Source organism: Pristiophorus japonicus, chromosome 30 (assembly GCF_044704955.1).
Source record: "Pristiophorus japonicus isolate sPriJap1 chromosome 30, sPriJap1.hap1, whole genome shotgun sequence".
NCBI classification, from domain to species: domain Eukaryota; kingdom Metazoa; phylum Chordata; class Chondrichthyes; family Pristiophoridae; genus Pristiophorus; species Pristiophorus japonicus.
The window spans coordinates 6,920,358-7,041,603 of record NC_092006.1 but is presented as its reverse complement, the minus strand read 5'-3'; the positions used below and the strand labels follow the sequence as shown (position 1 = coordinate 7,041,603).

The window sequence follows — 121,246 nt, the reverse complement described above, 5'->3', positions numbered from 1 at the left end:
CGGTAGTTATTTTTTATAATTTTAATATGACCAGCCTTTGAGATTGCTCTCAGATTGTCCAACATTTGGAGAAGATTTCTCTCAGATTGGCCAAAATTTGGAGATTCCTCTCAGATTGGCCAACATTTGGAGGAGGTTTCTCTCAGATTGGCCAACATTTGGAGCAGGTTTCTCTCAGATTGGCCAACATTTGGAGCAGGTTTCTCTCAGATTGACCAACATTTGGAGGTTTCTCTCAGATTGGCCAACATTTGGAGCAGGTTTCTCTCAGATTGACCAACATTTGGAGGTTACTCTCAGATTGGCCAACATTTGGAGCAGTTTTCTCTCAGATTGACCAATATTTGGAGCAGGTTTCTTTCAGATTGACCAACATTTGGAGCAGTTTTCTCTCAGATTGACCAACATTTGGAGCAGGTTTCTTTCAGATTGACCAACATTTGGAGCAGTTTTCTCTCAGATTGGCCAACATTTGGAGTTTTCTCTCAGATTGACCAATATTTGGAGCAGGTTTCTTTCAGATTGACCAACATTTGGAGCAGTTTTCTCTCAGATTGACCAATATTTGGAGCAGGTTTCTTTCAGATTGACCAACATTTGGAGCAGTTTTCTCTCAGATTGACCAACATTTGGAGCAGGTTTCTTTCAGATTGACCAACATTTGGAGCAGTTTTCTCTCAGATTGGCCAACATTTGGAGTTTTCTCTCAGATTGACCAATATTTGGAGATTTCTCTCAGATTGGCCAATATTTGGAGATTTCTCTCAGATTGACCAACATCTGGAGCAGGTTTCTCTCAGATTGGCCAACATTTGGAGCAGGTTTCTCTCAGATTGACCAACATTTGGAGCAGGATTCTCTCAGATTGACCAACATTTGGAGGTTCCTCTCAGATTGGCCAACATTTGGAGCAGGTTTCTCTCAGATTGACCAACATTTGGATGTTTCTCTCAGATTGACCAACATTTGGAGGTTACTCTCAGATTGGCCAACATTTGGAGCAGGTTTCTCTCAGATTGACCAGCATTTGGAGGTTCCTCTCAGATTGGCCAACATTTGGAGCAGGTTTCTCTCAGATTGACCAACATCTGGAGCAGTTTTCTCTCAGATTGACCAACATCTGGAGCAGTTTTCTCTCAGATTGACCAACATCTGGAGCAGTTTTCTCTCAGATTGACCAACATTTGGAGCAGTTTTCTCTCAGATTGGCCCACATCTGGAGATTTCTCTCAGATTGACCAACATCTGGAGCAGGTTTCTCTCTGACGGTTGGAGATCTCCCGCCCTTTCCCCCCCTCGCGCCCAGCGCCACCCACCCACCCACCTCTTCCAGCCCGCGCGCGCTGACCTCACTTCCTGGAGACGCTGGTGCGGTCGCTGGGCGGCAGTCAGTCGGTGCAGGAGGAGGCGGCGGCAGCAGCAGCAGCTCGGAAACTCCGCTCACTCTTCTCTCGCACACCGTGTGTCCGCCCGCCCCGCTCTCCCCGATGGCCGGCACCTGCCTGGAGGCGGTGAAGCGCAAGATCAAAGTGCTGCAGGTCCAGGCGGACGACGCCGAGGAGCGGGCCGAGTGCCTGCAGCGGGAGGTGGTGGTCGAACGCAAGGCTCGCGAGCAGGTGACTGGTCAAACGCTCAGCTCCCCTTTTGCTGGGGGCGGGAAGGGAGGGGCACGTACTACGTACGCGTAAGAAAGTCCACCCGACGTGCGCGCGACATCCCCTCAGGTGTGGGGGGTGCGTGTGTGTGCGCATGCGCGATGTTCCTCGGAGATGTATGTCTGTGTGTACACCCGTGACGTCCCCTCAGGTGTGTGTGTATATACACCCGTGACGTCCCCTCAGGTGTGTGTGTGTACACCCGTGACGTCCCCTCAGGTGTGTGTGTGTACACCCGTGACGTCCCCTCAGATGTGTGTGTGTACACCCGTGACGTCCCCCCGTGTGTGTGTGTGTGTACACCCGTGACGTCCCCCCGTGTGTATGTGTACACATGTGACGTCCCCTCAGGTGTGTGTGTGTGTACACCCGTGACGTCCCCTCAGATGTGTGTGTACACCCGTGACGTCCCCTCAGATGTGTGTGTGTACACCCGTGACGTCCCCTCAGATGTGTGTGTGTACACCCGTGACGTCCCCCCGTGTGTGTACACCCGTGACGCCCCCCCGTGTGTATGTGTACACACGTGACGTCGCCCCAGGTGTGTGTGTGTACACCCGTGACGTCCCCTCAGGTGTGTGTGTGTACACTCGTGACGTCCCCTCAGGTGTGTGTGTACACCCATGACGTCCCCTCGGGTGTGTGTGTGTGTGTACACCCGTGACGTCCCCTCGGGTGTGTGTGTATATACACCCGTGACGTCCTCTCGGATGGGTGTGTGTGTGTGTGTACACCCGTGACGTCCCCTCGGATGGGTGTGTGTGTGTGTACACCTGTGACGTCCCCTCGGATGGGTGCGGGCGCACGTGATGCCCCCTCAGGTGTGTTGGGGGGGGGGTATGCGCATGCGCGACGTCCCTTGGGTCGGTCAGTCTGTCAGTGTGTGCAATGTGTGTGTGTCAGTGTAATATCGGCCCCAGTAGCAGAGGAGTGTCGAGGTCGGGGCGAAGGAACGGGAGAGATTGCGGAGCGGCGTGAGCAGGGTCCAGGAGAGGCAAGAGTTCGGGGCCCCGGCTGAGGCGAGGGCCCAGGGGCAACCCACACTGCGATATGTGTGCGCGCACTGGGTCCGTGCAGCATAGCAGGTCTCCAGTTGTCCTGGTTAACCCTTGCCACTGGACCAAGATCGAGCTCTGTCAAGCCCGTGTGGTGGCTGGTGTGCAACGGCCACCCCACATTAAAAAAAAAATCCACGCACAGGCATCGTACACCCTTCAGGTTGTTGTTCGGGACCTGGAATATAAGATCCTTCATTGAAACATCTGTGAACTCCTTGATATCATCCCTTTTTGGCGTGGAAATGGGTCATCCTCGATTCGAGGGACTGTCTGAGAATGTAATATCACTCCCCTGGGGGTGGGGGGGTGTCAGTATAATATCACTTCCTCCTTGTGAGTGTGTTTTAAAGAAAAGAAAGACTTGCATTTATATAGCGTCTTTCACGACCACCGGACGTCCCAAAGCGCTTTACAGCCAATTAAGTACATTTTGAGTGTGGTCACTGTTGTATTGTGGGAAACATGGCAGCCAATTTACGCACAGCAAGCTCCCACACACAGCAATGTGATAATGACCCAGATCATCTGTTTTTGTTATGTTGTGTAACGTCACACTCCCTGGTGTATGTGTGTGTGTCCGTGCAACATCACCCCAGTGCACATGTGCAACATCTCAGTTTTGAGACATTACTCCTCGGTGTGTGTTGCCGATGTTTTCTCAATGGTTTTAGTGAGCTGTTTCATTATCAGAGCAGTGCACAGGAATTAAAATATTTGAAGGTTGGTGAGGCTGGGCTCCCTCAGCACTGCACTGGGAGTGTCGGCCTAGATTTTTGTGCTCAAGTCTCTGGAGTGAGACTTGAAGCCATGACCTTCTGACTCAGAAATTACGAACAAGTTACTGCAGTATATAAAAGATGTATGATCTTCAGTAAAAGCAGAGAACGTGTAGAAGTGTGCAACACATTTGCAGGCAGCTGACTCAGAAACAGATGTGTCCACACCTCGACTGGAGACTTGTCAGAATGTTGCACTCGATGGTCAACCTGTCTTTTGCACGCTGACTGATCTGTGCTAGCTACCAATTTCTGGTTGGGTTTGAACCCCAGATTAGCTCTTGAACCATAAAGTGAGTGGGGGGAGGGGGGAAGAATGTTAAATAGAAAATATTTTGTGTTACTATTAGGATATGAAATAGTGGATGTTGAAGTCTAGATCACTTTAAACAAGATTGGGAGAAAACTGACATTTAAGCTAGCTCTGGAGAGGGTACAGAGGATGTTGCCTGGAGAATTTTAGCGATGAGGAAAGATTGGTTAGGCTGGGTCTGTTTTCTTTGGAACAGAGGCGGCTGAGGGCAGAGTTAATTGAGGTGTATAAGATTATGAAGGCCCTAGATAGAGTGGATAGGACGGATCTGTTTCCTTTAACAGATATCCAGGGGGCATGGATTTAAAATGATTGCGTGATAAGGGAGTAAAGGGTTATGGGGAGCGGGCGGGGAAGTGGAGCTGAGTCCATGATCAGATCAGCCATGATCTTATTGAATGGCGGAGCAGGCTCAAGGGGCCAAATGGCTGACTCCTGCTCCTATTTCTTATGTTCTTATGATAGAAAGATTGGATGGGAATTGAGGAGAGCTTTTTTCACCCAGAGGGTGGTGGGGGTCTGGGGTGGAACTCACTGCCTGACAGGGTGGTAGAGGCAGAAACCCTCACCACATTTAAAAAGTACTTGGATGTGCACTTGAAGTGCTGTAACCTACAGGGCTACGGACCGAGAGCTGGAAAGTGGGATTAGGTTGGGTGGCTCTTTGTCGGCCGGCGCGGGACACAATGGGCCGAAATGGCCTCCTCCTGTGCCGCGAATTTCTGTGATAAGACAAAGCACAAGAGAACCGAATGGAAATAAAACTCAGCCGTTGACTCAACCAAGTGACACCACGAAGCAGCATCGATCTCTCCTCCCACTTCAGCCCAACGCTTCTCGTGCTGCTGCTGTCTGATTGTACGTTCTGCTCAGCAGCGATAACGATCGCTTGTGGTCATGCTTGCCTTTCCTTACCATATATAGATTTTTCTAACAAACATGCTTGCGCATCTCCCCATGATAGTGTTGGCGGTGAGTCACGGTACTCTGTTAAAGAGCGAGCGCGGGGCGGGGTGGGGGAGGTTTGCGGGGAGTACATGTGACAGTCACAGAAGCACGCCGTGTATGCTAGATTTTTTAAGATCTCCTGTGCCAATGCTGTGTGAGCTGCTTTGTAAAAAGGGATCATCAACAAAGTGTGATGGGGAAATTATTGCACGAAGTAAGCCTGACTTGCATCGAGTGTACAGCACAGAGAAAATAGGTGCAGGAGCAGGCCATTCGGCCCTTCGAGCCTGTACCGCCATTCAATATGATCATGGCTGATCATGCAACTTCAGTACCCCATTCCTGCTTTCTCTCCATACCCCATGATCCCTTTAGCCATAAGGGCCACATCTAACTCCCTCTTGAATATATCTAACGAACTGGTCTCAACAACTTTCCGTGGCAGAGAATTCCACAGGTTCACAACTCTCTGGGTGAAAAAGTTTCTCCTCATCTCAGTCCTAAATGGCTTACCCCTTATCCTTAGACTGTGACCCCTGGTTCTGGACTTCCCCAACATCGGGAGCAATCTTCCTGCATCTAACCTGTCCAATTCGGTCCAACGCTCCGTGCCGGTGTTTATGCTCCACTCGAGCCCCCTCCCACCCCTCTTCATCTCACCCCATCACCATATCCTTCTATTCCTTCCTCCCTCATGTGTTTATCTAACTTCCCCTTAAATGCATCTGAGCAGCTCGCCTCAACCCCTTCCTGTGGCAGCGAGTTCCACATTCTCACCGCTCTCTGGGTAAAGAAGTTTCTCCTGAATTCTCTATTGGATTTATCAGTGACTGTCTTATATTGATGGCCTCCAGTTCTGGTCTCCCCCACACCAGTGGAAACATCTTCTCTCCTTCTACCCTTCATAATCTTAAAGTCTTATCAGGTCACCCCTTGGTGGTGTGAAATGCAGTGCAGGTGGATATCTTGCTTTGGCGGTTGTGTCTTGGGACTGTTATAGGATTAGGTGTAGTTGGAGGCGAAAGTGCTCGAAGATCTGCGCCTCGAACACCCGCTTAAATCTAGAATATCATTTAATGGACACGCCGAGGGCACAATTAGTTTTCACTTTGAGTGGAACCGAGTGACTCAGCGATTTCAGGAACCGACCATGTTAAATGCTGTTTCATTCGCGGGCACACTCCAAACTTCAGTGAGCTGCGGAGTTACAGAATGCACAGACTGGATCTCCAGGCTCACTGGGCCATTGATGTTCAGTCCCAAACCCCACCTCCAATAGGTCAGGAGCCCTGGCAGAATTTTGCTACTGTTTTAATGATCCACTTGTGGCGGGGGTGTCGAAACCTAGGGGCCATCAATATAAGATAGTCACACATAAATCCAACAGGGTATTCAGGAGCTACTTCTTTACCCAGGGAGTGGCGAGAATGTGGAACTCGCTGCCACAGAAAGAAGAAAGACTTACATTTATATAGTGTCTTTGATAACCACCGGACGACTCAAAGCGCTTTACAGCTTATTGGAGTGTTGTCACTGTTGTAATGTGGGAAATGCGGCAGCCAATTTGTGCACAGCAATCTTCTACAAACAGCAATGTGATAATGACCCAGATATGCTGATTTTGTTATGTTGATTGAGGGATAGATATTGGCCAGCACACCGGGGATATGTCTACTTGAGAGAACAGGGCCTCAGTTTAACGTCTCATCCGAAATACAGCCCCTCCGACAGTGCGGCGCTCCCTTAGCGCCGCCCCTCCGACAGTGCGGCGCTCCCTCAGCGCCGCCCCTCCGACAGTGCGGCGCTCCCTCAGCGCCGCCCCTCCGACAGTGCGGCGCTCCCTCAGTACTGCACCGGGAGTGTCAGCCTAGATTTTTGTGCTCCAGTTCCTGGATTGGTACTTGAACCCACAACCTTCTGACCCAGAAGCGAGAGTGCTGCCCACTGAGCCACAGCTAACATACAGGGAGTTGTTGAGGTGAATCGCAGAGATGTGTGTAAGGGGAAGCTGGATAAACACGAGGGAGAAAGGAATAGAAGGATATGGTGATAAAGTGAGATGAAGAGGGGTGGGAGGAGGCTCGAATGGAGCTTAAACACCAGCACGGAGCAGTTGGACCAAACTCTCTGTATATTGGATAATATCGGGAGTGAATTTGTTTGCCCCAAACCCCGTGCTGACTCTCGCTGGGGTGCAGCTCTCCAGTTTCTTGCCAAAGTGGGTAGTCTCCATGTCTGACCCCTCAGCTTGATCTTATCCTGGTCCATTGTGGGGCGACAGCGCATCTTTACAAATCGCTTCAACTACTCTGGACTTGAGGGTGACCGGCAGAGTAGGCGGAGGCCTGTTGAGATGGCTGTTCAAGATCTATCACTTATTTAGATGAGCAGGGAGTTCTCCTGATTTCCTGACTAACCACAATTTAAAAAAAAAAACTGGTCATTCACCGCTCTGCTTTGAGATTTTACTCAAGGAGAGGACACAGCAACAGCTTGTATTTATATAGCGCCTTTAACGCAGTGAAACGTCCCGAGGTGCTTCACAGGAGTGTTGTGAGACGCAAAAAATTGACACTGAGCCGCTGAGGAGAAATTTGGTCAAAGATGTAGGTTTTAAGAAGAGTCTTGAAGGAGGAAAGAGAGGTTTAGGCGGGGAATTCCAGAGCTTGGGGCCCAGACAACACCAGGTACAGATTTAAGGTGATTGGCGAAAGAGCCAGAGGCAACATGAGGGAAAAACCTTTTTACGCAACGAGTGGTTACCTTTGGAACGCACTGCCTGAGGGTGGTGGATACAGATTCAATAATAGCCTTCAAAAGGGAATTGGATATATAGAAGGAACCAAAATTGCAGGGATTTGGGGAAAGAGCAGGGGGGAGTGGGACTAGCTGAATTGCTCTTTGAAGGAGCCGGCGCAGACTCGATGGGCCGAATGGCCGCCTCCTGTGCTGAACTGTTCTATGATTCAATGAAAATGTCTGCCAAGGATAATTCCAGCACTTTGTTTGCAATCCATTCTATATGAAGTGTTGTCGAGTAATTTGAGATCATCTCCTACATTGCACCAGTGATAGACTTCAAAAAGTACTTCACTGGCTGACGAGCACTTTGGGGCGTCTGGTGATAGTGAAAGATGCTATATAAATACATGGCTTTCTTTGTGATAGGGTGTGTAAACTCCGTGCGTGCTTTTTTTTAACTAGGGGTGTTGGAACAGGAGGAGGACATTCAGCCTCTCCTGAGCATCCCTGATTATAATCGCTCCACCATTGGTGGCCGTGCCTTCAGCTGCCTGGACCCCAAGCTCTGGAACTTCCTCCCTAAACCTCTCCGCCTCTCTCTCCTCCTTCAAGAAGCTCCTTAAAACCGACCTCTTTGACCCAGCTTTTGGTCACCTGCCCTAATTTCTTCTTACATGGCTCGGTGTCAAATTTATTGTTTTGTCCTGTGAAGCTCCTTAGGATGTTTTACTACATTAAAGGCGCTATATAAATGCAAGTTGTTGAGAATGCGATTAGAGAAATGGCTCGGCAGGGTGCTACAAATTGAGCCGAGCTATAGACTATTTTACTCCAACGGCGGCGTGCTTTCAACACTTCCTCTTTGAAACTTGTTTTTTTTAAAAAAAACACATGCCGTTGAAGATCAGCCTATAAGTGCATGAAGGACGCGGCGCAGGCTGACACGCGAGAGGCCATTTTTGTGTAAGGTTCTGCGACTACGCTTTGTGGTGTGTGAGGCAGGTTGAGGAAAAGCAGCCGGATTCTGTGTAAAGAGGAAGTGGTGGCAGTGGTGCTGTGACTCACTCTGAAGAATATAAAGGTGCATTGATAATGGCCTAGCTTTCGAGAACAGCGTGTTTGTCGAACGTATGATCCCAGCTGTTAATCTTGTATGCTGACCAGATTTGAAACTAGTCTGTTTGAGGGGGGGGGGGGGGGGGGAAAGCAAGGGTGGGGCAGCCTTCACTTTGACTCTACTCGTATTTATAGAACGATGTAGCAGATGCAGAAGGAGGCCCGTCATCTCATGTGGTGCCATTCATGGCCTCAGGATGTCCCAGAGTGCTTTACAGTCAATAAATACAAGGAAACACGGCAGTCAATCTGCACACAGTGGGACCTCTATCCCGTTCTCCCTTTTTAAGCAAAAGTACAACATTGGGCTTCCTCCTGCACCACACTTGTAGCCAGGGAGGATTGGAAAATCGGATCAGCCTTGATCGTATTGAATGGCAGAGCAGGCTCGAGGGGCCGTATGGCCTACTCCTGCTGCTATTTCTTATGTTCTTATGAAAATGCTGGTCAGAGCCTCTGCTATTACCTCGTTTACTTCCCTTAACACTTCATCCAGGTCTGGGGATTTATCCACTTTCCAAGCTGTGAAACCCCTTAATACTTCCCCTCTCACTGTTTATTTCATCTAGTATTTCACCCTCCTCCTCCCTGATTGCAATGTCTGCATCGCCCCTCTGCGCACAGGGAAGTACCTCAAGCAGCAACGAGCAGATAATCGCGCTGGTTCAGAGTTTAAAATATTGGCCAGGACACCGGGGGAGAACTCCCCCCGCTGCTCTTTTTCGAAATAGTGCCCATGGGATCCTTTATGTTCACCCGAGAGAGCAGATGGAAGCTCGGTTTAACGCCTCGTCCAAAAGACGGCACCTTTGGCAGTACAAAGATGGGAGGAAAAGCAATGTGTGAGGATACACAAAATCTGCAAAAGAACATAGACAGGCTAAGTGAGTGGGCAAAAATTTGGCAGATGGAGTATATAATGTGGGAAAGTGTGAGGTCATACACTTTGACAGAAAAAATTAAAGAGCAAGTTATTATTTAAATGGAGAAAGATTGCAAAGTGCCGCAGTACAGCAGGACCTGGAGGTACTTGTGCATGAAACACAAAAGGTTAGTATGCAGGTACAGCAAGTGATCAGGAAGGCCAATGGTATCTTGGCCTTTACTGCAAAGGGGATGGAGTATAAAAGCAGGGAAGTCTTGCTACAGTTATACAGGGTATTGGTGAGGCCACACCTGGACTACTGCGTGCAGTTTTGGTTTCCATATTTACTTAAGGATATACTTTGGAGGCAGTTCAGAGAAGGTTCACTCGGTTGATTCCTGAGATGAGGGGGTTGACTTATGAGGAAAGGTTGAGTCGGTCGGGTCTCTACTCATTGGAATTCAGAAGAATGAGGTGTGATCTTATCGAAATGTATAAGACTATGAGGGGGCTCGACAAGGTGGATGCAGTGAGGATGTTTCCACTGATGGGGGAGACTAGAACTAGAGGGCACGATCTTAGAATAAGGGTCAGCCCATTTAAAACTGAGATGAGGAGGAATTTCTTCTCTGAGGGTTGTAAATCTGTGGAATTCGCTGCCTGAGAGCCATGGAAGCTGGGACATTGAATAAATTTAAGATAGAAATAGACAGTTTCTTAACTGATAAGGGGGCGGACAGGGAAGTGGAGCTGAGTCCATGATCGGATCAGCCATGATCGTATTAAATGGTGGAGCAGGCTCGAGGGGCCGTATGGCCTACTCCTGCTCCTATTTCTTATGTTTTTATGTTCTCAAGTGGTGGGCGAGAGTGCTGCCCACTGGGCCACGGCTGACACAAATGCAGACTGTCTTTTGGGTGAGGTGTTAATCGAAGCCCTTGTTGCCTGTTCAGTTGGGCCCAAAAGATCCCATGACACGATTCAAAGGAGTTTTCCCAGTCTCTTGGCCAACAATTCCCCCCCCCCTTCACCCATCACAACAACAAAAAACAGATGAACTTGTGCTGCGACATTGAACACTACCCTTCAAAAGTGAAGGGGGAAGAGACTGCGAGGAAGTGAGACGAACTTCTGGAGGGCGGGGCTGGTGTAAAAACAGAAGTGAGATGCAGCTGGAAGGCTGAAAATGGTGTTTTTTCCCCCCCGTGGACTAAAACAGTAAGATGTTAGCTCAGTTACCTCACCGACTGGGTGGGTCAGATTGTTCCATGCAGGCACTTCCTGCCTTTCATTGCCTCTGTTCGTGTGGCAGTAGAGAAAAGAAAGACTTGCATTTCTATAGCGCCTTTCACGGCCTCAGGATGTCCCAAAGCGCTTTACAGCCAATGAATACTTTTGAAGTATATGAAACGCAAGGTCCCACAAACAGCAATGAGGCGATGACCACATCATTTTTATTTTAGTGATGTTGAATGGGGGATAAATATTGGGGCCCAGGACACCGGGGAGAACGCCCCCTGCTCTTCCTACAAATAGTGGCCGTGGGATCTTTTATGTTTATCCGAGAGGGCAGGCGGGGCCTCGGTTTAACATCTCATCCCAAAGATGGCACCTCCGATGGTGCGGCACTCCCTCAGCGCTGCCCCTCCGCCGGTGCGGCACTCCCTCAGCGCTGCCCCTCCGCCGGTGCGGCGCTCCCTCAGTACTGGCACTTGGAGCGTCGGCGTGTGCTGAAGTTCTGCCGTGGGGCTTGAAGTCGTGATCTCTGCTGAGCCAAGCTGACAGGCTGGTGCTGGTCCAGCACTAGATTTAACTTATTTACCAAAAGTTATTTCTCCTGGTTAAATTAGCCTCTTGTTTTCCTCCTACCTCACTGCCTGCACACCCGTTCCCCCATACAGGTACCCCACCACTGCCTGATCTTGTCCTTGAAACATGTCCCAGCACTGGATAGTGATCAGGCGCAAAAATCCCTGCTGTTTCTTTCCTCCTTCAACGCGGCAGCACAAACGCTAATTGTCGCATTTCGCCAAACCCACTGTGCAACTAGCCATAGATTATAGATCAAAACGGGGACCCACCCGGTCCGTTCAGTCGAGTGCCGCAGGTGCCGGTAAGCCCAATAGTCATAAGGATATAAGAATTAGGAGCAGAAGTCGGCCAATCAGCCCCTCGAGCCTGCTCCGCCATTCAATAAGGATCACGGCTGATCTTCGACCTCAACTCCACTTCCCTGCCCGATCCCCATAACCGTTAGAAACATAGAAAATAGGTGCGGGAGCAGGCCATTCGGCCTTTTGAGCCTGCACCACCATTCAATAAGATCATGGCTGATCATTCACCTCAGTACCCCTTTCCTGCTTTCTCTCCATACCCCTTGATCCCTTTAGCTGTCAGGGCCATATCTAACTCCCTCTTGAATATATCTAGCGAACTGGCATCAACAACTCTCTGCGGTAGAGAATTCCAGAGGTTAACAATTCTCTGAGTGAAGAAGTTTCTCCTCATCTCGGTCCTAGATGGCTTACCCCTTATCCTTAGACTGTGACCCCTGGTTCTGGACTTCCCCAACATTGGGAACATTCTTCCTGCATCTAACCTGTCCTGTCCCGTCAGAATTTTATATGCTTCTATGAGATCCCCCCTCATTCTTCTAAACTCCAGTGAATACAGGCCCAGTCGATCCAGTCTTTCTTCATAAGTCAGTCCTGCCATCCTGGGAATCAGTCTGGTGAACCTTCGCTGCACTCCCTCAATAGCAAGAATGTCCTTTCTCAGATTAAGAGACCAAAACTGAACACAATACTCTAAAAGTGTGGTCTCACCAAGGCCCTGTCCAACTGCAGTAAGACCTCCCTGCTGCTTTACTCATATCTCCTAGCTATGAAGGCCAACATGCCATTTGCCTTCTTCACCGCCTGCTGTACCTGCATGCCAAACTTTCAATGACTGATGTACCATGACAGCTAGGTCTCGTTGCACCTCCCCTTTTCCTAATCTGCTGCCATTCAGATAATATTCTGCCTTCATGTTTTTGCCACCAAAGTGGATAACCTCACATTTATCCACATTATACTGCGTTTGCCCACTCACCTAACCTGTCCAAGTCACCCTGCAGCCTCTTAGCATCCCTTAATGCCCAAAAATCTATCGATCTGTGTCTTGAAGACCCAGCCTCCACAGCCCTCTGGGGTAGAGAATTCCAAACGTGGCAAGAGATGAAATCTCTCTCTAAGCCATTCTGGGCACGGTGCAGTCTGTCCCATCGGGCATCAGGAATTCGATCTTATTTTCCTGGGCACTTCTGAAGTCTCGCAGTCCAGAGTCGGTGAATGAGGTTCACTAGTTACCGAGTGATATCTTTCTCCTTCGGCAGGTTTGTCCGCCCCGTACACGTCGCACTGTCACGGTTACTCTAACCCCAGGCTCTGACAGTGTGAAAAACTCATCCAATTTGGACAGCTGCTTCCTCCCTGAAAGTGCCATCCATCGGTGTGGCCTGTCGTAATCTGTTGGAGCTGAATTGCCAAAATAATGTGCTTCCACCTACATATTCTGACTAAATGCCAAGGGTTTTTTGATTTTAAAACTCGAGCAGACCTGCCCCGTTAAGGGCGCACTTTTTGTTTCAGGTTCTCGCACCGAGCCCGTTCACCCATCACCCTTCCTGTGCTCGCTGCCCCGTGACCTAACTCGCACCGAGTCCCGCTCACCCATCACCTCCCTGTGCTCGCTGCCCCCGTGTCCTAACTCGCACCGAGTCCCGCTCACCCATCACCCCGTGCTCGCTGCCCCGTGTCCTAACTCGCACCGAGTCCTGCTCACCCATCACCCCCTGTGCTCGCTGCCCCTGTGTCCTAACTCGCACCGAGTCCCGCTCACCCATCACCCCGTGCTCGCTGCCCCGTGTCCTAACTCGCACCGAGTCCCGCTCACCCATCACCCCCTGTGCTCGCTGCCCCCGTGTCCTAAATTGCACCGAGTCCCGCGCACCCATCACCCCCAGTACTCGCTGCCCCTGTGTCCTAACTCGCACCGAGTCCCGCTCACCCATCACCCCCAGTGCTCACTGCCCGCCCCCCACGTGTCCTAACTCCACCGAGTCCTGCTCACCCATCACCCCCAGTGCTCACTGCCCCCCCCCTCCCCCATGTCCTAACTCGCACCGAGTCCCGCTCACCCATCACCCCCCTGTGCTCGCTGCCCTGTGTCCTAACTCGCACCGAGTCCCGCTCACCCATCACCCCCTGTGCTCGCTGCCCCATGTCCTAACTCGCACCGAGTCCCGCTCACCCATCACCCCCTGTGCTCGCTGCCCCATGTCCTAACTCGCACCGAGTCCCGCTCACCCATCACCCCCCTGTGCTCGCCGACCTAGATTGGCTCCTGGTTAAGCAACGCCTCGATTTCAAAATTCTCATCCTTGTTTTCAAACCCCTCCATGGCCTCACTCCCCTCCCTACCTCTGTAACCTCCGCCAGCCTTACAACCCCCCAAGATCTCTGCCCTCCAATTCTGGCCTCTTGCGCATCCCCTGATTTCCATTGCTCCACCATCGGTGGCTGTGCCTTCAGCTGTCTGGGCCCGAGATTTTGGAACTCCCTCCCTAAACCTCTCTGCCTCTCTCCTTTAAGACACTCCTTAAAACCGACCTCTTTGATCCAGCTTTTGGTCGCCTGTCCTAATATCTCCTTATGTGGCTGGGTGTTGATTTTTGTCTGATAATGCTCCTGTGAAGCGCCTTGGGACATTTCACTACATTATTGCTATTGAGGGAGTGCAGCGAAGATTCACCAGACTGATTCCCGGGATGGTGGGACTGACCTATCAAGAAAGACTGGATCAACTTGGCTTGTATTCACTGGAGTTCAGAAGAGTGAGAGGGGACCTCATAGAAACGTTTAAAATTCTGACGGGTTTGGACAAGTTAGATGCAGGAAGAATGTTCCCGATGTTGGGGAAGTCCAGAACCAGGGGGTCACAGTCTAAGGATAAGGGGTAAGCCATTTAGGACCGAGATGAGGAGAAACTTCTTCACCCAGAGAGTGGTGAACCTGTGGAATTCTCTACCACAGAAAGTAGTTGAGGCCAATTCACTAAATATATTCAAAAGGGAGTTAGATGAAGTCCTTACTACTCGGGGGATCAAGGGGTATGGCGAGAAAGCAGGAAGGGGGTACTGAAGTTTCATGTTCAGCTATGAACTCATTGAATGGCGGTGCAGGCTAGAAGGGCTGAATGGCCTGCTCCTGCACCTATTTTCTATGTTTCTATTAAAAGCGCTAAATAAGGGCAGGTTGTTAACTGAGCCCACCTGGTGCAGACGAGAGATGAAAACATTGACCAGATTACAGCTCGGAGGAGGGGAACATCAGCCAGCGTTTTCATCGTCGCCCAGTGATTCCAGCTGGTTATCTCTGGTGAGGCACGCCTAGTTGCCAGAAGGCCATTTGAATTTTGTTTAGTGACGGTGCTTGATGTGACGTGTAAGAACATAAGAAATAGGAGCAGGAGTCGGCCATTCGGCCCCTCGAGCCTGCTCCGCCATTTAATAAGATCACGGCTGATCTTCGCCCTCAACTCCACTTTCCCGCCCGATCCCTCGGTTCCCCGAGAGTCCGAAAAATTTATTGATCTCAGCCTTGAATATACTCAATGACTGAGCCTCCACAGCCCTCTGGGCAGAGAATCCCAAAGATTCACCACCCTCCGAGTGAAGAAATTCCTCCTCATCTCAGTCCTCAATGGCCGACCCTTTATCCTGAGACTGTGTGACCCCTGGTTCTAGACTCCCCAGCCCGGGGGAAACACCCTCCCTGCATCTACCCTGTCAATCTCTGTCAGAATGTTCTGTGTTTCAATGAGATCTCCTCTCCTCTCTAAACTCTAGGGACTATCGGCCTCGTCTCCTCAATCTCTCCACATCGGACAATCCCCCCATCCCAGGAATCGGTCTGGTGAACCTTTGTAAACTGAGGTACCAACAGGATCTGCTGAATACATTCCCAGCGAAGGGACTGGAGTGTGTGTCAGTGATGGGAACTGGAGCAACACTTGATTGAAAGATGCTTAACAATGCTGCTTGGATTTCTCTCTCCCCCGCCCTGCCCCCAGCACACCTCCCGCCTGGGGAAGTTAAGATAGGAAAATACTGTCCCTAAAGTAAAGACAGACCTGCATTTATATAGCGCCTTTCACCACCTCGGGGTGCCCCAAAGCGTTTCACAACCACTTTTGAAGTAGTCACTTGTAACGTAGGAGAGAATCGAGGGGGATGTGTGTGTGTGGGGGGGGGGGGGGGGGGGGGCGGGTGAGTGTGTGTGTGTGTAGAAGGGGTGGGTGGGTGTGTGTGTGTGTGTGTGGGGGGTTGCGGGCATGTGTGTGTGGGGGGTTGCGGGCATGTGTGTGAGGGGGGGTGCGCGTGTGTGTAGAGGGTGCGGGCGTGTGTGTGGGGGGTTGCGGGCATGTGTGTGGGGGGGGGTGCGGGTGTGTGTAGGGAGGGGCGTGAGGTGTGTGTGTGTGGGGGGGGGGGGAAGAGAGAGGTGTGTGTGTGTGTGTGTGTGTGTGTAGGGAGGGGGGCGGGTGTGTGTAGGGAGGGAGGGGGGCGGGTGTGTGTGTGTGTAGGGAGGGAGGTGTGTGTGTAGGGAGGTGGGGGGGGAGGCGTGTGTGTTTGTGGGGGGGGAGGGAGGTGTGTGTGTGTAGGGGGGTTGGGGGTGTGTGTGTGTGTGTAGGGTGGGGAGGTGTGTTTGTAGGGTGGGGGGAGGGAGGTGTGTGTGTGTGTAGGGGGGGTGGGGGTGTGTGTGTAGGGGGGGTGTGTGTGTAGGGGGGGTGTGTGTGTAGAGGGGGTGTGGGGGGGGGGGTGTGTGTGTGGGGGGGGGGTGTGTGTGTGGGGGGGGGGGTGTGTGTGTGGGGGGGGGGTGTGTGTAGGGAGGGGGGGGGGTGTGTGTAGGGAGGGGGGGGGTGTGTGTGTAGGGGGGGGGGGGTGTGTGTGTAGGGGGGGGGTGTGTGTGTAGGGGGGGGGTGTGTGTGTAGGGGGGGGGTGTGTGTGTAGGGGGGGGGTGGGGGTGTAGGGAGGGGGGGGGGTGTGTGTGTAGGGAGGGGGGGGGGTGTGTGTGTAGGGAGGGGGGGGGTGTGTGTGTAGGGAGGGGGGGGGTGTGTGTGTAGGGAGGGGGGGGGTGTGTGTGTAGGGAGGGGGGGGGGTGTGTGTGTAGGGAGGGGGGGGGTGTGTGTGTAGGGAGGGGGGGGGTGTGTGTGTGTGTAGGGAGGGGGGGGGTGTGTGTGTGTGTAGGGGGGGGGGTGTGTGTGTGTAGGGAGGGGGGGGGGTGTGTGTGTGTAGGGAGGGGGGTGTGTGTGTGTAGGGGGGGGGGGTGTGTGTGTGTAGGGAGGGGGGGGTGTGTGTGTGTAGGGGGGGGGGTGTGTGTGTGTAGGGAGGGGGGGGTGTGTGTGTGTGTAGGGAGGGGGGTGTGTGTGTGTGTGTAGGGAGGGGGGGGTGTGTGTGTGTGTAGGGAGGGGGGGGTGTGTGTGTGTGTAGGGAGGGGGGGTGTGTGTGTGTGTAGGGAGGGGGGGGTGTGTGTGTGTGTAGGGAGGGGGGGGTGTGTGTGTAGGGAGGGGGGGTGTGTGTGTGTGTAGGGAGGGGGGGGTGTGTGTGTGTGTAGGGAGGGGGGGGGTGTGTGTGTGTAGGGAGGGGGGGGTGTGTGTGTAGGGAGGGGGGGGGGTGTGTAGGGAGGGGGGGGGGGGTGTGTGTGTAGGGAGGGGGGGGGTGTGTGTGTAGGGAGGGGGGGGGTGTGTGTGTAGGGAGGGGGGGGGGTGTGTGTGTAGGGAGGGGGGGGGTGTGTGTGTAGGGAGGGGGGGGGGTGTGTGTGTAGGGAGGGGGGGGGGGTGTGTGTGTAGGGAGGGGGGGGGTGTGTGTGTAGGGAGGGGGGGGGTGTGTGTGTAGGGAGGGGGGGGTGGGGGTGTGTGTGTAGGGAGGGGGGGGGTGGGGGTGTGTGTGTAGGGAGGGGGGGGGGGTGTGTGTGTAGGGAGGGGGGGTGTGTGTGTGTGTGTAGGGAGGGGGGTGTGTGTGTGTGTAGGGAGGGGGGTGGGTGTGTGTGTAGGGAGGGGGGGGAGGGGTGTGTGTTGGGGTGGGGAGGTGGAAGTGGAGCATTCCATGGTACAATTATCAGTCAGGGGCTCCGGGTGGAACGGACTGAAGGGCCAGGTGAGGGTTCCTGCTTCGGTCTCCGGCAAGGGCTGCCCCCTCTCTCACTCGGCTGTGTTTCTGTTCCCTTGTGCCTAGGCTGAAGCGGAGGTGGCCTCCTTGAACCGCCGCATCCAACTGGTTGAGGAGGAGTTGGATCGTGCCCAGGAGCGTCTGGCCACCGCCCTGCAGAAGCTGGAAGAAGCCGAGAAGGCGGCGGACGAGAGCGAGAGGTGAGGCTGAAGGAGGGGAACTCTTTGAAGGTGTTTCGAACGTCTTTACCCAGAGAGCGGTGAGAATGTGGAACTCACTGCCACAGGGAGGGGTTGAGATGAATAGTAGCGATGTATTTAAGGGGAAGCTGGATAAACAGATGAGGGAGAAAGGAACAGAATGATATTGTGATCGGGTGGGGTGAAGTAGGGTGGAGCATAAAGAAGAAAGGCTTGTATTTATATAGCGCCGTTCACGGCCACCGGACGTCTCAGCGCATTACAGCCAATGACGTATTTTTGGAGTGCAGCCACTGTTGTAATGTGGTAAACGTGGCAGTCACAAACAGCAATGTGATAATGACCAGATCATCTCTCTCTGTAATGTTGGTTGAAGGACACCGGGGAGAACTCCCCCTGCTCTTCTTCGAAATAGTGGCCCCGGGATCTTTTACGTCCACCCGAGAGGCAGACGGGGCCTCGGTTTAACGTCTCATCCGAAAGACGGCCCCTCCGACAGCGCGACGCTCCCTCTGCGCCGACAGTGCGGCACAACACCGGCATAGAACAGTTGGGCCGAATGGCCTGTTTCCGTGCTGTAAATGTACTTTTGCTGGTGTACAATAACATACAATATCTCGTCTCACCTGCTCTGTGTAGTGGTGGACCACACAAACCATGGACGTCCTAGGTACGGTTCCTGGTTTACACCGAGTTACTCAATGTCACTGGGGTTGACCGGATTAATACTACAGTCACCGTTACCTAGGCAAAAACTTGAAATGTTTTAATACGGCAGATTCAGATGTTCTTTGTCATTAATGTTGTCGGGCCGTACCCAGTCTGCTGTAATCAGTTGGTACCATTCGCACGGCGGAGCTAACAAGTGAAGCTTTGTCCCGATGTACTAATGTGACAGTCAGTGTTGTCACTGGACCCGCTCTTTGTGTTATGAGCAATCCACTGGCGGCGAAATCGCACTCGGGCCAACAGGCTTGACGTGTGACGCAGCTCCAGATACGATGTTTCTTACTCTGGTCCTGCCCCCATTGGCAGACCTGCACCCACCAGCATTTCATGCCCCCCCCCCCCCCCCACAAGTGCTGCGCATAAACACAGAAGAAACAGGAGCAGGAGTGGTCCCTGCGGCCCCTCGAGGCTGAAGGCACATTATTCCGCTTTGCCGGCCCTTTCAAAGAGTGTTCGCAAGATGTTCGGCCTTAGGGCGGCGTCTCAGCTGAGCCTCATCCTTTCTTCACCCAAGAAGAGTCGGCCGGGGCTCAGTGGGTAGCGCGCGCTCTCCTCTCGAGTCACCTGGTTGTGGGTTCGAGTCCCACTCCAGAGACTTGAGCACAAAATCCAGGCTGATGCTCCCGGTGCGGTACTGAGGGAGCGCCGCCCTGTCGGAGGGGGCGGTACTGAGGGAGCGCCGCCCTGTCGGAGGGGCGGTACTGAGGGAGCGCCGCCCTGTCGGAGGGGTGGTACTGAGGGAGAGCCGCCCTGTCGGAGGGGCGGTACTGAGGGAGCGTCGCCCTGTCGGAGGGTCAGTACTGAGGGAGCGCCGCACTGTCGGAGGGGGCAGCACTGAGGGAGCGCCGCACTGTCGGAGGGGCGGTACTGAGGGAGCGTCGCCCTGTCGGAGGGTCAGTACTGAGGGAGCGCCGCACTGTCGGAGGGGCGGTACTGAGGGAGCGCCGCACTGTCGGAGGGGCGGTACTGAGGGAGCGCCGCACTGTCGGAGGGGCGGTACTGAGGGAGCGCCGCACTGTCGGAGGGGTGGTACTGAGGGAGCGCCGCACTGTCGGAGGGGCGGTACTGAGGGAGCGCCGCACTGTCTGAGGGGGCAGCACTGAGGGAGCGCCGCACTGTCGGAGGGGGCAGCACTGAGGGAGCACCGCACTGTCGGAGGGGCGGCACTGAGGGAGCACCGCACTGTCGGAGGGGGCAGCACTGAGGGAGCACCGCACTGTCGGAGGGGGCAGCACTGAGGGAGCGCCGCACTGTCGGAGGGAGCGCCGCCCTGTCGGAGGGGTGGTACTGAGGGAGCGCCGCACTGTCGGAGGGGCGGTACTGAGGGAGCGCCGCACTGTCGGAGGGGTGGTACTGAGGGAGCGCCGCACTGTCGGAGGGGCGGTACTGAGGGAGCGCCGCCCTGTCGGAGGGGCGGTACTGAGGGAGCGCCGCCCTGTCGGAGGGGCGGTACTGAGGGAGCGCCGCCCTGTCGGAGGGGCGGTACTGAGGGAGCGCCGCACTGTCGGAGGGGCGGTACTGAGGGAGCGCCGCACTGTCGGAGGGGCGGTACTGAAGGAGCGCCGCACTGTCGGAGGGGCAGTACTGAGGGAGCGCCGCCCTGTCGAAGGGGCAGTACTGAGGGAGCGCCGCACTGTCGGAGGGGCAGTACTGAGGGAGCGCCGCACTGTCGGAGGGGCAGTACTGTTGAAGGTATCATCTTTTTGGATGAGATGTCAAACCGAGACCCTGTCTGCTCTCTCAGGTGGATGTAAAAGATCCCATGGCCCCATTGGCAGAAGAGCAGGTGTCCTGTCAAAAATTTAACCCTCAACCAACATCACTAAAAGCAGATTAACATTTGTGGAGTGTTGCTGTGCACAAACTGGTGGCCACTTCTGCCTGAAAAACGCCAGCCGCTGTGAAGTGCTTTGAGACATCCAATTGACAGTCAAGTACTTGTGAAATGTATCCATTGTTGCACTATCGCTGTGTGCTCTCAAGCCTTGCTGATTGTGATCAGCTCACTCATTTGTTCAGCTGATTCTGGGCAACGCCACACCAACATACTCAATCGTATATTTAAAAAGAAAGAGTTGCATTTATAGAGCGCCTTTCATGACCACCAGACGTCCCAAAGCATTTACAGCCAATGAAGTATTTTTTGAACTGAAGTCACTGCTGAAACGCAGCAGCCAATTTGCGCACAGCAAGCTCCCACACAGCAATGTGATAATGGCCCGGATCATCTGTTTTAGTGATGTTGGTTGAGGGATAAATATTGGCCCCAGGACACCGGGGAGAACTCCCCCTGCTCTTCTTCCAATAGTGGCCCCAGGATCTTTTACATCCACCCGAGAGGGCAGACGGGGCCTCGGTTTAACATCTCATCTGAAAGACGGCCCCTCCGACAGAGCAGCGCTCCCTCAGCGCCGCCCCTCCGACAGTGTGGCGCCGCACTGGGTGTGTCAGCCTAGATTTTTGAGCTCAAGTCTCTGGAGTGGGACTCGAAGCCACAACCTGACTCAGAAGTTTAAAAATATCCACAAACGGAAAATTTCTGACCATACTGTAATGTGTTACATAAAGGCTTTGCGCGCACTTCCCCATTAACAAATGCCATCGGCAGTGTGGCCAAATTAAATAGTGGCATCAAGGAACCAGTTGCCGTCTGCTTTTTACAGCACAAAGTATTGCTAAACCCCTCTCCCATCAGATGCACTGAATTGTGCTGGGTTTTGGTTCCACGGACTCGTATTCTCTCTCCGAAGTGGTCGTTGTGAGCCTAGATTGAATAGCAGGCTATTTAACCACTGAGGGCATCACAGTGGGCACCTTGTGCCCACACGTGCTGCTCAGTAGGGATCTGGAGCTGGAACAGCAAATGATTCCCGCCCCCCCACCCCCCCCACCCAGAGCTTGGGGGTATCAAGGCCAGTTATGTCCCTCCCCCTCTCGCTACACCAGTTTTTGATAGCTGCCAACTCCAGGACTGAACCTGCAATCCTCCTGGTCAGAACTGCTTAGCTTGAACTTTCCGACTGTGGGGGAGTCTGGCGTTGGGTAGGTGAATGTAACTTCCTGCGGACCGACCACCCTGTAAAGACCTGCATTGGCTCTCGGTCCATCCGTGCGTCGATTTTAAACTTCTCAACCTTGTGTTCAAATCCCTCAATGGCCTCGCGCCCTCCCCTCACCTCCCTGTAAGCAACAAGAAAGCCCCAGGACACCGGGGAGAACTTCCGCTGCTCTTCTTCGAAATAGTGGCCGTAGGATCTTTTACATCCACCCGAGAGGGCAGAACGGACCTCGGTTTAATGTCTCATCCAAAAGACCGCCCCTCCGACAGTGCGGCGCTCCCTCAGTACTGCCCCTCCGACAGTGCGGCGCTCCCTCAGTACTGCCCCTCCGACAGTGCGGCGCTCCCTCAGTACCGCCCCTCCGACAGTGCGGCGCTCCCTCAGTACCGCCCCTCCGACAGTGCGGCGCTCCCTCAGTACTGCCCCTCCGACAGTGCGGCGCTCCCTCAGTACTGCCCCTCCGACAGTGCGGCGCTCCCTCAGTACTGCCCCTCCGACAGTGCGGCGCTCCCTCAGTACTGCCCCTCCGACAGTGCGGCGCTCCCTCAGTACTGCCCCTCCGACAGTGCGGCGCTCCCTCAGTACTGCCCCTCCGACAGTGCGGCGCTCCCTCAGTACTGCCCCTCCGACAGTGCGGCGCTCCCTCAGTACTGCCCCTCCGACAGTGCGGCGCTCCCTCAGTACTGCCCCTCCGACAGTGCGGCGCTCCCTCAGTACTGCCCCTCCGACAGTGCGGCGCTCCCTCAGTACTGCCCCTCCGACAGTGCGGCGCTCCCTCAGTACTGCCCCTCCGACAGTGCGGCGCTCCCTCAGTACTGCCCCTCCGACAGTGCGGCGCTCCCTCAGTACTGCCCCTCCGACAGTGCGGCGCTCCCTCAGTACTGCCCCTCCGACAGTGCGGCGCTCCCTCAGTACTGCCCCTCCGACAGTGCGGCGCTCCCTCAGTACTGCCCCTCCGACAGTGCGGCGCTCCCTCAGTACTGCCCCTCCGACAGTGCGGCGCTCCCTCAGTACTGCCCCTCCGACAGTGCGGCGCTCCCTCAGTACTGCCCCTCCGACAGTGCGGCGCTCCCTCTGCGCTCCTCCAATTCTGCGCTCCTCCAATTCTGCCCTCCTGCACAATAACCCTGATTATAATCGCTCCACCATCGGTGGCCGTGCCTTCAGCTGCCTGGGCCCCAAGCTCTGGAACTCCCTCCCTAAATCTATCCGCCTCTCTCCTCCTTTAAGACGCTGTTTATAACCTACTTCTTTCTGTCCTAATGTCTCTTTCTGTGGCTCGTTGTCAAATCTTGTTTGATAATGGTCCTATGAAGCACCTTGGGACGTTTTACTACGTTAAAGGTGCTGTATACCAACAAAGCTTGTATTTATATAGCGCCTTTAATGAAGTAAAACATCCCAAGGCTCTTCACGGAAGTGTTAAAAGATTAAAAAATATATTTGGCACCGAGCCCGGTAAGAAGAGATTATGGTAGATGACCAAATGCTGGGTCAGAGGTTGGTTTTAAGGAGCGTCTTGAAGGAGGACAGAGAGGTGGAGAGGTTTAGGGAGGGAGTTCCAGAGCTTGGGGCCCAGGCAGCTGAAGGCACGGCTGCCAATGGTGGAGCGATTATAATCGGGGATGCTCAAGAGGGCAGAATTAGAGGAGCGCAGACACATCTCCAGGGGAGGAGAGAGCGGATTTATGGGGCTGCAGGAGATGACAGAGATAGGGAGGGCGAGGAGGGATTTGTAAACCAGGATGAGTATTCTGAAATCGAGGCGTTGTTTAACCGAATGCAATGTAGGTCAGTGAGCACAGGGGGCGATGGAGGAGCGGGACTCGGTGCGAGTTAGGACACAGGGCAGTGAGCACAGGGGGTGATGGGTGAGCGGGACTCGGTGCGAGTTAGGACACGGGTCAGCGAGCACGGGGTGATGGGTGAGCGGGACTCGGTGCGAGTTAGGACACGGGGGCAGCGAGCACAGGGGGTGATGGGTGAGCGGGACTCGGTGTGAGTTAGGACACGGGTCAGCGAGCACAGTGGGTGATGGGTGAGCGGGACTCGGTGCGAGCTAGGACACGGGGGCAGCGAGCACAGGGGGTGATGGGTGAGCGGGACTCGGTGCGAGTTAGGACACGGGTCAGCGAGCACGGGGTGATGGGTGAGCGGGACTCGGTGCGAGTTAGGACATGGGGTCAGCGAGCACAGGGGGTGATGGGTGAGCGGGACTCGGTGCGAGCTAGGACACGGGGGCAGCGAGCACAGCGGGTGATGGGTGAGCGGGACTCGGTGCGAGTTAGGACACGGGTCAGTGAGCATAGGGGGTGATGGGTGAGCGGGGCTCGGTGCGAGTTAGAACACGGGGGCAGCGAGCACAGTGGGTGATGGGTGAGCGGGGCTCGGTGCGAGTTAGGACACGGGTCAGCGAGCACGGGGTGATGGGTGAGCGGGACTCGGTGCGAGTTAGGACATGGGGGCAGCGAGCACAGGGGGTGATGGGTGAGCGGGACTCGGTGCGAGCTAGGACACGGGGGCAGCGAGCACAGCGGGTGATGGGTGAGCGGGACTCGGTGCGAGTTAGGACACGGGTCAGTGAGCACAGGGGATGATGGGTGAGCGGGACTCGGTGCGAGTTAGGACACGGGTCAGTGAGCACAGGGGGTGATGGGTGAGCGGGGCTCGGTGCGAGTTAGAACACGGGGGCAGCGAGCACAGTGGGTGATGGGTGAGCGGGGCTCGGTGCGAGTTAGGACACGGGGTCAGCGAGCACGGGGGGTGATGGGTGAGCGGGACTCGGTGCGAGTTAGGACACGGGGGCAGCGAGCACAGCGGGTGATGGGTGAGCGGGACTCGGTGCGAGTTAGGACACGGGGGGCAGCCGAGTTCTGGATGATCTCCGGTTTACTCAGGGTAGAATGTAAATGCAGGTTGTTACTATAGCTCTGACTGGAGGCTTGTGCTTAACTCCCCCAGAGGAATGAAGGTGATTGAGAACAGGGCCCTGAAGGATGAGGAGAAGATGGAACTGCAGGAGATCCAGCTGAAAGAGGCCAAGCACATTGCAGAGGAGGCAGACCGCAAGTATGAAGAGGTGAGTGAGAGCGCGACGGCGGTTAAGTGGGACTTGGGATGTTGAGTTCAGCTGGAGTCCTGCAGCAAAGCCCAATTCTGAGTAAATGCAGCCTTGTGTCTATCAAAGTTTAACTGGCGATGGGACTGTCCAGATGTTTAAGGTTCAGGCTATGGTCAGAACTGCCCCGCATGTCTCCTTTTACAATTGTTTTAGCTCTGCAACAAAGTGCAACGTCTGGTGGGCAAGATATGCTACCATCGATAATATTTGATACTTCTTCATGGGGGGGGGGCTGGGGTAATTTTAACCTAATTCGCTGAGTGTGCTGCTCATTGGATCAGGTGGGAACATTAGTTTTACACCCCGCTCAATATTACACTCCTTTTTACAGAGTACATAAGAAATAGGTGTCGGCAATTCGGCCCCTCGAGCCTGCTCCGCCATTCAATGAGATCACGGCTGATCTTCGACCTCAACTCCACTTTCTCGCCCGATCCCTTGATTCCCCTCGACTCCAACAATCTATCGATCTCAGCCTTGAATATACTCAACGACTGAGCCTCCACAGCCCTCTGGGGCAGAGAATTCCAAAGATTCACCACCCTCCTGAGTGAAGAAATTCCTCCTCATCTCAGTCCTAAATGGCCGAGCCCTTATCCTGAGACTGTGTGACCCCTGGTTCTAGACTCCCCAGCCCGGGGGGAAACATCCTCCCTGCATCTACCCTGTCAATCCCCCTCAGAATCTTGTATGTTTCAATGAGATCACCTCTCGTTCTTCTAAACGGCAGAGAGTATAGACCCATTCTGCACAGTCTCTCAAAATAGGACAGCATTCTCATCCCAGGGATCAATCGCGTGAACCTCTGTTGCGCCACTTCCAAGGCAAGTATATCCTTCCTTAGATAATCATCATCATAGGTAGTCCCTTGGAATTGAGGAAGACTTGCTTCCACTCTTTAAAAATGAGTCCTTAGGTGACTGAACAGTCCAATACGAGAGCCACAGTCCCTGTCACAGGTGGGACAGACTGTGGTTGAGGGAAGGGGAGGGTGGGACTGGTTTGCCGCACGCTCCTTCCGCTGCCTGCGCTTGGTTTCTGCACGCTCTCGACGATGAGACTCTAGGTGCTCAGCGCCCTCCCGGATGCACTTCCTCCACTTAGGGCGGACTGGTCTTTGGCCAGGGACTCCCAGGTGTTGGTGGGGATGTTGCAATTTATCAGGGAGGCTTTGAGGGTGTCCCTTGTAACGTTTCCTCTGCCCACCTTGGGCTCGTTTGCCATGAAGGAGTTCCGAGTAGAGCGCTTGCTTTGGGAGTCTCGTGTCTGGCATGCGGACAGTGTGACCCGCCCAGCGGAGCTGATCGAGTGTGGTCAGTGCTTCGATGCTGGGGATGTTTGCCTGGTCGAACAGTACTCCAGGTGTGCCTCACCAATACCCTGTACAGTTGTAGCAAGACTTCTTTGCTCTTATACTCCAACCCCCTTGCAATAAAGGCCAACACGCCATTTACCTTCCTGATTACTTGCTGTACCTGCGTACTAACTCTCTCAGTTTCTTGCACAAGGACACCCAAATCTCTGAACACCAACATGTCACAGTTTCATTTAATAAATATTATTTTTCTATTCTTCTGACCAAAGGAACTAATTCTCCTCTGCTTGCAATCTCTCTCTCTCTCTCTCTCTCCCTGCAGGTTGCCCGTAAGCTGGTAATCATTGAGGGTGACCTGGAGCGCACAGAGGAGCGTGCTGAGGTGACAGAGTCGTAAGTATTCAGTTCCAACCGTTCCTCCCCCCCCCCCCCCCTCTCCGCTGGTGAGCATGGGTGTGCCTCAAAACGTACATTACTCGGGAGATGGGTCTTCGTGCTTAAGTCCCGAAAATCCGGTTGGTTTCTGACAGTGTATTGAGTTAATCGCGTGGGGAAAAATATCTCCTCTGGTCGTCTATATATTAGGCACATTTTTTAAAAATTCCCTTAACCACCCCCATTTTCCTTCCCTCATCCGAAGGCACTGACGCTTGCTTTGGATGTGGTTCCTTTGCTCTTGATGCCTCGTCCAAATGATTACGCCTAAAACCCTGTCTTGGCATCCACGCATTTCCCCATAACGATCCCTGGGACAGCGTTCGGTTGTGGGTGGGGAGGGGGGGTGCGATTCTCACAAGAAATAGGAGCAGGAGTCGGCCATTCGGCTCCTCGAGCCTTCTCCGCCGTTCAATAAGATCACGGCTGATCTGATCTTGGTCTCCGCTCCACTTCCCTGCTCGCTCCCGATAACCCTTAGCCCCCCCCCCCTTAATGTTCACCCCATTCAGAGCGCGGTGATCTCGGCCACTCCAGCAAAGCCCCTCGAACACTCAGAATGCTGCTAATGTTTAACTCCCTCATAACCGTACATGGTCAGCGTTATTACGCGTCGGTTGGGGAGAGGGGACGATCCTGGCAGCCAGGAGTTTTAAGGTTAATTCCGCCTGCGTTATGCGTTTGGAAACCAACCGCGTTTTCGAGATTTTAGCTGGTGCAGTGAAGGTGTCACTTCCCCAGTACGTTCCCAATGTATGTCACTGATGGGGACCCCCTGTTGCTTTGTTCTTGTGTCCCATCCCAGCTTTCCCGAATCTCTGCCCTCTATCCCAGTTTCCCGCCCTGAAGGTGCTGACTCGGGCTGTAGTACAGGCCCTCTGGTGTGAATCCCTGACAGGCATGTGAGCCCCAACACCAGCAAGTGTCAGCACGCCAATCGATTCCTGCCGATCGACTGGGAACCAGCGCTCAGTCCTTCTCCCCCCCCCCCCCCCCCCCTCGTTTTCTTTCTTTCTTCCCTTCCTTTCTTTTTTTTCCCTCTCTCCTCCCCGCGCGCGCGCACTCCCTCGCGCCCTCTCTCTCTTCCATAGAAACATACAAAATAGGTGCAGGCCCTTCGAGCCTGCACCACCATTCAATAAGTTCATGGCTGAACATGTAACTTCAGTACCCCATTCCTGCTTTCTCTCCATACCCCTTGATCCCCCTATTAGTAAGGACTACATCTAACTCCTTTTTGAATATATGTAGTGAACTGGCCTCAACAACTTCCTGTGGTAGAGAATTCCACAGGTTCACAATTCTCTGAGTGAAGAAGTTTCTCCTCATCTCGGTCCTAAATGGCTTACCCCTTATCCTTAGACTGAGACCCCTGGTTCTGGACTCTTCCCCCCCCCCCCTCTCTCTCTCTCTCTCTCTCTTTCCCCCCCCCCCCCCCCCCCCATCTCTCTCTCTTTCCCTCTCTCCCTCCCCCACCCCCCTCACTTTCTCTTCTCTCCTCCCCCCTCACTTTCTCTCTTCCTTCCCCTTATCTTCCCTCCGCTAACCCAGCACAGACTGGGCTTTGAAACTCGAAGCACTTTGACCCATGCAGGGAGACTAAAATGTTATTTTTCAGCTTGAAAATCGAGGAACTTCATTTTAACTTGTGGGTGGGATAGAATGAGTAAGGGACCAACCACACGTACAATGTTTGTTGAGCTGGATTTAATTCTTGAAATGTCTGCATAAGCTGCAGGATTTCTGTAAATTTGAGGTGAGCGTTATGATCTTCCTGAACCTCAGAGTATTGGCCCAGTTTGTGGAGTTTATTGGTTCCAATTTCTGCTCACACGCACCCGTTGGGGCGCCAGTTACCCTCCAGTACCTCGCTCTAGTGGCCATCCTTAAATGTGTCAGTTTAGACAGTGGGTTCTGTGGGCTATTCAGCTGTGTGGGGCATCACAGCTGAGCCGGAAACTCTGCTCACCCAGTGTTTGTGCACGTTGTACAAGCAAGACTTGCTGGTTAGTGCTTAGGCGGGCCACCATGGCTTAATTTTCTACTTTCCCTCTCGCCTGGGCCAGTGTTGCGCCCTCCCGTCTGTCCCGGTTGAAATCGTTTGACTGCATTCACCGGTGATTCAAACCTGAGCCCCTTATGTGCAAAAGAACGCAAGAATTAGGAGCAGGAGCAGGCCATTCGGCCCCTCGAGCCCGCTCCGCCGATCTATACGATTGCGGCTGATCTGTTCTTGGCCTCAACTCTACTTCCCCGCCTGCTCCCCATGACCCTTGACTCTCTTATCCTTCAAAAATCTGTCTCGATCCATCTTGAATATATTCAATGACCCAACCTCCACAGCTCTCTGGGGCAGAGAATTCCACAGATTCACCACCCTCTGAGAGAAGGAATTCCTCCTGGCCTGAGCAGTAACCCATGTACGGTAGCATAGTGGTTATGTTCCTTCCTGGATTAGGCTCCGCATCATTTGTCCAGGCCTGCGGACGACATGAGTTCAGATCCCGCCACGGCACCTGGGGAATTTGAATTTAATTATAATTTAAAAAAATCTGGAATAGAAAGCTAGTATCAGTGACCATGAAACTACCAGATTAACGTAACACCCCATCTGGTTCACTCATGTCCTTTTTCGGGAAGGAAATCTGCCGCCCTTACCCGGTCTGGCCGATATGTGACTCCAGACCCACAGCAATGTGGTTTGACTCTTAACTACCCCTCTGAAATGGCCCAGCGAGACAGAGAGAGAGAGAGAGACATGAGCAGGCCATTCGGCCCTTCGAGCCTGCACCACCATTCAATATGATCATGGCTGATCATGCAACTTCAGTGCCCCATTCCTGCTTTCTCTCCATACCCCTTGATCCCTTTAGCCGTAAGGGCCACATCTAACTCCCTTTTGAATATGTCCAACGAACTGGCCCCAACAACTTTCTGTGGTAGAGAATTCCACAGGTTCGCAATTCTCTGAGTGAAGAAGTTTCTCCTCATCTCGGTCCTAAATGGCTTACCCCTTGCCCTTAGTCTGTGACCCCCCTCCTCGGTTGTATTCAAGAAGGCAGCTCACCACCGCCTTCTCGAGGGACGGGCAATAATTGCCAGCCACGCCCACATTCCAGGAACTAATTCTTTTTTTAAAAAAAAACCAAATGGTTTCTCGGTGGTGGGGTGGGAAATGACATCTTGCTGTGAACCGATCCATTTTAACTGGCTCTTGTTCAAGGTGTTGGCTCTCGGGGCTCTGGGTCAGCAAAGCCTGTCGTGACGATTTCTCCCTTTTTGTTTTGTGTCCCGTGTTTGTGTTCCGATTCCTTTGCATGCTCTACATTACCAAACGGTCCCACTTGACCCCCTCACCCCACCCCTCTTGCACGTGCCTTGTGGACACTAACAGCACTATGCGGAAACTGGACGAGGAGCTAAGAGGCAGGGATCAGACCTTGAAAGCCTTAACCGCATTAGAGGAAAAGGTACTGCGACTTCTCGCCTTTTTGTTTTCTCGCTCTTGTTTCAAATGAGTTGCTCCCAAACTGTGAACGTGACGATTAACGAGAGGGATTGGGGCCGCTCTGTTTTGTGACGTGTGTGTGTGGCGGAATGAATTATTTGCATGCTTCCAATTAATTTTACAAACCAAGTTTACAGGGGCGTCTGTTCGGTGTGTGCCTCGTTCGTTCTGTTGCCGCATGCTTACTCCCAGAGGTGTGTAGAAATTCGTAGCGGTCAAAGCTTGGAAACAGGCCATTGGGCCCAAGCAGCCCGTGCCGGCGTTGGTGCTCCACACGAGAAATTACTTCTAACCGCACACGTACCCACTGTCTTCCCATACCCCGTTCCTTCATCCGCTTGTCCCGTCTCATCTCCAATGTTGACACAGTTTCTGCCTTGACCATTAACCCTGGTCACAGCCTTGCAATTCTCTCTGTCGCTCTTTGTCTCTCCTTCCCCACGTCTGTCTCTGTCTGGGTGTGTCTCTGTCTCTGTCTGGGTGTGTCTCTGTCTCTGTCTGGGTGTGTCTCTGTCTGGGTGTGTCTCTGTCTCTGTCTGGGTGTGTCTCTGTCTCTGTCTGGGTGTGTCTCTCTCTCTGTCTGGGTGTGTCTCTCTCTCTCTGTCTGGGTGTGTCTCTCTCTCTCTGTCTGGGTGTGTCTCTCTCTCTCTGTCTGGGTGTGTCTCTTTCTCTCTGGGTGTGTCTCTCTCTCTCTCTCTGGGTGTGTCTCTCTCTCTCTCTCTGGGTGTGTCTCTCTCTCTCTGTCTGGGTGTGTCTCTCTCTCTCTCTGGGTGTGTCTCTCTCTGTCTGGGTGTCTCTCGCTCTGTCTTTGTGTGTCTCTCTCTCTGTCTGGGTGTGTCTCTCTCTCTGTCTGGGTGTGTCTCTCTCTCTGTCTGGGTGTGTCTCTCTCTCTGTCTGGGTGTGTCTCTCTCTCTCTGTCTGGGTGTGTCTCTCTCTCTCTGTCTGGGTGTGTCTCTCTCTCTCTCTGTCTGGGTGTGTCTCTCTCTCTCTGTCTGGGTGTGTCTCTCTCTCTCTGTCTGGGTGTGTCTCTCTCTCTCTGTCTGGGTGTGTGTCTCTCTCTCTCTGTCTGGGTGTGTCTCTCTCTCTCTGTCTGGGTGTGTCTCTCTCTCTCTGTCTGGGTGTGTCTCTCTCTCTCTCTCTCTGTCTCGCTCTCTCTCTCGCTCTCTCTCTCGCTCTCTCTCTCGCTCTCTCTCTCTCTCTCGCTCTCTCTCTCGCGCTCTCTCTCTCGCGCTCTCTCTCTCTCTCTCTCTCTCTCTCGCGCTCTCTCTCTCTCTCGCGCGCTCTCTCGCTCTCGCTCTCTTTCTCTCTGCGAAGAAGTTTCTCCTTTGTTCTAATACTCTTCTATTTAATGTTGTATCCATGGCCCCTGGTTCTTGCCCACTTCACCTACTAGAAAGAGTCCAGTTCAATCCCGTCCTTTCATAATTTTAAACCCTTCTATCATATCCAATATTCCTCATAAGCCGGGCGAGTAGTTAAAGGGGCCACGCACCCAAAATAAATGAGCGGGAACACTGACCATATGGCTCCGTCTTCTCACACCTCGTGTCGCGTTTGCATTTCCTCGTAGCAGGCAGCGAGTCTGCGTGCGCCCCCTCGAAAGCCTTGGCATGTCCCATTGTGCGGAGGCCTAGGCGGTACACGGCACGCTGATTTAACAGTTGTGCGTCGCGATAAAACTGCAGCGCTGGTGAGATTTTCGAAATGAAAATAAAAAATGGTGGGAATGGGCAGCGGGGTGGGCTGACCGACTGTGAGCGGCTGCCCCCAATTTGCGTCTTGAACGTCTTCAATCTATTTTAGCAGTGCCGGTTACTGCAGGGAGTGCTGGGCACATCCAAGCCGAGCCTCCACCAGTGTGAGCTGTCCGCTGACTACATTGAAGCCGCTAAAATATATCCCACCGGGCTGCAAGACAGTGTTGATGCCTTCAATCGACTGGAATTAAACAACTTGCGAGCACACACCAAACGTTTTTGCTCTTACCCGGTCGTCCCAGCCAACGCTTCTAAATTTGGGGCGATGGGGCAGGATTGCAGTTGGCCTGGAAGTCAAAGATGTTCCAATTCACTGTTGTAGTACCCCCCCCCCCCGGCCCCTGCTCTGCCACACCCAGAGCTCCCATCAGGTAAAGAAAGAAAGACTTGCATTTCTATAGCGCCGTTCACAGCCACTGGATGTCTCAAAGCGCTTTACAGCCAATTAAGTACTTTTTGGAGTGTGGTCGCTGTTTTAATGTGGGAAACGTTGCAACTTAATTTGCGCACAGCAAGCTCCCACACACAGCAATGTGATAATGACCCAGTTCGTCTGTGTTTTTTTTTTAATGTTGATTGAAGCATAAATATTGGCCCCAGGACACCGGCGATAACTCCCCCTGCTCTTCTTCGAAAAAGTGCTGTGGGATCTTTTAGGTCCACTTGAGGGACCAGGGCCTCGGTTTAAGGTCTCATCTGAAAGACGGCATCGCTGATAGCGCGGCGCTCCCTCAGCGCCGCCCCTCCGACAGCGCGGCGCTCCCTCAGCGCCGCCCCTCCGACAGCGCGGCGCTCCCTCAGCGCCGCCCCTCCGACAGCGCGGCGCTCCCTCAGCGCCGCCCCTCCGACAGCGCGGCGCTCCCTCAGCGCCGCCCCTCCGACAGCGCGGCGCTCCCTCAGCGCCGCCCCTCCGACAGCGCGGCGCTCCCTCATCATTGCACTGCGAGTGTCAACTTAGATTTTATGTGTTCCATTCCCGGGAGTGAGACTTGAACCCACAACCTTCTGAATCCAAGGCGAGAGTGCTACCCACTGAGCCACAGCTGACACTGGTACGGTAGCCTCGTGGTTCTATTACTGGACTTAACCTCTCTGGCACCACAACGCTCTGATGCGTTGTACTGCTACTGCATTGACTAGGCGCTGTTCCCAAGCATGTATCACCAATGTGTAGCAAAGGTCAGGGAGGTGAGGACATTCAGCCTTTCGAAGCCCATCCTCCAGTACCTGCACTCTCCTGTGGGAGCCCGTCCCCCTCGTACTCTTTCACTACCCCGTTATATCATCCGGCTGTATTTTGAGAGGTCCTACTGTTTTTGTCTCAACCCCCCCCCCCCCCCCAAGGCAGATTATTCTAAACACTTCTCATTTTTGAGTAATGACATCTTTTAATTTTTTATCTATACCGTGCCAGCTTTTCCTATGACAAATTCTTTATAAAATGGAAAAAGCCTATGTAAACTTGTCACGTTGCAGTTACACCCTCCTGTCAGTGGGGGTGCAACTCATTTTTGTACCGATTGGGGGGGGGGGGGGGAACTCCTGTTCCAACCAACTCTGCTTCCCAAATTGGTATAATTTTTGTCAAAGATTTCCATAAAGAATAGCGAAGGAGTGTTCAACTTTACAATGATTGAATTCGACCTGTGCACTCTTGTCCAGCTATGCAACCCCAGTTCAACCCCACTTCAACGAAGGGCTTCACTCCCTGTATGCAGTGCTCCCAGAAGAATGATTTTCTATATATATATATTTTGCACAGGCTGCACTACTCCTGTCCCTAAACCTTGTCACAATTTCTTTGGGGTCATGCTTTCATCACCATTTACCATTTAAAAAAAAAAAATGTTTGCGTCGACACTTCCCATTCAGTTTTGCTATGTCAACTGTCACAGTGTAGTTGTGGGCTCTGACCAATGGGTGGCTCTGTGGAGCAAGTCTCTCTCTCTCTCTCTATCTCTCTCTCTCTCGTCCTCTTGGGGGGAAAACCCGAACTGACGATGCGCTGGGCAATTTACTAGCCTTTAATTTGCTTGAGGCCAGATAAGAATCTATTCTTCGTCCTTTAACGATGTGCTTAACCATCCCGTGCACGTAACCTCTTGCTCACAAACAAAACTGGAGAATCTGAGCACAAATTTTGAGCGGTTTGCCCGAGAGATCTCGGCAGGTACGTGCGTCTGTTTTTCACTTTGTTCTCATTCCGCTCCGTCTTTCCCTGCATGTGTGCAGCGTTTATTTTTTTGTGTGCGTCACGTATTCTTTATTGATTGCCTCTCTCTCTCTCTCTCTCTCTCTCTCTCTCCCTCTCCCCCTCTCCCACCACCCCAACACCCATCATCCGATTGCTTTTTCTTCCCTCTGTCTTGTCACTTTATTCCTCTCCTCCTCCTCCCCCTCCTCTCCTCCATTTCCCCCCCCCCCCCCCCCCCCCCTCTCCCTGCACCAACAGCAAGTGTGCAGAGCTGGAAGAGGAGCTTAAAAATGTGACGAATAATCTGAAGTCACTGGAAGCCCAGGCGGAGAAGGTAGGGGGGCTGCCCTTTTCCACGGTTTCCTCGTTCCTCCCCTCTTTTCCCCCCCCCCCCCCCGCTCCCCTTTTTCTTTGCCGCTGTGTTGTGCTTCTCCAGACAGATCGTCCACACACCAAGCTAGGCAGCGGAAACCAGCTCTACGTATAATAGAAAGAGAATGGATTTATCCGTACATTTATATTTATACAGCACCTTTTGCGACAACCGGATGCCTCCAAACACTTTGCAGCTGATGAAGTACTTTTAGAGTGTGGTCGCTGTTGTAATGTGAGAAATGCAGCAATTTGTGCACAGCAAGCTCCCACACACAGCAATGTGATAATGACCCAGTTCGTCTGTTTTTAATGTTGATTGAAGCATAAATATTGGCCCCAGGACACCGGCGATAACTCCCCCTGCTCTTCTTCGAAAAAGTGCTGTGGGATCTTTTAGGTCCACTTGAGGGAGCAGGGCCTCGTTTTAAGGTCTCATCTGAAAGACAGCATCGCCGACAGTGCATCGCTTGCAGCCTCTGTGTTGTGTAGAGGACACAGAGAGAGAGGCTGCAGAGAGATTTAGATAGGTTAAGCGAATGGGCTAAGGTTTGGCAGATGGAATACAATGTCGGAAAGTGTGAGGTCATCCACCTTGGGGGGGGGGGAGGAAACAGTAAAAGGGAATATTATTTGAATGGGGAGAAATTACAACATGCTGCGGTGCAGAGGGACCTGGGGGTCCTTGTGCATGAATCCCAAGAAGTTATTTTCCGGTGCAGCAGGTAATCAGGAAGGCGAATGGAATGTTGGCCTTCATTGTGAGAGGGATGGAGTACAAAAGCAGGGAGGTCCTGCTGCAACTGTACAGGGTATTGGTGAGGCCGCACCTGGAGTACTGCGTGCAGTTTTGGTCACCTTACTTAAGGAAGGATATACTGGCTTTGGAGGGGGTACAGAGACGATTCACTAGGCTGATTCCGGAGATGAGGGGGGTTACCTTATAATGATAGATTGAGTAGACTGGGTCTTTACTCGTTGGAGTTCAGAAGGATGAGGGGTGATCTTATAGAAACATTTAAAATAATGAAAGGGATAGACAAGATAGAGGCAGAGAGGTTGTTTCCACTGGTCGGGGAGACTAGAGCTAGGGGGCACAACCTCAAAATACGGGGGAGCCAATTTAAAACCGAGTTGAGAAGGAATTTCTTCTCCCAGAGGGTTGTGAATCTGTGGAATTCTCTGCCCAAGGAAGCAGTTGAGGCTAGCTCATTGAATGTATTCAAATCACAGATAGATAGATTTTTAACCAATAAGGGAATTAAGGGTTACGGGGAGCGGGCGGGTAAGTGGAGCCGAGTCCACGGCCAGATCAGCCATGATCTTGTTGGGTGGCGGAGCAGGCTCGAGGGGCTAGATGGTCTACTCCTGTTCCTAATTCTTATGTTTGTTCTCCCTCAGCGCTGCCCCTCCGACAGCGCGGCGCTCCCTCGGCACGGCCCCTCCGACAGTGCGGCGCTCCCTCGGCACTGCATTGAAATGTCGGCCTGGATTATGTCTCCGGAGTCGGTCTTGAACCCACAACCTGAGGGGAGAGTGTTGCCCACTGAGCCACAGCCGACACCAGGCGTCATCCCCACGGTCAGCACCTCTGGCATTGCAGCGGTCCCTAAGTACTGCAATGGAATGTCCGCTTAGATTATGGGCTCCAGCCCTTTGCATAGGGCTTAAAATATGGCCTGGGTGTCTCAACCTTCCTCCCTTGGCCAACTTCCTTTGCTGCTTGCGGGAGCTTGCTGTGCGCAAATCAGCTGTCACGATTCCCCTCGATAAAGTGACACAATTTGAAAAGTAACTTATCGGCTGCAATGGGCTTTGGGATGACCCGAGCACATGCGGCTGGATTTTGCGTCTTGTACCCCACGAGGTGTGGAACGGAACTGCAGGGCAGATCTGCAGCCTGTTCCGACAAGAGTTTGAGCTGCAAATGCAAATCAGGAAACTGGTGCTGTTAAAATGCGGAAGTTAACTTTTGCAGCGACTTCCTGAATCTCTTGTGTAAGAGGATCTGCTCCAAAACTCCCTTTCCTCTGCTGTTTTTTTTTAGCATTGGTCAGCCAATGCAACCGTGCCTTAAATACGATTCTACATTCTAAAAATGTTATTCCTGCATAAAGACTTGCATTTATATAGCACCTTTCACGACCACCGGATGTCTCGCCGCTTTTTGGAGTGTAGTCACTTGTAATGTGGGAAACGCGGCAGCTAATTTGCACACAGCAAGCTCCGACAAACAGCAATGTGATGTTAGATGTGGCCCTTGCGGCTAAAGAGATCGAGGGGTAGGGAGAGAAAGCAGGAATGGGGTACTGAAGTTGCATGATCAGCCATGATCATATTGAATGGTGGTGCAGGCTCGAATGGCCTGCTCCTGCACCTATTTTCTATGTGATAATGACCCAGATTATCTGTTTTTAGTGATGGTTGAGGGATAAATATTGGCCCGAGGACACCGGGGAGAACTCCCCCTGCTCTTCTTTGAAATAGTGGCCGTGGGATCTGTTACGTCCACCTGAGGGGGTAATCGGGGCCTCGGTTTAATGTCTCATCCGAAAACCGGCATCTCCGACAGTGCGGCGCTCCCTCGGCGCTGCCCCTCCGACAGTGCGGCGCTCCCTCGGCGCTGCCCCTCCGACAGTGCGGCGCTCCCTCGGCGCTGCCCCTCCGACAGTGCGGCGCTCCCTCGGCGCTGCCCCTCCGACAGTGCGGCGCTCCCTCGGCGCTGCCCCTCCGACAGTGCGGCGCTCCCTCGGCGCTGCCCCTCCGACAGTGCGGCGCTCCCTCGGCGCTGCCCCTCCGACAGTGCGGCGCTCCCTCGGCGCTGCCCCTCCGACAGTGCGGCGCTCCCTCGGCGCTGCCCCTCCGACAGTGCGGCGCTCCCTCGGCGCTGCCCCTCCGACAGTGCGGCGCTCCCTCGGCGCTGCCCCTCCGACAGTGCGGCGCTCCCTCGGCGCTGCCCCTCCGACAGCGTAGTGCGGCGCTCTCTCAGTGCCGCCCCTCCGACAGTGCGCCGCTCCCTCGGCGCCGCCCCTCCGACAGTCACTGCCCCTCCGACAGTGCGGCGCTCCCTTGGCGCTGCCCCTCCGACAGCGAGCGCCGCCCCTCCGACAGTCACTGCCCCTCCGACAGTGCGGCGCTCCCTTGGCGCTGCCCCTCCGACAGCGAGCGCCGCCCCTCCGACAGCGTAGTGCGGCGCTCCCTCGGTACCGCCCCTCTGTCAGTACTGCCCCTCACCGCAGCTCACGCTGTAAACCGCTACTTAGCGAGGTCACTGATACAGCAGCACAATGCTGCGGACGCTGAAGTCCAAAATAAAATAAAAACTGGAAATACTCAGCGGGTTGGGCAGCATCTGCGGAGAGAGAAACCAGGGTTAACGTTTCGTGTCGGTGACCCCTCGTCAGAACTGGAAAAGTTTGAGATGTAACTGATTGTTTGGCGGGGGTGGGGGAGGGGGAGGAACAGACGGGAAGGTCTGTGGTGGGGTGGAAGGCAGGAGAGATTCGAGAGACAAAAGTGATGAGGGGCAGAAATGAGATGGTAATGGGGCAAGTTAGCAAACAAGAGAGAGGGCCTTGTGTAATAAATTAATTGGGTTTGTGTACCTAAAAGTGGAGCAGCAATTCTCCCTCTGCTCCCGCTCCTGATGCGTCTAACGACGACGGGTATCGGATATGATTTTTGTGCAGTGCCTCCGATGGTTTGATCCAGTCTCTCTCTCTCTCTCTGTCTCTCTCTCCCCCCCTCTTGTAGTATTCCCAAAAGGAAGACAAATATGAAGAGGAGATCAAACTCCTGACCGACAAGCTGAAGGAGGTGAGAACGTGGTTCGTGCTGAGCGGATTCAACCCTCGTATCCTTTCCTCCCTCCAAGTATTTACAGCGCAGAACCGGGCTGTTTGTCCCCAACCAGTCCATGCTCCACACACTCCTCCTCCCACCTTCCTTCATCGTGTCCTATCAACATATCCCTCTCTTCCTTTCTCCCTCGTACACTTACCTCGCTTCTTAGGCCATCCCCGGAGTCGGGTTGACGTGCTTCCACACTAAACACAAATTTTAAGGTGGCTGATGAGACCAACGCGGGCCTGGTCCCGAGCTTCATTTTAAAGGGTGGAAGATGCCTGTGGGTGGATTCTTTTAACGTGGGGTGGCCGTTGCACACCAGCCACCACACAGGCTCGACAGAGCTAGGTCTTGGTCCAATGGCAAGGGGATCTAAGATGATTGGAGACCAGGCTCTTCTGCATGGGCCTAACACACGCGCGCACACACACACACACATTCCTACTGATTCCCTCCCTCGTTCCCGCTCTCCCTGTTTTTCAGAGATCGCAGTGTAGGTGAGCATGTCTGGATCCGGTTTTGCGATGCCTTGTCCAAAATGGCCGCCCTTCACCCGTGAGTCAAATAACCTGCCGGTATCGACGGGCTATTGGACCGTGGTGTCCATCACACGCAGAGACCGACCATATATTTGGCAGCTTTCTGGATGGTGATGGTGGACAGTGATCGGGAGCAACAGCAGCCCGAGCTGATTCTATGAGTTATGTAAAAAAAAAAAAAAAAATCCCCTCCCATCCGAGCTGATCCCAGTGCCCTTCCTTCACAGCCCCGGCTGTGATCAGCCAACCTCGCAGAAGGAGGCCTTGCGGCCCATCGTACCTGCGTTGGCTCCTTGAACGAGCGGCCCAATTAGTCCCACACGCGGGGTTCCCTCTACCCTGCACTCGTGCTGCCACGCAGTAATCTGCAAGGTCTCGTGTGCAGAAAACTTAAAGGGGCCTCACATTGAAATAAGCAGCCCGCCCGCAACAAAGACAACGTAGGAGGAACACTGCCCGCACCCCTGCTCCTTCCCCATAGTCCTGCAACTTTTTCCCCTTCACGTATTTATCCAACTTGGCACAGCCTGAACAGTGAACATAAATAGGTAAGAATTAGGAGCAGCACTCGGCCGCTCGTCCCCCCCCTCCAGCCCCTACACCCCTCCCTATCTCTGTAACCTCCTCCAGCCCCTACACCCCTCCCTATCTCTGTAACCTCCATCAATCCTCCCAGATCTCTGCGCTCCTCCAATTCTGCATCCCCCGATTTCCATCGCTCCACCATCGGTGGCCGTGCCTTCAGCTGCCTGGACCCCAAGCTCTGGAACTCCCTCCCTAAACCTCACCGCCTCTCTCCTCTTTTAAGACGCTCCTTAAAACCCACCTCTTTGACCCAGCTTTTGGTCGCCTGTCCCTAATATCTCCCCGTGTGGCTCGGGGTCAGATTTTGTTGGATAACTTTGGATGAAGTGCCTCAGGATGTTTTACTACATTAAAGACGTTGTAAAAATGCAAGTGGTTGTTGTGACCCCGGGGTAATGTGCCCGTTGTTGCCTTTAGGCTGAGACCCGGGCAGAGTTTGCCGAGCGCTCCGTGGCGAAGCTGGAGAAGACCATCGATGATTTAGAAGGTACGTGGGTCACACTGTTGTGGGAATCCAGCCGCACCGCCCTCTGTGGGGCCTTCGGTGCTGGACAGGTGGGAATCGGCTTTGTGTACACTTCATGCAGTGAAACGGGAGCTAAAATAGCACCCGTGCGTGTCAGAAATCATAGCGGCAGCAAAGAGAACAAACCTGCATTTATATAGCGCCTGTCGCAAGCTCGGGACACCCTACACGCTTTACAGGCGACCAATTGCTGTCATAGTTACACAATGTGTGCACAGCAAGATCCCACAAGCCGCAGTGAGATGAATTGCCCCGCTGTACCACCACCGCGGGTTTATGTTTAACATCTCATCCGAAAGACAGCACCTCCGGCAGTGCGGCCCTCCCTCGGTGCTGCCGACTTTAATGGTTCAAGCCCTACACGTGAGCGTTCTGAACTCTCAACTTTCTGACTTGCAGGCGAGGGTTCGAACACTGATCGGGGTGGGATGGGGGGGAACATAAGAAGCAGGAGTCGGCCATTCGGCCCCCCCCGGGCCTGCTCCACCATTCAATAAGAGCATGGCTGATCTTCGACCTCAGCTCCACTTTCCTGCCCGATCCCCTTGATAAACGGCAAGGGGCTATGGGGAGCGGATCGGATCAGCCATGATCGTATTAAATGGCGGAGCAGGCTCGAGGGGCTGTTTGTCCTACTCCTGCTCCTATTTCTTATGTTGTTCTTCCAATAATCTATCAATCTCAGCCTTGAATATACTCGAAGACTGAGCCTCCACAGCCCTCTGGGGCAGAGAATTCAAGAGATTCACAACTGCTGAAGGTTTCCCGTGCCCTGACAGGACACACACACCCACACCCACACCCACACACATCGGCAAGTCGGGTACACGATCTGATTGGCTGCTGTGTAAAAGTTGGGTCATACGTCAGGCTCCCTTCTGACCTCTAACCCACCCCCACCTTTCCCTCCGACTCTGATCAGCACGTCATACACACACACTGGGACTGGGAGCGGATTCAGCACTTATTAAAAAATCCGTTCATGGGATGTGGCGTCGCTGGCAAGGCTGGCATTTATTGCCCATCCCTAATCGCCCCTTGGTCCAGAAAACCATCCCTAATACACTCCAGGAAATCCTCCTTCACCGCATTGCTACCAGTTTGGTTAGCCCAATCAATATGTAGATTAAAGTCACCCATGATAACTGCTGTACCTTTATTGCACACATCCCTTATTTCTTGTTTGATGCTGTCCCCAACCTTACTATTACTGTTTGGTGGCCTGTACACAACTCCCACCTGCGTTTTCTGCCCTTTGGTATTCCGTAGCTCCACCCATACCGATTCCACATCATCCAAGCCAATTACAATTCCATTAATTTCCTCCTTAACCAGCAACGCCACCCCGCCTCCTCTTCCTTTCTGTCTATCCTTCCTGGATGTTGAGTTCCCAGCCTTGGTCTCCGTGATGCCAATTACAACATACCTGTTAACTGCCATCTGCGCAGTTAATTTGTCCACCTTATTCTGAATACTCCTCGCATTGAGGCACAGAGCCTTCAACCTTGTCTTATTAACACATTTTGCCCCTTTAGAATTTGCTGTAATGTGGCCCTTTTTGCTTTTTGCCTTGGGTTTCTCTGCCCTCCACTTTTATTTTTCTTCTTTCTATCTTTTGCTTCTGCCCCCATACTACTTCCCTCTGTCTCCCTGCATAGGTTCCCATCGCCCTGCCATATTAGTTTAACCCCTCCCCAACAGCACGAGCAAACACTCTCCCTCGGACATTGGTTCCGGCCCTGCCCAGGTGCAGAACGTCCGGTTTGTACTGGTCCCATCTCCCCCAGAACCGGTTCCAATGTTCCAGGAATTTGAATCCCTCCCTACTGCACCACTCCTCAAGCCACGTATTCATCTGAGCTATCATGCGATTCCTCTGACTTGCACATGGCACTGGTAGCAATCCTGAGATTACTACTTTTGAGGTCCTACTTTTTAATTTAGCTCCGAGCTACCTAAATTCGTCTTGTAGGACCTCATCCCGTTTTTTACCTATATCATTGGTACCTATATGCACCATGACAACTGGCTGTTCACCCTCCCTTTTCAGAATGTCCTGCACCCGCTCCGAGACATCCTTGACCCTTGTACCAGGGAGGCAACATACCATCCTGGAGTCTCGGTTGCGGCCGCAGAAATGCCTATCTATTCCCCTCACCATTGAATCCCCTATCACTATCGCTCTCCCACTCTTTTTTTTTTTCTGCCCTCCTGTGCAGCAGAGCCAGCCACGGTGCCATGAACTTGGCTGCTGCTGCCCTCCCCTGGTGAGTCATCCCCCTCAATAGTACCCAAAGCGGTGTATCTGTTTTGCAGGGGGATGACTGCAGGGGACCCCTGCACTACCTTCCTTGCTCTGCTCTTCCTGTTGGTCATCCATTCCCTATCTGGCTGTGCACCCTTTACCTGCGGTGAGACCAACTCACTAAATGTGCTATTCACGTCATTCTCAGCATCGTGCATGCTCCAGAGTGAATCCACCCGCAGCTCCAGTTCCGCAACGCGGTCCGTCAGGAGCTCCGCATAAAGCATTTGCTTGGGGAGTCCCACAGTGCTGTTGGGGAGGGAGTTCCAGGATTGTGACCCAGCGACGATGAAGGAACGGCCGATATATTTCCGAGTCGAGGGATGGTGTGTGACTGGGAGGGGAGCGTGGAGGGGGTGGTGTTCCCATGCGCCTGCTGCCCTTGTTCTTCTCGGCGGGTAGAGGTGGCGGGTTTGGGAGGTGCTGCCGAAGAAGCCTTGGCGAGTTGCCGCGGTGCATCTTGTAGACGGTGCACACTGCAGCCACGGTGCGCCGGTGGTGGAGGGAGTGAGTGTTGAAGGTGGTGGGTAGCGTGTTGATCAAGCGGCCTGCTTTGTCCTGGATGGTGTCGAGCTTCTCGAGTGTCATTAGAAATTGAACTGTTCTGCCATCCCTCTTCATTTGGGGTGTTACTGTATTTAAATCACACTTCCATTTCTGTTCTAACATTTCACGTTTTCTTCTTCTGATTCATTCCCTTATTTCCAACCTCCTTCCTGCCCCCCCCCACCATCCCTATCCTCCCCTCCCTGACCCTCTTTCTTTCTGACCAACCGGATCATCACCCTGACATCCTCTGGCGACCTACCTCCATCTCCTTTCACACTCTCTGGCTGCCGCTGCTGCTGTCTCTCTCTCACTCCACCAGATGAGCTGTACGCTCAGAAACTGAAGTACAAGGCCATCAGTGAGGAGCTGGACCATGCTCTGAATGATATGACCTCCATGTAAATATCTGCTCTGGCTCTCGCTCGCTCATCCCTGGGGCCCCTGTGCAGGCCGCGCGCGCTCGGCTGTGGGCGCCCGCCTCCATCGCTAACCGCCGCCTGCGTCCCGCGCTCGCGACTCACCCGTCGATCAGCGGCGCCGTGCGGAAAGCCGGCTGGAGTGCAGCCTGCCGTGTCTCGCGCTGTAACCTAACTCTGCTCTACACAGCTGCCATGACGGTGCACGCAGCACCCCCACCCCCCCCGGGATAGGTGCTGCTCACAATCCGGGACCATCCATGACATCTCTTTTCCCCCCCCCCCCCCCCCCCCCCCCAGCCACCCCACACACTGCTGTCAGAATGTAAGAATTAGGAGCAGGAGTCTATCCCTCGAGCCTGCCCCGCCATTCAATACGATAACGACACATCTCCAACCTTAAGAACATAAGAAATAGGAGCAGGAGTCGGCCATTCGGCCCCTCGAGCCTGCTCCACCATTTACTACGATCCTGGCTGATATCCGATCATGGACTCAGCTCCACTTCCCTGCCCGTCCCCTTATCGGTTAAGAAACTGTCTATCTCCGTCTTAAATATATTCAATGTCCCAGCCTCCACAGCTCTCTGAGGCAGCGAATTCCACAGATTTACAACCCTCAGAGAGAAGAAATCCCTCCTCATCTCAGTTTTAAATGGGCGGCCCCTTATTCTGATCATGCCCCCTAGTTCTAGTCTCCCCCATCAGTGGAAACATCCTCTCTGCATCCACCTTGTCAAGCCCCCTCATAATCTTATACGTTTCGATAAGATCACCTCTCATTCATCTGAATTCCAATGAGTAGAGGCCCAACCCACTCAACCTTGGCTACAATTTCCCGCCCGATCCCTCGATTCCCCTCGAGTCCAAATATCTGTCCATCTCCGCCTCGAATATACTCAACGACGGAGCCTCCACAGGCCTCTGGGGCAGAGAATTCCAAAGATTCACCACCCTCCGAGTGAAGAAATTCCTCCTCACCTCAGGCTCAGGATAAGGGGTTGGCCATTTAGGACTATGACCCCTGGTTCTAGACTCTCAGCATCCACAGCCCTCTGGGGCAGAGAATTCCAAAGATTCACCACACTCGGATTGAAGAAATCTCCGTCCTTATCCAGACTACACCGGCCTAGTCCTAGACTCTCCATGCAGGGGGAATGGCCTCTCACCATCCACACTTGGTACTCCGGACAGCGCGGCTATAAACCAATTCCTGGATGGGGTGATTTTCAAAGCTGTGGGAGCTCCCGAGCAAACACTGACCCATTCCCCTGCTCCTCCGCGCACTGTCCCAAGCAGGGGCAACCCCCCCACCCCCCCCAAAAGCCAACAATGCTATCGTTGCCAAAAAAAACCTTTCATTAGCGCAGTGCAGCGGGAGGAAGTGTGTAGAGGCCTGAATTCTCTCACCGCCGCGTTCACATCACCCCAGATACACCTCTTTCCCCCCCCCCACCCCCTCCGCGAGGACCACCATTCGAAAACCCCCGAGCCTCTCCCGTTCTACACGAGCAGGACGCTGGGGGGGTGATGGGACCTCTTGTCCCCCTCCTCCTCCCTGTGTGATTAAGCACTACCCCCACCCCCGCCCCGACTGTGTGTCTCTCCGCCCGTCAGTACAACCGATACCTGCGGCCTGCTCTCGGAATCCATACACAGGCCTCCTCGCCACGTGGCACAGCATGTCTGGGGGTTTTACACGCCAGCAATCGGCTTCCTGTGAGCAGCCCCGTCAAAGGGGAAGTGTGACCACAACTTACTTGTCAGCACTTTCCCTCTCGAGGACCAGACCTGCAGAGATCATAGAATCGTACAGCGCAGGAGCAGGCCATTCGGCCCATCGAAAGCACAATCCAATTAGTCCCCCCTCCCTTCCTGCCCTTTTCCCTACAGCCCTTCAAACATTTCCTTTCCAAGTATTTATCTAATTCCCTTTTTGACAGCCACTGTTCAATCTGCTCCCTTTCATAAGAACATCAGAAATAGGAGCAGGATTCGGCCCCTCGAGCCTGCTCCGCCATTCAATACGATCCTGGCTGATCCGATCATGGACTCAGCTCCACTTCCCCGCCCGCTCCCCATAACCCTTCACTCCCTTATCGCTCAAAAATCTGTCTTAAATATATTCAATGACCCAGCCTCCACAGCTCTCTGGGGCAGAGAATTCCACAGATTTGCCTCCCTCTGAGAAGAAATTCCTCCTCATCTCAGTTTTAAATGGGCGCCCCCTTATTCTGAAACTATGTGCCCCCCTAGTTCTAGCCTCCCTCACGAGGGGAAACATCCTCTCTGCATCTACCTTGTCGAGCCCCCTCGGTATCTTAAATGTTTCAATAAGATCGCCTCTCGGGCAGCACAGCGCGTTCCAGATCGCCACAACTCGCTGCGTAAAATTAATTCTCCTCACCTCCCCCTCTGGTTCCATCGCCGATTATCGTCAATCTGTGTCCCTCTGGTTACCGAGCCTCCTGCCCCTGGGAACTGTCTCCTGATTTACTCTGTCACAACCCCTGGTATATCCGACCCCTGAAGAGCTGTGTATTGTGGCGTATCTCGCGCCTTGTGCATTTTTGCACTCTAACTGGAGCCGGTGGGGGGGGGCGTGGTGTGGTGTGTGTTGTGGGCCTGCTTTGGTTTGGTTGTTGCATGCTGACTTTCAGCCTCAGACGGTGGCTGGCATAGTCCGCGTGCCTCTGTTCTAAAAGGCCTAATCTCACTCATCACTGTGTCTCTGCAAGCATAAAACCACTAATAAACATGGCTGATCTCATCACGTCGAACATCTGTGTCAGTAAATTGTCGGGGTGAGGGAGCATCTACTGTTCTGTTGGGGAAAATGGGGGATCAATCGTGCCCGAGGACCATTCCGTCTCCGAGGACCATTCCGTCTCCTCACCTCCGCTGTCTTGTCGTCTCTCAAGACTCATGTTTTTTTGGGGGCGGCTCTTATACATAGAAAATAGGAGCAGTAATAGGTGTACAGACCACCAAACAGTAGTAGCGAGGTTGGGGACAGCATCAAACAAGAAATTAGAGATGCGTGCAATAAAGGTACAGCAGTTATCATGGGCGACTTTAATCTACATATAGATTGGGCTAACCAAACTGGTAGCAATGCGATGGAGGAGGATTTCCTGGAGTGTATTAGGGATGGTTTTCTAGACCAATATGTCGAGGAACCAATTAGAGGGTAAGCCATCCTAGACTGGGTGATGTGTAATGAGAAAGGACTAATTAGCAATCTTGTTGTGCGAGGCCCCTTAGGGAAGAGTGACCATAATATGGTAGAATTCTTTATTAAGATGGCGAGTGACACAGTTAATTCATAGACTAGGGTCCTGAACTTGGGGAAAGGTAACTTCGATGGCATGAGGCGTGAATTGGCTAGAATAGACTGGCAAATGATACATAAAGGGTTGACGGTGGATAGGCAATGGCAGACATTTAAAGATCACATGGATGAACTTCAACAATTGTACATCCCTGTCTGGAGTGAAAATAAAACTGGGGAGAAGGCTCAACTATGGCTAACAAGGGAAATTAGGGATAGTATTAAATCCAAGGAAGAGGCATATAAATTGGCCAGAAAAAGCAGCAAACCTGAGGACTGGGAGAAATTTAGAATTCAACAGAGGATGACACAGAATTTAATTAGGAGGGGGAAAAATAGAGTACGAGAGGAAGCTTGCTGGGAACATAAAAATTGACTGCAAAAGCTTCTATAGATGTGTGAAGAGAAAAAGATTAGTGAAGACAAACGTAGGTCCCTTGCAGTCAGAATCAGGTGAATTTATAATGGGGAACAAAGAAATGGCAGACCAATTGAACAAATAATTTGGTTCTGTCTTCACGAAGGAAGACACAAATAACCTTCCGGAAATACCAGCGGACCGAGCGTCTAGCAAGAAGGAGGAACTGAAGGATATCCTTATTAGGCGGGAAATTGTGTTAGTGAAATTGATGGGATTGAAGGCCGATAAATCCCCGGGGCCTGATAGTCTGCATCCCAGAGTACTTAAGGAAGTGGCCATAGAAATAGTGGATGCATTGGTGATCATTTTCCAGCAGTCTATCGACTCGGGATCAGTTCCTATTGACTGGAGGGTAGCTAATGTAACACCACTTTTTAAAAAGGGAAGGAGAGAGAAAGCAGGTAATTATAGACCAGTTAGCCTGACATCAGTAGTGGGGTAAATGTTGAAATCAATTATAAAAGATGAAATAACAGCGCATTTGGAAAGCAGTGACAGGATCGGTCCAAGTTAGCATGGATTTATGAAAGGGAAATCATGCTTGACAAATATTCTAGAATTTTTTGAGGATGTAACTAGTAGAGTGGACAAGGGAGAACCAGTGGATGTGGTGTATTTGGACTTTCAAAAGGCTTTTGACAAGGTCCCACACAAGAGATTAGTGTGCAAAATCAAAGCACATGGTATTGGGGGTAATGTAGTGACGTGGATAGAGAACTGGTTGGCAGACAGGAAGCAGAGAGTCGGGATAAACGGGTCCTTTTCAGAATGGCAGGCAGTGACTAGTGGGGTACCGCAGGGTTCAGTGCTGGGACCCCAGCTATTTACAATATACATCAATGATTTAGATGAAGGAATTGAGTGTAATATCTCCAAGTTTGCAGATGACACTAAGCTGGGTGGCGGTGTGAGCTGTGAGGAGGATGCTAAGAGGCTGCAGGGTGACTTGGACAGGTTAGGTGAGTGGGCAAATGCATGGCAGATGCAGTATAATGTGGATAAATGTGAGGTTATCCACTTTGGTGCCAAAAACAGGAAGGCAGAATATTATCTGAATGGCAACAGATTAGGAAAAGGGGAGGTGCAACGAGACCTGGGTGTCATGGTACATCAGTCATTGAAAGTTGGGATGCAGGTACAGCAGGCGGTGAAGAAGGCAAATGGCATGTTGGCCTTCATAGCGAGGGGATTTGAGTATAGGAGCAGGGAGGTCTGTCACTGTATAACACTGGGGTACAGTACTGGTGGGTACAGGTCTGTCACTGTATAACACTGGGGTACAGTACTGGTGGGTACAGGTCTGTCACTATACCACTGGGGTACAGTACTGGTGGGTATAGGTCTGTCAGTATATAACACTGGGGTACAGTACTGGTGGGTACAGGTCTGTCACTGTATAACTCTAGGGTACAGTACTGGTGGGTACAGGTCTGTCACTGTATAACACGGGTACAGTACTGGTGGGTACAGGTCTGTCACTGTATAACACTGGGGTACAGTACTGGTGGGTACAGGTCTCACTGTATAACTCTGGGGTACAGGTCTGTCACTGTATAACTCTGGGGTACAGTACTAGTGGGTACAGGTCTGTCACTGTATAACACTGGGGTACAGTACTGGTAGGTACAGGTCTCACTGTATAACTCTGGGGTACAGGTCTGTCACTGTATAACTCTGGGGTACAGTACTGATGGGTACAGGTCTGTCACTGTATAACATTGGGGTACAGTACGGGTGGGTACAGGTCTGTCACTGTATAACTCTGGGGTACAGTACTGATGGGTACAGGTCTGTCACTGTATAACACTGGGGTACAGTACAGGTGGGTACAGGTCTGTCACTATAACACGGGTACAGTACTGGTGGGTACAGGTCTGTCACTGTATAACACTGGGGTACAGTACTGGTGGGGACAGGTCTATCACTAACACTGGGGTACAGTACAGGTGGGTACAGGTCTGTCACTGTATAACACTGGGGTACAGTACTGGTGGGGACAGGTCTGTCACTGTATAACACTGGGGTACAGTACTGGTGGGTACAGGTCTGTCACTGTATAACACTGGGGTACAGTACAGGTGGGTACAGGTCTGTCACTGTATAACACTGGGGTACAGTACTGGTGGGTACAGGTCTGTCACTGTATAACGGGTACAGTACAGGTGGGTACAGGTCTGTCACTGTATAACACTGGGGTACAGTACTGGTGGGTACAGGTCTGTCACTATAACACTGGGGTACAGTACTGGTGGGTACAGGTCTGTCACTGTATAACACTGGGGTACAGTACTGGTGGATACAGGTCTGTCACTGTATAACACTGGGGTACAGTACTGGTGGGTACAGGTCTGTCACTATAACACTGGGGTACAGTACTGCTGGGTACAGGTCTGTCACTATAACACTGGGGTACAGTACTGCTGGGTACAGGTCTGTCACTATAACACTGGGGTACAATGCTGCTGGGTACAGGTCTGTCACTATAACACTGGGGTACAGTACTGGTGGGTACAGGTCTGTCACTGTATAACACGGGTACAGTACTGGTGGGTACAGGTCTGTCACTATATAACACTGGGGTACAGTACTGGTGGGTACAGGTCTGTCACTATAACACTGGGGTACAGTACTGGTGGGTACAGGTCTGTCACTGTATAACACTGGGGTACAGTACTGGTGGGTACAGGCCTGTCACTGTATAACACTGGGGTACAGTACTGGTGGGGACAGGTCTATCACTATAACACTGGGGTACAGTACTGGTGGGTACAGGTCTGTCACTGTATAACACTGGGGTACAGTACTGGTGGGTACAGGTCTGTCACTATATAACACTGGGGTACAGTACTGGTGGGTACAGGTCTATCACTATAACACTGGGGTACAGTACTGGTGGGTACAGGTCTGGGGTGGGGGGGGGGGGTTGTGTACAAACTAATGTTCATACAATCTGAGCTCTCGGGCAGGTGCTGATCGGCATGGGAACAGCTAGCTTTTGTGTTTTTTCTGAATGGCTTGAAGTGTTTGCCTTGGAGTGTTTATCTCGCAACGAAACAGCTCGCGCTTTGAGGACTGCAGTGCTTTTGTCGCACAACATTCGAAAAATGGCCTGATTTCAGTCTCCTTTCGGGAAGGGATAACTTGCAGATATATTCCACCGCCTCCTTCACATATTTCAGAATATTTCAGTTCCTGTTTACACACACTGTCCCCGGCTGCAGCACAGCAGGAGGCCCTTGGGGTCCCACCGAGCCTGTGCTGGAGCCGATTATCCTGCCTGCTCTCCGTCAAATCACATCCCTTCAATTCGTAAACGAGAAGGGCCACTCGCTTCAGTCAAAGACACTGTGCTGGCATCTGAAGCCGGGATTGGTTTGACACGGATTCTTTAATCAGACAAAATTCGATGCGAGCAAAAAAGCTGGGTCAAAGAGGGAGGTTTTTTGGAGCGTCTTGAAGTAGGAGAGAGAGGCGGAGAGGTTTAGGGAGGGAGTTCCAGAGCTTGGGGCCCAGGCAGCTGAAGGCACAGCCACCGATGGTGGAGCGATTATAATCAGGGATGCTCAGGAGGGCAGAATTGGAGGAGCGCAGAGATCTCGGGGGGGTTGTGGGGCTGGAGGGGGTTACAGAGATAGAGAGACGAGGGACATGGAGGGATTTGAAAATGAAAATTTTGAAATTGAAGCGTTGCTTAACCAGGAGCCAATGTTGGTCAGCGAGCACAGGGGGTGATGGGTGAGCAGGACACGGGGCAGCGAACACAGGGGGTGATGGGTGAGCAGGACACGGGGCAGCGAGCACAGGGGGTGATGGGTGAACAGGTCTCAGTGCGAGGCGGGACTCGGTGCGAGTTAGGACACGGGGCAGCGAGCACAGAAGGTGATGGGTGAGCGGGACTGGGTGCGAGTTAGGACACGGGGGCAGCGAGCACAGGGGGTGATGGGTGAGCGGGACTCGGTGTGAGTTAGGACACGGTGGCAGCGAGCACAGGGGGTGATGGGTGAGCGGGACCCGGTGCGAGTTAGGACACGGGGCGGCAGGAGTTTAGGACGAGCTGCAGTTTCGGGAGAGTGCGAGGTGGGACCAGTACCTGGACCTGTACAAAAGACAGGGAGGGGAAAGAGACCTTGCAAATGTTAAAAAGGAGTTTTGCTGCAATCGGTGTCCACGACACACTGGTATAATTGAGATGTGATGCGCCTCTGGTCCTCAAAGTGTGTGTGTGTGTGTGTGTGAGAGCCGGGTCTGAAGTTCACGTGATCACGTTCATCTTCCTGCTTACTTTCGTACAGATAATTCCGCTGCCTCCGAACGGCAAGAGCCTGGGGCTACTTGGGCTGACACGGCGGCTCCTGGCAGCAGACCGTTGCTTTTGCGTCTTTGTGGCTCTCGCATCTGGACACACTCTCTCTCTCTCTCTCTCTCTCTCTGTCTCTCTGTCTCTCTCTCTCTGTCGTGTCCCCCCAGCCCCGCTTGCCTGCTGCCTGATCCACAACGTGTCTCCATTTTGCTTTCCGACCCTCGCCTTTCTCTCATTGGCTGCCGGTGTGTATTCCCTTTGTTTTTATCTTCCCCCTTTGCTGATTTTTACACAGTGGAAATTGTGTGTTTTTTAAAAATATTTGTATCTTGTGCTCCAGTGCACGTTTTAACGCAGTCTATCTTCCTTTCACTGCCATTTGTCCCGAGGAGTTCAATAAAATATTTTAGCTCGTCTAGAGTTTAAAAGGCTGTATCTGTTCTGTCTGTATTGATGCGAGATTTTGCAAAGAAAGACCTGCTCCTTTCATGACCATCTGGACATCTCAAAGAGCTTTACAGCCAATGAAGTACATTTGGGCTACAGTCACTGTTGTAATGTAGGAAACGCGGCAGCCAATTTGCGCACAGCAAGCTCCCACGAACAGCAATGTGATAATGAGCCAGATCATTAGTTTGTGATGTTGGTTGAGGGATAAATATTGGCCCCAGGACACCGGGGAGAACTCCCCCTGCTCTTCTTCCAATAGTGGTCTCGGGATCTTTTACATCCACCCGAGAGGGCAGATGGGGCCTCGGTTTAATGTCTCATCCGAAAGATGGCCCCTCCGACAGTGCGGCGCTCCCTCAGTACCGCCCCTCCGACAGCGCAGTACGGCGCTCCCTCAGTACCGCCCCTCCGACAGCGCAGTACGGCGCTCCCTCAGTACTGGCACTGGGAGTGTCAGCGTAGATTTATGTGCTCAAGTCTCTGGAGTGGGGGGGGGGCTTGAACCCACAACCTTCTGACTCCGAGGCGGCTTTGCTACCCGCTGAGCCACAGCTGACATTTTGGGCGGGCGAGAGGGAGGGAGGGCAAGAGAGCGAGAGAGCGAGTCATTGAGCCCATTCTAGCTCCTCCATCAAGAGAGACACTACTGTGCCCTGCCGATGTTGCCTGGAACCTGCTCCCTCCGTCGAACCTTCTGAGACCAGCCCTGAATTCATCTTTCTGCGGGCTGCAAGTTAGCCCAATGTCAGACCTGAACTCGTCTTCTGTGTCTCCCTCTGGCACCATTTCCTATCTGCCTCGTGCTCTACGCATCTGGAGGAGGATACCATGGATGAGAATCTATAGTTGTGGGGAGACTAGAGAGACAACATCCATTTCCACTGGAATAAAGAAGGCCGAGCGGAGATTTAATGGAGGTTTAAATTAATTTCTGAAAGGGTTTGATGGGGTGAATTGGAAAAGACTATTTTCTTTGGTTGTGGTGTCTGACGATGGTCGCCAATATAAAATTGCCGCCAAGACAGGAGTTTGAGAAATTTATTTCCGTAGAGTGTTGTTGGACTATGGGGAGAGAGCGGGGCAGTGGGAATAGTTTGGGGATTGATACAGGGCTATGGGGAGAGAGTGGGATTGACACGGCTGTGGGGAGAGGGCAGTGGGATTCGTTTGGGATTGACACAGGGCTGTGGGGAGAGGGCAGTGGGATTCGTTTGGGATTGACACAGGGCTATGGGGAGAGAGCGGGGCAGTAGGATTAGTTTGGGATTGATACAGGGCTTATGGGGAGAGAGCGGGGCAGTGAGATTAGTTTGGGATTGATACAGGGCTTATGGGGAGAGAGCGGGGCAGTGAGATTAGTTTGGGATTGATACAGGACTATGGGGAGAGAGCGGGGCAGTGGGATTAGTTTGGGATTGATACAGGGCTTATGGGGAGAGCGGGGCAGTGGGATTAGTTTGGGATTGATACAGGGCTTATGGGGAGAGAGCGGGGCAGTGGGATTAGTTTGGGATTGATACAGGGCTATGGGGAGAGAGCGGGGCAGTGGGATTAGTTTGGGATTGATACAGGACTATGGGGAGAGAGCGGGGCAGTGGGATTAGTTTGGGATTGATACAGGGCTATGGGGAGAGAGCGGGGCAGTGGGATTAGTTTGGGATTGATACAGGGCTTATGGGGAGAGCGGGGCAGTGGGATTAGTTTGGGATTGATACAGGGCTATGGGGAGAGAGCAGGGCAGTGGGATTAGTTTGGGATTGATACAGGGCTATGGGGAGAGAGCGGGGCAGTAGGATTAGTTTGGGATTGATACAGGGCTATGGGGAGAGCGGGGCAGTGGGATTAGTTGTGGATGACTGGCAAACACATAGCACAGATACGATGGGCTGAATGGCCTCCTTCGGTTCTGTAAACGTCTCATTGTGTAGGAGAAATGACAGTCAGAAATCCACGTTCTATTACTTTGTGTTACAGCTTCCCTCAGAGGGGCCCTTGAGGAAGATGTAGTTTATGATATTTGAAAAAGAAAGTCAGACTTGCATCTCTCTCGCCTTTCCCCACTTAGCAACATCCCAAAGCGATTTACAGTCAATTAAGTCATTTTTTGATGGGTAGTCGCTGTTGTAATGTGGGAAACACGGCAGCTGAGGGGGGCAGACGGGGCCTCGGAATTCCAGGAGGCAGCTGTTGGGATCGAACTCGGGTCCGCTGTCCTGTGCTTGCTGTGCCAATATAGAATCAGAACATTTTGCAGCACGGAAGGAGGCCATTCGGCCCATCGTGTCCGCGCCGGCCGACAAAGAGCCACCCAGCCTAATCCCACTTTCCCGCTCTCGGTCCGTAGCCCTGTAGGTTACAACACTTCAAGTGTACATCCAGGTACTTTTTAAATGTGGTGAGGGTTTCTGCCTCTACCACCCTTTCAGGCAGTGAGTTTCACCCCAGACCCCCACCACCCTCTGGGTGAAGACATTTCCCCTCAAATCCCCTCTAAACCTCCCCCCAATTACTTTCAATCTATGCCCCCTGGTGTTGACCCCTCTGCCAAGGGAAACCGGTCCGTCCTATCCACTCTATCCAGACCCCTCATAATTTTAGACATCTCAATTAAATCTCCCCTCAGCCTCCTCTGTTCCAAAGAAAACAACCCCAGCCTATTCAATCTTTCCTCATCGCTAAAATTCTCCCGTCCTGGCAACATCCTGGTAAATCTCCCCTGTACCCTCACTAGTGCAACATCCTGGTAAATCTCCTCGGTACCCTCTCTAGTGCAACATCCTGGTAAATCTCCTCTATACCCTCTCTAGTGCAACATCCTGGTAAATCTCCTCTGTACCCTCTCTAGTGCAACATCCTGGTAAATCTCCTCTATACCCTCTCTAGTGCAACATCCTGGTAAATCTCCTCTGCACCCTCTCCACTGCAACATCCTGGTAAATCTCCTCTGTACCCTCTCTAGTGCAACATCCTGGTAAATCTCCTCTGTACCCTCTCTAGTGCAACATCCTGGTAAATCTCCTCTGCACCCTCTCTAGTGCAACATCCTGGTAAATCTCCTCTGTACCCTCTCTAGTGCAACATCCTGGTAAATCTCCTCTGCACCCTCTCTAGTGCAACATCCTGGTAAATCTCCTCTGTACCCTCTCTAGTACAACATCCTGGTAAATCTCCTCTGTACCCTCTCTAGTGCAACATCCTGGTAAATCTCCTCTGCACCCTCTCCACTGCAATCACATCTTTCCCATAATGTGGTGACCAGAACTGCACGCAGTACTCCAGCTGTGGCCTAACCCGTGTTTTATACAGTTCAAGCATAACCTCCCTGCTCTTGTATTCTATGCCTCGGCTAATAAAGGCAAGTATTCCGTATGCCTTCTTAACCACCTTATCCACCTGGCTTGGACCTGCACTCCAAGGTCCCTCTGTTCCTTCACACCTCTCGGTATCCTCCCATTTATTGTTAGGAATATTTTTCCGCCAATTCACAAACAAATATATATATATATATATCATTTTTGAACATGTGTGGTTCATGTGTTCTCGCCTGTCACTTTTCAAAAACAAAGTGTACAGAAACCGAGTATTTAACACAGGAGCTCAAATAGCTGAAGCCTCTTGGTCACCTCACCGATCACAGCAGGGAAGGTCGCACTGCGTGTGGGAGTCTGATGGGTAAGACTCCCACACGCAGGTCTGTGCTCACCCCGTGTTTACTTAACAGCAGTCTTAAAGAGATCGTTTCATCTGAGCTTCAAAATAACAGTGTTACAAAGCAAAAAAAAAAGGCCGTTTACTCCTGCAGATAACAATAACGTGTATTTATATAGCACCTTTAACAGTGAAACGTCCCAAGGCGCTTCACAGGAGCGTTATGAGATTAAAAATTTGACACTGAGCCACAGAAGGAGACATTTGGGCAGGTGGCCAAAAGCTGGGTCAAAGAGTTCGGTTTTAAGAGTCTTGCAGGAGGAAAGGGAGGCAGAGGTTTAGGGAGGGAGTTCCAGAGCTTGGGGCTCAGGCAACAGAAGGCACGGCCACCGATGGTGGAGCGACTATCAGGGTTGCTCAGGAGAGCAGAATTAGAGGAGCGCAGACATCTCTGAGAGCTTGTGGAGCTGGAGGAGGTTACAGAGATAGGGAGGGGGCGAGGGACATGGAGGGATTTGTAAACAAGGATGAGAATTTTGTAATTGAGGCGTTGCTTAAACAGGAGCCAGTGTAGGTCAGCGAGCACGGGGTGATGGGTGAGCGGGACTTGGTGTGAGTTAGGGCATGGGGCAGCGAGCACATGGGGTGATGGGTGAGCAGGACCCGGTGCGAGTTAGGACACGGGGCAGCGAGTACAGGGGGTGATGGGTGAGCGGGACTCGGTGCGAGTTAGGACACGGGGGCAGTGAGCACAGGGGGTGATGGGTGAGCGGGACTCGGTGTGAGTTAGGACACGGGGCAGTGAGCACAGGGGGTGATGGGTGAGCGGGACTTGGTGCGAGTTAGGACACGGGGCAGTGAGCACAGGGGGTGATGGGTGAGTGGGACTTGGTGCGAGTTAGGACACGGGGCAGCGATCACAGGGGGTGATGGGTGAGCGGGACTTGGTGCGAGTTAGGACACGGGGCAGATGAGTTTCAGATCACCTCGAGTTTTACGTCGGGTAGAACGTGAGACCAGCCAGGGGTGAGTTGGAATACTCAAGTCTGGAGGTAACAAAGGTGTGGATGAGGGCTTCAGCAGCGGATGAGCTGAGGTGGGAGCCTCATAAGAGAGAACTTGCATTTATATATCACCTTTCACAACCTCAGGACACCTCCCTCCTTTTCCAGTGTGCCGAGGGATGTTTTGCATTTACCTGCAAGGACAGACATTGGGAATGGAGTGCGTGCAGAGAAGTTTACAGGGACCGCGCTTTGACGGAAACGAGCCGCCCTGCAGGGAACGTTGCAGGCGGGGCCTCGGTTTAACGCCTCACCCAAAAGGCGGCACCTCCGACTCTGCAGCTCACCTCGGTGTTACACAGTCTTTCATAGAAGGGTTGGAGTACGGCCATTCGGCCCGTCGAGCCCGGCCCGAGTCTCAGCCAGTCCCGCTCCCCCGCCCTTTCCCCGTAGCCCTGCAAAAAAAAAACTTCCCTTCAGATACTTATCCAACTCCCTTGTGAAAGCCGCGATTGAGTCTGCCTCCACCGCCCTCTCCGTCAGCGCATTCCAGATCCGAACCACTCGCTGCGTAAAAACGTTTTTTCTTATTTCGCCTTTGGTTCTTCTGCCGATTGCCTTAAATCCGTGTCCTCTGGTTCGCGACCCTTCCACCAGTAGGAACAGTTTCTCTCTCCACACCCCCACATGACTTCAAGCATTTTGATACGCACAGCACAGAAACAGGCCAATCCACAATCAACTGATCCACTCGAGCCTCGTCCCCCCCATCTTCATCTCCCCCTGCCCATCACCTTCTATTCCTTTCTCCCCCATGTGTTTATCCAGCTTCCCCTTAAATACATCGATACTCTTCGCCTCAACCCCTCCCTGTGGCAGCGAGTTCCACATTCTCACCGCTCTCTGGGTAAAGAAGTTTCTCCTGAATTCCCCCATTTATCAGTGACTGTCTTATATTGATGGCCCCCGAGTTCTGGTCTCCCCCACAAGGGGAAACATCATCTCTACGTCTACTGTGTCAGTTGTGAGTGGGTAGCACCTCATCTCTGAGTCAGAAGGTCACCATCATAGGCAGTCCCTCGGAGTCGAGGAAGACTTGCTTCCACTCTTAACGTGAGCCCTTCGGTGGCTGAACAGTCCAATCCGAGAGCCACAGTCCCTGTCACAGGTGGGACAGACAGTGGTTGAGGGGAGGGGAGGGTGGGACTGGTTTGCCGCACGCTCCTTCCGCTGCCTGCGCTTGGTTTCTGCACGCTCTCGGCGACGAGACTCGAGGTGCTCAGCGCCCTCCCGGATGCACTTCCTCCACTTAGGGCCGACTGGTCTTTGGGCCAGGGACTCCCAGGTGTCGGTGGGGATGTTGCACTTTATCAGGGAGGCGGCGAGGCGTCCCCAAAACGGAGCGGGTTCAAGTCCCACGCCAGAGACTTGAGCAGATAAATTTAGGCTGACACTCAGTACAGTACTGAGGGAGCGCCGCACTGTCGGAGGGGCGGTACTGAGGGAGCGCCGCACTGTCGGAGGGGCAGTACTGAGGGAGCGCCGCACTGTCGGAAGGGCGGTACTGAGGGAGCGCCGCACTGTCGGAGGGGCAGTACTGAGGGAGCACCGCACTGTCGGAGCGCCGCACTGTCGGAGGGGCGGTACTGAGGGAGCGCCGCACTGTCGGAGGGGCAGTACTGAGGGAGCGCCGCACTGTCGGAGGGGCAGTACTGAGGGAGCGCCGCATTGTCGGAGGGGCAGTACTGAGGGAGTGCCGCACTGTCGGAGGTGCCGTCTTTCGGACGAGGCGTTAAACCGAGGCCCCGTCTGCCCTCTCGGGTGGATGTAAAAGATCCCGGGGCCACTATTGGAAGAAGAGCAGGGGGAGTTCTCCCCGGTGTCCTAGGGCCAATATTTATCCCTCAACCAACATCACTAAAACAGATGATCCGGGTCATTATCACATGGCTGTGTGTGGGAGCTTGCTGTGCGCAAATTGAGCTGCCGCGTTTCCCACAATACAACAGTGACCACACTCTAAAAGTACTTCATTGGCTGTAAAGCGCTTTGGGACGTGTGGTGGTCGTGAAAGGCGCTATATAAGTGCAAGTCTTTTCTATCAAGTATTGGCAGGGTGATTGAGGCCGATGGGAGCTGAATACTTAAGCCGGGTGTTTGTGGCGTGGGCCTTGAACACACAACCTTCTGACTGCGACGCACTGAACCGCGGCTGTCACTGACATGGTAGCCACTCAAACAAAAATCAGTTTAAAAAAAACCGAGCGAGCTGGAACATAAATCAGCCAGTGGTTGTGACTGTGGTTCTCCCAGTCCCGCTCACCGTGAAGAATCCACTCTCCGACAATTACGATCATTGATCACGTTGATTGCCGTCACGGACAGCAGCTCCTCTGACGAACCGTGGGGACAGAGGCCCTGGGCAGAGACGGGAGACTTCACGAGAAGGAGGAGGGAAGTGGAGTTAAACCTGTCCGCGGCATCACCTGATCAACGTCTGCCGGTAAAAATAAGGAACTCGTCGACCCGATTGCATGTAATGTACCGCACAGAAACAGCCCGTTGGGTCCCACCGCTCCGTGCCGGGGTTTATGCCCCACTCGAGCCCCCTCCCACCCCTCTTCATCTCACCCCATCCCCATAACCCTCTATTCCCTTCTCCCTTGTGTGTTTACCCAGCCTCCCCTTAAATTCATCGATACTATTCGCCTCAACCCCTCCCTGTGGCAGCGAGTTCCACATTCTCACCGCTCTCTGGGTAAAGAAGTTTCTCCTGAATTCTCCGTTGGGTTTATTGGTGACTGTCTTATACTGATGGCCCCCTAGTTCTGGTCGCCGACACAAGGGGAAACATCTTCTCTGCGTCTACCCTATCGAACCCTTTCATAATCCTCAATGAGCCCAGTTGCAGCTCTCTCGCCTGAGTCAGAAGGTTGTGGGTTCATGTCCCACTCCAGGGACTTGAGCACAAAAATCTAGGCTGACACTCCAGTGCAGTGCTGAGGGAGCGCCGCACTGTCGGAGGGGCGGTACTGAGGGAGTGCTGCACTGTCGGAGGGGCGGTGCTGAGGGAGTGCCGCACTGTCGGAGGGGCAGTACTGAGGGAGCGCCACACGGTCGGAGGGGCAGTACTGAGGGAGTGGCGCGCTGTCGGAGGGTCAGTACTGAGGGAGCGCCGCACGGTCGGAGGGGCAGTACTGAGGGAGTGCCGCACTGTCGGAGGGGTGACGCTGAGGGAGTGCCGCACGGTCGGAGGGGCAGTACTGAGGGAGTGCCGCACTGCCGGAGGGGTGACGCTGAGGGAGTGCCGCACTGTTGGAGGGGTAGTACTGTCGGAGGGGCAGTACTGAGGGAGCGCCGCACTGTCGGAGGGGCAGTACTGAGGGAGCGCCGCACTGTCGGAGGGGCAGTACTGAGGGAGCGCCGCACTGTCGGAGGGGCGTTACTGAGGGAGCGCCGCACTGTCGGAGGGGCAGTGCTGAGGGAGTGCCGCGTTGTCGGAGGGGCGATACTGAGGGAGTGCTGCACTGTCGGAGGGGCGGTGCTGAGGGAGCGCTGCACTGTTGGAGGGGCCGTATTTCGGATGAGACGTTAAACCGAGGCCCCGTCTGCCCTCTCGGGTGGATGTAAAAGATCCCGGGGCCACTATTGGAAGAAGAGCAGGGGGAGTTCTCCCCGGTGTCCTGGGGCCAATATTTATCCCTCGACCAACATCACGAAAACAGATGATCCGGGTCATTATCACATCGCTGTGTGTGGGAGCTTGCTGTGCGCAAGTTGGCTGCTGCGTTTCCCACAATACAACAGTGACCGCACTTCAAAAAAAAAAGTACTTCATTGGCTGTAAAGCGCTTTGGGACGTCCGGTGGACGTGAAAGGCGCTATAGAAATGCATGTCTTTCAACCATCCATTCTGACCGCTCGTGCCTTGTTTCCTGCAGATAAACTCTCCAACACCAAGGAGGAGAATCTGGACATGCATCGTATGCTGGACCAGACCTTGCTGGAGCTCCACGATTTATGAAGTGCCGCTGCTCGCCTCACCGCCTGGCCTTGCCTCGTCTTCCGCCTCCGCCCCTCCCTTTCTCTGTGCTCTTTAACCCCCCTGTGTCAAAGGTCACCGCAGCCAATGTCGCCAATGCACCGTTGAAGGGGAGGGGAGAGCAGAGGGGGGGGGGAAAAGGGGGAAACAAGGGACCAAAAGGCCACCGGCAAGTGGGAATTCTGGGCCGCACAAGCCAAGTCAATCCATTTAATAATGTTTTTTTAAAAAAAAATAGTTTTTGCAGACACGCACTTGTTTCCAGTGGACTGGAGCATGCCTGATGCTGGCCGCTTACGTCATCTCTCGACTGCCTGATGGGGAGCGGAACGGGGGTCACTGAACTCTGCGAGTGGGTCAATCTCCCAAAACCAGTGGGCCTGCCTTGATACCAGCGAGCAGGGTGGGCCGTGTGGGGTCTGATGGGTTCCATGGGGCAAGTGATCGGGGGTCGTGGGTCAGAAATGGATCCCTGTTTGAAAGAACCGCAGTCGATCTCGGTGTCGTGTTGGGGGGTGCGGGTTACAGTGTTCCCGTCAATCGTTACCTCTGGGTGCGCGCGCGCGGCAGTCAAAAATCCCGCGCGCGCGCCGGGGTGTTTAAAAGGCGGTGAGCCGTCGGCGCGGGAATCTTCGCCGCTGGGATCAGGATCTGAATACGGCTCGAACAGACTTGTTTCTCCTTGTTCACGCCCTCCCTCCAGGCCCCACCCCGAGACGAATTGAATTGATAATGAGCTTTGGGGAGAACTCCCCTAGTTCGTGACTCTCCGGGGGGGGGGGGGGAACAGACTCTCAGCACAAGAACTAGGAGGAGGAGTCGGCCATTCGGCCCCTCGAGCCTGCTCTGCCATTCAACGAGATCGCGGCTGATCCGATCCTGGACTCAGCTCCACTTCCCCGCCCGCTCCCCATAACCCTCGACTCCCTTATCGCTCAAAAATCTGTCTCCGCCTTAAATATGTTCAATGACCCAGCTCTCTGGGGCAGAGAATTCCACAGATTCAACACCCTCAGAGTGAACAAAATCCTCATTTTCATTTTAAACGGGCGCCCCCTTATTCTGAAATCAGTTGATAGTGAGCTATAGGGAGAGCCCCTGGTTCTAGACTCTCCAGCCAAGGGATACATCCTCTCAGCATCTATTTTGCCAATCCCCCTCAGAATCTTGCAGAGAGTCTGGGCCCTTTCCTACTCAATCTCTCCTCATAGGAAAACCATTATTGCCAAAATATCTGTCTCCTCTGGGCATGGCTGGGTGTCGGGATATGACAATACTCAGGGGTCCTTCGGAACGGATACAAGCCCATATCTCTCTCGCCCTTCATTCATTCTAGCTTCCCGATCACGCGCGCGCTCTCGCTCTCTCTCTCATTCCTGTCGGTCTTATAAAAGCTGTCACTATTTAAAAGTATACACGCCACACAGCTGCTCTGGTCAGCTCTGACCCAACTCTTTCCTATTTTAAGAAGCAGGTGTGATATTTTTATAATGCAGGTCTTAAATATAAAAAGAATATATTTATTTGAAACTGTGTATTAAAAGAAAAATTAAAAGGGGACCCTTCTCCGCGAGAGAGAAGTCTGGATTTGAAACGTGTGGAATCTGGTCATGAGTCAAACAATAACTGGATCTGCCTCCAGCAGAATTAAATTGGATGTAATGTGATTTTTTTTTTTTAAAAGTTACTGTAATTTTGATTTACGCAATAAAGGACCAATTTCTGGCAGCTGCTCTTACCTGTTCGAATAGGCTTTGAGCTTAATAAAGTAACTCTGCTCTGCAGCTGAAGTCTGTTTCTTCATCCTCAGCCGCCGAGTTCCAATGGGATCTCCACCCAGAATCGCAGCCAGCCTTCTCGAACGCTGGCCGACCCAACTGGGCATTTCCAGCCTGCTTGTGATTACACCATCGGCGGATTTTAGTGTCTCTGGCTGCTTCTGCATCAATACCAACATTTGACCCGTGATCCAAGTGCCTCCTCACATCGGGTGCAGAATAGGTTCGCTGCAACAACTGCTTCTAATTATATAGCACCTTTAACACAGAAACATAGAAAATAGGTGCAGGAGCAGGCCATTCGGCCCTTCGAGCCTGCACCACCATTCACTATGATCATGGCTGATCATTCACCTCAGTACCCCATTCCTGCTTTCTCTCCATACCCCCTGATCCCTTTAGTCGTAAGGGCCACATCTAACTCCCTTTCGAATATATCCAACGAACTGGCCTCAACAACTTTCTGTGGTAGGGAATTCCACAGGTTCACAACTCTCTGAGTGAAGAAGTTTCTCCTCATCTTGGTCCTAAATGGCTTACCCCTTATCGTTAGACTGTGACCCCTGGTTCTGGACTTCCCCAAGGTGCTCCACAGGCATGTTATGTGATCAGATTTTGACAGCGAGCTGCATAAGGAGAAATTAGTGCAGGGGAGAGGTAGGTTTTAACGAGCGTCTTGAAGGAGGAAAGGGAGAGAGGCGAAGAGGTTTAGGGAGGGAGTTCCAGAGCTTGGGGCCCAGGCAGCTGAAGGCACGGCCACCAATGGTTGAGTGATTATAATCAGGGATGCTTGGGTTAGATACAGAGTAAAGCTCCCGCTACACTGTCCCATCAAACACACCCAGGGCAGATACAACACGGGGTTAGATAAAGAGTAAAGCTCCCTCTACACTGTCCCCATCACACACTCCCAGGGCAGGTACAGGGGGTTAGATAGAGTAAAGCTCCCTCTACACTGTCCCATCAAACACTCCCAGGGCAGGTACAGGGGGTTAGATACAGAGTAAAGCTCCCTCTACACTGTCCCATCAAACACTCCCAGGGCAGGTACAGGGGGTTAGATACAGAGTAAAGCTCCCTCTACACTGCCCCATCAAACACTCCCAGGGCAGGTACAGCACGGGGTTAGATAAAGAGTAAAGCTCCCTCTACACTGTCCCATCAAACACTCCCAGGGCAGGTACAGCACGGGGTTAGATAAAGAGTAAAGCTCCCTCTACACTGTCCCATCAAACACTCCCGGGGCAGGTACAGGGGGTTAGATACAGAGTAAAGCTCCCTCTACACTGTCCCATCAAACACTCCCAGGGCAGGTACAGCACGGGGTTAGATACAGAGTAAAGCTCCCTCTACACTGTCCCATCAAACACTCCCAGGGCAGGTACATACAGAGCAAAGCTCCCAACATTGTGATTTAAGCACCAGTTTTTTCCACACTTGCAATTGAGGCTGGCATTTGTGCTAAGTTTTCAGCGCTTTGTGCATTGGGTCAACAGTGACATCAACGGGTGAGACTGCATAACCTCATTTAAATTAAGTCCCCCAGAGTCAGCAGGAAAGGATTTTCATCCCATCAGCTGATATGACAGTAACAAGTGGGAGTTGACAATGGGTCCAGTCTGCCACCTAGTGAGACATTAAAGGTATTGCACAAGTGATTGCCAATATCTGATATTATAATACATTTTAAAGAAGTCAGCTGTGGCTCAGTGGGCAGCATTCTCGCCTGAGTCAGAAGGTTGTGGGTTCATAATCCCACTCCAGAGACTCGAGCACAATCCAGGCTGACACTCCCAGTGCCGTACTGAGGGAGCACCGCACTGTGCTGTCGGAGGGGCAGTAGTGAGGGAGCGCCGTACTGTGCTGTCGGAGGGGCAGTACTGAGGGAGCGCTGTACTGTTGGGAGGGCCGTACTGAGGGAGCACCGCACTGTGCTGTCGGAGGGGCAGTACTGAGGGAGCGCCGTACTGTGCTGTCGGAGGGGCAGTACTGAGGGAGCGCCGTACTGTCGGAGGGGCAGTACTGAGGGAGCGGCGCACTGTCGGAGGGGCAGTGCTGAGGGAGCGCTGCACTGTCAGAGGGGCAGTGCTGAGGGAGCGCCGCACTGTCGGAGGGGCAGTACTGAGGGAGCGCCGCACTGTCGGAGGGGCAGTACTGAGGGAGCGCCGCACTGTCGGAGGGGCAGTACTGAGGGAGCGCCGCACTGTCGGAGGGGCAGTACTGAGGGAGCGCCGCACTGTCGGAGGGGCAGTACTGAGGGAGCGCCGCACTGTCGGAGGGGCAGTGCTGAGGGAGCGCCGCACTGTCGGAGGGGCAGTGCTGAGGGAGCGCCGCACTGTCGGAGGGGCAGTGCTGAGGGAGCGCTGCACTGTCGGAGGGGCAGTGCTGAGGGAGTGCCGCACTGTCGGAGGGGCAGTACTGAGGGAGCTCCGCACTGTCAGAGGGGCAGTACTGAGGGAGCGCCGCACTGTCGGAGGGGCGGTACTGAGGGAGCGCCGCACGGTCGGAGGTGCTGTCTTTCGGATGAGACGTTAAACCGAGGCCCCGTCTGCCCTCTCGGGTGGATGTAAAAGATCCCGGGGCCACTATTGGAAGAAGAGCAGGGGGAGTTCTCCCCGGTGTCCTGGGCCCAATATTTATCCCTCAACCAACATCACTAAAACAGATGATCCGGGTCATTATCACATCGCTGTGTGTGGGAGCTTGCTGTGCGCAAATTGAGCTGCCGCGTTTCCCACAATACAACAGTGACCGCACTCCAGAAGTAATTCATTGGCTGTAAAGCGCTTTGGGACGTCCGGTGGCCATGAAAGGCGCTATAGAAATCCAAGTCTTTCTGAATATGATATAATGGCAATTAGCTTATTCTATGTAATAATCCACATGTGCCTCTCCTCAGAGTGTACCATGTCTTCAGGTTTGAAATTCATTCTCCAATTTCAGTGCCATTGTAATCCAAAGGTAGGATTCATGATGAATTCTGCCTACGTTAGCTGTGCAGTTCCAAAACAATGTAAAAAAAGATTTATATAGTGTGTAGAGAAACAGGTCTTTTGGTCCCACCGCTCCACACGAGCCCCCTCCCACCCCTCTACATCTCCCCCCATCACCATATCCCACTATCCCCTTTCTCCCTCGTGTTTATCCAGCTTCCCCTTAAATGCATCGATACTATTCACCTCAACCCCTCCCTGTGGCAGCGAGTTCCACAATCTCTCATCTCCTCTTGCGCATCCCTTCGATTTCCATCGCTCCACCATCAGCGGCCATGCCTTCAGCTGCCTGGGCCCCAAAACGTAGAAAATAGGTGCAGGAGCAGGCCATTCGGCCCTTCGAGCCTGCACCACCATTCAATATGATCGTGGCTGATCATTTTTGCAACTTCAGTACCCCATTCCTGCTTTCTCTCCATACCCCTTGATCCCTTTAGCCGTAAGGGCCACATCTAACTCCCTTTTGAATATATCCAACGAACTGGTCTCAACAACTTTCTGGAGTTCCCTCCCTAAACCTCTCCTCTTTCACACCCTGCCTGTTTGAGCAAGCTTATGGTCCCTTGAACTGTCCTAATATCTCGTGACTCGATGTCACATTTTGTCTGATAATCGCTCCTACGAAGCACTCAGGGATGTTTTAATACATGAAAGACACTATGTAAATGTAAGTTGTTACAAGGATGTTTCTCCTGAATTCCCGGTTGGGTTTATTAATGCACTGTCCACAGCCGACACTGCAACAGAAAGGCAACACTCTCGTACCTTATACTCTTGATAGCAGGAAGCTGAGCAGAGAAATCCCTATTGCAAACGGCTTATCCTTTTGAGCCAACACTGCGATTACTGCCACAGGTTGCTTAGCAGTGTACATCACTAGGGAACTTACAAACAACAAACGCACCAATACTAATTTTAGACTCATCGCTCAGGCAATAATCTGCAGCACGTATCCAATCTGGGCACCGCACCTTAGGAAGAATGTCAAAGCCCTTAGGGAGGGAACCCTGGACTTTATTCCAACGCACTCCTGGCCGGCCTCCTGCATTAAACTCTGTGTAAACTAGAGTTGTTACAATATCGGCTGCCCGTGTCCTAACTCGCACCGAGTCCTGCTCACCCATCACCCCCTGTGCTCGCTGCCCCCGTGTCCTAACTCGCACCGAGTCCCACTCACCCATCACCCCCTGTGCTCGCTGCCCCGTGTCCTAACTCGCACCGAGTCCCGCTCACCCATCACCCCCTGTGCTCGCTGCCCCCATGTCCTAACTCGCACCGAGTCCCGCTCACCCATCACCCCCTGTCCTAACTCGCACCGAGTCCCGCTCACCCATCACCCCCTGTGCTCGCTGCCCCCGTGTCCTAACTCGCACCGAGTGTCGCTCACCCATCACCCCCTGTGCTCGCTGTCCCCGTGTCCTAACTCGCACCGAGTCCCGCTCACCCATCACCCCCTGTGCTCACTGTCCCTGTGTCCTAACTCGCACCGAGTCCCGCTCACCCATCACCCCCTGTGCTCACTGCCCCCGTGTCCTAACTCGCACCGAGTCCCACTCACCCATCACCCCCTGTGCTCGCTGCCCCCGTGTCCTAACTCGCACCGAGTCCCACTCACCCATCACCCCCTGTGCTCGCTGCCCCCGTGTTCTAACTTGCACCGAGTCCCGCTCACCCATCGCCCCCTGTGCTCGCTGTCCCCGTGTCCTAACTCGCACCGAGTCCCGCTCACCCATCGCCCCCTGTGCTCGCTGTCCCTGTGTCCTAACTCGCACCGAGTCCTGCTCACCCATCACCCCCTGTGCTCGCTGTCCCTGTGTCCTAACTCGCACCGAGTCCCGCTCACCCATCACCCCCTGTGCTCACTGCCCCCGTGTCCTAACTCGCACCGAGTCCCGCTCACCCATCACTCCCTGTGCTCGCTGTCCCTGTGTCCTAACTCGCACCCAGTCCCGCTCACCCATCACCCCGTGCTCACTGCCCCCGTGTCCTAACTCGCTGACCGACATTGGCTCCCGGTCCGGCAACACCTTGATTTCAAAATTTATCATTGTTTACAAATCCCTCCATGGGCCTCGCCACTCCCTATCTCTGTAACCTCCTCCAGCCCCACCCCCCCCATCCCGAGATCTCTGTGCTCCTCTAATTCTGCCCTCTTGAACATCCCCCGATTTCCATCGCTCCACCATTGGTGGCCGTGCCTTCAGCTGCCTGGACCCCAAGCTCTGGAACTCCCTCCCTAAACCTCTCCGCCTCTCTCTCCTCCTTCAAGACGCTCCTTAAAACCGACCTCTTTAACCAAGTTTTTGGTCACCTGTCCCCAATCTCTCATTATGGGGCTCGGTGTCAAATTTTTATCTCATAATACTCCTCTCAAGCAGCTTGGGACATTTCACGTTATATAAACACACGTTGTTGTAGAATGAGTGTCAGCGCCCGGGTGCGTATACATCAACAGGTCACTCTGAAGAAGTCTGTTCTGCGGCGATCGTGCGAAGATTCCCAGAGCAGCCGTTTTCAGGGAAGAGAACCCAAAAATGGAGGCTATGCCTTTGAGGCCGAGCAGCCGTTTGTTGTCCCGGGGAGTGGCCGATGAACGTGGGCAACGGCCGGCCGGGGGAAGGAGCACGACTCCGAGGCGGTCGCCGGGTGACTCACTCTGGATACACCCAGGACTCTGCAGGAGCCCGCCAGCGAGTCGCGGTTAAGGCCGCGCGGAAGGAAATCTGCCGCCCTTATCGGATCTGGCTGATGTGACTCCAGACCCACAGCAATGTGGCTGACTCTGAAATGGCCCAACGATCTTCAACCAAGGTTCTAAAAGGTACCCCACCGAGTCAGCAGGAAGCTCTCTCGCCTCCGAGTCAGGAGGTTGTGGGTTCAAGTCCCACTCCCGAGACCGGAGCACATAAATGAGGGAGCGCCGCACTGTCGGAGGGGCGGTACCGAGGGAGCGCCGCACTGTCGGAGGGGCGGTACCGAGGGAGCGCCGCACTGTCGGAGGGGCGGTACCGAGGGAGCGCCGCACTGTCGGAGGGGCGGTACCGAGGGAGCGCCGCACTGTCGGAGGGGCGGTACCGAGGGAGCGCCGCACTGTCGGAGGGGCGGTACCGAGGGAGCGCCGCACTGTCGGAGGGGCGGTACCGAGGGAGCGCCGCACTGTCGGAGGGGCGGTACCGAGGGAGCGCCGCACTGTCGGAGGGGCGGTACTGAGGGAGCGCCGCACTGTCGGAGGGGCGGTACTGAGGGAGCGCCGCACTGTCGGAGGGGCGGTACTGAGGGAGCGCCGCACTGTCGGAGGGGCGGTACCGAGGGAGCGCCGCACTGTCGGAGGGGCGGTACCGAGGGAGCGCCGCACTGTCGGAGGGGCGGTACTGAGGGAGCGCCGCACTGTCGGAGGGGCGGTACTGAGGGAGCGCCGCACTGTCGGAGGTGCGGCCTTTCGGATGAGACGTTAAACCGAGGCCCCGTCTGCCCTCTCGGGTGGATGTAAAAGATCCCGGGGCCACTATTGGAAGAAGAGCAGGGGGAGTTCTCCCCAGTGTCCTGGGGCCAATATTTATCCCTCGACCAACATCACTAAAACAGATGATCCGGGTCATTATCACATCGCTGTGTGTGGGAGCTTGCTGTGCGCAAATTGAGCGTTTCCCACAATACAACAGTGACCACACTCCAAAAAAAAGTGTTTCATTGGCTGAAAACTCTTTGGGACGTCTGATGGCTGGTGAAGGCGCTATAGAAATGCAAGTCTCTCTTTTTACCCCAGGGGTGTAAATTGTGCCCCAACCAGTCCAGCATATTTTCAGCCCCAAGCCGCGCGGTCAGACGCACGAAGCCCGCGCGGTAAGAGTACCCGCGGCCACCGAACCCGCCAGTAAATAAGCCACGGGTCAAATCGTTGCCTCATTTTATTTTTTTTTTTGACAATTCTTAAAACAAGGAACTCAATACCAACAAGAGGATTCCCCCCCCCCCCAAAAAAAAAGTGTAGAGAAACCAGACGGGCGAGACCACGGGACAGTGAGGCTCCCCCTCTCCCCCACCGCCGGCCGGGAGACGAGGAAGCCAACCAACCAGTGTCCCTCAGCGAGAGTGCCAATGGCCTAGTCCCGGGCCGCGTGGGATCGGCCCACCCAGCCTCACACCTCAACCTTCATCTTAGTGCTGCTTTCTTCTGAAGGAACAGCCTGCAACAGAGAGGTGGGAGGAAAGGATACCCATTAAAAAAAGACACAAGAACGAGAGAAGTGGGAGGCGGCCCCCTCCATTCAGTGAGATCTCGGCTGATCTTCGACCTCAACTCCACTTTCCCGCCCGATCCCTCGATTCCCCGAGACTCCAAAAATCTATCGACCTCTGTCATGAATATACTCAGCGACTGAGCCTCCACAGCCCTCTGGGGCAGAGAATCCCAAAGATTCACCCACCCTCTGAGTGAAGGAATTCCTCCTCATCTCAGTCCTCAATGGCCGAGCCCTTATCCTGAGACTGTGTGACCCCTGGTTCTAGACTCCCCAGCCCGGGGGATACATCCTCCCTGCATCTACCCTGTCAATCCCCCTCACAATCTTGTACGTTTCACTGAGATCGCGCCTCATTCTGCTAAACTCCAGAGAGTATGGGCCCCAAGTATGGGCCCAATCCAGGGCCTTGTAGCACAGCCATCAAAAAAGGCACCTGTCAAGAGTGTTTACATAAGAAATAGGAGCAGGAGTCGGCCATTCGGCCCCTCGAGCCTGCTCCGCCATTTGATACGATCATGGCTGATCCGATCATGGGCTCAGCTCCACTTCCCTGCCAGTCCCCTTATCGCTTAAGAAACTGTCTATCTCTGTCTTAAATTTATTCAATGTCCCAGCTTCCACAGCTCTCTGAGGCAGCGAATTCCACAGATTTACAACCCTCTGAGAGAAGAAATTTCTCCTCATCTCAGTTTTAAATGGGTGGCCCCTTATTCTAAGATCATGCCCTCTAGTTCTAGTCTCCCCCACCAGTGGAAACATCCTCTCTGCATCCACCTTGTCGAGCCCCCTCATAATCTTATACATTTCGATAAGATCACCTCTCATTCTTCTGAATTCCAATGAGTAGAGGCCCAACCTCCTCAACCTTTCCTCATAAGTCAACCCCCTCATCCCCGGAATCAACCGAGTGAACCTTCTCTGAACTGCCTCCAAAGCAAATATATCCTTTCGTAAATATGGAAACCAAAACTGCACACAGTACTCCAGGTGTGGCCTCACCAATACCCTGTATAACTGTAGCAAGACTTCCCTGCTTTTATACCCCATCCCCCTTTGCAATAAAGGCCAAGATTCCATTGGCCTTCCTGATCACTTGCTGTACCTGCATACTAACCTTTTGTGTTTCATGCACAAGTACCCCCAGGTCCCGCTGTACTGCGGCACTTTGCAATCTTTCTCCGTTTAAATAATAACTTGCTCTTTGATTTTTTTTCTGCCAAAGTGCATGACCTCACACTTTCCAACATTATACTCCATCTGCCCGATTTTTGCCCACTCACTTAGCCTGTCTGTGTCCTTTTGCAGATTTTGCGTGTCCTCCTCACACATTGCTTTTCCTCCCATCTTTGTATCGGCAGCAGTTTACACGGCTCAGGAACGGGCCAGTCGGTCCCACCGCTCCGTGCCGGTGTTTATGCTCCACACGAACCTCCTCACTCCCCCACCATATCCTCCCATTCCCACCTTACTTCAAACATCAGTTCAGCCCCCCATTTCCTTTCTCCCTCATGTGTTTATCGCGCCTCCCCTTAAACAGGCTGGCCTGGAGCGACGCACCCTCGAAATTCTTTTGAGTGGCCGGCCCCTTTAACGGGCAGATTCCCGCGCGCGCACACAGGCGAGGGTTTCCCGCGTGGGACCGCCGGGCGGTTTGACCGGAACCTTGCCCTGGAGCTGCCGGCTGGGCGGAGGAGGACGGGACGCGACGCTGCGTACGGAAGCGGAACGCAGGCGGGAAAGCTCACCTTCTGTCAACCTGGCCTTCCCCCCGGTGGGCTGGCAGAGTACGGTGGAACATCCGACACACAACACCACGGTCTGAGCGTGGCTGAACACGGTGGTGATTTTGTAACAGCCTGGAGGAGGAGGAGGAGCAAAACGGCAATCAGGGGCAGGCAGGAAGGCGCACGGCGTCCCAAACAACCAACAAACACGCGTGTACGGTGCACACAAAACAGTTACACGCAGGGATAGTTAGGGTTAGGGAAAGGGGGCTGCAGATACAGAGTAAAGCTCCCTCTACACTGTCCCCAACAAACACTCCCAGGGCAGGTACAGCACGGGGTTAGATACAGAGTAAAGCTCCCTCTACACTGTCCCATCAAACACTCCCAGGGCAGGTACAGGGGGTTAGATACAGAGTAAAGCTCCCTCTACACTGTCCCATCAAACACTCCCAGGCCAGGTACAGCACGGGGTAAGATACAGAGTAAAGCTCCCTCTACACTGTCCCATCAAACACTCCCAGGGCAGGTACAGCACGGGGTTAGATACAGAGTAAAGCTCCCTCTACACTGTCCCCAACAAACACTCCCAGGGCAGGTACAGCACGGGGTTAGATACAGAGTAAAGCTCCCTCTACACTGTCCCATCAAACACTCCCAGGGCAGGTACAGCACGGGGTTAGATACAGAGTAAAGCTCCCTCTACACTGTCCCATCAAACACTCCCAGGGCAGGTACAGGGGGTTAGATACAGAGTAAAGCTCCCTCTACACTGTCCCATCAAACACTCCCAGGGCAGGTACAGAGGGTTAGATACAGAGTAAAGCTCCCTCTACACTGTCCCATCAAACACTCCCAGGGCAGGTACAGCACGGGGTTAGATACAGAGTAAAGCTCCCTCTACACTGCCCCATCAAACACTCCCAGGGCAGGTACAGCATGGTAAAGAACACTATAGATACCCAAAGCACGAGTGTATGATTTTGCATTCCCCCTCATTCTGTGGTGGAACAGGAACACGAGCGAGTGCAGAGTTAGGGGCTGTGTGCTGTCTCTAGCCGGAATGGGAAGGCATTTCATACGCCCAATAATCGCACACTGTGGAGGTGGCATTGGACAACAGCAGCCACCGGGGCAGGGGGGAGATCATCGCCCGATCTATGCACCAGGAGACACGCACCAGGACACTTGACATCCATGAAGTAGGAGTTCGGGCTTTGCACCAAGCGTTTCTTCTTGTGTTTCCTCTTCTCCTCCTCGGGAGACGGATGCAACAAATCTTTCGCCAGCTGGAGAGAGAGAGAGAAACAACAGCGTCAGTGCACTGAGCAGCCTCATTCCACGGCCCTCTCCCGCCCCATCGGTCATCCAACTGCACCCATTACCCCAGGCATAGAACACAAGAGCAGGGAGATTAGGCTTGAACTGTATAAAACACGAGTCAGGCCACAGCTGGAGTACTGCGTGCAGTTCTGGTCACCACACTACAGGAAAGATGTGATTGCACTGGAGAGGGTGCAGAGGAGATTTACCAGGATGTTGCACTAGAGAGGGTACAGAGGAGATTTACCAGGATGTTGCACTGGAGAGGGTACAGAGGAGATTTACCAGGATGTTGCACTGGAGAGGGTACAGAGGAGATTTACCAGGATGTTGCACTAGAGAGGGTACAGAGATTTACCAGGATGTTGCACTAGAGAGGGTACAGAGGAGATTTACCGGGATGTTGCCAGGTCTGGAGAATTTTAGCGATGAGGAAAGATTGGATAGGCTGGGGTTGTTTTCTTTGGAACAGAGGAGGCTGAGGGGAGACCTGATTGAGGTGTATAAAATGATGAGGGGCCTGGATAAGAGTGGATAGGACGGACCTGTTTCCCCTGGGCAGAGGGGTCAACAACCAGGGGGCATAGATTTAAAGTAACTGGGGGGAGGTTTAGAGGGGATTTGAGGGGAAATGTCTTCACCCAGAGGGTGGTGGGGGTCTGGGGTGGAACTCACTGCCTGAAAGGGTGGTAGAGGCAGAAGCCCTCACCACATTTAAAAAGTACTTGGATGTGCACTTGAAGTGCCGTAACCTACAGGGCTACGGACCGAGAGCTGGAAAGTGGGATTAGGCCGGGTGGCTCTTTGTCGGCCGGCGCGGGACACGATGGGCCGAATGGCCTCCTCCCGTGCTGTAAATGATTCTATAACCCTGTAAGCAGTTTTACAAGGGTGTTAAGAAGAATCAGACGACTGGATCCCCTAAAGAGGCCCTTTTTAAACCTGCTTTTCCTGCTCCTGGGTCTTGATGATTCGGCTGTGGGCCACGGGCAGGACTTGGGGCCCACGTGTTGGGACCCCGAGGCGCTGTTGTGCTACCAATCTATGGCCAGCACAACGCAATATGGCAGGCAGACTTGCATTTATATAGCGCCTGTCACAACCACCAGACGTCCCAACGACCTTTACAGCCAACGAAGTACTTTTTGGAGTGTGGTCACTGTGGTATTGTGGGAAACGCAGCAGCTCAGTTTGAGCTTTGGGCCGACGCGCCAGTCCCTGGGCCCAGGCCTCGGCAATCCGTGCGGAGCACAGGTGTAGACCACTCGGCCAGTGTCCCTCCCAATCCCAAGCTGCCAGCCCACGGGCTCCGGGACCAGCGTCACCATCTTAACCGCCCAGCAGGAATAACATCACCACTGGCCATCAGTCTCGTCTCTCAGGGCGGTGCTGAGGGAGCGCCGCACTGTCGGAGGGGCGGTGCTGAGGGAGCGCCGCACTGTCGGAGGGGCGGTGCTGAGGGAGCGCCGCACTGTCGGAGGGGCCGTCTGTCGGATGAGACGTTAAACCGAGGCCCCGTCTGCCCCCTCAGGTGGATGTAAAAGATCCCGGGGCCACTATTGGAAGAAGAGCAGGGGGAGTTCTCCCCGGGGTCCTGGGGCCAATATTTATCCCTCAACCAACATCACTAAAACAGATGATCCGGGTCATTATCACATCGCTGTGTGTGGGAGCTTGCTGTGCGCAAATTGAGCTGCCGCGTTTCCCACAATGCACTTGGCGGAAAAAAAGAACCTGATTGGGCGTAAAGCGCTTTGGGACGTCCGGTGGCCGTGAAAAGGCGCTATAGAAAGGCAGGCGAAGAAGCCGGGGACAAACTTCCGTCGTGTATTGAAGCACGCACGGCCGGGGAGGGAGAAATGTCACCGAGGGAGATTTGCCGCTCGCCCTGCGGCCAACTGTTGGAAGAATTGAAGAGAAGGGCCGCTGGCCGTCACCGGGAGGCCCCAGGTTCGGTTTATTTTTCCGCAAAATGGTCAACAGTTTGGCCGGCTGATCCATCACGTGGCGACTAAATGTCATCTGCCTCCCCAAAAAATGCAACTTGCACAAATAGTTTGCTGCCATTTTGGACACGAGCATCCAAAAATAAAATGTTAATACATCCAGCAGGAGCAAGTCCCTCACTTTAAATGCAGTGCGGGAGCAGTTTGCATTGTCACAGCAGAGCTCCGCTGCTCGCTGGTTTGCACGACAGGAAAAAGCAAGACTGCACGGGGCAGCGAGCGCAAACATTTTGCACTTTTACAACAATTTTGCAAAATCCCTTTGGATTCTGCGAAGCTGCATTGGGCAGAATTTCGAGCAATGCTCCCAGACTCGAATGCAATGGGAATAATTCGACCCCAGGCTTTTAATGCAAGGCCTTTTCCACATTTGCATCTGCTTTGCAGCCTCCAGCGATTTGCAAAGCAGCTCCCCAATCTTTAAATCCAAGCCCTCAGGTTCGGCAAAATGTCCTCGTCCCCTCCGTTTTGCGCCCACCCCCCCCCCCCAAGGCTTTAAATGCAAGGTGTTGCAGTGTTTGCATTTGCTTTGCAGCCTTCTCCATTTTGCATTAAAACTGCTCCCCGCAATCTTTAAATCTATCCCTCGTCTCCTTTTTGTTTGTGCAGTGCCGGCGGACGCGGCCCGGGGATCTAGGGCTCGCGCCGTCACCACAGGAGACGGCGGGTTTGATTGACAGCAGCCAGGCAGGGGGAAAGACACGCGGCTCGCGCCATTGCCCCGAGTAACCCCGAAGGGGAGCAAGGCGATTGGTGGAGATTCTGGGCCTCGCGTGACCCACGAGGGGTCAGGGAGAAAGGGCGATTGGTGGAGAGGGGGGGGGGGGGTAACTGGGGTTCGCGGCGTTGCCCCGAGTAACCCGAGGGGAGAAAGGGGATTGGTGGAGAGGGGGGGGTTAACTGGGGCTCGCGCCGTTTGCCTGGAGTACCCACGAGGGGTGAGGGAGAAAGGGGATTGGTGGAAAGAGGGTACTGGGGCTCGCGGCGTTGCCCCGAGTAACCCGAGGGGAGAAAGGGGATTGGTGGAGAGGCGCGCTCCAGGGCAACGGCCGTCCGTCTTCTCGCCAGCGGCCGTCCGCCATCTTGTTTTTCCGTCTCCTTCGTCGTCTGGTAAAAAGAAAATGTGGGCTAAAAGCGCTTCGGCCCCCTCCATTATCCGCCCCGGTTCCCCCCGCCCCTAGTTACCCCTCCATTCCCCCCCACTCTGCCACTTTCGGCCCGTTCGCCGGCCCCTGGCGGGCCTCCCGCCGCCCTTTCTCCTCGCCGCGGACACTCACGGGCATCTTGGCGTGGCCTCGCTGCCGCGGAAAAGGAAGAAGGCCGGGCCGGGGTCCCGGATATAACGGGGCCGCCCCAAGTGCAGGGGCCGGAAGCCGGCGCGCGTCACGTCCTGGGTGGCGACCGCGCGGGGCGCCATCTTGGCAAAGGTCAACCTCGCTCTCTCTCGCCCCTCAGCCGCCGCCATCTTGGGAAAGGCCCGACTAGTTCAGCACCCGCCATCTTGGGAAAGGACTGGCTGCCACCCATTCCCCACACCCGCCATCTTGGGAAAGGCCTGCTTCCCCATCATCTACATACAATTGACTGAATCCAACCTTTAAATTCCCTCTTTTTTTTTGCCTAACACGTGTTTTTATGATATTAATTCAACAATGAATCAAAACTCTACCACCAATTAGAATAGAATCATAGAAATCACGACACAAGGAGGCCCTCTGGGCCATCAGACCCGTGCTATCCGAGCTCTTCGACCAGAGCCGCTCGGCCTTGTCCCCTCCGCTGGTCCTCTCTCTGTTTATATCCCTCCTTTTCAACTACATATCCCATTCACTTTCAAATCGACGTTAAAATCTCTTCCTCATTAACCACTTGTGGTAAGGCCGTCCAAGTTCTTCGACTCACACAGCACAGAAGGAGGCCATTCGGCCCATCGTGTCCGCGCCGGCCGACAAAGAGCCACCCAGCCTAATCCCACTTTCCAACTCTCGGTCCGTAGCCCTGGAGGTTACGGCACTTCAAGCGCACACCCAAGTGCTTTTTTTTAATGTGCTGAAGGTTTCTGCCTCTACCGCCCTTTCAGGCAGTGAGTTCCAGACCCCCACCACCCTTTGGGTGAAAATAGTTCTCAACCGCCCCCCCCCCCCCCCTCTAATCCTTCTACCCACGACTTTAAATCTATGCCCCCTGGTTATTGACCTCTCTGCTAAGGGAAATAGGACTGAGATGAGCAGAAACTTCTTTACTCAGGGAGTGGTGGTTCTTTGGAATTCTCTACCCCCCCCCCCCCCCCCCCGAGGCTCAGTCGCTGAGTATATTCAAGACACAGATGCTAGATTTTTGGATATTAAGAGAATCAAGGTATATGGGGGTAGTGCAGGAAAGTGGAGTTGAGGTAGAAGATCAGCCGTGATCTTATGAGAAACAAAGAAAATAGGTGCAGGAGCAGGCCATTCGGCCCTTCGAGCCTGCACCACCATTCAATAAGATCATGGCTGATCACATTCACCTCAGTACCCCTTTCCTGCTTTCTCTCCATACCCCTTGATCCCCTTAGCCGTCAGGGCCATATCTAACTCCCCCTTAAATATATCTAACGAACTGGCCTCAACAACTCTCTGCGGTAGGGAATTCCACAGGTTAACAACTCTCTTGAGTTAAGAAGTTTCTCCTCATCTCGGTCTTAAATGGCTTATTCCTTATATTGAATGGCGGAGCAGGCTCAAGGGGCCGAATGGCCAATTCCTGCTTCTAATTCGTATGTACTTGTCTTCTTATGTTCCTCTCCACTCTCCCCAGGCCCCTCATAATTTTATATACCCGTGCCAGCTCTTTGAAACAGCTATCTGATTCGTCCCATAGCCCTTGCAATTTTCTCATAGGGTATTTATCCAGTTACGCGTGGCGTAAGTGTTATTTCCTCATCTCCCCTCTGGTTCTTTCGCCAATTGTCTCAAATTTGGGTCCTCGCAGAGTGAATTCTAGTGCCTTCAGGGAATGGGACAGTTTAGGGGGGGGAGCAAGAATCATGGCTATGAGACCACATCAAAAGAAAATTGGATCAGTACTTGCAGGGATATGGGGAAAGAGCGGGGGATTGGTTGCCATGTCTTTGAATGAGCCGGCACAGACTCGATGGGCCGAATGGACCCCCTTCTGTTTCTGTACTATTCTATCATCCTACCACTCTTTTGCTGAAATGCACTGCTGATGGAACAAGAATAACCTTGTGCTCTGAATTCTCATATCGTCTTTAATTTACTGTCTTCCTGCTCCGCCCCCTCCCCCCCAACCCCCCCCATCAATTTCCTAAAAACACGAGAATTCACCCTATTGCACAGAAATGTTAAAAGATCAATCAGGGATCACTATCCAAAGACCTCTGCTCGAAGGTATACGTGTGGGCACAGGAGTGAGGGCAGAATCAGACTCGGCAGTAATGCCCCATCAGGTTGAATAGCCTGCCAACACTCACGGTATATCTCGAAGATGCTGAGAAAGAAAGAAGACTTGCATTTATATAGCGCCTTTCACGACTACCAGCCGTCTCAAAGCACTTTACAGCCAATGGAGTGTGGTCACTGTTGCAATGTGGGAAACACGGCAGCCAATTTGCGCACAGCAAGCTCCCACAAGCAGCAACGTGATAATGACCCAGATCATCTGTTGATTGAGGGATAAATATTGGCCCCCAGGACACCAGGGATAACTCCCCCTGCTCTTCTTCGATATAGTGACATGGGATCGTTTACGTCCACCTGAGTGAGCAGACAGGGCCTGGGTTTAATGTCTCATCTGAAAGATGGCACCTCCGACAGAGCAGCGCTCCCTCAGTACTGCCCCTCCGACAGTACGGCGCTCCCTCAGTACTGCCCCTCCGACAGTACGGCACTCCCTCAGTACTGCCCCTCCGACAGTGCGGCGCTCCCTCAGTACTGCTCCTTTGACAGTGCGTCGCTCCCTCAGCACCGCCCCTCCGACAGTGCGGCGCTCCCTCACTATCGCCCCTCCGACAGTGCGGCGCTCCCTCAGTACCGCCCCTCCGACAGTGCGGCGCTCCCTCAGTACCGCCCCTCCGACAGTGCGGCGCTCCCTCAGTACCGCCCCTCCGACAGTGCGACGCTCCCCCAGCACTGCATTGGGAGTGTCGGCCTAGATTGTTTGTGCTCAAGTGCCTGGAGTGTGACTTGAACCCACAACCTTCTGACCCAGAGGCGAGTGTGCCAACCCACTGAGTCACAGCTGTCACTTAAGACAATGACTGTTTCTCCAGTACCTCATCCAAGAAGGCTTTCTCCGTGTGCGAGCCTCGACACAGTGTGTCCCCGGGCTATTCAACTGCAGGAGCATTCTCGCTGATCCTACCCTTGTCCAGCGGTCAGAGAAGGCATCTAAAAGCAAGGAGGGAAGACGGCAAAGCAGCGATGCTGAGGGGTGGTGTAGCGACTGAGTAAAGCCCCCTGGTCCCTCCACCGAATCTCGGATCGCTGCCCCTCCCCTTCCCTCGCTGCCCATTTTTTCAATTCCCTAATTGATCTCCCAGAATGAGATTGCCAGTCTAGACATTAGTCTAAGCACCTTTTTCTGCAGGGGCTATATAAATGCAAGTTACTGTAATGCCAGGAAACGGCAACTTGATGCCAGACGCCGACACCGTCCTTGAAGCTCGGCAAATTTCTGCTTTCCTCGACTGCTAATCGTACTGGCTATCTTTTTAAAATTTGTTCCGGGGTGCAGGTGTCGCTGCCAAGGCCGGCATTTATTGCCCATCCCTAATCGCCCCGTGAGAAGGTGGTGGTGAGCCGCCTTCTTGAACCGGTGCAGTCCGTGTGGTGAAGGTGCTCCCACAGTGCTGTTAGGGAGGGAGTTCCAGGATTGTGACCCAGCGACGATGATGGAACGGCCGATATATTTCCAAGTCGGGATGGTGTGTGACTCGGAGGGGAACGTGGAGGGGGTGGTGTTCCCATGCACCTGCTGCCCTTGACCTTCTCGGCGGGTAGAGGTGGCGGGTTTGGGAGGTGCTGCCGAAGAAGCCTTGACGAGTTGCCGCGGTGCATCTTGTAGACGGTGCACACTGCAGCCAGGGGGCGCCGGTGGTGGAGGGAGTGAGTGTTGAAGGTGGTGGGTGGCGTGCCCATCGAGCGGTCTGCTTTGTCCGGGATGGTGTCGAGCTTCTCGAGTGTTTGTTGGAGCTGCAACTCATCCAGGCAAGTGGAGAGTGTTCCATCACACTCCTGACTTGTGCCTTGTAGATGGTGGAAAGGCTTTGGGGAGTCAGGAGGTGAGACACTCGCCGCAGAATACCCAGCCTCTGACCCGCTCTTGTGGCCACAGTATTTATGTGGCTGGTCCAGTTAAGTTTCTGCTCAATGGTGACCCCCCAGGATGTTGATGGCGGGGGATTCGGCGATGGTAATGCCGTTGAATATCAAGGGGTGGTGGTTAGACTCTCGCTTGTTGAAGACGGTCATTGCCTGACACTTGTGTGGTGTGAATGTTACTTGCCACTTATCAGTCCAAGCCTGAATGTTGTCCAGGTCTTGCTGCATGCGGACACGGACTGCTCCATTATCTGAGGAGTTGTGAATGGAACTGAACACTGTGCAGTCATCAGCGAACATCCCCACTTCTGATCTTATGATGGAGGGAAGGTCATTGATGAAGCTGCTGAGATGGTTGGGCCGAGGACACTGCCCTGAGGGACTCCTGCAGCGATGTCCTGGGGCTGAGTTAATTGACCTTTATCTCGCTTGGGTTTTTCCAAGCGCCAATAGGTTTTAAGCCATCTATCTGGCAGGTTATGTGTTGAAGTGCTCGATCCTATCTCACACCAAAATCCAGCAGTCATCCTCCCAGTCTGGGTAAGGATTCAAGATCTTAACTCTAAGCCAAATAAAATGAACAGTTTCTGATTGTGTATTATTAGAGCACTGCATACTGTTCTGGTCGCCATATTATAAAAAAAGGATATAGAGGCACTGGAGAGGGTGCAGAGAAGATTTACAAGGATGATACCAGAAATGTATAGAAGGCACCTCAAGTCGCTGGAGATATACCACCAACGATGTCTCCGCAAGATCCTGCAAATCCCCTGGGAGGACAGACACACCAACGTTAGCGTCCTCGACCAGGCCAACATCCCCAGTATTGAAGCACTGACCACACTCGATCAGCTCCGCTGGGCAGGGCCACATTGTCCGCATGATACGAGACTCCCAAAGCAAATGCTCTATGCGGCGCTCCTTCATGGTGAATGAGCCAAAGGTGGGCAGCGGAAACGTTATAAGGACACCCTCAAAGCATCCCTGGTAAAGTGCGACATCACCACTGACACCGGGGAGTCCCTGGCCGAGGACCGCCCGAAGTGGAGAAAGTGCATCCGGGAGGGCACTGAGCTCTTCGAGTCTCAACGCAAAGAGCGTGAAGAGGCCAAGCGCAGGCAGCGGAAGGAGCGCGCGGCAAACCAGCCCCACCCACCCCTTCCCTCGCCGAATGTCTGTCCCACCTGTAACAGAGTCTGTGGCTCTCGTATCGGACTGTTCAGCCATCAAAGAGCTCACTTTGGGAGTGGAAGCAAGTCTTCCTCGATTCCGAGGGACTACCTATGATGACCAGAAATGCGAGGGTATACATATCAGGAAAGGATGAACAGGCTGGGTGTCTTTTCTCTTGAAAAAAGAAGGCTGAGGGGTGACCTAATTGAGGTCTTTAAAATGATGAAAGGTTTTGATCGAGTGGATACAGAGAGAAGAGAATAACTAGAGGCCATCAATATAAAATAGTCACCGAGAAATCCAATGGGGAATTCAGGAGAAACTTCCTTACCCAGAGAGCGGTGAGAATGTGGAACTCGCTGCCACAGGGAGGGGTTGAGGTGAATAGTATCAATGCATTTAAGGGGAGGCAGGACAAGCGTATGAGGGAGAAGGGAACAGAGGGTTGTGCTGATAGAGTTTGATGAGGAAAGACGGGAGGAGGCTCGAGTACAGCATAAACGCCGGCACGGACTGGTTGGGCCGAATGGCCTGTTCCTGTGCCGTATATCCTGTGTAATCCTATGCAAGCTAGAGGTTATCCAAAACTCGGTTGTCCGTGTCCTAACTCACACCAAGTCCTACTTACCCATCGCTCCCTGTGCTCGCTGCCCCGTGTCCTAACTCGCACCGAGTCCCGCTTACCCATCACCCCCTGTGCTCGCTGACCTACATTGGTTCCCGGTTAAGCAACACCTCGATTTCAAAATTTTCATTCTTGTTTTCAAATCACCCCCTCCCTATCTCTGTAATCTCCTAAAGCCCTACAGCCCTCCCTATCTCTGTAACCTCCTCCCACCCCTCCCTATCTCTATAATCTCCTCGAGCCCCTACACTCCTCCCTATCTCTGTAACCTCCTCCAACCCCTACACCCCTCCCTATCTCTGTAACCTCCTCCAACCCCTACACCCCTCCCTATCTCTATAACCTCCTCCAGTCCCTACACCCCTCCCTATCTCTGTAACCTCCTCCAGTCCCCACACCCCTCCCTATCTCTGTAACCTCCTCCAGTCCCTACACCCCTCCCTATCTCTGTAACCTCCTCCAACCCCTACACCCCTCCCTATCTCTGTAACCTCCTCCAACCCCTACACCCCTCCCTATCTTTGTAACCTCCTCCAGTCACTACACCCCTCCCTATCTCTGTAACCTCCTCCAGTCCCTACACCCCTCCCTATCTCTGTAACCTCCTCCAACCCCTACACCCCTCCCTATCTCTGTAACCTCCTCCAACCCCTACACCCCTCCCTATCTTTGTAACCTCCTCCAGTCCCTACACCCCTCCCTATCTCTGTAACCTCCTCCAGTCCCTACACCCCTCCCTATCTCTGTAACCTCCTCCAGTCCCTACACCCCTCCCCATCTCTGTAACCTCCTCCAGTCCCTACACCCCTCCCTATCTCTGTAACCCCCTCCAGTCCCTACACCCCTTCCTATCTCTGTAACCCCCTCCAGTCCCTACACCCCCCCCCCCCCCGAGATCTCTGCGCTTCTCTAATTCTGCCCTCTTGAGCATCCCTGATTATAATCGCTCCACCATCGGTGGCCGTGCCTTCTTGTTGCCTGGGCCCCAAGCTCTGGAACTCCCTCCCTAAACCTCTCCGCCTCTCTCTCCTCCTTCAAGACGCTCATCAAAAGCTACAACTTCGACCCAGCTTTTGGCCACCAGCGCTAATTTCTACTGACGCGGCTGGGTGTCAAATGTTTAACCTCCTCACACTCCTCGGGACGTTTCACTACGTTAAAGGCGCTATATAAATGCAAGTTGCTGTAACCATTGTGCTGGCGGGTTCACCCATGAGATAATAATCCCCAAACCAAAACTGAAAATAAAAGCTGGAGGCTGGGGAAGGGACCTTTAAATTGTCTCATTCGCCGATTGAGTCGATTTGCCTCCCCAGGACAATGTCCAGCTGCTCCACTCCCCTTTTGAGAAAGTTGTGCAAAACTTTGCAAAAACTTTTTCGCGCCTCGCAAACTTTTTCTTTCCGATAAACAGGAAAGTGCCCCCCCTCCCCAATTTTTTTTTCTGGACGTTTGTGAAGGGGAGAGATGTAGAAACAAATATATCTCACGTTTGCTCAGTGACAGGCTGAATTCGAGAGGGAGGGAGGTTTGGCCGATGTTCATAAGCTGGCGGAGACGAAGCCACTCCCTTGATGTGAAAACTCTCTTCCCTTTTCCCCCAAAAGGACAAATAAAAACGCTCCCAAGATGGCGAAAGCGTACGATTATCTCTTCAAACTGTTGCTGATCGGAGACAGCGGGGTGGGAAAGACTTGTCTCATCATCCGTTTCGCAGACGACAATTTCAACAGCACCTACATCTCCACCATCGGTGAGTTTGCAGAAGTTTGGGGGAGAGAGAGAGAGAGAGAGAGAGACACACACACAGAAAGAAAGGAACCTCTTTTCCTCCCTCCCCCTCTCTTTCCTGTCATTTAGGGATACATTGGTCCAATGTGTGTGTTACAATTCACAGACTAAAATAGACCCTGCTGAACTAGAAATAAAGCAGAGAGAAATTTGCTTTAAGCTCCCAACAAACTTTTAAGGCAGGAAACTTTTAAACCAGTGGCAGAATGAGTGACACTGCCCTGTACCAAGTCACCCATCGCCTCTGTTTTTGTACATCTTGGGCGAAAGGATTCTGCTCTCTCTCTCTCTCTCTCTCTCTGTTTTGTTCCCTATTTCCCTGTTTTTGTACTGACCTCTTGTATTTTGGACTTGCTGGCTGGGCTGTGTTTGCCTAAAAGCCACAATGGGAACATCCAAAAAAAGACTTGGATTTATCTAGCGCCTTTCACGGCCACTGGACGTTTTACAGCCACTGTTGTAATAACATAAATAGCAGCAGGAGTCGGCCATATGGCCCCTCGAGCCTGCCCCGCCAGTAACCTACAGGGCTACGGACCATGAGCTCGAAAGAGGATGATAGAGTATAAAAGCGGAGAAGTCCTGCTACAACTGTACAGGGTATTGGTGAGGCCACAGCTGGAGTACTGCGTGCAGTTATGGTCTCCGTATTTACTTGCATTGGCGGCTGTTCAGAGAAAGTTCACGAGGTTGATTCCGGAGATGACGGGGTTCACTTAATGAAGATAGGTTGGGACTATACTCATTGGAGTTCAGAAGAATGAGAGATGATCTTATTGAAACTTATAAGATAATGAGGGTGCTTGACAAGGTGGATGCAGAGAGGATGTTTCCACTGATGGGGGAGACTAGAACTAGGGGGCATAATCTCAGAATAAGGGGCCGTCCATTTAAAACTGAGATGAGGAGGACATTTTTCTCTGAGGGTTGTAAATCTGTGGAATTCTCTGCCCCAGAGAGCTGTGGAGGCTGGGTCATTGAATATATTTAAGGCAGAGATAGACAGTTTTCTGAGCGATAAGGGAATGAAGGGTTATGGGGAGCGGGCGGGGAAGTGGAGCTGAGTCCATGATCAGATCAGCCATGATCTTATTGAATGGCGGAGCAGGCTCGAGGAGCCGAATGGCCGACTCCTGCTCCTATTTCTTATGTTCTTATGTTTGTTCCTCTGATGCAATTGCTGAAAAGATGTGTCTCCGTTATCTCACCCCCCCCGCCCCACCAACAGTGCAGTTGACTCTGCCGCCCACAATGTATATCAGGGAACGACAGCATAAGTTACGTTTTAAATAGCTCTGTTAACATAGCGCTCCTGTGAAGTGCGTTGGGACATTTTGCTATCAGTCAAAATTTGACACTGAACTGCACAAGGAGATATTAGAACAGGAGACCAAAAGCTGGGTCAAAGAGGTCGGTTTTAAGAAATGTCCTAAAGGAGGAGAGAGGCAGGGAGTTCCAGAGCTTGGGGCCCAGGCAGCTGAAGGCACGGCCACCGATGGTGGAACGATGGAAATCGGGGGATGCTCAGGAGTGCAGAGATCTCGGAGGCGCTGGAGAAGGTTACAGAGATAGGGAGGGAGCGAGGCCATGGAGGGGTTTGAACACAAGAATGAGAATTTTAAATGTGTGGTTTTGACAGACCAGGAGCCAAAGTCAGTCAGCGAGCACAGGGGGTGATGGGTGAGCGGGACTCGGTGCGAGTTAGGACACGGGGGCAGCGAGCACAGGGGGTGATGGGTGAGCGGGACTCGGTGCGAGTTAGGACACGGGGGCAGCGAGCACAGGGAGTGATGGGTGAGCGGGACTCGGTGCGAGTTAGGACACGGGGGCAGCGAGCACAGGGGGTGATGGATGAGCGGGACTCGGTGCGAGTTAGGACACGGGGGCAGCGAGCACAGGGAGTGATGGGTGAGCGGGACTCGGTGCGAGTTAGGACACGGGGGCAGCAAGCACAGGGGGTGATGGGTGAGTGGGACTGGGTGCGAGTTAGGACACGGGGGCAGCGAGCACAGCGGGTGATGGGTGAGTGGGATTCGGTGCGAGTTAGGACACGGGGGCAGCGGGTGATGGGTGAGTGGGACTCGGTGCGAGTTAGGACACGGGGGCAGCGAGCACAGGGGGTGATGGGTGAGCGGGACTCGGTGCGAGTTAGGACACGGGGGCAGCGGGTGATGGGTGAGTGGGACTCGGGGCGAGTTAGGACACGGGGGCAGCAGAGATTTGGTTGAGCTGAAGTTTATGGAGGCCAGGAGAACGTTGGAATAGTTGAGGCTGGGTGAAAGAGGGAAGAGTGTGTAGAGTAGGGTGGGGTGTGGGGAGTGGAATTTTCAGCTTGTGAGAAGATCTCCGAGGAGAACTGACTACAGTAGAGTTGAGTGAGGGGTTGGAGACGAACACTGGAGGGAGGACCACCCACCAGACACCAAGCGTTGGATACAACCCTTGTTGCCACATCATTAATAAAGAAAATGAGGGCTCATGGGATTGGGGGTAATATACGAGCATGGATTGAGGATTGGTTAACGGACAGAAAACAGAGAGTAGGAATAAACGGGTCATTTTCGGGTTGGCGGGCTGTAACTAGTGGGGTGCAGCAAGAATCAATGCTTGGGCCCCAGTTATTCGCAATCTGTATCAATGACTGGGATGAGGGGACCAAATGTAATATTTCCAAGTTTGCTGATGATACACAGCTCGGTGGGCGTGTAAGTTGTGAGGAGGATGCAAAGAGACTTCAAGGAGATATGGACAGCCTAAGTGAGTGAGCAAGAACGTGGCAAATGGAATATGATGTGGAGAAATGTGGTCATCTAGTTTGGTGGACAAACCTGGATATATAACATTTGATCCCCCTCATCCAAATCATTGATATAGTTTGTGAATAACTGGGGCCCAAGCATTGATTCTTGCTGCACCCCACTAGTTACAGCCTGCCAACCCAAAAATGACGCGTTTATTCCTACTCTCTGTTTTCTGTCCGTTAACCAATCCTGAGTATTTGAGAGATTGGGAAATGGTGTTCAGAGGGACCTGGGTGTCCTTGTACACGAATCACTGAAAGTTAACATGCAGGCACAGCAAGCAATGGGGAAAGCAAATGGTATGTTGGCCTTTATTACAGGAGGATTTGAGTAAGGATGTCTTGCTGCAATTATACAGGGCCCTGGTGAGACCACACCTGGAGTATTGTGCACAGTTTGGGTCTCCTTACCTAAGGAAGGACATACTTGCCATAGAGGGAGTGCAGCGAAGGTTCACCAGGCTGATTCCTGGGATGGGGGGATTGTCTTATGAGGAGAGATTGAGCAGACTAGGCCGACATTCTCTGGAGTTTTTAGAAGAATGAGAGGTGATCTCATTGAAACATACAATATTCTTACAGGGCTCGACAGGGTAGATGCAGGGAGGGTGTTTCCCCCGGGGCTGGGGAGTCTAGAACCAGGGGGTCACACAGTCTCAGGATAAGGGGTCGGCCATTTAGGACTGAGATGAGGAGGAATTTCTTCCCTCAGAGGGGGGTGAATCTTTGGAATTCTCTGCCCCAGAGGGCTGTGGAGGCTCAGTCGTTGAGTATATTCAAGGCCGAGATCGGTAGATTTTTGAATGTTTAGGGAATCAAGGGATCGGCAAAAGTAGAAGATCAGCCGTGATCCTATTGAATGGCGGAGCAGGCTCGAGAGAGAGCCGAATGGCCGACTCCTGCTCCTAATTCTCATGTTCTTCTTTGTTCCTCCTCGTCCCGGGCGTGAGTCAGTGTCACGTTGTTTTGAGGAAGGGTGGCGGGGTGGGGGTGGCGGATGAAATGTGATATCCAGCCTATTGTGTTGTGCTCTGAGCCGCGAGTTGTTCTGGGGGAAACTGGGTCAGGGCGTGGGCGGGCACCGGTGGAATTGCAAAAGCCACAAGTGCTGCCCTTCAACCAAACGATCTCCTTGGCAGAGCAGAGTACATTCTCTCTCTCTCTCTCTCTCTCTCTCTCTCTCCCTCCCTCCCTCCCTTTCTCTCTCTCTCTCTCTCTCTCTCTCTCTCTCTTTCTATTGCACGCATTCCAGAACCACAATAGGGAACCGAGCAAACCATTGAATTAGGAATTTGATAAACTGCGTCTTAACAATGGACAGCTCGCAAAATCGCCAAAATATTCATGGTGGATCGACTGGGCCTGTATTCACTGGAGTTTAGAAGGATGAGAGGGGATCTCATAGAAACATATAAAATTCTGACGGGACTGGACAGGTTAGATGCAGGAAGAATGTTCCCCAATGTTGGGGAAGTCCAGAACCAGGGGACATAGTCTAAGGATAAGGGGTAAGCCATTTAGGACCGAGGTGAGGAGAAACTTCTTCACTCGGAGAGTTGTGAACCTGTGGAATTCTCTACCGCTGAGAGTTGTTGAGGCCAGTTCGTTGGATATATTCAAGGGGGAGTTAGATGTGGCCCTTACGGCTAAAGGGATCAAGGGGTATGGAGAGAAAGCAGGAAAGGGGTACTGAGGTGAATGATCAGCCATGATCATATTGCAGGCTCGAAGGGCCGAATGGCCTGCTCCTGCACCTATTTTCTATGTTTCTATGACGGCATCACTCCATCATCATCATCATCATCATAGGCAGTCTCTTGGAATCGAGGAAGACTTGCTTCCACTCCTAAAGTGAGTTCTTTGGTGGCTGAACAGTCCAACACAAGAGCCACGGTCCCTGTCACAGGTGGGACAGACATTTGTCGGGGGAAGGGGTGGGTGGGGCTGGTTTGCCGCGCGCTCCTTCCGCTGCCTGCGCCTGGCCTCTTCACGCTCGCGGCGTTGAGATTCGAAGAGCTCGGCGCCCTCCCGGATGCATTTTCTCCTCCTAGGACGGTCCTCGGCCAGGGTCTCCCATGCGCCAGTGGGGATGTCGCACTTCACCAGGGAGGCTTTGAGGGTGTCCTTGTAACGTTTCCGCTGCCCACCTTTTGGCTCGTTTGCCGTGAAGGAGTTCTGAGTAGAACGCTTGCTTTGGGAGCCTCGTGTCAGGACAATGCGGCCCGCCCAGCGGAGCTGATCGAGTGTGGTTGATGCTTCAATGCTGGGGATGTTAGCCTGGTTGAGGACACTGATGTTGGTGCGCCTGTCCTCCCAGGGGATTTGCAGGATCTTGCGGAGACATCGTTGGTGATATACCTCCAGCGACTTGAGGTGTCTTCTGTAAGCCGTCCATGCCTCAGATCCATACAGGAGGGCGGGTATTACTACAGCCCTGTAGACCATGAGCTCGGTGGTAGATTTGAGGGCCTGGTCTTCAAACACTCTTTTCCTCAGGCGGCCGAAGGCTGCACTGGCGCGCTGGAGGCGGTGTTGGATCTCGTCGTCAATGTCTGCCCTTGTTGACGGCATCACTAAGCACACAAGATGGCTCGACAGGAACTTGTCATGTGACCTTGCCACGTGATCTTTTCATTTGTATTTACATAACCACATTATAGTTGCATTACCACAGTAGTTCACTAGGTGGAGCAGTAGTCCACCAGGGCGAGCTCTAATATTGCACCCACTCTATATCTTCTCGCCTCTTCTCTTTACACCAAATGTCCAGCCCAGAAACAGGCCATTGGGCCCCACCGCTCCGTGCCGGTGTTTATGGTCCACTCGAGCCCCCTCCCACCCCTCTACATCTCACCCAATCCCCATATCCCTCTATTCCTTTCTCCCTCATGTGTTTATCCAGCTTCCCCTTAAATGCATCGGTACTATTCGCCTCAACCCCTCCCTGTGGCAGCGAGTTCCACATTCTCACCGCTCTCTGGGTAAAGAAGTTTCTCCTGAATTCCCCGTTGGGTTTATCAGTGACTGTCTTATAGTTCTGGTCTCTCCCACAAGTGGAAACACTCTCCCTGTCTACTCTATTAAACCTTTTCATATTCTTCAGAACAAGGGGGCATAGTCATAGAACTAGAACTAGAGCTAGTCTGTTCAGGGGTGATGTCAGGAAGCACTGCTTCACACGAAGGGTAGTTGAAATGTGGAACTCTCTTTTCCCCCTCCTGCACCCACGTCTCATCTGATAGAAGGCCCCTCCGACAGTGCGGCGCTCCCTCAGTACCGCCCCTCCGACAGTGCGGTGCTCCCTCAGTACCGCCCCTCCGACAGTGCGGCGCTCCCTCAGTCCTGCCCCTCCGACAGTGCGGCGCTCCCTCAGTACCGCCCCTCCGACAATGCGGCGCTCCCTCAGTACCGCCCCTCCGACAGTGCGGAGCTCCCTCAGTACCGCCCCTCCGACAGTGTGGAGCTCCCTCAGTACCGCCCCTCCGACAGTGCGGAGCTCCCTCAGTACCGCCCCTCCGACAGTGCGGCGCTCCCTCAATCCTGCCCCTCCGACAGTGCGGCGCTCCCTCAATCCTGCCCCTCCGACAGTCCGGTGCTCCCTCAGTACCGCCCCTCCGACAGCGCAGTGCGGCGCTCCCTCAGTACTGGCACTGGGATTATGCGCTCAAGTCTCTGGAGTGAGGCTCGAACCCACGACCTTCTGATTCCCGAGACGAGAGAGAGCTACCTATTGAACCACTTGGAGAGAGGCGTTGGACAGTGGAGCTTTGTCCCCTCGCCTCTGACACCTTCGATCTGCCCCATTCCAAGTGAAATGAAGGCTTTCTCTGTCTTGTTTCTGGGGGACTGAGAGTGCGTCTGTCGCATGGGGTCAGAACTCTGCGATGGTAACTTGCAGATGATTCTCTACATGTAGCCCCCCAAGGGGGAAAGGGGGTTGGTGTGTGTGTGTGTGTGTGTGTGTGTGTGTCTGGGAGGGAGATGGGCAGAATAAGGTCCTCTCTGTCTGTGGCCCCCACACCACAGACCTTGCGACCTAAATCACTACACGTCTCAATTCAAAAACCCATAAAATCTGCAGAAAATGATTCTGAAGTGTCTCCTGTCTCAGGAGAGGAAGGAAATGAAGGAAATGGGTTTGGGTGTTGTGTCCTGAAGTATTTATTTTGCCTTAATTCACAGTATCGCCAGTCCTTTTTATAAATAGTTATTTTCTCTCATCCTTTTAAGTTCTTAAACACTCCCCTTCTGCCCTCCCCTCCCCACTTCACCAAGGCAGGCAGCTACTCCGTTCCCAGGCTTCTGTCATCCCGCTAGGCCAGATTTAATAATGCCCCCCACCTTCCCTTGTGTGCAAGGATATCCCCTTCACCCTATCAGGATCACGATCGCGGGGCCTCCTGAACCCGGTCGGCCGTGGTTCAGTGGGCCATGTATTGAGCCTCCGCTCCAGAGATTCGAGCCCGTAATCCAGGCTGACGCTCCTGGTGCAGTGCTGAGGGAGCGCCGCACTGTTGGAGGGGCAGTGCTGAGGGAGCGCCGCACTGTCGGAGGGGCGGTGCTGAGGGAGCGCCGCACTGTCGGAGGGGCGGTACTGAGGGAGCGCCGCACTGTCGGAGGGGCAGTGCTGAGGGAGAGCCGCACTGTCGGAGGGGCGGTGCTGAGGGAGCACCGCACTGTCGGAGGGGCGGTACTGAGGGAGCGCCGCACTGTCGGAGGTGCCGTCTATCACGTGAGACATTAAACCGAGGCCCCGTCTGCCCTCTCGGGTGGATGTAAAAGATCTCACGGCCACTATTTGGAAGAAGAGCAGGGGGAGTTCTCCCCGATGTCCTGGGGCCAATATTTATCCCACAATCAACATCACTAAAACAGATGATCTGGGTCATTATCACAGTACTGTGGGAGCTTGCTGTGCGCAATTGAGCTGCCGCGTTTCCCACAGTGCAACAGTGACCACGCGTCAAAAAAACTACTTTAATTGGCTGTAAAGTGCTTCGGGACGTCCTGAGGTGGTGAAAGGCGCTATCGAAATGCAAGTGTGCATTGGTTGATTGAACCAGGGACTTTGTTGACTGCTATGACTCAGCTATTCACTGTACAGACTTGCTGTGTCATAAGTGGGACGTGGAGCCAACAGTTTAGTTTACACAAGGGTTCCAGGGGGAAGTGGGCAAGGGAGAGGGAAGCGAGCACAGAATGTGGTGACCTGCACTACCAGATTGAGCGACAATAAGAGCTTGTATTTATAAGAGTGCATTTTTAACGCATGAAACATCCCAAGGTGCCCTCACAGGAGTATTAATTTGACACCGAGCCGCACAAGTAGAAATTAGCGCAAGTGACCAAAAGCTTGATCAAAGACGTAGGTTTTAAGGAGCGCCTTAAAGGAGGAGAGAGAGAGGTTTAGGGAGGGAGTTCCAGCGCTTGGGGCCCAGGCAGCTGAAGGCACGGCCTGAACGGTGGAGCGATTTATAATCGGGGATGCTCAAGAGGGCACAGAATTGGAGGAGCGCAGACATCTGGGAGGGCGTGAGACAGGAGGAGATTACAGAGATAGGGAGGGGTGTAGGGGCTGGAGGGGGTTACAGAGATAGGGAGGGGTGTAGGGGCTGGAGGGGGTTACAGAGATAGGGAGGGGTGTAGTGGCTGGAGGGGGTTACAGAGATAGGGAGGGGTGTAGGGGCTGGAGGAGTTTACAGAGATAGGGAGGGGTGTAGGGGCTGGAGGAGGTTACAGAGATAGGGAGGGGTGTAGGGGCTGGAGGAGGTTACAGAGATAGGGAGGGGTGTAGGGGCTGGAGGGGGTTAGAGATGGGGAGTGTAGGGGCTGGAGGAGGTTACAGAGATAGGGAGGGGGCGAGGCCATAGAGGGATTTGAAAGCCAGGATGAGAATTTTGAAATCGAGGCATTGCTTAACCGGGAGCCGATGTCGGTCAGCGAGCAGCTATAATGCAGAAAAATGTCCCAAGGTGCTTCTCCAGAGCGATTATCAATCAACATTTAACACCGAGCTACGTAAGGAGACATTTAGGATAGGTGACCAATGTTATGTATTTAACCCTTGGCAACCTGTATTACACTACCACTAGAGGGCCTACCTGTTGGAGTCCCAAGGGATCCCAGCATTCCTTGGGAGCACTGTATATAAGCAGGCCACCCACTTGGTACCTGCATTCTGGAGTCTAATTAAAGGAGCTAAGGTCACACTTACTTACTCCTTGCTCAAAGTACTCCGTTTCATCCTTTTATTTATGAGCGTAACAGCCAACAGCTTGGTCAGAGAGACAGGTTTTAAGGAGCATCTTAAAGGAGGAGAGAGAGGCAGAGAGGTTTAGGGAGGGAGTTCCAGAGCTTGGGGCCCAGGCAGCTGAAGGCACGGCCACCAATAGTGGAGCGATAGAAATCGGAGGATGCGCGAGGGGCCAGAATTAGAGGAGCGCAGAGATTTCCCCCCTGACCCCCTCCCCCAGTGTTGATCCACAAGCTGAGTATGCTTCGAAACGCCAAAAAAGCAGCTTATTTCACATGCTGGTATATCTCCATCACACAGCCTCAGCCTGTTGGTATGTGCCCCGTCATCAAAATTCCAGCAACTCCAGCTGGTCACAGCTTTCCCGGGTTACCATGTGTAGTCAGGCAAAGCAAGCAGCACTTTCACTGAAACCTTTCATTAAACCGTGTCCATACTGTTCTACCCCTCCTTCCAAGGCACTCCCGCTCCCTGGGGTATAGTCCCTGAAGGTGCTGACTCTCACTGGGGTACGGGTCCCACACACACTGACTCTCATTGGGGTACGGGTCCCACACACACTGACTCTCACTGGGGTACAGTCCCACACACACTGACTCTCACTGGGGTATGGGTCCCACACACACTGACTCTCACTGGGGTATGGGTCCCACACACACTGACTCTCACTGGGGTATGGGTCCCACACACACTGACTCTCACTGGGGTATGGGTCCCACACACACTGACTCTCACTGGGGTACAGTCCCACACACACTGACTCTCACTGGGGTACGGGTCCCACACACACCGACTCTCACTGGGGTACGGGTCCCACACACATTGACTCTCACTGGGGTACGGGTCCCACACACACTGACTCTCACTGGGGTACGGGTCCCACACACACTGACTCTCACTGGGGTACAGGTCCCACACACACTGACTCAATGGAGTACTTCAAGAAAAAAGTCCTTCATTGGCTGTAAAGTGCTTTGGAACATCCTGAAGGGTGAAAGGCGCTATAGAAATGCAAGATTGTTTTTTCACTTCTTCATACCCCAGACCCCTCCCACCACTGAATGATTCCGAAGGGTATGTTTGGCTTCACGAGTCGAGGAAACATTCAGGGCTATTGGCCACGCTCACCGTGAAGAAACATTTCCTGATGTCCACTGTGTGAGGAATGTGGACTGACAGCATCGCCTGGAAACCACTGGGGTACAGGAGGAGGCCCGTTCAGCCCCTCGAGCCTGTTACACAGGAACAGGAGGAGGCCCATTCAGCCCCTCGAGCCTGTTACACAGGAACAGGAGGAGGCCCGTTCAGCCCCTCGAGCCTGTTACACAGGAACAGGAGGAGGCCCATTCAGCCCCTCGAGCCTGTTACACAGGAACAGGAGGAGGCCCATTCAGCCCCTCGAGCCTGTTACACAGGAACAGGAGGAGGCCCATTCAGCCCCTCGAGCCTGTTACACAGGAACAGGAGGAGGCCCATTCAGCCCCTCGAGCCTGTTACACAGGAACAGGAGGAGGCCCATTCAGCCCCTCGAGCCTGTTACACAGGAACAGGAGGAGGCCCATTCAGCCCCTCGAGCTTGTTACACAGGAACAGGAGGAGGCCCATTCAGCCCCTCGAGCCTGTTACACAGGAACAGGAGGAGACCCATTCAGCCCCTCGAGCCTGTTACACAGGAACAGGAGGAGGCCCATTCAGCCCCTCGAGCCTCTCCCGCCATTCAATCAAATCGTGGCTGATCCTGTATCTTAACTCCGCCTTCGTTCCGTTACCCTTCATAACCTCACCCAACAAAAACCTACCAACCTCAGTTTTGATGTTTTCAATTAACCCCCAGCCTCGACAGCTTTTCAGGGGAGAGAGTCCCAGATTCCCGCTCCCCTTTGTGTGAAGAAGTGCTTCCTGACATCAGCCCCTGAACGGCCTGGCTCTAATTTTAAATGTATTCCCCCTTGTTCTGGACTCCTCCCCCCACCAGAGCAAATCATTTCTTAAGCAGAGAAGTTCTGTTCGACTAGTATCGAACCTTGCTTAGACCACACTTGGCGTTACTGTGAACAGCTCTGGTTTCCATATTATTAAAAAAACGGATATGGAGGCACTGGAGAAGGTGCAAAATTAAAAAGGACGTTGCCAGATCACCATTGGTAATGTTTACATATGTAGCAATGTGTAAGACTTGCCACCAGGGGGGCGCATGTGTGGGAGACCCTGGGCGAGCAGGTACAAAAGGCAGTCTCCCATGCTGCCTCTGGAGTTACAATAAAGAGCAAGGTCAGAACAGTTTGAGCTTAAGAGGTACAGTCTTGTGGAGTTATTCTAAACGTGACCATCATAGGCAGTCCCTCGGAATCGAGGAAGACTTGCTTCCACTCTAAAAGTGAGTTCTCAGGTGGCTGAACAGCCCAATACGAGAGCCACAGTCCCCTGTCACAGGCGGGACAGACAGTGGTTGAGGGAAGGGGAGGGTGGGACTGGTTTGCCGCACGCTCCTTCCGCTGCCTGCGCTTGGTTTCTGCACGCTCTCGGCGACGAGACTCGAGGTGCTCAGCGCCCTCCCCCGGATGCACTTCCTCCACTTGGGGCGGACTGCTCTTTGGGCTCAGGGACTCCCAGGTGTCGGTGGGGGATGTTGCACTTTTATCAGGGAGGCCATGTTGTCCAGGGCTGCCCAGCTGTCAGGACTGAGGGGAGAACTACCTATCGGGGAAGATGAGAATGTGGAATTCGCTACCACAGGGAGTGGCCGAGGCGTGTAGCGTTGACGCATTGAAGGGGAAGCTGGACAAACACGAGGGAGAAAGGAATAGAAGGAGGTGCTGATGGGGTGGGAGGAGGCTCGTGGGACGTGTGAACCCCGGCACGGACCAGTTGGGCTGAATGGCCCGTTCCTGTGCAGTAAATACTTTTGTAATACTTTATAACACCCTCTCAATTCCTGCAATTATCCCGTGCGCCTCAATTAGGTAATCCCGTAATGTTCTGCGTGGAATGGAACACATGCCTGGCCGATGCAACCCGTCATCATAACATAACCCTTTTCAGCCCCAGGTATTGTTCTGATTTCAAAACAGTTTATACTGGAATGTGCCTGCAACACCCATGCCAAGCCTAACCAAGGTACTGACGTTGACACACATTCAAACACCCAACAGCCAGAGTTAGATCGAATTTACAACACAGCCCACTGGCCCCTGACCAGAGGCGGTGTCTCCGCGCGATCCTGCAAATCCCCTGGGAGGACATACGCGCCAACGTTAGCGTCCTCGACCAGGCCAACATCCCCAGCATCGAAGCACTGACCACACTCGACCAGCTCCGCTGGGCGGGCCACATTGTTCGCATGCCCCCAGACACGAGACTCCCAAAGCAAGTGCTCTACTCGGAACTCCTTCACGGCAAACGAGCCAAAGGTGGGCAGAGGAAACGTTACAAGGGACCACCCTCAAAGCCTCCCTGATAAAGTGCAACATCCCCCACCGACACCTGGGAGTCCCTGGCCCAAAGACCAGTCCGCCCTAAGTGGAGGAAGTGCATCCGGGAGGGCGCTGAGCACCTCGAGTCTCGTCGCCGAGAGCGTGCAGGAACCAAGCGCAGGCAGCGGAAGGAGCGTGCGGCAAACCAGTCCCACCCTCCCCTTCCCTCAACCACTGTCTGTCCCACCTGTGACAGGGACTGTGGCTCTCGTAATGGACTGTTCAGCCACCTAAGGACTCATTTTTACAGCGGAAGCAAGTCTTCCTCGATTTTGAGGGACTGCCTACGATGACAACAGAGGTTCACCAGACTGATCCCTGGGATGAAAGGGTTGTCCTATGAGGAGAGATTGTGTAGATTGGGCCCATACTCTCTGGAGTTTAGAAGAATGAGAGGTGATCTCATTGAAACCGCTAAGATGCTGAGGGGGATTGACAGGGTAGATGTTTCCCCCGAGCTGGGGGAGTCTAGAACCAGGGGGTCACACAGTCTCAGGATAAGGGGTCGGCCATTGAGGACTGAGATAAGGAGGAATTTCTTCACTCAGAGGGGGGTGAATCTTTGGAATTCTCTGCCCCAGAGGGCTGTGGAGGCTCAGTCGTTGAGTATATTCAAGGCTGAGATTGCTAGATTTTTGGAGTTATGGGGAATCGAGGGATCGGGCGAGAAAGTGGAGTTGAGGTCGAAGATCAGCCGCGATCTCATTGAATGGCGGAGCAGGCTCGAGAGGCCGAATTGCCGACTCCTGTTCCTCGTTCTTATGTTCCCATATTGTTTCTGGAGGCTTCCCATGTTATTTGTAGCTCTCTGCTGTTTGCTCACTGTGCTGCCAACGATTGAAGCAATGTTTCTTGTCGCGATTGGTGTTGGGAGATGGTTTGTATTTTTCTGCTCGAGTCTCTGAAGCGGGACTTGAACCCGCGACTTTCTGCTGTGGGATCCTTTACATCCACCTGGGAGCAGCCTCGGTTTAACACCTCATTCGGCATACAGTGCGGCGCTCCCTCAGCGGTGCCCCTCCGACAGTGCGGCGCGCTCCCTCAGCACCGCCCCTCCGACAGTGCGGCGCTCCCTCAGTACCGCCCCTCCGACAGTGCGGCACTCCCTCAGTACCGCCCCTCCGACAGTGCGGCGCTCCCTCAGTACCGCCCCTCCGACAGTGCGGCGCTCCCTCAGTACCGCCCCTCCGACAGTGCGGCGCTCCCTCAGTACCGCCCCTCCGACAGTGCGGCGCCCCCTCAGTACCGCCCCTCCGACAGTGCGGCGCCCCCTCAGTACCGCCCCTCCGACAGTGCGGCACTCCCTCAGTACCGCCCCTCCGACAGTGCGGTGCCCCCTCAGTACCGCCCCTCCGACAGTGCGGCGCCCCCTCAGTACCGCCCCTCCGACAGTGCAGCACTCCCTCAGTATCGCCCCTCCGACAGTGCGGCGCTCCCTCAGTACCGCCCCTCCGACAGTGCGGCACTCCCTCAGTACCGCCCCTCCGACAGTGCGGCGCTCCCTCAGTACCGCCCCTCCGACAGTGCGGAGCTCCCTCAGTACCGCCCCTCCGACAGCGCGGCGCTCCCTCAGCACCGCCCCTCCGACAGCGCGGCGCTCCCTCAGCACCGCACTGGGAATGTCGGCCTGGATTATGTGCTAAAGTCTGTGGAGTGGGACTTGAACCCACGACCTTCTGACTCGGAGGTGAGAGTGCTACCCACTGAGCCACGGTTGACCAGGGATCAATTCTTTGTCCACACTGAGCAGGTTGACGCTAGCCAAGCCGGGGAAGCAGTGACTACTCCCTCAGCGCCCATGACCACACAAAGGAAAATTAGGACCCTTACAAGGGAGCTGAATCATGTCTTTAAGAATGTGGAGCTTGAAGAGAGAATCTGTGCTGGATGGAATTGATGTTGAACTTTCCATTTGCCAGAAGGCAGCTGATGTTATCGGGGAAGTGATTAAGCCACTCTCAGATTCCTGCGTTGAAGCAAACACAGTCAGGCATGTTCCCAAAAACATGACCAGGCACGCAGAATTCCAACCCCGTCGCCCTTGCCAACAATTGCAGCTCCTTCCACTGGAACCCAAACACACCAATCGCAGCCGTGACTCTCGCCTCTGAGTCAGAAGGCTGTGAACCAGACTGTTCGCAACCTAGGTGTCATATTTGACCCGGAAATGAGCCTCCTATCCGTGGCATAATTAAGACCGTTTATTTCCACCTCCGTAACATCGCCCGTCTCCGCCCCCTGCCTCAGCTCATCCGCTGCTGAAACCCTCATCCATGCCTTTGTTACCGCTAGACTTGACTATCCCAACGCACTGCTGGCTGGCCTCCCACATTCCACCCTATGTAAACTCGAGGCGATCCAAAACTCGGCTGCCCCCCGTGTCCTAACTCGCACCGAGTCCCGCTCACCCATCACCCCCTGTGCTCGCTGCCCCCGTGTCCGAACTCGCACCGAGTCCCGCTCACCCATCACCCCCTGTGCTCGCTGCCCCCCGTGTCCTAACTCGCACCGAGTCCCGCTCACCCATCACCCCCTGTGCTCGCTGCCCCCCGTGTCCTAACTCGCACCGAGTCCCGCTCACCCATCACCCCCTGTGCTCACTGCCCCCGTGTCCGAACTCGCACCGAGTCCCGCTCACCCATCACCCCCTGTGCTCACTGCCCCCGTGTCCCAACTCGCACCGAGTCCCGCTCACCCATCACCCCCTGTGCTCGCTGCCCCCCGTGTCCTAACTCGCACCGAGTCCCGCTCACCCATCACCCCCTGTGCTCGCTGCCCCCGTGTCCCAACTCGCACCGAGTCCCGCTCACCCATCACCCCCTGTGCTCGCTGCCCCCGTGTCCCAACTCGCACCGAGTCCCGCTCACCCATCACCCCCTGTGCTCGCTGCCCCCGTGTCCCAACTCGCACCGAGTCCCGCTCACCCATCACCCCCTGTGCTCACTGCCCCCGTGTCCTAACTCGCACCGAGTCCCGCTCACCCATCACCTCCGGTGCTCGCTGACCTACATTGGCTTCCTGTTGAGCAATACCTTGATTGTTAAAATCCCTCCATGGCCCTCTTCCCCTCCCTATCTCCGTAACCCCCTCCAGCCCCTTCACCCCTCCCTATCTCTGTAACCTCCTGCAGCCTCTACACCCCTCCCTATCTCTGTAACCCCCCTCCAGCCCCTTCACCCCTCCCTATCTCTGTAACCCCCTCCAGCCCCTTCACCCCTTCCTATCTCTGTAACCCCCTCCAGCCCCTTCACCCTTTCCTATCTCTGTAACCTCCTCCAGCCCCTACACCCCTCCCTATCTCTGTAACCTCCTCCAGCCCCTTCACCCCTCCCTATCTCTGTAACCTCCTCCAGCCCCTACACCCTTCCCTATCTCTGTAACCTCCTCCAGCCCCTACACCCCTCCCTATCTCTGTAACCTCCTCCAGCCTCACAACTCCCCGAGATAACTGCGCTCCTCAAATTCTGCCCTCTTGAGCATCCCTGTTTATAATCGCTCCACCATCGGTGGCCGTGCCTTCAGCTGCCTGGGCCCCAAGCTCTGGAACTCCCTCCCTAAACCTCTCCGCCTCTCTCTCTCTCTCTCTCCTCCTTCAAGATGCTCCTTAAAACCTACTTCTTTGATCAAGCTTTTGGTCATCCGTCCTAATTTCTTCTTATGTGGCTCAGTGTCAAATTTTTGTTTTGTCTTCCTGTGAAGCGCCTTGGGACACTTTACCACATTAAAGGCGCTATATAAATGCAAGTTGTATTTAAAGTCTCGCATCAGAGATGTAATCCAGGCTGACACTCGCAGTGCAGTACTCGGGGAGTTGGAGGTGCCTTCTGTATTGCTGAGGCCAGTAATCGGCTTCCTGCTCTATGCCACACCGCGGTTCTGTTACTGGACCAGTAATCCAGACCCTGGACTCGTGATCCGGAGACCCGAGTTCAAATCCCAGCATGGCAGCTGGGGAATATAAATTCAGCTCAATAAATTTGGAGTTAAAAAGCAAGTGTCAGTAATGGTGACCCTGAAATTGCTGGATTGTCAGGAAAAACCCGACTGGTTCACTAATTTCCTTTTTAGGGAAGGAAATAGAAACATAGAAAATAGGTGCAGGAGCAGGCCATTCGGCCCTTCGAGCCTGCACCACCATTCAGTATGATCGTGGCTGAACATGCAACTTCAGTACCCCATTCCTGCTTTCTCTCCATAACCCTTGATCCCTTTAGCCGTAAGGGCCACATCTAACTCCCTTTTGAATATATCCAACGAACTGGCCTCAACAACTTCCTGTGGTAGAGAATTCCACAGGTTCACCACTCTCTGGGTGAAGAAGTTTCTCCTCATCTCGGTCCTAAATGGCTGACCCCTTATCCTTCGACTGTGACCCCTGGTTCTGGACTTTCCCCAACATCGGGAACATTCTTCCCGCATCTAACCTGTCCCGTCCCGTCAGAATTTTATATGTTCCTATGAGATCCCCTCTCATTCTTTCAACTTCCAGTGAATATAAGCCTAGTCGATCCAGTCTTCCTTCATATGTCAGTCCTGTCAGCCCGTCCATACCCGGTCTGGCCGAACTGCCCCTCTGAAATGGCCGCTCGGTTGTACCAAAACCGCTACGACAAAGCCAGCGCTGTGGGAGCACCTTCACCACACGGACTGCAGCGGTTCAAGAAGGCGGCTCACCACCACCTTCTCAAGGGGCGATTAGGGGGATGGGCAATAAATGCCGGCCTTGGCAGCGATACCCACACGAATAAATTTAAAAATGTGTGTGTGTGTGTGTATATTTATATCTAATATAACCGTAAGCTTCAGGAAGAATAAATATTCAAATAATAAACGCTGGACATTGAAACTGAAGGAGGCCATTCATAGAATGTTACAATGCAGGAGGCAGCCATTCAGTCCCTCAAGCATAGTTCAGCCATTCACCCAGACCACGAGTTGATCTGTATCTTAACTCCATCTGCCCATCTTGGTTCTGTAACCCTTACCCAACAAAAATATGATCGAGACATAGAATAGCACAGTAGGAAGCCACTCGGCCCATCGAATCCGTGCCAGCTCTTTCAAACATCCTGAGGAAAAAGGACCTCCCCCATACATATCATATTTTTGTTGGGTATAGGAGAGGCAATATAAACATAATGGGTACAATCCTAAAGTGGGCACATGAGCAGAGAGACCTGGGGCTATATGTGCACCAATTGTTGAAGGTTGACGGGGCAGGTTGAGAAAGTGGTTGAGCATAATCTGAGGAAGGACGTTCTTGCTATTGAGGGAGTGCATCGAAGGTTCACCGGACTGATTCCCGGGATGGCAGGACTGACAGATGAAGAAAGACTGGATCGACTAGGCTTATATTCACTGGAATTTAGAAGAATGAGAGGGGATCTCACATAGAAACATATAAGATTCTGACGGGATTGGACAGGTTAGATGCGGGAAGAATGTTCCCGATGTTGGGGAAGTCCAGAACCAGGGGTCACAGTCTAAGGATAAGGGGTAAGCCAGTTAGGACCGAGATGAGGAGAAACTTCTTCACTCAGAGAATTGTGAACCTGTGGAATTCTCTACCACAGAAAGTTGTTGAGGCCAGTTCGTTGGATATATTCAAGAGGGAGTTAGATGTGGCCCTTACGGCTAAAGGGATCAAGGGGTATGGAGAGAAAGCAGGAAAGGGGTACTGAGGGAATGTTCAGCCATGATCATATTGAATAGTGGTGCAGGCTCGAAGGGCCGAATGGCCTGCTCCTGCACCTATTTTCTCTGTTTCACCAGTCTCTCGACGTCACTGAAATTCCTCATCCCTGGAACCATTCTCGTAAATCTTCTATGCACTTTCGCCAAGGCCTTCACATTCTTCCTAAAATGCGATGCCCAGTTGAGGCCGAACCAGTGTTTAATAAAGGTTCATCATAACTTCTTTGCTTTTGAACTCTATGCTTTTAGTCATGAAACCCAAGATCAGAATTGTATATGTTTCTTTGAGATCCCCTCTCATCCTTCTAAACTCCAGTGAATACAGGATGAGAGGGAATCTCATAGAAACATATAAAAAGTACATCCTTCCTTAGGTAAGCAGCCAAACCTGTGCAGCAATACTCAGCAGTGGTCTTACCAGGGCCCTATATAATTGCAGTAAGACGTCTTTCCTCTTGTACTCAAATCCTCCTGTAATAAAGACTGACATACCATTTGCTTTCTTAATTGCTTGCTGTACTTGCATATTAACTTTGTGAGTGAGAAGCTGGGGTTGTTCTCCTTGGAGCAGAGAAGGTTGAGAGGAGATTTGATCGAGGTGCTCAAAATCATGAGGGATCTGGGCAGAGAGAAACTGTTCCCATTGGTAGAAGGGTGGAGAACCAGAGGACACGGATTTAAGGCGATCGGCAGAAAGGCGACACGAGGGAAAACGTTTTTACGCAGCGAGTGGTTAGGATCTGGAATGCGCTGACTGAGAGGGCGGTGGAGGCAGACTCAATCGCGGCTTTCAAAAGGGAGTTGGATAAGTACCTGAAGGAAAACATTTTGCAGGGCTACGGGGAAAGGGCGGGGGAGCGGGACTGGCTGAGGTGCTCTTGCAGAGAGCCGGCACGGGCTCGATGGGCCCAGTGGCCGTCTCCTGTGCTGTAACCGTTCTTTGATTCAAACGCGCTTCCCCCGAATGGAAAGGTTAATTCTTCGATTCCTCTCCTGGTGGGGCCTTGTGTACGAAATGGTTGCTGTATTTAAGCACATAGCAATCATTGCCCAGGGTAATCCATTCCCTGTAAAGCACCATCACATTGATATGACGTCACGTACAGAGTCCGAGATGATACCGAGTGCCCTGGGTAACCGCTAATCTTTGGAACAGGCTTGCGTACTGTACTTTGATCTGGAGTTCCCAGGAACCAGGATGTTTAAACACTGAGCAACAAAGCAACACCCTTAAAGAAAGACTTGTATTTATATAGCGCCTTTCACAACCTCCGGACGTCTCAAAGCGCTTTACAGCCAATGAAGTACTTTTTGTACTGTACTCACTGTTGTAGTGTGGGAAACGCAGCAACCACTTTGCGCACAGCAAGCTCCCACAAACAGCAGTGTGATAATGACCAGATAATTTTGTTTTTAATATAAAAACTTATATATGCAGACTATAGATATATTCTCTGTATAGTCACTGTATAGTTGCATAAGATGGAGACTTGTTATCTGATGTACTATCAATAAGGTTTACACCGTGTATATACTATGCTGGCACCACTAGAGGGTGCAACTGGTGGAGACCGGGGTTTCTTGCCCCTGTGGCAGAGGCTGTCCACCAGAGGGCACTGTGGTGGGAGACCTGCGGTGTGCAGGGCTCGGTATAAAAGGCTGCTCACCATACTTGTGCCTCACTCTGGAGTTACGAATAAAGGACCAAGGTCACTCCAGTTTGAGTACAACACATTGCCTCGTGGAGTCATTCATAAGGGCATTACAGACCGACATAACAGAAACAGAAAATGCTGGCAATCTCAGCTGGTCAGGCAACATCGGTGCAGAGAAACAGAGTTAACGTTTCAGGTCGATGACCCTTATGGTCATCCCTCTGAGTGAAGAAATTCCTCCTTATCTCAGCCCTAAATGACCGACCCTTTATTCTGAGCCTGGTTCTAGACTCCCCAGCCCGGGGGAAACTTCCCCCCCCCCTCCCCCCCCCCCCGCTGCATCTACCCTGTCAATCCCCCTCAGAATCTTCTATGTTTCAATGAGATCACCTCTCATTCGTCTAAACTCCAGAGAGCATAGGCTCAATCTATCCTCATCGGACAATCCCGCCCCATCCCAGCAATCAGTCTGGTGAATCTTCGTTGCACCGCCTCTAAGGCAGGTATGTCCTTCCTTAGGTACGGAGACCAAAACTGTGCGCAGTACTCCAGGTGTGGTCTCACCAAAGCCCTGTACAATTGTAGCAAGACTTCCTTACTCCTGTACTCCAACCCCCTTGCAATATTATCAGCATAGGCAGTCCCTCGAAGCGAGGATGACTTGCTTCCACGCCAAAAAGGGATGAGTTCACAGGTGTTTCAATGAGGGACCTAATATTCCAGATCCCGAACTACATCCTGAAGGGTGGAAGGTGCCTGTGGGTGGATTTTTTTAACGTGGGGTGACCGTTGCACACCAGCCACCACACGGGCTTGACAGAGCGAGCTCTTGGTCCAGGGGCAAGGGTTAACCAGGACGCCTGGAGACCAGCCCTGCTGCACGGACCCAGTGCGCGCACACATATCGCACAGTGTGGGCTGGGCCCGTGCTGCCCCTGGGCCCTCGCCTCTTCTGGGCCCCAGATTCACACCTCTCCTGCGCCCCGACCTCACCGCTCCTGCTGTACCTGCCCATGCTCCAATCAACGACCTGGCCTTTGATGATGTCCAATCCATTCGCTCTCTTTGCTGCCGTCGCCCTCCTGCACCAGCTTGTGCTGTACCTTGCCGTAGTATGGCCGCCACACTGTTCCTTTTATAGCCCTGACCGTGCAATATATGTCGCTTTTCAGTCCCAAAGCACTTTACCGGCAATGTAGTCACCGTTGGGAGGACAGACGCACCAATGTTAACGTCCTCGACCAGGCCAACATCCCCAGCATCAAAGCACTGACCACACTCGACAAGCTCCGCTGGGTGGGCCACATTGTCCGCATGCCCCCGACACGAGACTCCCAAAGCAAGCGCTCTACTCTGAACTCCTTCACGGCAAGCGAGCCAAAGGCGGGCAGAGGAAACGTTACAAGGGACCACCCTCAAAGCCTCCCCTGATAAAGTGCAACATCCCCACCGACACCTGGGAGTCCCTGGGCCCAAAGACCAGTCCGCCCTAAGTGGAGGAAGTGCATCCGGGGGAGGGCGCTGAGCACCTCGAGTCTCGTCGCCGAGAGCGTGCAGAAACCAAGCGCAGGCAGCGGAAGGAGCGTGCGGCAAACCAGTCCCACCCTCCCCTTCCCTCAACCGCTGTCTGTCCCACCTATGACAGGGACTGTGGTTCCCGCATTGGACTATTCAGCCACCCAAGGACTCATTTTTAGAGTGGAAGCAAGTCTTCCTCGATCCCGTGAGACTGCCTATGGTGAGGATGAGTCACTGTTGTAACGTGATTCTCCTTGCAGTCCTAACTCGGGGAGGGGGGGGGGGGGTCTCTAACCGAGATGTTAACTTGTTTCCTCCCTCATCAGATACTGACCGTGGTTATATATTAATGAATTAGGCTTCAGTGTAGAGCGCATGATGGAGAGGTTTGCGGATGATACAAAAATTGGCCGTGTGTCTGAAAGTCAGGAGGAGGGCTCTAGGCTGCAGGAAGATGTCCGTTGGGCAGAACGGTGGCAAATAGAATTCAATCGGAAAAGGTGTGAGGTAATGCATTTGGGAAGGGGCAACAAGGCAAGGGAATACACACATTATCATCATAGGCAGTCCCTTGGAATCGAGGAAGACTTGCTTCTCAGGTGGCTGTACAGTCCAATACAGAAATCACAGTCCCTGTCACAGGTGGGACAGACAGTGGTTGAGGGAAGGGGAGGGTGGGACAGGTTTGCCGCACGCTCCTTCCGCTGCCTGCGCTTGGTTTCTGCACGCTCTCGGCGACGAGACTCGAGGTGCTCAGCGCCCTCCCCCGGATGCACTTCCTCCACTTAGGGCGGACTGGTCTTTGGGCCCAGGGACTCCCAGGTGTCGGTGGGGATGTTGCACTTTATCATTTCCCATACCTCGGGAGCCGACTATCAACAAGGGCAATCGATGACGAGGTCCAACACCGCCTCCAGTGCGCCAGCGCAGCCTTCGGTCGCCTGAGGAAGAGAGTGTTCGAAGACCAGGCCCTCAAATCTGCCACCAAGCTCAGAGTCGACACAATAAATGGGAGGATACTGAGAAGTGTAGAGGAACAAAGGGACCTGGGAGTACAGGTCCACCGCTGCTTAAAGGTAGCAGGCCAGGTAGATAAGGTGGTTAAAAAGGCATACGGAATACTTGCCTTTATTAGCCGAGGCATAGAATACAAGAGCAGGGAGGTTATGCTTGAACTGTATACAACACTGGTTAGGCCACAGCTGGAGTACTGCGTGCAGTTCTGGTCACCACATTACAGGAAAGATGTGATTGCACTGGAGAGGGTACAGAGGAGATTTACCAGAATGTTGCACTGGAGAGGGTACAGAGGAGATTTACCAGGATGTTGCACTAGAGAGGGTACAGAGGAGATTTACCAGGATGTTGCACTAGAGAGGGTACAGAGGAGATTTACCAGGATGTTGCACTAGAGAGGGTGCAGAGGAGATTTACCAGGATGTTGCACTGGAGAGGGTACAGAGGAGATTTACCAGGATGTTGCCTGGACTGGAGAATTTTAGTGTAAGGAAAGATTGGATAGGCTGGGGTTGTTTTCTTTGGATCAGAGGAGGCTGAGGGGAGACCTGATTGAGTTGTATAAAATGATGAGGGGCCTGGATAGAGTGGATAGGACGGACCTGTTTCCGTTAGCAGAGGAGTCAACAACCAGGGGGCATAGATTTAAAGTAATTGGGGGGAGGTTTAGAGGGGATTTGAGGGGAAATGTCTTCACCCAGAGGGTGGTGGGGGTCTGGGGTGGAACTCACTGCCTGAAAGGGTGGTAGAGGCAGAAACCCTCACCACATTTAAAAAGTACCTGGATGTGCACTTGAAGTGCCGTAACCTACAGGGCTACGGACCGAGAGCGGGAAAGTGGGATTAGGCTGGGCCGGCACGGACACAATGGGCCGAATGGCCTCCTTCCGTGCCGTAATTTTTTCCATGATTCTATTTCCAGCGCTTTTGTTCCTTATTATCCCCAGACCTTCTGGGGCACTTAGTTCACTTTCTCCAGCCAGTAATGTAATCTCTCTCTCCTTGTCTCCTCAGGTATTGACTTTAAGATCAAAACTGTTGATGTCGACGGGAAGAAAATCAAGTTACAGGTCTGGTGAGTGTTGAATCATTACAGCAGTTGGCAGTCGACCCTCTTTCCCCTGTAGTTCACGAGCACACGTCTCGAGTGAGGGCGACACTCCGTAGTGGAGTACACGGAACAGGCTTTATTGATGCACAGAAAGCTGATTGTTCTTTGACTGTATGCAGAGTGCAGATATTCGGTGTCTGCATCTTTTGCGGCCTGTCTTGAGAAACTGTTGGAACATAGAAAATAGGTGCAGGAGCAGGCCATTCGGCCCTTCGAGCCTGCACCACCATTCAACATGATCATGGCTGATCACGCAACTTCAGTACCCCATTCCTGCTTTCTCTCCATACCCCTTGATCCCTTTAGCTGTAAGGGCCACATCTAACTCCCTTTTGAATACATCGAACGAACTGGCCTCAACAACTCTCTGTGGTAGAGAATTCCACATGCCCACAACTCTCTGAGTGAAGAAGTTTCTCCTCATCTCGGTCCCAAATGGCTTACCCCTTATCCTTAGACTGTGACCCCTGGTTCTGGACTTCTCCAACATCGGGAACATTCTTCCTGCATCTAACCTGTCCAATCCCGTCAGAAATTTTATATGTTTCTATGAGATCCCCTCTCATTCTTTAAATTCCAGTGAATATAAGCCTAGTCGATCCAGTCTTTCTTCATATGTCAGTCCTGCCATCCCGGGAATCAGTCTGGTGAACCTTCGCTGCACTCCCTCAATAGCAAGAATGTCCTTCCTCAAAACTGTACACAATATTCCAGGTGTGGCCTCACCAAGGCCCTATACAACGGCAGTAAGACCTCCCTGCTCCTATACTCAAATCCTCTTGCTATGAAGGCCAACATACCAGTTGCCTTCTTCACCGCCTGCTGTACCTGCATGCCAACTTTCAATGACTGATGTACCATGACACCCAGGTCTCGTTGCACCTCCCCTTTTCCTAATCTGTCACCATTCAGATAATATTCTGCCTTCCTGTTTTTGCCACCAAAGTGGATAACTTCACATTTATCTACATTATACTGTAGATAATTTGTGCTCCTTTACATACCATATTCTGTCTACATCAAAGGAAAATGCCACAGATAAGCCTGTATGACGTGCCCATGCCCAAATCCTTTGACAATAGAACATTCATGTAAACAGTTTACCTCCGAACCACTTCCCTTTCACAAGACAAAAGCAAGGAAGTCCTGCTACAACTGTACAGAACGTTGATGAGACCACTTCTACAGTACTTCGTACAGTTTTGGTCTCCTTTATTTAAGGAGGGATTCATAATCATAAGCGATCCCTCGAACGAGGACGACATGGTTTCACATGGGGATTAGCTAACTAACAGAAAATTGGTTCATTCTCTGGTTGGCAATCAGTAACCAGTGGGGTACCGCAGGGATCAGTGCTGGGACCCCAACTATTTACAATCTATATTAACGACTTGGAAGAAGGGACCGAGTGTAACGTAGCCAAGTTTGCTGACGATACAAAGATGGGAGGAAAAGTAATGTGTGAGGAGGACACGCAAAATCTGCAGAAGGACACAGACAGGCTAAGTGAGTGGGCAAACATTTGGCAGGTGGAGTATAATGTTGGAAAGTGTGAGATCTTGCACTTTGGCAGAAAAAAAAATCAAAGAGCAAGTTATTATTTAAATGGAGAAAGATTGCAAAGTGCTGCAGTACAGCGGGACCTGGGGGTACTTGTGCATGAAACACAAAAGGATAGTTTGCAGGTACAGCAAGTGATCAGGAAGGCCAATGGCATCTTGGCCTTTATTGCAAAGCGGATGGAGTATAAAAGCAGGGAAGTCTTGCTACAGTTATACAGGGTATTGGTGAGGCCACACCTGGAGTACTGCGTGCAGTTTTGGTTTCCATATTTACGACAGGATATACTTGCTTTGGAGGCAGTTCAGAGAAGGTTCACTCGGTTGATTCCGGAGATGAGGGAGTTGACTTATGAGAATAGGTTGGGCCTCTACTCATTGGAATTCAGAAGAATGAGAGGTGATCTTATCAAAACGTATAATATTATGAGGGGGCTTGACAAGGTCGATGCAGAGAGGATGTTTCCACTGATGGGGGAGACTAGAATTAGAGGGCATGGTCTTAGAATAAGGGGCCACCCATTTAAAACTGAGATGAGGAAAAATTTGTTCTGAGGGTTGTAAATCTGGAATTTGCTGCCTCGGAGCTGTGGAAGCCGGGACATTGAATAAATTGAAGACAGAGATAGACAGTTTCTTAAACGATAAGGGGATAAGGGAGCGGGCAGGGAAGTGGAGCTGAGTCCACGATCGGATCAGCCACGATCTTATTAAATGGCGGAGCAGGCTCGAGGGGCCAAATGGCCGACTCCTGCTCCTATTTCTTATGTTCTGATTATGTTCTTGTGTTTACGACACTTCAAAGTCATTCTGTTTATATAGGTAAGCCTGTCAATGCATTCCATTTACGATGTTCAATATTGACATTGAAGTGGGAGGGACTATTGTCCTTGACTGATTTAAAGGGCGATCCACCCTGTGTGTATCAGCGCCTCTTAAAGGAGGAGAGAGAGAGAGAGAGAGAAGCGGAGAGGTTTGGGAGGGAATTCCAGAGCTCGGGGCCCAGGCTGCTGAAGGCACGGCCACCGATGCTGGGCGATTAAAATCAGGGGGATGTGGAAGAGGCCAGAATTGGAGGAGTGCGGCGATCTCTGACGGAGGGGGAGACGGGAGCAAAGAAAGGTGATTAAAGGGAGCAGGGGATGTGGTATCTGGCTGCCCTTGCTCCTCGGGCTGGGAGGCAGGTGCAGTACGGTGCGGGTCACAGCTCTGTGGGCTCGCTCGGTGAGGCGATACTGTCTGGAACAGGCAGTGATTCCTTTCTCTTGTCTTCCCTTTCAGGGACACAGCCGGACAGGAAAGGTTCAAAACCATCACAACCGCATACTACAGGGGAGCGATGGTAGGAGGAGCTGAGTCTACTTGTTCTGTCTCTCTATCTTCTCTTTTATCTGTCTCTTACTCTTGTTCCCTATTCCTTTCCTTCCTTTCTCCCCTCTCTCCTCTTTCTCCTTTCTTTCTCTCTCTCTCTCCCTTTCTTTCCTTTCTCGCTTTGCTTCTTTTGTTGCCTCTCTCTCTCTCTCTCTCTCTCTCTCTCTCTCCCTCTCTCCTTTCTCTTTTTTTTACATCGGATATACGACACAGGCCATTCGGCCCAACCAGTCCGTGCCGGCGTTTATGCTCCACCGAGCCTCCTCCCGTCTTTCCCCATCTAACTCTATCGGCATAACCCTCTGTTCCCTTCTCCCCCATACGCTTGTCCAGCCTCCCCTTAAACGCATCGATACTATTCGCCTCAACCCCTCCCTGTGGCAGCGAGTTCCACATTCTCACCGCGCTCTGGGTAAAGAAGTTTCCCCTGAATTCCCATTGGGTTTCTGGGTGACGATCTTATATTGATGGCCTCTAGTTATGTTCTTCCCCACAAGTGGAAACACTCTCTCTCTATCCACTCCATCAAAACCTTTCATCATTTTAAAGACCTCTATTAGGTCACCCCCTCAGCCTTTTTTCAAGAGAAAAGAGACCCAGCCTGTTCATCTTTTCCTGATATGTATACCCTCGCATTTCTGGTATCATCCTTGTAATTCTTCTCTGCACCCTCTCCAGTGCCTCTATATCCTTTTTATAATACGGCGACCAGAACTGTACACGGTGCTCCGAGTGTGGTCTAACCAAGGTTCGATACAGGTTTAGCATAACTTCCCTACTTTTCAAATCTACCCCTCTAGGAATAAACCCTAGTTCCTGGTTTGCTTTTTCTATGGCCTCGCTAACCCATGTCGCAACTTTTAGCGGTGTGTGTATTTGTATCCGAGATCCCTTTGTTCCTCTACCCCGCCCAGACTCGCACCCTCCAGGGAATAAGTGACCTCCCTATTCTTCCTCCCAAAATGTAATACCTCATATTTATCTGTGTGGAACTTCGCCAGTTTTGCTCATCTTTCTCTCTCACTCCTCCCCTTTCTTTCTCTTTTTTCCCTCTACTCACTCACTCACTCACTCACTCTCTCTCTCTCTCACACACTCACACTCTCACTCTCACTCTCTCACTCTCTCACTCTCTCACTCTCTCACTCTCACTCTCTCACTCTCTCACTCTCACTCTCTCTCTCTCACACACTCACACTCTCACTCTCTCACTCTCTCACTCTCTCACACTCTCACTCACACACTCTCTCACTCTCACTCTCACTCTCTCACTCTCACTCTCACTCTCTCACTCTCACTCTCACTCTCACACACTCTCACTCTCACTCTCACTCTCACTCTCACTCTCACACTCACACTCACACTCTCACTCTCACACTCTCACTCTCTCACTCTCTCACACTCTCACTCTCTCTCACTCTCTCTCACTCACACTCTCACTCTCACTCTCACTCTCACTCTCACTCTCACTCTCACTCTCACTCTCACTCTCACTCTCACTCTCTGTCTTCCTTGCCTACATATCAGTCCTTATACTTCAGCGTAGTTCATTGTGTGAGACATTTCTGAGCGATGTGACCAGCGCTGTGTAACTCCCGTCTCTTTTTTTTTTATTTGCAGGGGATAATTCTGGTTTACGATATCACAGACGAGAAGTCGTTTGAGAATATACAGAACTGGATGAAGAGCATTAAAGAGGTGAGATCAACTCCCAGACACAACGGCAACTGACTGTCGCTTTCAGCTCCGTCGCCCGCCCGCCCCTGTGGCTCCGTCACACGCCCCGCCCTGGCGGCTCCGTCGCACGCCCCGCCCTGGCAGCTCCATCACACGCCCACTCCGTCGCCCGCCCGCCCCTGGCAGCTCCGTCACACGCCCGTCCCTGCAGCTCCGTCACACGCCCACCCCGGCAGCTCCGTCGCCCGCCCGCCCCTGTGGCTCCGTCACACACCCCGCCCTGGCGGCTCCGTCACACGCCCCGCCCTGACAGCTCCATCACACGCCCACTCCGTCGCCCGCCAGCCCCTGGCAGCTCCGTCACACGCCCGCCCCGGCAGCTCCATCACACGCCCACCCCTGCGGCTCCGTCACACGCCCGCCCCGGCAGCTCCGTCACACGCCCACTCCGTCGCCCGCCAGCCCCATGGTTTGGGGCTGTAGGCTCAGGCCTACTAAGGTCTAGCTTGAGACTGACTTAACTAATTTCAAGAAAGGCCTTTACAGACACAATAGACAGAGACTTTCCACTATTAGCCGGGATTAAATTTGAACCCAGGTCCTGAAGGTGACAGTCAAAAACAACTTTTTATCTAGCGCATTTAACAGAGTAAAATGTTCCGAGGGGCAAAATCCATCTAGTTCCTCGTGAAATACCTTTAATTTACATTTAATTTACATGCATTGTAGAACCATAGAATAGAATCAGAGAAAAATTACAACACAGTAGGAGGCCATTCGGCCCATCGTGTCCCGCGCTGGCCGACCAAGAGCCACCCAGCCTAATCCCACTTTCCAGCTCTTGGTCCGTAGCCCTGTAGGTTACGGCACTTCAAGCGCACATCCAAGTACTTTTTAAATGCCCCTCCGACAGTGCGGCGCTCCCTCACCACTGGCACTGGGCGTGTCGGCCTAGATTTATGTGCTCGGGTATCTGGAGTGGGGCTCGAACTCACGACTTTCTGACTCCGCGGCAAGCAAGAGAGAGAGAGAGAGAGACAGCTACCCACTGATCCATGGGTGAGACAATTTAAAGTAGTTAGTAGAAGGATTAGAGGGGAGACGAGGAAAGATGTTTTCACCCAGAGGCTGGTGGGGGTCTGGGGTCTGAAGGGTGGTAGAGCCAGAAACCCGCACTGTCGGAGGGGCGGTGCCGAGGGAGCGCCGCACTGTCGGAGGGGCGGTGCCGAGGGAGCGCCGCACTGTCGGAGGGGCAGTACTGAGGGAGCGCCGCACTGTCGGAGGGACCAGTCTTTCGGATGAGACATTAAACCGAGGCCCCGTCTGCCCTCTCGGGTAGATGTAAAAGATCCCGGGGCCACTATTGGAAGAAGAGTAGGGGGAGTTCTCCCCGGTGTCCTGGGCCCAATATTTATCCCTCAACCAACATCACTAAAACAGATGATCTGGGTCATTATCACATTGCTGTGTGTGGGAGCTTGCTGTGCGCAAAATGACTGGCGCGTTTCCCACATGACAACAGTGACTACTCTCCAAAAGTACTTCATTGGCTGTAAAGCGCTTCGGGACGTCCGGTGGCCGTGAAAGGCGCCATATAAATGCAAGTTATTTGTTCCTTTTTGTGGTGGTTATTTTGCGAGTTGGAAAAGGCTGACCGTTAAGGATCTAATGACCGTCGCTCTCCTTTACCCAGAATGCCTCAGCGAGCGTCGAGCGAATGTTACTGGGGAACAAGTGTGACATGGAAAACAAACGCAAGGTGCTGAAGGACAAGGCAGAGAAGGTCAGTTGGGGTCAATCGCTACTCCCACACGGACTTCCTGGGGTCAAGCGGACAGCTGCCCGCCTGAGCTGTGAGCTGAGAAATACATAAGGAGCAGGAGTCGGCCATTCAGCCCCTCGAGCCTGCTCCGCCATTTAGTGAGATCATGGCTGATCTTCGACCTCAGTTTTGGTCTCCTAATCTGAGGAAGGACATTCTTGCTATTGAGGGAGTGCAGCGAAGGTTCACCAGACTGATTCCCGGGATGGCAGGACTGAAAGACTGGATCGACTAGGCTTATCTTCACTGGAATTTCGAAGGATGAGAGGGGATCTCATAGAAACGTTTCAAATTCTGACGGGATTGGACAGGTTAGATGCAGGAAGAATGTTCCCAATGTTGGGGAAGTCCAGAACCAGGGGTCACAGTCTAAGGAGGGAGAGAGAAAACAGGGAATTATAGACCGGTCAGCCTGACCTCAGTAGTGGGTAAAATGATGGAATCAATTATTAAGGATGTCATAGCAGTGCATTTGGAAAGAGGTGACATGATAGGTCCAAGTCAGCATGGATTTGTGAAAGGGAAATCATGCTTGACAAATCTTCTGGAATTTTTTGAGGATGTTTCCAGTAGAGTGGATAAGGGAGAACCAGTTGATGTGGTATATTTGGACTTTCAGAAGGCGTTCGACAAGGTCCCACACAAGAGATTGATGTGCAAAGTTAGAGCACATGGGATTGGGGGTAGTGTACTGACATGGATTGAGAACTGGTTGTCAGACAGGAAGCAAAGAGTAGGAGTAAATGGGTGCTTTTCAGAATGGCAGGCAGTGACTAGTGGGGTACCGCAAGGTTCTGTGCTGGGGCCCCAGCTGTTTACACTGTACATTAATGATTTAGATGAGGGGATTAAATGTAGTATCTCCAAATTTGCGGATGACACTAAGTTGGGTGGCAGTGTGAGCTGCGAGGAGGATGCTGTGAGGCTGCAGAGCGACTTGGATAGGTTAGGTGAGTGGGCAAATGCATGGCAGATGAAGTATAATGTGGATAAATGTGAGGTTATCCACTTTGGTGGTAAAAACAGAGAGACAGACTATTATCTGAATGGTGACAGATTAGGAAAAGGGGAGGTGCAAAGAGACCTGGGTGTCATGGTACATCAGTCATTGAAGGTTGGCATGCAGGTGCAGCAGGCGGTTAAGAAAGCAAATGGCATGTTGGCCTTCATAGCAAGGGGATTTGAGTACAGGGGCAGGGAGGTGTTGCTACAGTTGTACAGGGCATTGGTGAGGCCACACCTGGAGTATTGTGTACAGTTTTGGTCTCCTAACCTGAGGAAGGACATTCTTGCTTTTGAGGGAGTGCAGCGAAGGTTCACCAGACTGATTCCCGGGATGGCGGGACTGACCTATCAAGAAAGACTGGATCAACTGGGCTTGTATTCACTGGAGTTCAGAAGAATGAGAGGGGACCTCATAGAAACATATAAAATTCTGACGGGGTTAGACAGGTTAGATGCAGGAAGAATGTTCCCAATGTTGGGGAAGTCCAGAACCAGGGGTCACAGTCTAAGGATAAGGGGTAAGCCATTTAGGACCGAGATGCGGAGGAACTTCTTCACCCAGAGAGTGGTGAACCTGTGGAATTCTCTACCACAGAAAGTTGTTGAGGCCAATTCACTAAATATATTCAAAAAGGAGTTAGATGAGGTCCTTACTGCTAGGGGGATCAAGGGGTATGGCGAGAAAGCAGGAATGGGGTACTGAAGTTGAATGTTCAGCCATGAACTCATTGAATGGCGGTGCGAGCTAGAAGGGCCGAATGGCCTACTCCTGCACCTATTTTCTATGTTTCTATGTTTCTATGATAAGGGGTAAGCCATCTAGGACCGAGATGAGGAGAAACTTCTTCACTCAGAGAGTGGTGAACCTGTGGAATTCTCTACCACAGAAAGTTGTTGAGGCCAGTTCGTTGGACATATTCAAAAGGGAGTTAGATGTGGCGCTTATGGCTAAAGGGATCAAGGGGTATGGAGAGAAAGCAGGAATGGGGTACTGAAGTTGCATGATCAGCCACGATCATATTGAATGGTGGTGCAGGCTCGAAGGGCCGAATGGCCTACTCCTGCACCTATTTTCTATGTTTCAATTCTGCTTTCCCGCCCGATCCCCATATCCCTCGATTCCCTTAATATCCAAAAGTCCGTCGATCCTTGAATATACTCAACGACTGAGCCTCCACAGCCCTCTGGGGCAGAGAATTCCAAAGATTTACCAAGGAAATTCCTCCTCATCTCAGTCCTAAATGGGCGGCCCCTTATTCTGAGACTGTGCCCCGTAGTTCATTCTCCCTGCATCTACCATGTCAAGCCCTGAAAGGCGCTATATACATGCAAGTCTTCATTTCTGCACTTTTCACTGTAACAACATAAGAAATAGGAGCAGGAGTAGGCCATTTGGCCCCTCGAGCCTGCTCCACCATTTAATAAGATCTGATCACGGACTCCGTTTCACTTCCCCGCCCGCTCCCCATAACCCTTTAATCCCTTACCTCTCAAAAATCTGTCTATCTCAGAGTTAAATATATTCAATGTCCCAGCCTCCACAGCTCTCTGAGGCAGAGAATTCCACAGATTTACAACCCTCAGAGAGAAGAAATTCCTCCTCATCTCAGTTTTAAATGGGCGGCCCCTTATTCTAAGATTATACCCCTAGTTCTAGTTTCCCCTATGAAGGGAAACATCCTCTCTGCATCCACCTTGTCGAGCCCCCTCATTATCTTATATGTTTCGATAAGATCACCTCTCATTCATTCTTCTGAATTCCAATGAGTAGAGGCCCAACCTCCTCAAGCTTTCCTCATAAGACAACCCCCTCATCCCCAGAATCAACCGAGTGACCCTTCTCTGAATTGCCTCCAATGCAAATATATCCTTCCTTAAATTCGGAGACCAAAACGTCAAAGTTTCAAATTCCAAATATTCATCACCCTCTGAGTGAAGAAATTCCTCATCATCTCAGTCCTAAATGGCCGACCCCTTATCCTGAGACTGTGTGACCCCTGGTTCTAGACTCCCCAGCCCGGGGGAAACATCCTCCCTGCATCTACCCATGTAAGAATTATGTATGTTTCAATGAGATCACCTCTCATTCTTCTAAACTCTGGGGAATATCGGCCTAGTCTATAGCAGGACTTCCTGGCTGTTCTACTCAATGCCTCAGCTTTAAAGTACAGGATTCCATGTGCTTTATTTGTAAATCTGAGGAAGGACGTTCTTGCTATTGAGGGAGTGCAGCGAAGGTTCACCAGACTGATTCCCGGGATGAGGAGAGACTGGATCGACTGGGCCTGTATTCACTGGAGTTTAGGGGATCTCATAGAAACATATAAAATTCTGATGGGATTGGACAGGTTAGAGGCAGGAGAAATGTTCCCGATACTGGGAAAGTCCAGAACCAGGGTTCACAGTCTAAGGATATAAGGGGTAAGCCATTTAGGACCGAGATGAGGAGAAACTTCTTCACTCAGAGAATTGTGAACCTGTGGAATTCTCTACCACAGAAAGTTGTTGGGGCCAGTTCGTTGGACATATTCAAAAGGGAGTTAGATGTGGCCCTTACAGCTAAAGGGATCAAGGGGGTATGGAGAGAAAGCAGGAATGGGGTACTGAAGTTGCATGATCAGCCATGATCATATTGAATGGTGGTGCAGGCTCGAATGGCCGAATGGCCTGCTCCTGCACCTATTTTCTATGCTTAACCTGTCCTGCCACCTTCAAAGGTTTGTGCGTAAACATTGACGTGAGGGGGGAGAAATTTGCAGGGATTTGGGGAAAGAGCATGGGGGGGGGGGTGGGGGGGCGCGGGAGTGGGATTAAATGGATTGCTCTTTCACAGAGCCACCACAAACTCGATGGGCTGAATGGTGTGCTGTATGCTTCTATAAAAGAAGTAGTAGTGCCTTTAGTCCCCACCATAGCCGACCTGTACATCCCATAATAAGCGTGATCATTTTGTGTTTGTTCTCTACGCTGCAGCTGGCAAAGGATCATGGGATACGATTCTTCGAAACAAGCGCCAAATCGAGTTTGAACGTGGAAGAGGTAAGAGACCGGGCGACCTTCTCTCATCAGGGTGGTTTTTGAAAAAGGTATCCCAAATTTAAAATTTCTGCTTGACATCCCTTGCCCCAACTTGCCCATGATACTCCTACCAGAGGATCTGTTTTAGTGATGTTGGTTGAGGGATAAATATTGGCCCCAGGACACCGGGGAGAACTCCCCCTGCTCTTCTTCCAATAGTGGCCCCGGGATCTTTTACATCCACCCGAGAGGGCAGACGGGGACCTCGGTTTAATGTCTCATCGGAAAGACCGCCGCTCCCTCAGTACCGCCCCTCCGACAGTGCGGCCCTCCCTCAGTACCGCCCCTCCGACAGTGCGGCGCTCCCTCAGTACAGCCCCTCCGACAGTGCGGCCCTCCCTCAGTACCGCCCCTCCGACAGTGCGGCGCTCCCTCAGTACCGCTCCTCCGACAGTGCGCCGCTCCCTCAGTACCGCCCCTCCGACAGTACGGCCCTCCCTCAGTACCGCCCCTCCGACAGTGTGCCGCTCCCTCAGTACCGCCCCTCCGACGGTGCGGCCCTCCCTCAGTACCGCCCCTCCGACAGTGCGGCACTCCCTCAGTACCGCCCCTCCGACAGTGCGCCGCTCCCTCAGTACCGCCCCTCCGACAGTGCGGCGCTCCCTCAGTACTGCCCCTCCGACAGTGCGGCCCTCCCTCAGTACCGCCCCTCCGACAGTGCGCCGCTCCCTCAGCACTGACCTGGTGAGTGTCGGGAGGTGTCCAATATATGGTCTTGGGGTCTCGTGAGGCCCCTCCAAAAGTCTCGGTCACTTCATCATCCTATGGCCCACTTCTGAAAGACTACAACAAATTTAAATCCTTGGTTGTGGGGGGTTGGAGTACCTGTATATTTTTAATGAATCGAAATTGAAATCCGTAACTTAATCAGAACTGGATGGCACAATCGTGTGTATGTTTCCTGGTATTCTGCGCTCCGACATTTAAATGGCACTGGTAATGTGAGACGCTTCAATCAAGTACGTGATTTGGGAAAAACTGCAAGACTCTCGTTGTTCTTTGAAGATAAACAGGGTGTGGTATTTTCCCAGAGAGACATAGTCATGCATTAGTTTAGGGCGTTTACTTCCTCCTGACATTACTAACATGCCCAGACAAAGTCTGGAACTCCCCCTCTTATATTCCTGTTTACCTCGATGTTAACTATCCTAACTCACGCCAAGTCCCGCTCACTCATCACCCCCTGTGCTCGCTGCCCCCTGGTCCTAACTCGCACCGAGTCCCGCTCACCCATCACCCACTGTGCTCGCTTACCCGTGTCCTAACTCGCAACGAGTCCTGCTCACCCATCACCCACTGTGCTCGCTGTCCCCGTGTCCTAACTCGCACCGAGTCCAGCTCACCCATCACCCCCTGTGCTCACTGACCTACATTGGCTCCCAGTTAAGCAATGTCTCGATTTCAAAATTCTCATCCTTGTTTACAAATCCCTCCATGGTCCTCGCCCCTCCCTATCTCTGTAACCTCCTCCAGCCCCTACACCCCTCCCTATCCCTGTAATCTCCTCCAGCCCCTACACCCCTTCCTATCTCTGTAACCTCCTCCAACCCCACAACCCCTCCCTATCTTTGTAACCTCCTCCAGCTCCTACACCCCTCCCTATCCCTGTAACCTCCTCCGTCTCATCGCTGAGAGCATGCAGAAAGCAAGCGCAGGCAGCGGAAGGTGCATGCGGCAAACCAGACTCCCCACCCACCCTTTCCCTCAACCCCTGTCTGACCCACCTGTGACAGGGACCGACGGTGGCTCTCGTATTGGACTGTTCAGCCACCTAAGGACTCATTCTAAGAGTGGAAGCAAGTCTTCCTCGACTCCGAGGGACTGCCTATGATGATGAATCTCCTCCAGCCCCTCCCCCGAGATGTCTGCGCTCCTCTAATTCTGCCCTCTTGAGCATCCCTGATTATAATCGCTCCACCATCGGTGGCCATGTCTTCTGTTGCCTGGGCCCCAAGTTCTGGAACTCCCTCCCTAAACCTCTCCGCCTCTCTCTCCTCCCTCAAGACGCTTCTTAAAACCGACCTCTTTGACTAAGCTTTTGGTCACCGCTCCCTGATTTCTCCTTGTGTGGCTTGGCGTAAAATCTTTTGTCTCCTAATACTCCTGCGAAGCATCATGGGACGTTAAAGGTGCTATATAAATGCAACAGGTGGTTGTTGTTGGATAACTATTGGGCTTAATTAGTTTGTCAACTACAAAAAAAAAATTGTGTAAAATGCTTCTCAGATTTTAAGAACATAAGAAATAGGAGCAGGAGCCGGCCATTCGGCCCCTCGAGCCTGCTCCGCTATTGAATAAGATCATGGCTGATCTGATCATGGACTCAGCTCCACTTCCCTGCCCTGTTAAGTGTGTGTCTGATAACCAGTACGTACCGAATTTAACGCCCTCTCTCCTTGCCAACAGGCTTTTGAATCACTGGCCCGCGACATATTGATAAAGACAAGCAAGAAATCGGTAAGTTTATTGCAGGACTGATTCCCAGTGCACGGGTTACAATGGACAAGCACTGAGCCCCTCCCTCTTCCCCCAAAGTGTGTGTGTGTGTGTGTGTGTGTAAAAGCCCAAAGGAGCCACATTTGCCTGCTGCCTTTCCTATTGGTCTGTTCCTTGCTCTCACCATCATCGGCAGTTCCTCGGAATCGAGGAAGACTTGCTTCCACTCTATAATGAGTCCTTAGGTGGCTGAACAGTCCAATACGAGAGCCACAGTCCCTGTCACAGGTGGGACAGACAGTGGTTGAGGGAAGGGGAGGGTGGGACGGGTTTGCCGCACGCTCCTTCCGCTGCCTGCGCTTGGTTTCTGTACGCTCTCGGCGACGAGACTCGAGGTGCTCAGCGCCCTCCCGGATGCACTTCCTCCACTTAGGGCGGACTGGTCTTTGGGCCAGGGACTCCCAGGTGTCGGTGGGGATGTTGCACTTTATCAGGGAGGCTTTGAGGGTGGTCCCTTGTAACGTTTCCTCTGCCCGCCTTTGGCTCGTTTGCCCGTGAAGGAGTTTCGAGTAGAGCGCTTGCTTTGGGAGTCTCGTGTCTGGCATGCGGACAATGTGGCCCTGCCCAGCGGAGCTGGTCGAGTGTGGTCAGTGCTTCGATGCTGGGGATGTTGGCCTGGTCGAGGACGCTAACGTTGGTGCATCTGTCCTCCCAGGGGATTTGCAGGATCTTGCGGAGACATCGTTGGTGGTATTTCTCCAGCGACTTGAGGTGTCTACTGTACATGGTCCATGTCTCTGAGCCATACAGGAGGGCGGGTATCACTACAGCCCTGTAGACCATGAGCTGGGTGGTAGATTTGAGGGCCTGGTCTTCAAACACTCTCTTCCTCAGGCGGCCGAAGGCTGCACTGGTGCACGGGAGGCGGTGTTGGATCTCGTCGTCAATGTCTGCTCTTGTTGATGGCACGAATGCATGACCTTATCTCTCTCATCTGGCAGGAGGAGAGCATGCCAGGAGATCTCAGAGATGCAATAATTGTGACCATCTTCCTTGCTCTATGTAGGAGTTCGATGATTGGTGTATTGGGCCATTGATATCCCAGTCCCTGCCCCCCGCTCCCCCATCTCTCTTAAAGGGGGCTTGTCTGTCTCGCAAAGCCTTGCCCAAATGATCATTCTTCACCAGTTAGCCTGACATCAGTAGCGGGGAAAATGTTGGAATCAATTATTAAAGATGAAATAGCAGCCCATTTGGAAAGCAGTGACAGGATCGGACCAAGTCAGCATGGATTTATGAAAGGGAAATCATGCTTGATGAATCTTCTGGCATTTTTTTGAGGATGTAACTAGCAGAGTGGACAGGGGAGAACCAGTGGATGTGGTGTATTTGGACTTTCAAAAGGCTTTTGACAAGGTCCTGCACAAGAGATTGGTGTGCAAAATTAAAGCACATGGTATTGGGGG

General features: G+C 52.9%; 3 protein-coding genes across 6 annotated transcripts in view; 2 read left to right on the top strand and 1 right to left on the bottom strand.

The window, feature by feature from the left end:
- The first annotated feature begins 1,348 nt into the window (after positions 1 to 1,348).
- On the top strand, positions 1,349 to 62,117 carry LOC139240183 (tropomyosin alpha-3 chain-like). 4 transcript variants are annotated; one of them, XM_070868606.1, is made up of 9 exons: positions 1,354 to 1,616; positions 17,749 to 17,882; positions 24,632 to 24,749; positions 26,429 to 26,499; positions 29,936 to 30,011; positions 38,126 to 38,188; positions 39,760 to 39,829; positions 43,042 to 43,120; positions 51,182 to 51,604. In XM_070868606.1, exons 1-9 carry the CDS (start codon positions 1,488 to 1,490, stop codon positions 51,183 to 51,185), a joined length of 744 nt encoding a protein of 247 aa, XP_070724707.1. In that variant the 5' UTR covers positions 1,354 to 1,487; the 3' UTR covers positions 51,186 to 51,604. The 4 variants fall into 4 exon arrangements, with proteins under 4 accessions (XP_070724709.1, XP_070724708.1, XP_070724707.1 ...); XM_070868608.1 differs by lacking the exons at positions 29,936 to 30,011; positions 51,182 to 51,604 and adding an exon at positions 34,259 to 34,334 and having other exon boundaries at positions 1,349 to 1,616; positions 43,042 to 43,124; XM_070868607.1 differs by lacking the exons at positions 29,936 to 30,011; positions 43,042 to 43,120; positions 51,182 to 51,604 and adding exons at positions 34,259 to 34,334; positions 60,233 to 62,117 and having other exon boundaries at positions 1,353 to 1,616.
- Positions 62,118 to 68,994: 6,877 nt separating this feature from the next.
- On the bottom strand, positions 68,995 to 75,758 carry LOC139240182 (small ribosomal subunit protein eS27). The gene is made up of 4 exons (XM_070868604.1): positions 75,679 to 75,758; positions 72,253 to 72,361; positions 71,094 to 71,204; positions 68,995 to 69,291 (listed from the first exon to the last, which is right to left on the bottom strand). The coding sequence occupies exons 1-4, from the start codon at positions 75,682 to 75,684 to the stop codon at positions 69,263 to 69,265; spliced, it is 255 nt and encodes an 84-aa protein (XP_070724705.1). The 5' UTR covers positions 75,685 to 75,758; the 3' UTR covers positions 68,995 to 69,262.
- Positions 75,428 to 121,246, top strand: part of LOC139240181 (ras-related protein Rab-13-like) — a 49,724-nt gene continuing 3,905 nt past the window's right edge. Inside the window, exons 1-8 of the mRNA XM_070868603.1 lie at positions 75,428 to 75,511; positions 83,128 to 83,273; positions 106,736 to 106,796; positions 109,673 to 109,733; positions 111,383 to 111,460; positions 113,133 to 113,222; positions 117,240 to 117,305; positions 119,751 to 119,801. Of these exons, the coding sequence (XP_070724704.1) occupies positions 83,150 to 83,273; positions 106,736 to 106,796; positions 109,673 to 109,733; positions 111,383 to 111,460; positions 113,133 to 113,222; positions 117,240 to 117,305; positions 119,751 to 119,801 (531 nt within the window). The 5' untranslated portion in view covers positions 75,428 to 75,511; positions 83,128 to 83,149. The remainder of the gene's footprint in view (positions 75,512 to 83,127; positions 83,274 to 106,735; positions 106,797 to 109,672; positions 109,734 to 111,382; positions 111,461 to 113,132; positions 113,223 to 117,239; positions 117,306 to 119,750; positions 119,802 to 121,246) is intronic.

Coding starts and splice junctions, on each gene's coding strand:
- LOC139240183 (XM_070868607.1), top strand. CDS start 1,488: ATGGCCGGCACCTGCCTGGAGGCGGTGAAGCGCAAGATCAAAGTGCTG. Junction 24,750..26,428: donor CAGACCGCAAGTATGAAGAG/GTGAGTGAGAGC, acceptor CTCTCCCTGCAG/GTTGCCCGTAAGCTGGTAAT. Junction 38,189..39,759: donor TGACCGACAAGCTGAAGGAG/GTGAGAACGTGG, acceptor TGTTGCCTTTAG/GCTGAGACCCGGGCAGAGTT.
- LOC139240182 (XM_070868604.1), bottom strand. Junction 71,205..72,252: donor CATGGATGTCAAGTGTCCTG/GTGCGTGTCTCC, acceptor CTCCTCCTCCAG/GCTGTTACAAAATCACCACC. Junction 69,292..71,093: donor GAAGGCCAGGTTGACAGAAG/GTGAGCTTTCCC, acceptor TCTCTGTTGCAG/GCTGTTCCTTCAGAAGAAAG.